General features: G+C 49.6%; 1 protein-coding gene across 1 annotated transcript; it reads right to left on the reverse strand.

The window, feature by feature from the left end:
- Positions 1–269: 269 nt before the first annotated feature.
- Positions 270–84,814, reverse strand: MYO15B (myosin XVB). Its single transcript, XM_050920582.1, has 65 exons — positions 84,794–84,814; positions 84,651–84,712; positions 83,269–83,332; positions 81,634–81,743; positions 79,729–79,803; positions 76,182–76,278; positions 74,571–74,674; positions 72,857–72,920; positions 70,427–70,540; positions 60,021–60,182; positions 59,548–59,661; positions 58,159–58,217; positions 57,936–58,059; positions 56,263–56,358; positions 55,537–55,665; positions 54,591–54,716; positions 54,220–54,297; positions 53,353–53,501; positions 53,018–53,063; positions 52,388–52,512; positions 51,349–51,466; positions 50,594–50,769; positions 49,195–49,288; positions 46,194–46,271; positions 41,962–42,019; positions 40,058–40,188; positions 39,274–39,369; positions 36,285–36,520; positions 36,020–36,198; positions 35,145–35,217; positions 33,652–33,849; positions 33,093–33,190; positions 32,798–32,895; positions 32,471–32,558; positions 29,611–29,709; positions 28,930–29,024; positions 27,709–27,945; positions 26,573–26,669; positions 26,060–26,167; positions 25,121–25,310; positions 24,909–24,999; positions 24,076–24,295; positions 21,641–21,759; positions 20,752–20,811; positions 19,560–19,635; positions 18,491–18,609; positions 17,732–17,850; positions 17,005–17,146; positions 16,762–16,873; positions 16,028–16,188; positions 15,398–15,510; positions 15,206–15,269; positions 14,879–14,951; positions 14,450–14,526; positions 13,985–14,061; positions 10,840–10,970; positions 10,104–10,198; positions 9,793–9,870; positions 8,161–8,257; positions 7,260–7,408; positions 6,102–6,223; positions 4,663–4,796; positions 4,035–4,168; positions 3,504–3,644; positions 270–1,819 (listed from the first exon to the last, which is right to left on the reverse strand). Exons 1-65 carry the CDS (start codon positions 84,812–84,814, stop codon positions 1,760–1,762), a joined length of 7,230 nt encoding a protein of 2,409 aa, XP_050776539.1. The 3' UTR covers positions 270–1,759.
- Between the last annotated feature and the right edge of the window lie 32,160 nt (positions 84,815–116,974).

Below are 116,974 nucleotides of genomic sequence, written 5' to 3' on the forward strand. Positions count from 1 at the left end.
TGCCTCCTGCCTGTGTGTGTGTGTTTTGGGGTGGGAGGTAGAGAATATACAGGCAACAGGTCTAAAGCAGTGGGGGCCATTTCAAAGGTGAAGGTTGAATTGCCCTGAGGATGGTTTTGTTTCTGCTAATGGTTAATGCTATACTTTATACTGTGCTGTATTTAATAGTTAACGTTGTACTTTGCTTAGGGAGAGGACCAGCCAACAGAACTCCTGGCTTCTAGTGCCAGCGAATCAGGAAGCCATTTAAGCGCTCTGACAAAGCGGACAACCCTCTTAGCACGTGGGCTGCTGGGGACTGAATGTGCACTTTGACACTGCACTATAGCACTCTCCAGCTGAGGCTCCCTTTCTTCCTTCCCCCCTGCAAGAGGTTGTCATGCCCCTGGAAAAGTCAGCCATGGGGCAGCTGGAGCATGGGCTGCTAGAGTGCAAGATTCATTCATGGTTCAAACTGAGAGACAGTAGCAGCAAGGAAGACCTTTTTGTCTCCGTGCCCCTGTAGTCGTTGGCGTTAGTTACAATATGGACACTTGGCTACCAGGAACTGCTGCCTTTGCCAACTCACATCACATTATCCCCAGTGAATTCCTAGTGGGTGGCCAATGTTCATGCACTGAGCATCAAGGCTGGCTTTCAACAGCTGGTCCAAGGGGCCATGTTCATTCCCAACCTGCTCATGCTTTTCAAATGCCCCCAAAAGTGCCCCTGAGCCCCCCACTGACAGAACAGCCTCTTTGCCTAGTGCACATGGAAGCCAACAGTTTTATTTTCATAGCTCCAAAAATTGCAAGGAACCAAGACTTTAATAATTTATTGGTTATTAAATATTTCATTGATTTTTTTTCCCCACAGAAGCACAAACACCTCTCCCCCAGCTGGAGATGGATAGTAATAAAATAAAGTAAGGATTTATTTTTACATTCTGATTTTCCCCCCCTCTGTTGAGGAGGGCAATTTGTATCTTAGTTCGCTGGGCAATCAGACATTTAAATATACAGCTGTACAGTCAGACTGAGTTCTTCAGCTTAGAAAGAAAAAGAAACATACTGGCCATCTGCATAGTGTAAGAAATCGAGTAGCCGTCAACAGTCTTACCATTGCAGCTCAGTGTCTGCCTTGACACACGTCATAACTGCATATTGACACTCACTGACCAGCTCTGTGATAATGTCAAAGAGTTGCCACAAAGAGGCCGCTCTCAGGAATTTAATGCCAGTAGATGGAGTTGTCAGAGATTTCGCATCACCAAGAAAAAGATACAAGTACCAGACACCCCTGCTGCTGCCATGTGTGAGTTTGTTGTTAGTGCAAAAAAGGACTGCAGTGCTGTACCTTGAAGTCCCCGGTCTGCTCCTCCTCACTTGCTTGTAGCAGCTTGTGAAAGACCAGGGCCTTGTTCCATTGCCGGCTCTGCTCTGGCTGCGGAGACCACACAACTCCAAAGGACTCTGAATGGGAGTGACGTGCGAACCAAGCCTGGGGTGGGAGGGGATGAGGAGTAGCACTACGGCGGAGGTCCAGGTTCTGGCACGTGGTGGTGTAGAAGTAAGGTGACCGAACAGCTTGGACGACAGGCTGGCAAGGGAGTGGCAGCCTGGGAAAGCAGGAGAAGGGAGTGTGCTGCTAGAACAAGGCGGCTGGAGAGCAGGATGGTGAATGGGACTAGCCCTGCCACAGGCCAGTGTGAGGAGTGCTTGATCAGCTGTCCAAGCTGAGGACAGCCCTGTTCTGCTTCGCCATTTTCCAGCTTAGCTCTCTAGGGCTGAGACTCCCTTTCCTCCATGATGACTGTGATTGTGTGGTACAGTTCCTTGGCCTGTAATGATTACAACCCAGTAGAAGTAATTCCCTGACCACCGCAGCCCCTCCCCTTCCTCACCTCTCCTTTGCACTAAGAGAGGCTACATCCAGCCACCTGCCTCTGCTAAACCAGCAGGGCTGGGCTTAAACCCCAGGCCTTCTCTTGGCAAAGCAGCTGCTGCTTTTTTTTTTTTTTTTTTTTTTTTTTTAAGGTGGAACCATTTTAACCTTTTCCAGGGGCCCCCTGCAATGCCACTTCCCTTGGGTAAGATCATATTGCTACCTGTGCTTTTTCTTTTAAAGATCTTGCCCAATACTGCACAACCAGCATGTAACCCAGGTGCCAAGGGAAAGGCTTAAACCCTGGTTGCTGGCTATAAATCTTAGGGGATTTGTTTATTCCACTATAACTGGGGGGAGGGCGGGAATGACTGTTCTGTGCTGCTGCAAGAAGAGGAGCATTCACCGACTCCCTACAAGGCTGGGAGCTGAATGTGGGGTCATAATTCTAGCCTTCCAAAGTGAAACTTCAGGCTTGTCTGGGGGGAGCCGAGTAGCTGGGGCACTCAGCAACCCTGCACTATCCCCCCATGTGGATACACGTCAGTGTGCTGAGTTAAAGCACACAAAGGTGCTCAGGCTATGGAGTGGAAGTATCCACACACAGACGGTTCATGCCCTCACTCTGCACTGAGGCGACGTCTGTGCTGGTGCTGTAGGGGGTAAGTGCCAGGTCAGGCAGACAAACCCTCGCTAGCTGGTTTGGTGCTAAAACTAGAAGGGTAGCTGCAGTGACTCCACAGGCCAGCTGCCCAGAGTTCATTCCTGCCTGAAACTGTAGAGATGTACTCAGGGCGGTTAGCTGCTGGCACTGCCTCAGCTACATGTCTGTCTGTAGCACACTAGTGTGAGAGCGGCTCTGGCATAGGCATCCCTACCATCCCCGTGTAGACGAGCCCATCAAGGTTTGGCAGCCCCAGAGCCTACTGCTGGTATTATACCCCCTGCACTAAACCAACTTCTCCTTTTTATCCTAATACAATTTATTAAGCAGAGAGCCAGCTTCAGGCCTGAGCCTGTTCCTTACACAAGGAAAAGCCATCACTAATTTCAAGGCAGTTTTCCTGCTCAAGGCTTTAGCACCTGCCACTTCCTCCCCCAACTAGGGCCCAGTGTCTCACGCTGCACCTACTGCAGGAGCCTGAATGCTGGTCCTGCCCAGCAAAAATCCTGCGAGCTCTCCTATCAAATGTGAGAGCGATGCAGCCGCAGCAGGTAGTGCTAGGGAAGGTGCTGCTGTGTTCTGGGAACCTCGGAGGATCACAACCAGCGTACAGGATGAGGAAAGATTTTTCATCTTTAAATGAAACAGGCAAGTTTGGATGGGACATGACCCATAATGGGCTGTGGAGTGGCTCTAGCCTGCCATCCTCTACCACACAGGGATGCCTAGTTGAGTACAGTTCCCAGCACAATACCCACAATGCTGTTTGGCTGAAGAGGGAGCAGTGGATGCTGGGAACTGTAGTTCAGAGCCCCTATCGCTGAGCTAGGGGAAGGCTCTAGAGCTGTCAGCCTCAGTTGGACAAAGTGTGGGCACCAGTTGGCTGGAGAAACCAACTGAGACAGGATTAAATATCGTCCCAATAACTACATTCATTACATGGCCAGTAGCAGGCAGTGCTCAGGGCTCTCTTTACCTGGTGCAGTTCAAACCACATGGTCTGAGGATTGTCCACAGAGCCATAGTTCACTTCCAGACCCGGCACCCCAGAGTCGTCCAAAGGCCGCAAGGTTCGCATCCTCTGCACCTCCTTCAGCGGGATGCGGCAGCAGAGCTCCTGTGCCCAGAGAGAGAAACTGCTATCAGAGGGGCTGCTCCAGTGCAGGACACGAGGACTCAGGAGCCAAGTTCCCTCAGCACCCCACCTCTAGTGCAGGCTTTCACCACAATCATGTAAATACAGAATGTTAAGAAAGAAGAGCTCAGCCTTCGAGCCTCTTCTAAGCCAGTGCAGGGCTATAGGACACGTCATGGAAAAAACACCGAGCCAGAGTCCTGGGTGGGTTCTGGGGCCAGCTTACCTCCACGCTCGCTCTGTACGGGGAGGCAGGGAGTGGACAAAGTCCACAGCCGTGGACTCTGACTTATGCGAGAAAGTTCGTACAAAGCCAGTGCACGAGTGGGCCAAGGTAGTGAGATACTGATCCCGGCGCTCTAGGCAGCATACCTGGGACCTACTGGCCACAATGACGATCTGGTCCCTATTCACTCCAAGGACGCAGGGTAGAGGAATCCTGGGCTCGCTGCACCGTTCCACGGGGTACGCGTTGTAGCCGAAGAGGGGCAGCTGGATCACATGCTCTGCGGGAAGGGAGACTGTACTAATGCCTATATCCAAAATCTGCAGAACACTACATGAGACAGCGCTAAACGCTGCACCCACCCAAGCGCTTGTTTGCAAATCAAGCAGTGATAATGGCAACTCCCTGTCCCCTCACTGCAGCCACACGCTGGCTTTATTCATGCTCTGTCCTTTCAAGAACAGGGAATACACACAGAACCAGAACCCCATGAAAAGCTCTTAAGGGTTTTGCATGGGCCCTGGCAGGCCTCCAAGGAGCACCAAGGCCACAGGTGGGGACCCTCTATGCCAAATGCCCTAGCCCCAGGGTGAGCTCAGGTTCCCTGGTCCTGGGCTTGTCAAGGCTTTAAGGATCATTGCCAACTTTGCAAATAGCACCTGGTGGCAAACACAAAGCCAGCGCAAAAGTGGCATCCACTGAGCCCAGGCATCGAGCAGTGCTAGGGGCTCTTCCCTTTCCTCTCCCAGGGGCCCCTGTCCACAGTTGCCTCACCTACAAACTGGATTTTTGCCTCCTGCTGTCCGAGTGGCTTCATGGTTTCCATCAGCCAGTTGACTTGGCTTTGGAGAGCCTGTGGGTTGATGAGCTGGAGCACAGGCATTGGGGCATAGTCCATCAACTCCTGACTAACCAGACAAGCAGAGAACATAAGGACATGCCTGCACGAACAGTTACTGCATGGCAAGCTGAGGGGGCCGAGCACTAGGGAACAGGGAGTGTGCATCAGCAGGCTCCACATATGCCATTAGTGCGCGGCTGGCTGCAGTGCTGTACAGTTGCTCTCCGGTGTGCTGGGCGGTAAGTGTTCACTTGGACATGCCTTAACTCACTTCCATGCGGGGTTAGTAGAGAAGAAGCACCCAGGACTAGTTGAAGGCATCAAGAGGACATGAGAGCAGTTTCTAGGGGCAGGGATGGGGTAGGTGAACTAAGTTATGCTTGAGTTAGACACAGATGAAACAACGGGGACATCCAACTTCAGCAGGAAAGAAACATACACACCAGTGAAGGGCAAGCCGATGCCCCGTGAAATAATTTACTTCCCAAAGACAACTAGTACTATTTGAATGAAGGTTGCAGCATTGCAATAGAACTATATGGTGTTTTATAGCTAGCCAGTGGGGGCTCTGAGGCCACCTGCCCCCTAAACCCCAATAGCACTTTACACCTCACCCCCCTCCTGGCTTACTGGAGGGCCTTTACGGCTTCCCCCTCAAGCAGACATTCCAGACCACCTAGTACCCCAGAGCCAGGATGGTTCATCTCCACCAGCGCTGGCTCATGGGAATTTCAAAGATGCTTCCACCTCTGCCAACACCACTCCATTCTACACAGGGTCCAAGGACACTGTAAGGGAGCCTGTAAATGAAGCTCACAGCTGGTAGAGGGAATCTTTGTCTCTGTGCCCTTTGTCCCCTGCAGCCTCCTTTAGGCAACCTTCATCCATATTTATTAGATGCCTAAATATGGTGCCTAATGTTAGTGAAAATTTCGCCCTAATGAGAGAGAACAAGGGAACATTCAATAAAATTGAAAGGCAACGAGTTTAAACCAGATCAGAGGAAACCCGTCGTACTCAAGTCATTGTAACCTTGCAGGACTTTCTGCCACAAAGTACCAGTGATAAGAGCTTAGTAGAATTTTTTTTTTTAAAGATGTTACGTGGCTATTAGTGAGACTATTCACAGGTCGGTTAAGAGTGTAAGAGGGATGTAAACCCTCATGCTTCCAAGCGTGAGCCAGCCACCAAGTGCCTGGGGTCAGGAAGGAACTTCCCATACAGCCAGGTTATTCCATAATTATTCACTGCAGGGTTTCTTGCATCTTGCTTTGAAGCATCAAGACAGGACTCTGGACTACCTAAGAACACTGCTTGGGTCCCGGCTGGCCACCCCTGGGTTCCTCTGGAAACCCCACAGAGACAGACTTACTTGGATGGTGGGGAGCCCAGTCCTCTGGCCCAGTGTTGGAAAAGGGCCATGGTGCCCACCTGCTTCTCCAGTTCACTGTTGTAGTTCAGCAAGAGCTTCCCTTTCAGGTAATCCTGCTGCACCTGAGAGCAACCACAGCACAGGGGAAGCTTGCCAGCTGCTAAGAACTGGCCTGGATGGCCTCCCACGGCACAGGCCTGGAATCTGCACTGCAGGGAGTTCCACTGAGAGAGCACTAGAGCAGATGCCTAGCTCCCAGCCCCATTCTGGCAGATGCAAATAGCCACAGACAGCAGGAACCCAATACAAAGAGCTCTGCTTATCCTCAGAGCCCAGCTCTAACTGGATGCCAAGCCACAAGCTCCAGCCTGGGCCCAGGACAGCAGAGTGAGGGCCCCTCTTGGTGACTCAGCCAAAAGGCACCAGCAGCTCACTAGAGGGGTGTGTTCTGGGGACCATACAGACCCCATGATCGACCTTTGGGCTCCCTGTCATTCACACCTAGCTACCTCCACTGCACCCTTTAGCCTCTTCTTTGCACACTGCTTCATAGACCCCATGGCGCTGCACGTGAGCCACTCAAATGGGACGGGGATCTCTGGCACAGCTTTCTCCAAGCAGGGGAAGTGAAGGAGGAGGAAGCAGGAGGTGTCTGCTCACTGATACCTAGACACTGGATTTAGCCAATACAGCTGCAAACGGCATCCTGACAGCCTGTAAAGGTGGCTGCCCCACGCACAGGGCTGGGGTGAGTACTGGGCTCTTCCCCAGGGGGAGATGTGAGAGAGGGGACAGGCACCAAGGAGGATCAGACAGTGATGGGAGCATTAAGAATAGTAGCAGCCACACAAACTGAAACAAAAACCAACCTAGATCTCATGCTTCAGTCCAGAAGCTGGCTGCCTCCCCCACTGCTTTGCTGCCTGGGAGGACACGGGGGCTGCCATCTTTGGATCAAGCATTAGCTATTGGCCACTCCTGGAAATGGGATACTGGGCTGCATGGATGGTACCTGTGTGAGACCCTCGGGGGAGTTTGCAGCATGGGGTTTGCTCTTTGGAGAAGCCCCTTAGCTGAATGCACAGTGCCCCTGGACTCTGCTCCGTGGCTGGTGGGCCGCAGGGGGCTCGTGTGGATGGTCCTGACTCCGGAAGTTACCTGGCTGTAGTGAACGCTGATATAAATCTCGTTCTCGAAGTGCAGGGGTGTCTTCCAGGAGAGCCGGCGTAAATCCAGGATCACAGAGCTGTCCTCCAGCAGGTAGTCATGGATGTATTCGTACTGGCGCACCGGCCTCACCACCTTCCCTGTACATGAACAGTCCTGTCACCACCTCAGAGCAACTCCAGGAGAGCAAGTGACCCCAGCCACCTGCTCTTCCCACCAGGGGGCCTCTTCACCCCCACACAGACCCCCCAGCATCAAACAGCACTAGCCACCAGTCATTCAAGGGGAGGACCAGCTTTAGGAGCAAGCAACACAGACTGCTGGACAAGAGTCCCCCAGCCCTTGGGGGTAGGTGTCATAAACCAGGGAACCCCAAGCAGGAAGGCGCCATCAGTTAAGGGAACTTCCCCAGCTCTCCTGGGGGAAGGGAAGCAGCAGCCATGATGCTGGAGACAGTGCATTTAGAAAGCGGCCACTTGCAGCAAACGCTAACAGGTGCAACCTCGTGTGCAGCAGCATCACAACAGGTTCCAACACCAGCACGTGGGGAGGAGGAGCGGACGGGCCAGGCACAGGTCCAGCCCTGTGTTATCTGAAGCTCAGAGACTGCTCCCTGCTAGCAGCCCTGGGGGAAGCACCCACAAAGGGAAGGGGGAAGAGGCCAGGCCATGCCCCCTCCTCACAATGCACCTCAGAGCTGCCTCTAGGGCGGGCTGGCCTGGCTCACTCTGCCCTACCCCAGCTGATTTCAGCAACCTGCAGGTCTGGAGCCCTGTGGGAGGGAGAGAGGTCAGAGAGGTTCCCAGCTGAGCCCAAGCCCCACATCAGGTAACTCTGCAGGAATCTGACTCTACCCCAGGGATCTGACTCTAAACACTGTCCCTTTACTTGCCGTCGTTCTTGCTGGCGAAGAGAGCGAACTCCTGGATCTCCTCCTGCTCGTTGATCCCCATCTGCTCACAGATCTCCTGCACCACTTCCGCAGCCACCTGCAGCCAGGGAGGGAGATGGGCGGTTTTTACCCTTGGGACCAGGCAAACACCCCTTCCAAACGGCGAGCAGATGCTGCTGGCCTCACTTCCTGCTACAGGGCGGGCATGACAGGGAGTGGAGAGCAACAGAGCAGAACCCAAAGACAGGGTCTGGGCACAGACATGACAGCCAGCCTCTGGGGCTGGTGGTTTCTCTATCCCTACCCCAAAGGGGCAGCAGCTGGGAACGTTTGCTTGTTCAGTGAATCAACCCTTGAAAAGCCCTGGCACTGATTCACAGGGGATGATTCCGATTCAATTCCACTGCGCCCAGAAAGCTCAAAGCACCTTTGCCCTGGGCAGGGCTCTGGGAGCAGCCAGGTAACTTACAAGCCAAACCCAGCCGAATGAGGATGGGGTTCCCCTGTCCCCGCAGTTCTGGAGGGGAAGGTAATGACAGTTCTCTGCTAACAAGCCACTGTGCAGACACATGGCTGAGGGGCCTCCCCGCAGAGGTCCCAAGACCTGTCCAGCACTCCCGGCACGAGACGGCTGCAGGGCCCCAAGGGGGCCGCCCAGCACTCCCGGCACGAGACAGCCGCAGGGCCCCAAGGGGGCCATCCAGCACTCCCGGCATGAGACGGCCGCAGGGCCCCAAGGGGGCCGCCCAGCACTCCCGGCACGAGACAGCCGCAGGGCCCCAAGGGGGCCGCCCAGCACTCCCGGCACGAGACGGCTGCAGGGCCCCAAGGGGGCCGCCCAGCACTCCCGGCATGAGACGGCCGCAGGGCCCCAAGGGGGCCGTCCAGCACTCCCGGCATGAGACGGCCGCAGGGCCCCAAGGGGGCCGTCCAGCACTCCCGGCATGAGACGGCCGCAGGGCCCCAAGGGGCCGCCCAGCACTCCCGGCATGGGGTGAACACAGGGCCCCAAGGGGGCCGCCCAGCACTCCTGGCTGCCCAGCACTCCCAGCACAGGGGCGGGGGGGGGGGGCCGCAAGGCCACCCAGCACTCCCAGCACGAGGGGGCGCAGGGCCGCCCAGCACTCCCGGCATGGGGGGACTTAGGGCCACCCAGCACTCCCGGCACAGGGGGGACGCAGGGCCCCAAGGGGGCCGCCCAGCACTCCTGGCCACCCAGCACTCCCAGCACGGGGGACGCAGGGCCCTGGGGGTGCTCCTGGCATGGGGGGATGCAGGGCCCCGGGGGGGCTCCTGGCATGGGGGGATGCAGGGCCCCGGGGGCCCTCCGGGCATGGGGGGGCGCAGGACCCCGGGGCTGCTCCTGGCATGGGGGGGCACAGGACCCCGGGGGCGCTCCTAGCATGGGGCAGACACTTGTGAGTTGTGCTGGTGCTGTCATGTCTCAGGAGGGAGCCAGTGCCAGACGACACAGCGAGGAGCCAACCAAGTCCCAGGGCTGGAATCATCTCCTGGCTCAGCTCTCCCCGGGAGCACTAGGCGGGGCTCACTCACGTGGCTGTGTAACGCTGCCCATCTCCCCAGTGCCCTAGAGCCTGGACCAAACGGGGGTGCCAGGGGCAGGGAACTCACAGTGAATGTCTTGATTTTGGTGGTGTATTCCAGGGCCCCGGGCAGGACGATCACCATCCGGCGGGAGCCACGCCCCTTCTGCCCAGGGAAAGCACAGGGTCAGCTAGAAAGGTGGCAGTAAACCTGTACAACCCCCCACAGTGCCCACTCCGCCCTGCGCTGCACCATCTCCACCCCAAACACTCACCTCCCACACCCAGCACCCTCCACTCATGTCCCATGGCACCCAACCCCCCTCCACAGCTCCCTCCTCCCCATGCCACCCCCACCCTGCGTGCCCCAGACACCCCGCTCCTCCCCCTGCCAGGTACCAGGAGTGCTTCCATCTCCACGCGGAAGGGCAGGTGCCGGCGGCCGCCGTACATGATCATCTTCCGCAGGTTGCCATAGCAGGTCCTGGCTAGATCTGTGGGAAAGGGAGAGACGATACAAGCCGAGGAAGAGGAAGGGCTGAGCAGCTAATCCCCCTGAGCCGGGTCAGTCCCCAGGCACCAGACCCAGATCAAGGCCTCTGCTCTAGTGAAAGAGACACCCAAGCCCTTCCCAACAGAAATCCAGCCAGGGCAGCGCAGGCCTCTCTGCGACCTGCTGGGATTGGCAGGGGACAATTGGGGCACAGGAGGTTGCAGGGTAGGGAGGGGAGGACCAGCTGCCTCCTCTATTCCTTGTATTCTTATGAAACTGTCACCCCAAGCTCCTCAGATCCCTCCACCCAGCGGGCTGATGGCTCAAGTGACAGAGCAGCCTGACCGGCCCTCAGATCTAACCAGATCACAGGCCACACTGACTTCAAAGGGAACTGGATTGGGCCCCTGGCAATGAGTGATCTGTCCAGACCCACCCATCCAGGCAGAGCCCCCAGCAGCCGCCTGCTTTGTGCTAAGGGATACTTTTCAAACACTGCCCTCCAGTAACCCACGTGCTCCATCAACTCCCCAGCGCTTCCAGGACAGCTGCTTTCTTGGGGAGAGGGAGGTCTAACCAGATCACCCCACCCACCCCACCCACCACTGGTGCAAAGAGCAGGAGCTGGGAAGCAGCCGGTACCTTGGTGGGTGCTGGCTGGATCGGTGCTGGCTTGCTGCAGGAATTTGGTGGCGTATGGCATCAAGGTGTTGGAGGGAAGGAAGAAGCCAGTGAGCAGGCTCAGGAGCCGCCAGCCATGGATACAGCTTTCCCTGCAGGGCACAGAGAAACAGAGGACACTGGATCGCCAGGTACGGTAGTGAGGGAGGATGGGGGAGAAACTCTTACATGGGGGGGAAGGGACACCCTCGGGTGGAGGAGGGGGTTGAAAAGAACTAAAACCAACATCACCAATTCACAATTTTATCATGATTCCTGTAATATTTGGGTGTTTTCTTAAAGCTCCAGCTCCTGGAGCCATGAGATCCAGGGAGGAGCTCATCTTTCATTTACAATACAATGACATGTCTAGCCCATCTGGCTGCAGAGAGAAAGCTTCAAAACTGACCCATAAAGGCTCCAGCACTGGGAGGCTGATAGAGGGAACCCACCAGGGATTATTCTTTACAATCTCACGAGTTTTAAGTGAATCTCGGGATTTGGCAGGAGATGGGGGGGGTAAGGGGAAAGAAAGAGAGAGAGAGAGAAAATGGTGTGTCCTTCAGGAAGGGGCTTCAGTTGAAAACTGCTCCACTGCTCAGATAGCACAGGGATGTCTAACAACATGGATGCCTGGCTGAAGAAAGAGGAGGGGAAGGGATTGATGGAGGGAGAGAAAACCCACAGTGAAAACAAAACCCTTCACTACACACACAGTTCTCCCCCCAGGGACAGAGAGCAAACCACCTGGGATGGAGGTCAGTCACATGGCTTAACACGTGGCTGGACCCCAGTGCTGAGGAAGGTACAAGAACCCGAACAGAACAGAAAACAGTAAGCATGAGACTGTTTTCTCGATGATTTCAGCCAGAAAAAGGAAACTCAGCAGCTGCCAGGTGAACTGGATCCATGTCAGGGACCTGCACCACAGTCACACCAGGGCCCCGCTCAGGCATCAGCACCGTGTTGTGCTGGGCGCTGTACCTGCACACACAGACCTTGTCTACACACACGTCGTACTACTTCAGGGATACCAGTGGAGTTATACTGGTACAGCCACCCTAGAGTGAATGCAGTTATAGCGGTGTAAAGGAGGAGACGTGACCCCCTTCCTGATCAGGAATAGGCTGATGTGGTCTAACCCCCTTTATACCTGCATCTGCAGTAGGACTTGTACCCGTATAACTATTTCAGTAGAAATTCTCCCCACACCTGGCAGTTTTCCCAGTACAAAGCCTGCATTGACAAAACCTTGGAACCAAGAGACAGGCTCTGCCCCAGGGAGCTCCCAGTGCTGGCGATTGACCTACCACCCAGCGCTGCAGGAGGACAGGGATGGCTGGGGGCAGTGAAAGCTGCAATTCACCTCGATCAGCGGTCTCTGGAGGAGAGCCAAATGTGTCTATCCCCAGGAAGGGCAGAGGTAAGGCACAAGAACGCGCACCAATAACTGGAACCGCTGCAGCAGCCACAGGAATGCAAGGGCATCTCAGAGCCATCAGCAGCTTATCAGGGAGCTCAATAAAGAGGCAATTGGGACTCATCAAATCACCAGGGCAAATTGTCTGTCAGTGCAAATACACGTCAGCAGCTGAGACAGACAAGAGTGTTGTTCCATGAGTGACTAACCCCAACCCATAGTTACTGTTTAACTTCTTCAGAGTCATAGCCATGATGGGCAGATGGGGTGCACACGCAGGGAGCTGGGCATGCTTATGGACATCCACAAGGTGCCCTGATAAACTGCACGGCCTATGGTAATGCACATGCCAGGCAATTACTGCTCTGTAGCGGGGCCCAACAAGTTTACACCAGGGTAACTTCATGGACTGCAGGGGATTTACTCCTGGTTTACACCAGCATAAGAGAGGAGAATCTCAGGTCCTATGTTCCTGCATTGCACTCACTGATGAAATAGTTGAAAAGTGACTCTCTGCCCCTGCTCCTTAATCAACATTAAGGTGACTGGGCAACAAAATGGCAGATGATATTCAGTGTTGATAAATGCAGAGTTATGCACATTGGAAAGCATAATCCCAACTAGATGGGGTCTAAATTAGCTGTTACCACTCAAGAAAGATCTTGGAGTCATTGTGGATAGTTCTCTGAAAACATCCATTCAATGTGCAGTGGCAGGCCAAAAAGCAAACAGAATGTTGGGAATGATTAAGAAAGGGATAAATAATAGGCTGAAAATATAATGCCTCTCTATAAATCCATGGTAAGCCCACATCTGGAATACTGCGCGCAGATGTGGTCACCCCATCGCAAAAAAAGATATATTGGAATTGGAAAAGGTTCAGAAAAGGCAACAAAAATGACTAGGGGGTAAGGAATAGCTTCCATATAAGGAGAGATTAATAAGACTGGGGCTTTTCAGCTTGGAAAAGAGACAACTAAGGAGGGATATGATAGAGGTCTATAAAATCATGATAGGTGTAGAGAAAGTAAATAAGGAAGTGTTACTGTATTTACTCCTCACAACACAATAACTAGGGGTCACCAAACAGAATTAATAAGCAGTGGGTTTAAAACAAACAAAAGGAAGTATTCACACAGTGCACAGTTAACCTGTGGAACTCCTTGCCAGTGGATGCTGAGAAGGCCAAGACTATAACAGGGTTCAAAAAAGAACTAGATAAGTTAATGGAGGATAAGTCCATCAATGGCTATTAGCAAGGATAGGCAGGGATGCAAAACCATGCTCTGAAGTGTTCCTAGCCTCTGTTTGCCAGAAGTTGAGAATGAGCAACAGGGGATGGATCACTTGATGTTTACCTATTTGGTTCATTCCCTCTGAAGCACCTGCCACTGGCCACTCTCGGTAGACAGGATATGGGGCTAGATAGATGGACCATTGGTCTGACCCAGTATGGCCATTCTTATGTTCTTAACATTCCCCCCATCTCTCTCTCTCTCTCACACACACACACACACCCCTACCTCGTGCCAGTGTGGGTTTCCCCACCCTCACTCTTTATGGCCGCAAGGCTGGCTCTCCCCTTGCATCACAACCATGCAGCCAGGAGGTTGCCCTCCCTGTGTTCTCCCAGTCCCTCCCTTCAGCCAGGTAGCCCCCTCTGGGCACACACCCATCTCTTGCCATGGACAAGCCCTCGGTACTCACAGCTTGGGATTCTGCGTGATCTGCTTGATGACCTGGCAGTAAACCTCATCGCGCAGGTTCTCCTTCTCCTTGCAGAGCTGCACATGGGAGACCAGCATCAGAGGGGCCAGACCTCTGAGCCAGCCCCTGTGACATCTCCCAAGCACACACAAGGGACCCTCAGGGCCTCACCAAAATCCACCCGGGGGTTCCCATTCACTGGTCTCTGAGCCTTCCTGGGACTGGCAGCCATCTGGCCCAGCAGGAAATGGACTGTTCCATCATCATCTTTATGGAGAGATGCCCAAGGAGGTGAAATCTTGGGTTCTCCGTCTCACCAACCCCGATTCAGGTTCCACCTCTCCCTCTAAGGAGGCCAGTTCCCAGATCTCTGCCCACACACACTCCTGTTTCCTGGAGAGCCCAGCTCCTGGCTTCACATTCTCTTCAGCACCCCAGCATGTTACCATCAGGAGGACCACAAACCTGAAGAATCTCATAGATGTAATCGATCTCAGCCTGGTTCTTGAGGGTGGGCTGGTCTCCCATGAACCTCATCAAAGCTGCAAGGCAGGAGCCAGCATTAGACTGGGACTGGATGGGTGGAAGGTGGGGTTGATGAAGCCCTGGTGTGTGGTTCCTGGTGTGGTCCAGGGGGGAGGGATGTGGATCTGGACGCTAGAACACAATCTCGTCTCCAGCATAAGCACACGGAGCACCAGACAGATGTGTTTTACAGAGCACATGGTTGTTAGAGGTGGAAGTGCCCTAGGGCCTCTGCTGTCCCTTCCCACCAGGTTATTCTTCCATCCTCTGAGCAACAGGCATCTTCGCGTGGCCACTGGGACTGTCTAAATCAGCCCCTCTCCAGGCTCTCGCAGCCCCACCCCTCTATGCCCCAGGGCAGTGACTTACTCATGAAGCTCTTCCTAGCCAGCTCATTCATCTCACTGTCCGAGTACTGAAGCAGGGACTCCTGGATTGGGACCTGCAGAGCCAGAGCACTGAGGTGAGTGGGACCAGCGCGGGGGAGACGCTGGCCTTGCTGGGAAGTGCAGGCACCACAGGAAATCCCAGCATGGTCGATGCATCCTGCAGGCCCAGGGGCTCCAGCCCGCAACTCCAAACCACCCACCCCCCAAATGAACGCACCGCCCCGTCTGGGGCAGGGGGAGGGGGCCGTGGGCTGAAGTCCCAGCTGCAGACTCACACCTCCTTCCTCCCACCCCCAAAGAAACCCACCTTGGTGTGCTCGACCAAGGCAGCTGGGCTCCTCCTCTCCGCGCTCATCCCCTTCCATCCCAGCCTAGAGAGAGGGGACATTTGTTTGGCACAAGAGATGCCCACAGCTCACTCTGCGCAGGCAGGGGCTGCCTGCATGTGTACACACACACACATACACACACACGGGCAGAAGGGGCCCGGGCTACTCACGTGGACTGTGCCTCCCGGAAGTGTGCCATGGCAAACTCCACCATGGTGTAGTGGTGGGCGTCTGAGGAGAAGGCAGAGCTGGTGATTTCCGATGCCAGGCTGGGAACAGAGCTCTGAGGGGACAGATGCCGGACCCGCCCCCAATGTTAGCTCAGGAAGGGCCTCTCCACCACCAGTCTCATGCTTGAGGCTCACCTGGCTCTCCTCTGCAGAACCCTCTCCCTTCCCCAGGTGGGGCTTCCCCTCTCCCCTCATGGGATCTAGCTAAGGTACTCATCTATTCTCCTCACAGCCTTTAATCCATTATCCTCAACATCCTTGTGAGGCAGGATAGTGCTGTTACCCCCATGATTCAGAGAGCAACCTGAGGCACAGGGAGACTAAGTAATTCAACCAAGGTCACACAGGCAATCTGTGGCAGAGTAGGGAACTGAAGTGAGCCAACTCCTAGGCTGGTGCCCTAACCACTAGACGATCCTTCCTCTCACCTGTGCATCCCTACTTCCATCTGGGTGTCAGTCACTGGCAGGACCCTTCCCCCAGATTCTTCCCTCCGCCTTTCTGGATACCTTCCTTTGATAGCCACTCCAGAGCCCAGCCATGTCTCCCCCACCCCACCGGAGGCCTCACCTCCCTGCTAACACTCGTCTCCAGGTGGTCTCTTTTCAGGCTCTTCTGGAGCCTCTCCTGTCTGTTCATGTGGGTGCTGAAGTAATCGGGGGCTGCCGCCAGCTGCACCATGCTGGAGGGGAAGAGGCCGGAGCGGCCGCCAATGGAGCCGAACTGCCAGCCTGCCAGAGATGGGTGAAGAGAGGGACAGGTTGCTAACAAGGAACATCAGGCAAAGAGCAAGGAGGGGTTGTGCTTCTGGCAAGGACCTCTGAGGGCTTTCCAGGTGGCAGAGAGCCTCAGGGCCCCCCCAGAGTAATCTCCGCCACGCGCATGGGGAACCAGGCACAGAGCAGGGATTTGCTGGGCGGGAGGGCACAGAGGGGAGCTCTCCTCCCCTGCTCTAAGTCCTAGACTGCTCTCCTCATGCTGTGCCAGGACGGTGCATGCCCCCACCCACTTAGCTCCCTCCAGATGGTGGCAGATGATGCTGGGAAGGGCACTAGAGGATCTCCCTGACACCCCGTTGGCTGGGGCTGGGAGGAGGACGTGGGGGTCTGCTGGCTCTGATGTTAGGCAGGGGCAGTCCCAGTGCCTGGGTTACAGCCTCCTCTTGCCTGGGTCTGTTTCCCGGCAACGCCATGTTGCATAGCAGAACACCCCCTGCATGGGATCCAGGTCTGGGACGGTGGGTCCCTGGGCACTGCCATTGCGGGTTGATTCCCACCCTGCCCAGCTCAGATCCATGCTCTCACCTGGCTCCAGCCCCTGCATGGGCAGTAACTGGATTAGGTCGCCCTTTTTGAAGCTCAAAAGGCTCTTGTCATCTGTGACGTAGCTGCGCAGAGCAATGACGTAGTTGGAGTCCTGTGGGGGAAGCGAACAGTGAGGGGGCTGCTGCCTGTGTCTCTGGTTCCTGTGACTGACGGGTCCTCATACGGCACATTGCCCTGCCAGGCCCACCCACGCTCACCGCTGCGTCTCAGCCACTCCCTTACCTGCTTCAGCTCCCAGAGGAAAAGCTCCACCATGGCCTTGACCTGCCGAGCCTTTGCCGAGTGCAGGATCAGCTGCTCGTTCTTCAGGGAGAACTCCAGGCTGCTGCTGCCCTTCAGCTCCACCGACAGCATGTCTGCAAAACTGAAAAGGGCCGAACACGCTCCAGCCACCAGCACCGGGGTGGGGGGCCAGGGACGCCCCCAACACTCGTATCACCGGGGCAACCAACAACAGGAAGGGTTGTTCAGTGTTTCACTAGCAGCACAATCCCTTGTGCAACTGCCCCCGGGAGAACAGGCCTGGCAATGGCATTCTCACCTTGCAAACGAAACACAAGGTGAGGGGGTGGGGTGGAGGGGACGGGCTGAAAGGAAACTAAACAGCCTTAAAAACTTGATGAGACCAGCCCAGAAAAAATACCCTAGAAGGGCTGAGCGACACTCTCCAAATGGCAGTGCATAGGCGGGGAAGCTGTCACCCCCTTCTGAACAGAGACCCTCCTTTGGCATCATCCGTCTGTCTCCAGCTCAAGGGGCAGAGCTCCACACGCCAACACAGCAAAGCATGTTCTGCACGTCACCATCGCAACATGGCGTAGCCAGAACTGCCTGACAGCCCAACAATGAGGCAACAGACCTGCCCTCCTGCCCTTCAAGAACCACCCCCTGCAAATTCAAGGCCTGCAGCTGGCTCCCCTCGAACCCACCTCTGGGCCCAGCCCCTCACCTGTAGCTGCAAAGGATTTTCAGGTATTCAGGGCTGAAGCTGGCTGCTTTTGCCATCTTCAGCAGCCGGATTCCCCGGTGAGAAACCCCAAGGAGCTGGACGTCGCTTCCTCTTTCCCCCTGAAAGAAAAATCCTCCCACAGGTGGGTCCTGATCACGGGCCCCTGGCAGAGAATTTAGCATGGGCCCTGCCTGAAAGGATACACCTGGGGAGACCTTTTCTGCCATATGTGAAGATGACAAGGTGCTGCCAGCCCCTGAATGCAGCACTCTGGTGATATTTCTACACCAGTCTGACAATCAACGGGCACAGAAGATAGGCAGAGACTGAGAGATAGGAGTCAGTGAGAGCTAAATAGGCCAAGGGACAGATGGGGGAATGCTGGGGAAACTGACTTGTAGGCAAGGAGAGCATGGTGGGGAGATAAGAGAATCAGAGGGGGGTGGACAGATAGACAAGGAGAAGAGACAGGAGAGGGAAAGCAAGACACAGACGAGGGCGCGCGGATAGGGAGAGCATACGACAGATGGATGGGAAGGGATGCAAAATGGGCCAGAGCTGCAGAATCTGGGTTTTTAATACCCCACGGTGTAGAGTGTTTGGAAATGAGGGTTATATACAGGAAAGGGCCAGGGGCACATGTTAAGCTGGGCCTGTGTTTGAAGTTTGATTCCCCCACTATCCCTAAGCTTGGGGGGGGGGGGAGTGGAGGGGGCGGAATGCTGATCTGGGGTTTGGAGAAGAGAGACACAGACTTACCTTAACCGGGAAGAGTCGGGAGAAATAGTTCGCCCAGTTATCCCGAGCAGCCACCACAATCCTCTTCTTTATCCCGTCCTCTAGAATGGAGGTGGCATCTGTGCCGACCTGGAACTCTGCTGCCAGGAACAGAAAGCAGGAGCTCCGTCACTGAAGGTAGGAATGGCCCAGCCTCTCTGCTAGGAGTTCACATACTGATTGTGCTCAGGTAGTGAGGGGCCCCTACTAACACCTTCCAACTTGGAGGCCTTCAGAAATTGGGTTCCAGAGGTGAATTTTGCGGCTGGAGCCCATCTCTACCCAAAAGCCACCACAATGGGACCACCTGGCCCCTGTCTCTCCAGTCAGCCCTATTCCCAGCCACGGTGGGAGGGGCTGGCCCTGAATATCAGGACACCCTTGTCTGGGCCAGTGGAGCTTGGCCTTCCCCACAGTAAGAACTTCTCCTGCCTCTTCCCTGCACAGCTAACTTCCTGCTGGAGCCTCTTGCTGACCAAGGAAGCCCCTGTGTCTGAACATGCCCTCTTCAAAGTAATATCCAGCCCATACGGCATGTCATTGCAGCCCCCTTCCCACCAGCACAATCCCCAAAGCCAAGCCGCCCCTGCTGACTTGGCAGGCACTGGGACAAGGACACTCCAGTGTGGTTCAGCACAGACCCATGTGACTCGTCCTCTCAAAGCCCACTCCATCCAACAAAACTCCCATTGAGGCAATGAGGTTAGTGGATGCAGCCTGGGGCCAGGAGGCAGGAGCGGCAAACTTCTAATCAGTCTCTGCCTCCAACTCATGATGCAGCCTAGAGCAACTCTATGTCACTGCTCCGTGCCTCAGTTTACCCCATCTATACAATGGGACTAAAACATCTCTGGGTCACAGAGCCACCAAGAGGATTAGTTAATTTTCCCATGGTGCTTTGCAGATACAAATGCTGCAGGCCTAATGCCAGTACAACTCCTGTTCCCTGCAGCATCACCCACACCAGGTTCTGCCATGTAACCCGCTCATTGACAGCTTCTGCTAGGAGTTCTGCATCCCCTCCACGGGGAAGAACCAAGCCACTGGTTACCCAATAAGTCTTTCATCTTGCGCCTCTCCTCCTTGGAGATCCGGACGCAGGACTCTGAGTAAGTGTCTTGCATGATCTGCAAAGGAACAAAGCAGATGGGATTCCATTGGCGATGCCTCTGTAATAACCTTAGTCCCAGATTTGGACCTTAGCGTCCAAAATATGGGGGTTAGCATGAAAACCTCCAAGCTTAGTTACCAGCTTGGACCTGGTACCTGCTGCCACCACCCAAAAAATTAGAGTGTTTTGGGGCACTCTGGTCCCTCTGAAAAACCTTCCCTGGGGACCCCAAGACCCAAATCCCTTGAGTCTCACAACAAAGGGAAATAATCCTTTTTCCCTTCCCCCCTCCAGGTGCTCCTGGAGAGATACACAGACACCAGCTCTGTGAATCCAAACAGAGTGAATCTCCCTCTCTGTTCCCAATCCTGGAAACAAAAAGTACTTTCCTATTCCCCCAGAGGGAATGCAAAATCAGGCTAGCCACTTCAACACACACAGATCTCCCCTGATTTCTTCCTCCCACCAATTCCCTGGTGAGTACAGACTCAATTTCCCTGCAGTAAAGAAAAACTCCAACAGGTCTTAAAAGAAAGCTTTATATAAAAAAAGAAAGAAAAAATACAAATAGTCTCTCTGTATTAAGATGACACAATACAGGGCAATTTCTTAAAAGAATATTGAATAAACAGCCTTATTCAAAAAGAATACAAATCAAAGCACTCCAGCACTTATTTTCATGCAAATACCAAAGAAAAGAAAACCATAGAACTTACTATCTGATCTCTTTGTCCTTACACTTAGAAACAGAAGACTAGAAAGTAGAGCTACTTCTCCAAAGCTCAGAGAAGGCAGGCAGCCAGAAAACAAAGACAAAGACACTCAGACACTCAATTCCCTCCACCCAAAGTTGAAAAAATCCGGTTTCCTGATTGGTCCTCTGGTCAGGTGCTTCAGGTGAAAGAGACATTAACCCTTAGCTATCTGTTTATGACAGCCTCCAAACACATCAGCCCAGTGGAGTCTCTGAATCTGCATGTCAACTAGAGACACAGGGAGGAGAGAGCAGGTACATGGCTTGGACAGATACAGGGGAGGGACTAACGTCATTAATGATGAAGATAAGGAGGCAGCATGTTGGAGAGATTAGTGAACAGAGAGGATGGAATGGGACATACACACACATACTTACCTGCTCACACAGCAGGTTCAAGCAATACGGGTGACTAAAGGTTTCTTTGGGGTAAAACACCTGCAGCCAACACAATGAAAACATTGCCAATGTTAGACTTGTAACAACAGGTTCTCCCGTGGGAACTGTTTTGTGATCCAGCTGTCCTATCACTGGAGACAAAGACAGCAGTGCTGGGGGAAGAGAGCTAGAGGAGAAAAGAGTCATCACCAAAGCAGTGGAGCAATGGGAGAAGCCTGGCCGTGTCAGCGTGTGCTCAGATGCCAAATATGCTCGTGATAATTAAGGAAATCAGAGGGCTCCAGAGGATCAGCCAATCCACGTGGGCTCTCCTAGGTACTATGTTGGCTAGGGCTGGGAGGAGGCAGTAGCTGTCTGTCGTTTCCAACACTGACCTGGGACTGTCCCAATGCCCTGCCTGCAGCTCTGCAAGAGCCCTCTCCCTCCTCTGGTAGGGGTCTATTTCCCAAAGACACTGTGTTACAAAGTGGAACACCCCCTATGTGGCAGGTGGGATGGCCGGGATCCAAGAAGAAAGAGGCAGCTTACAGAAATAGGTGGCTTATATGGGCTTTTCCTCCATCACTCACACTTTACAAAGGTGGGCAACCACACATGGGGAAACTGAGGCATAGAAAGTGGCAGTGATTTTCCCAGGGACACACAGCAAGCTGGGAACAAGGGATCTGGGTCCTGACTCCCAGTTCACTGCCTTCCCTACTCACTGGGTCATGCTGGGCAGCTGGTTTTGTACTGTCTCCAGCACAGATGAGGCACAAGGCAAAGCAAGGTTTCCCTATGGCTGCAGATTGTGGGGGGTAACTATACCCCTCCCTTCCACAGCTGGCACACATCCTTGCAGTGGGAACCCCCAGGCGACAGACCATACCTCTTTGCGGAGGAAGATTTTCCAGGGTGTGGAGGCGTATGAGAAGCTGACGCTGGCAGTGAGCTTGTAGAGCTGTGTCTTGATGCTGGCATCTTCTTCTGCCATTGTCCAAGCAGAGCCTGGATGGGAGGAAAGGACAGTCAGGGGAGCTCTGGGCCACCATGGGAATGCAGTGCCCCCAACCAAAGCCTCGCCAGGACAGGAAGGCAGTGCTGTATCATCTCAAAGGGCTACAGTTTCAGAAATCAGTGACCAGCCTGTGCTCACTAAAGACGTGACCACACGCATTAAATGGATAATGGCATGACTTATCAGGCATGCCTGGCAATGTTTATACACGGTATTACATATGCAAAGTCCATTCCAGAGGGAGAAATGAGGAACTTGAGAGTTCCAGATGGAACAGCTGCCCTCTTATGCTTACACATTGGAATATGGCCTCATTTTATGCCATTATAAAATGATTGTTTGTCAAATGATCTAATAGAAACTCTTATGCAATCTTACAAACAGTGAGTTACCAGTATGCCATGTAAGGTCTTCACACTTGGCTTGATTTTTAATTCTCCAGGAGATTGACTAAACAATCTAGGTTTGAAGACAATCAGCTGGGCAGTTTTAAAGTTATGCATGTTTATATCTAAATGGTCTCAACTTTGACACCTCAAGTCTGGAGACGGCCCGCAGACTAAAGATATTCCAAGATTAAGACTCTCATTATATTCATTTAGGGATTTTCATATTGCTTGGTTTACCTGGACATTCCTGCATTTTTAGAATGGGTGGGAGAGCCAGGAGAGGCAGTATTCTACAATAGAGCAATTTCTGCCCCATGATAATTGCCAAGCAAGAAGATAGGCCTGGTCCACACTACAGCATTAAATCGATTTAAACAGTGTTAAATTGATTTAACCCTGTAACCGTCCACACTACAAGGCACTTTAAATCGATTTTAAGGGCTCTTAAAATCGATTTCTGTACTCCTCCCCAACGAGAGGAGTAACCCTAAAATCGATATTACTATATCGATTTAGGGTTAGTGTGGACGGAAATCGAAGTTATTGGTCTCATTCTTTTACTGAGCTACCCAGAGTGCACCGCTCCGGAAATCGATGGTAGCCTAGGACCATGGACGCACACCAACGAATTAATGTGCCCTAGTGTGGACGCATAAAATCGATTTTATAAAACCAGTTTTATAAAACCGGTTTTAATAATTTCGATTTTATGCTGTAGTGTAGACGTGGCCATACTTGTGGAGGGTGCAATACAAGTGGAGCGTTTATTTGCAGTAACAATAGTGCTTTGCACATCATTAGCACTCTTCTCCCTTGAGGCCAGCAAAGCACTTGATGAATATTTATCAATGAATGGCTCCCGCTGTAATCCAAGGCAAAACTCCCATAGAATTTAATGGGCACATCCCAACTCCTCTGCAAAGTAAGGATCGGCTCCATTTTGTAGATGGACAGAGACTCCACACAGCAAGCAAGACTGTGTCTACACTATGGGGACTGTAATAGCATAGCTAGGGCACTATGGCCCCGTAGCACAGATGGAGCCTGAAGCGATGGAAGGGGTTTTTCCCACCTCCCCAGGCAACTGCAGCTAGGTTGATGGAAACATTCTTCCATTTAGCTGTGTCTACACCAGGGGTTCAGTCGACATGGCTGCAGTGCTCAGCAGTGTGGATTTTTCACACCCCTGAACACTGTAGCTATGTCGACCTCAGTTTTAAGTGCAGCCCAGGCCTAAATGGCAGAGCCAGGAATAGAGCCCAGATCCGTCTCTGAGGCCCATGCTCTAACCACTCAACAATGCTGCCTCTCAGACACATCAGTCGGTTTCTCCGAATGCTTTGGGGTGGGCTGTGATGCAGAAGGAGCCCAGCCCCTTGGGAGGGCTTTGAAAGGCAGGATCTGTGTACTTCACATTCCTCACCATTCCAAAGTCCGTCACCACTTTAATTGCACCTTTGATAACGAGTTTCATACTGAAACTTGGCTGGACTTTGGCAGAGCTTCAGCCCAAAGGTCCTTGGCTTTTCTTAGTTGCAGTTTTAATATCCGCCCAGCTCCTCTGACGTTTCTACCGATTGCATTCCATTGCACTGCCAAGCCAATTTACTGCTGGCCAAGGTGGCTCAGTCCATGACACCAGATGGTGAGGCCCTCCTTTCACCCGCAGCAGCAGCGTGAAATTCCCTGACGCCGCACAACTGGGATGCCTCAGCCAGAGTCGAAGGGCCAGCTCTGCAGGATGGAGGCTGTTTCAGGTCCCATGGCCTGTTCAGTCCTGGGTCTGTCGGCTGACAGCAGGACACCAATTAGCACATGTGGCCACGTGCCTGCTGGGAACTGGTCTAAGACCCACCAAACTCATTCCGCACACACTGCTGAAGGGGAAGGGTGTGGAATGGAAGGGCCCCCGCTCACCTTTCAGCTCAGATTGCTGCGTGGCTTGGTCAGCAGGCGGAAGGGGTGGGGGTAGGAATGGGGGAGGTGGAGGGATGAGGGAAGCAATGGGAGAGGTCGGCCGCTGACCAAAGAGGTGCATGAGAGGCTGCTGCTTTTCCCTGATGGATATGGCGGTCTGGCCCTTCTTGGTAGGTGGAGGGGGCGGAGCCCCTCTGGGGCTCTTGTTCAGCGAGGAGGGCTGGTAGCAGAGGGAGAAAGCATTTTAGATATAGTCACACTCTGTCTCCAGGGGTTCAGGGGTAGGATACTTTCTGAAAGCAGCTGCAGGGGCAGCTTCCCGGGCCCTGGGGCAGGAACCACTTGGGCAACAATATGGAGCCCCATAAACTGGCAGACAGGTTACACACAGACAGGCATTAATTAAAGTCAAACATGTGTAGGCCACTGCTCAGCGGTGTAGCCACCCACAGCAGAGTGGATAAGAGACCTCACCTTGCCAGGATCCCCAGGGCCAAGCCAGTGCCGGGCGGGCAACTCTCCCAGGTTGATCTGTCCCTAGGTCAGCCCTGAACACATACTGATATAAAACATGAAGTCATGATGCCAGAGTCTTCCCAGCCAAGGATCACCAAGGGCTTTATTAATGAGCATTAGGACCCATAACCCATACTACCAAGTGAGTGGTATAGCTAAAGAGGTTGGGTGACACAACCAGCCAGTGGCAGAGTCAGGAGTGGGACCCAGGAGTCCTGGATCCCAGTCCCCTGCTCTAACCACTAGATGGTAGATCAGAAGATGTTGAAGCTGAACAGGACGTGTGCTGGTTCAGGGTTGGCAGGGGAAGTGCTCACCGATTTGGGGGGCTGAGGGCTCGCCATCCCCAGCTTGGCCAGAGCTTCGTTCTTGGGGTCGCTCTTCTTCAGGAAGGACTTGGACGGCCTCCTGGAGGGCAAGAGGAAACAGACCTGCCCAGTTTACACACAGAGCAGCATGGCACCAATGCAATCACACAGAGAGCATGGGACATGATTCCTCCCCTTCCCCGCCTGCCCCACCCCCTCACCTGACGGGCACGATGGGCTGTGGCTCTGGGGCTGGCCGGCTCTGGTACATCTTAATGATGTTGCGGATCTCCCGGCTGGGCTCTCTCTTTGGCGCCAGGTCTGCAGCCACCACAGGGCGTGGCTCCTTCTTTGCTTTATTCTCTTGCACTTTCTGCTTTGGCATGGGAGGTGGCGAGGGGGGTGCTGGGGCTGCAGGGCAGGAGGGCATTTACCAATGGAGCCAGTGAGCAGCACAAGAGAAACCCCCTCTCCGCACTGAAAGCTGCCTCCTATTCCCCTCAGGGGCTTCGTGGCCCTGGGGGCTCCATCACTCTTTCCCAGCTACCCCTGTTCCCCAAAGCCCATGGTCTTGTCCTCCCTAATCTGCTGCTTTGGTCCAGGCCTGGACTGCAAGAGGCTGAACAGGGCGGTCACAGAACCAACCAATGCTCATGCAACCCTGCACGACTGTGCAGGAGATCAAGGCTAGGTTCACAGCTGCTCAAAGCCGGAGTGGGGCAGGAAGGGAGGGGCATCTGTGTGTTGCACAGTGGCCTCCGGAGGAGCTCTGACGAGGTTCCCCATTCAGGTCTCCCAGATCAGAAGGATGGCTGCCCACATCTTGCCTTGTCACCAGCAGGTGCAGGAGGCCCCAGCGGCAGTGGGACCAGCATGGGGGGAGAGCAGGATTTCTGGCATCTGCACCCTGCGCAGTCGGGAGGGGTGGGACCACTAGCACACAGTTCCAGGGGCCTCACTGCTGCTCCATGGGCTGCAAGGAGGAGTCGCGTGGGGCTTAGGGGAGAGCTTGGGCAAGAGACAGTAGGATCCTCACACTCTGTTGAGAGTCCAAGGGAGCAGGATCCTGCACAGGTGCTCAGCCTCCTTAGGATCTGGCCCTGCATTGGGAGAGCTCTCCACCTGCCAGCGTCTCACACTCTCCTCAGCACACACCTCACCTGTCTCTGGTTCTGGGCTGGACCTCTCTTCCTCCTGCTGTGGATTTCTTTGAGGGGTCCAGCTCTTGGAAGGGGGCCTGACTTTCTTCAATTGGATTTTTTGCTGTCCTGAAAGGAGAGGAGGTCTGGGGGTGAGCACAGAGCAGGTAAGGTCTTTCTGGGCCTGGTGGTGCCAGGCCATATGCTTGCTACCCTGCTGCTGGAGCAGGCAAAGTTCTGTTTTAAAGCATCACTTGCTCTGCGTGGAGGTCACACACACTCTCAAACCCAACAGGAGACCCCAGGAAACCTGTGAGCCTCCCGCTCCGAACCAGAACCCGGCCCATCATGGGCCAGGCTTAGCCCCACTCACAGAGGGCTCAGCATGAGTTCTGCACGTACAGCTCCCGTTCTGGGCTTCACACACAGGGCTGCACCGAGAGCTGCCTCAGGAACAGGCTGGCTCATGGCTGCTAGAGCTAGGGAAGGCTGGGTCCCGTTTGGGGTGAGATTCATGGCCAGGCAGCAGCTCACCCATTTTCTGGAAGTACTCTCGCTTCTGCTGGAAGGTGTCTTGAAAGACTGAGTCCTCATCGCTGTCTGTCAGCTGTTCTTCCGGGTAGTCATGGATCTACAACATCCACCCCACAGAACAAGCCCAGTTAGGACTGTTGATGGACACACAAAAAGAATGGGGCATTTACCCCTGTCCTGACTGACCACATAATCCCCTTAGTGCCTCCCTCTCTCTCTTACACACACAGATCGGGCCCAGCGGTGCAGTTCAGACTCTGATCCGGATCCAGAACTTCCCCCAACTCCGGGAGCGTTCGGATTGATCCAGGTTTGGGACCCTTTTCGAAGTGTGTGTGTGTGTCAAGTGTGCGGCCAGCGCTATATGAAATAGACAATAATTCCTGCTGAGCTGCACTGAGCCCTCCCCTCACACACACCCCTAGGGAGACCCAGCCCCCCCCACACCCCCAAGGAACCCTAACCTGAGCCCAGAACCAAGGATGGCAGCAGGAAGCAGAGCGAAGCCCCTGTCCCTACCCCCAAGGTAACTGCAGGACAACGCAAGGGATTCAGGCCTGGTCTACACATAAAACATAGGTAACCCAGCTACTTCACTCAGAGGTTTGAAAATTCTCCCCCCCCCCCACCCCCGCCGAGCGCTGAAGGTAGGAGACACAGCTGGGTGGGCAGAAGAATGCTGCTGTCAGTGTAGCTACCGTCAGCTGGGGAAGTTGTGTTACTACAGCGATGGAAACCCCCCGTCTGTCAGCGTAGGCTGCGTCTCTACTACAGCGTTATGCCAGCATGGCAATGGCACCATGGCTGTGCCAGTGTAGTCCCCGTGGCACAGACATGGCCTGAGTGTTGAGACTTTTGACATTAATGTCAGTGAAACTGCACTGTCTGCATGGACCTCAAGGCCAGATGGGGATAAACCGGCAAACCCTGCAGTTTCATTGACGTCAGTGGCTAATCCCACCCCCCAGCATTTGGCCCTGCATCTTTAATCCACTGTGAGTGAAGTTTGACAGGACTCAGCATGGTAGCTGTATACAACTCTCTACCACCCCCTCCACCTCCGCTAGGCTGCGGGAGGAACAGAGGCACTGTCACATGGAAACCCAGTTCACTGCTCGAGACAGCCTGGCTGGTACCGGTTCTGCTGCATCAGCCGGGGGCTCCAGTGTCTTAGCTGCTGGTGCAGCATTCTTGCTGTTATTGGTTCTCTTTGGTTTAGGAGCTGGAGCTGGGGCCGGAGCTGGAGCCGGAGCTGGAGCTGGGGCTGGGGCTGGTTGTGGAGTTAAGGCTCGTCTTGGCCTTGAGGGCTCAGGAGACCTCTGTCGCTGCTGCTGCTGGGAAATTGTCATGGCCTGAAGGGTCATCTGCTGAGCCTGGAAGAAGAAATCCAAGTCTCCATGACCTCTGCATACCCACAGACCGGAGACGGCACAAACCCTCCCCATTCTTCCCCGAGGAGGCACAGAATCACTCATCTCCTGAACAGGCCCATTGATGTAACTTTTTGGGGCTCCCCAGTGTTATGGGCTAAGGCAGGTCCATAGATTCATAGATTCTAGAACTGGAAGGGACCTCGAGAGGTCATCGAGTCCAGTCCTCTGCCCTCATGGCAGGACCAAATACTGTCTAGACCATCCCTGATAGACATTTATCTAACCTACTCTTAAATATCTCCAGAGATGGAGATTCCACAACCTCCCTAGGCAATCTATTCCAGTGTTTAACCACCCTGACAGTTAGGAACTTTTTCCTAATGTCCAACCTAAACCTCCCTTGCAGACCCACCATGGCCCGAGCAGGCATGTTCAAAGAACTCTGGATCCCCACCACACCATCCATGTAAAGCTCTTGGTGATGAGGTTTTTCTATCAGAGAGGGTTAACATACTGTCAGGTGCTAGGCTATCGAGTTAATACACATGGGACCAGACAGAAAGAGATGCTTCAGGATTTGTATCCCCAGTGACTCCCCAGTTGGCTGCTTTGGGCTTTTGATCTAGTGCTTAGAGTTGGGGATTCCTGTGGTCTATTCACAGCTCTGCCACTCACCCACAGCGTGGCCGTGGGCAAGTCACTTAGCCGCTGTGTGCCTCGGTTTCCCCTTCTGCACAATGAATATAATAAAGGTTCCTCACTTCACAGACTTAAGTGACCAAATCCTTACACACATGCACACACACACACACACACACCAGTTAATACCCTCAGAGGCACATGGCAGAGAAATGCAGCATGTCAGGGCCAAGCTAGACTGGGTGCAGTGGGGAAGGGATTGGAGCTCAGCCCTCTCAGTGCATTCACTCTAGTGCATTCTCTTGTCAGAGAGATGTGCCCCCTCCCACATTCCCCTCCACTCACCATGAGCAGGGCCTGCTGGTTGATAAAGGCTTGCTGTTGTGCTGCAAGCTGATTGGGATCCACGGCTGGGACCATTGGCTGGGGCGCAACCATAGCTGAGAGAGAGAGATGACACGATAAAGAATCACGGGGCAAATGCAGCTGCCCTCCTGGTGGGGCAGGCGAGCGCCCACGAGGGTCCCCTGCACATCAGGCTGGGGACACAGAAGTGCCCGGGGTGCAAGCGGTGAGTCTAACGCAGGGGCAAATGGAAATCAGAGCCTGAGCACGAGGTGCACATGGCAGAACCGAGCCCACCCCAGGAGGCTACCTCTTAGCTTTCCGACCTCCAAACAAACAAGAGATTGTCCTGGGCCAGTCCAGGTTGGGTGACTATACTCTGCCTCCTGCCCTAAGCCCCTCCTGCACTTTCAGTTGGATACGACACACATTTTCCATTTCCTGCTCTAAACTATCGTGTGTGGCTGTAGGGCTGCTGAACAGCCATGCTCCAACACAAGGGTGGCTGCTGCAACTCCTGTACAGGTCATTTGTAAAGTGCAACATAAAATCAGAGAGTTCAAAGGGACTGCAAGGATGAAAGACCCTGTGTAAATGTACTCACTCAACACCCGCCCACCTCCTCATTCCAAAAACTGTACCACTCCTGTTATTTACTGGGCCATTTTTGCATTTTGTTACCTGGCATGGGTGCTGGCATCATTGGCATGGGTGCTGGCATCATTCCACCCATCATTGGCATGGGTTGGTAAGCTGGTACTTGCATCATTCCAGGGTAGCCTAGGTGGAAAGATGCCACAAGGGCTACCGTCACAGTCAGTGACTCCCAAGTAGGAAAGCGCTTCCTGCCCCAGGCAGCGCCCCATGCAGACCTGCTACCATTGGCACTGCCAATGTGTACGGAGGATGGTGACATGCAATGGGGCTTCTCATCACTCCCAGCAGGCTACACAGCAACAACCCAGGCAGGAGCAAACTGTCAGGAGAACTGGCCAAGCAGGAGGGGACACCTGGCAGATTAACACACACTAACCCCACTCAACAGCACGCTCTGGACACTGCCCCCCACCTAGCCTCACTCTGCACCCCTCGTCCCAGCCCAACCAGGAAGCTATTGATCCCAGGAATCCAGGTCTGCAGGATTTGTATTTACAAGGGAGAATGTCTCCAGCTGATGGGCAAAGCTCTCTGGACCTGCCACATCCAGCGCATTGATAGGCCTCCACCCCGCAACGTGGCTGGACAGGCAAACAGACCACGGCAGACACAGAACAGAGTGTCAGCATGGGATGCTGGGAAAAAATGTCTTCTCTCTCCTGGAATAAGCCCCTGCTGCGCACCAGGCTATGAAATAGGAAGGGTGCTGTGCATAAAGCTGGTAACCCTTGTGGCATCCAGGCCATGATCACTGCTAGCAGAGAACAGGAGGGTTTCACACCCTCCCACAGAGCCACAGAACAGTACAGACCTGCCCCACGGTCCCATTCCAACCCATTTAAAAACACCACAAGAGAGCCCACGTGCCTCGCTGATTTGTTAACTAGCCATGTCTGGCAATTGGCCACGCCACCGTGATTTGTAATAGCCACAAATGCGTCCCATGGCCATGCCACAAAGATCTGCAATAGCCAATGATTCCCCATCACACCTGTCTCACAGACTTGCAATAATCATTAAGCTGCCCATAGGTCTGCTTCCCATGTGTTGCAACAGCCACAGGTATTCCCACGGCACCAATTGGCCATGCCCCACAGAGATATAACCTGAACTCCAAGCTAACAGGCACAGAAACAGAAACAGAGAGAGAGAGAGAGAGAGAAACACTCCAACGCAAGAATGAGAACCTGAATATGGTTCAGACTTACTAACCCTCTGAATAGCTCGGGATGATGGGGAGGGCTGGGAGGAAGCAATAAAAGAGATTAAAATCCTCAACTCAGAGACAGCCAACATTGTGGAGCCTGTTGGGTCTGTTTAGTGCTGTGGGAAGGGCTAAGGTGGACCCGAGATACCACTGATGTGCTCATGGGGTGGGGAAGGGACAAGCCATCTCCAGGTTCAACACGGAGAAAGGTGTCAGACTCTTGGCAGGAGGAGACATTGAGCGCAGCAACTCAGTGGTGCTGTTGGTGGAAGGCCCCGGGCCAATCTGACTTTGGGAGAGGAGCACGGTGGCACTGTCTACGCAGCAGAGGGTAGGTATAAAGGGTAGATATAAATGGTCAGTTTTCAGAATGGAGAGAGGTAAATAGTGGTGTCCCCAAGGGGTCTGTACTGGGACCAGTCCTATTCAACATATTCATAAATGATATGGAAAAGGGGATAAACAGTGAGGTGACAAAATTTGCAGATGATACAAAATTACTAAAGATAGTTAAGTCCCAGGCAGATGGTGAAGAGCTACAAAAGGATCTCTCAAAACTGGGTGACTGGGTAACAAAATGGCAAATGAAATTTAATGTTGACAAATACAAAGTAACGCACATTGGAAAGCATAATCCCAACTATACATATCAAATGATGGGGTCTAAATTAGCTTTTACCACTCAAGAAAGATCTTGGAGTCATTGCACATAGTTATCTGAAAACACCCATTCAAAGTGCAGCGGCAGTCAAAAAAGCAAACAGAAGGCTGGGAATAATTAAGAAAGGAATAGATAATAGGACAGAAAATATCATTTTGCCTCTATATAAATCCATGATAAGCCCACATCTTGAATACTGCGCGCAGATGTGGTCGCCCCATCTCAAAAAAGATATTGGAATTGGAAAAGGTTCAGAAAAGGGTAACAAAAATTATTAGGGGTGTGGAACAGCTTAGTAAAACTGGGACTTTTCAACTTGGAAGAGATGGCTACGGGGAGATATGACTGAGGTCTATAAAATCATGATGGTACAAAGAAAGTAGATAAGGAAGCATTGTTTATTACTTCTCATAACACAAGAACTAGAGGTCACCAAATGAAATTAATAGGCAGCAAGTTTAAAACAAATAAAAGGAAGTATTTCTTCACACAATGCACAGTCAACCTGTGGAACTCCTTGCCAGAGGATGTTGTGAAGGCCAAGACCATAACAGGGTTCAAAAAAGAACTAGATAAATTCATGGCGGATAGGTCCATCAATGGTTATTAGCCAGGATGGGCAGGGATAGTGTTCCTAACCTCTGTTTGCCAGAAGCTGGGAATGGCAACGGGATGGATCACTTGACAATTACTTGTTCTATTCATTCCCTCTGAAGCACCTGGCATTGGCCACTGTCGGACGACGGACTACTGGCCTAGATGGACCATTGGTCTGATCCAGTAGGGCCATTCTTATGTTCAGTAGCCACCAGGGCTACTCCCCAGAGCGTTACAGCCACCTGAGGCATGCGCTGACCCACTCCAGAACACACTGCGAATCAGTCGAGCACATGGCCTCACCGCATCCTAGAGATAAGCTAGCCCACACTAGCTCACACACCTCTATGGCCCAGCAGCAGTCCCTGCCACAGCCTCTCCACGTGCTGACCCAGGAAGCTCACCCTTCCCCTACTGACCTGCAGAAGGAAAGGCTCCTTGCTGGGTGGGTCCAATTTTTCCACCTCCTTTCATGCGTCCAGCCAGGCTCCTGCCATTCTCCATATCCTACAGAGAGAGGGCCCAGCATTACACGGCTCACCAGGACAGGGGTTGGGGCAGATTGACAGACAGCGTGTGCAGCAGGACAGACAGCCACACACAGGCATGCTGGGATCACATCTCCCCATCCCACAGAGCTGAACTTCAGGGAAGGAACATACAGACTGACACAGGCAGAAGGAGGAAGAGAGGAAAGGAAAGGCAGTTGTAGGCAGACAGAGGGGAGGAAGCAACGTGAGACTTACTGGCACTCTGGACCCTTGATGGAGCACTGGGTCGAAGAGGTCATCCACATAGTGCTCTAGGCCTTTGGGGGTCCTCGGGACGCCTTGGACTCCCATCCCTGGGAGCAAACAAGGGTCCAGTCACCAGTTAGGTGTGGAATAGCCCCTCCCTCCCTTCCCCAGTCTTGTTACACTGAGTATGAGCCCTCCCCCATCCCCTGCCTCCCTGAATGCCACTGACTTCGGCCACCCGGGCACTGGGGTCTACTCTGTCTGACTCCTCGAGCGCCTGCCTTGCTCCTGGGGAGGAGCTCACCTGAGTAGGTGCTCTCAGCGTCCAAGGATGGCGGCAGAAAGGGAGGAGGGAGAGATGGAGCCTGAATGCCTGGTGCAGGAGGGATGTCCCAGTCCATCCTGTCGGAGTGAAAGTCAGAGAATTGAGAAAAGCACCAAGTGCTGGGAGCATAGGCGCTGATCTCCACCCACCGGCAGCCAAGCTTCCCCCCCACCCCCAAGCTCACCTCTGACTCCTCCCCTGAGCACGCTACATCCCCACTTCTCCTCCCAGGCTTGCCACCACAAAACAGCTGTTTTGCGGCATAACCAGCTGTGAGAGGGAGCAGTGAGGAGTGGGAATGCAGCACATTCAGGGGAGGAGGCAGGGCCTGGGTGGGGATTTGGGGAACGGATCCAATAGGGGCAGGAAGGGGGCAGGGCTGGGGAGGAGACTTTGGGGAAGGGGTTGGGATGGGGCGGGGCAGGGGTAGGGGTGCAGTCAGGGCAGGGGGACACCAGCACCCACTGGCACCAGGAGAAGTTGGTGCCTATGGCTGGGAGTGGGGATGTATGCTTGGGAAGTGGCAAGTGGCACTCACATGTCCAGAGAGGCGCTCCGGGACGGGCTCCCTTCCCACTCGGGTGTGATGGGATAGTCAGCCGAGGACAGGGAAGGGTGGCCAGTCTCCTCCATTTCTCCAATGAGATCCAGCATGAAGTCACAGCCGGGCAGGTCCTGCCACACCTCACCTGTGAGCATGGAGACGGACCACCCTCGAGGCTCCTTATCCAAACCCCTGAGAACGGGAGAGAGGGAGAGAATGCCAGAGTCAATGCAGAGGAACACCAGGGCCATGGGGAAGGGAACGAGGGAGGGAGACGTGGCGAGAAGAAGAAAGAGTTCAATTTCCTTCCCCTCGTGCCATTTTTTCTAGTCCAGGATGGTTATTCCTCCCCTCAGCAGACTCCACACAGTCCCCAGCTAACTCTAACCCTCCACCAGCATATATGGATCTCACAGCCTCTCATAGCCCCCTGTGAGGGACAGATCACCACCCCTGTTGTTCAGAGGGGGAGAGTGAGACACAGAGTGATTAAGTGAAGTGCCCAAGATCAGACAGAGAATCTGGCAGAGCCAGGGACTGTACCCAGATCTGCTGATTCCCATGCCCGAAGGCCAACTGTTCTCTCCCTGGGATCAATGGTCCTCCCTCTCTTCCTGCACTCTGAGCTAGGACCAACACCGGGAGACACACAGCTCCTCCTGACTTGAGAGCACTTCACTGGGTTCTGTCAGACAGGGTTTCACCAGCCCCATCTTGCTGGCCTGCCCAAAGGCAATATGGCCTAGTGAACAGAACACAGGACTGGGACTCAGGAGACCTGGCTTTTATTCCAGGGTTTTCCAGTGGCTGCTGGTTGACCTCAGGTAAGTCATTTCCCAGCCCTGTGCCTCAGTTTCCCCATCTTTAAAATGTGGGCAATGATACTGACCTCCTTTGTAAAGTGCTTTGAGATCTATGGATGAAAAGTGCTATAAGAGATCTATGAATCATTATTATCCTCACCACCACCACCCTTTCCAGGTTCATCATCTGCACGCACACACACCCCACACACAGCAGGCTGCATCTGCACATCAGTGTCAAAAAGGAATGCAGAAGAGAAAGTCATAGGAGGGTCCATGCCATATCCTTTCAATCTCTTCCCTTCCATCCAATCCCAACCACTTCCCAAAGTACTAAACCATTCGGAGTTAGAACTGTTGAGTCCAGAGAGGCTCAGGGGCCAACCAGCAAGGGCCTGGGGTCAGGAAGAATCGTTCCCTTGTACTCTATAATTGTCCAGTATGGGGTTTCTTTCAACTTCTGAAGCAGCTGGTGCTGGCCACATTCAGAAGCGCGATCTTGGGTTAAATAGGCCAGTCTGGCAATTCTTATGTTATTGGAGGTATAAACAGTGCAATCCCATGCACAGGTACTGGAGAGTGGTGGGAAATGCAGCTATTCCAGGGATGAATGCATTACTCCTGGCCTGCAGCCCTGTCCAATGTGAACCCAAAGAACAATGGCACTCCCCCCTTGGACTGTACCTTGAACTCAGGATCCAGCCTGCGTACTGTTCCCCTGTTGTCCAGGACTCTACTTCAGCAGAGAATGTTTCCTCTAGCCCAGGAAAGAGAGAGTCAGCACAGAGCCTTCCACAAAACTAAAAACGGCACAAGATGGCAGCATGCGGAGAGCCCTGTTGGAGGATCTCACACACGGGCTGCTAAGGAGACTCAGAGGGGCCGAGAGCAGGTTGAACGCTCTCCCTGGGGGCCCTCTCTGAACTAGCACACGGGGCCTCCGTAATTATTGTGTGCTTGCCAATGCCAGGGCATTCTGGAGCCCAGAATAAGCTCTAATCGGTAGCCAGGTGCCTGTAGTCACTCGCTGCAGAAGCCCAACTTGTGTCACCTGAGGCCTGGTTTGCAGAGGTGCCGAGCACACACTGTATTACAAAGAAAGTACATTGGAATGGAAATGTTTTGGGGGAGGGAAAAAAGCCAGGGGTGGAGGTTCAGCTAATCAGCGAGCAGCAGGGAAAGTGACTCATGCTGGGGGACACAAAGCAATGGGGAGCAGGTGAAGAGGCAGATTTTGTTCTAGCTGGAGCAGGAGCAGCGAGTGATGTCTGCAGCCAGGGCACCAATCCCTAGATGGGCCCAACTCAAAAGAACTGAAACTTTGGATCAGGCTGTAGATGAGCATCCAGCCTCTGTCTCTACAACAGGCAAGACCCTGAATCTCTGACTTTGGGAGGGGCTGGGCACCGGGTTGAAATCCTCAAGCTCAGGCCAGCAAGTGGCACAGGTCTTGTGCCTACTTCCAGCCACGGGAAGGATTTTCTGAGCCCCCTTTCTAATTCCTGCGTCAGCAGAGGCCTTGTAGGGGTTCAAAGTTGGGGAGGGCAGGAGCTAGTTACCATTATAGGTGAAAACGTCCAGCACCATCTTCCCTCTCCTCTGGTTAGCGGTCCACTCCAACAGAGTGGGAGGATGGGCACGGGAGACCTCGGGGTCCGTGTCTGTCTGCTGCATTGCCGTGAGGATCTTGCGCTGGCAAACAGCATTGTAGCCTTCCAGCCCGTGGTCTGACACGAACCTGCAAACCAGGCAGCTGCCTTTAATACATGCTGCTTCTCTCTGGAAACAGCAATAGAAAAGGAGCCATCTCTCCCCCTTCCTTACTTCAGCAAGGGTTTCTCCAGTGCTGGCGAAGGGGTAAATGCACTCAGGAGGGCAGCCATCAGAGCATAGCCTCGCTGGCTCTGCTCTGTGTCTGGGTTCTTCCACACCTGGCTGACCACCTGACTCAGAATCTCGTTGCGCAGGGCCGGGTTGCCCAGCCCTCGGCTGGCGATGTAGTTACCCAGGAGCACTTCCTGCCAGCTCTGGAGGTTCCTGTCCCCGACGAACCGCAGGATCTAAAAGAAGCCCAGTGGAAAAACAGCAAGGGGCTGAAACCGAAACATTCCGACCAAGCTCCAATTGCAGGTACCTCACATTTCTGGAGACATCTGAACTAGGAGCATCAATTGGCCCCAGGAGCCCTCTACAAAATTCAGATCCGAATTGGGGTTCAGATTTCAGGCACCCCCAAGGTTTAGGAGAATTTGGGAGGCAGCATGTCCTGGGGCTAGGGCATCAGACTGGGAGCAAGCGACTCCTAAGCTATATTCCTGACTCTGCCATTGACCTGCTGTGTGGTCTTGGGGCAGTCACCTTCCCTCTCTGGGCCACAGTTCACCTGTCTGTACAGTGAAGGAAATGATGCTCACCCAGTCTTTGTGAAGAGCTCTGAGATCTATATACTGTACTAAAAAGGCAAGTGTAATGGAGTTATTAGTAAAAACTCCATAGTCAAGGCAGGGCTGATTATTGCACTTAAAGCAGACCTTGACTTCTGGTTTGTATGAAAAACACTGCATCTATTTCCCAAAACTATAGCACTTCCTCTTTGACTACGGAATGAAGATTCTGAGAATTCACAAGTATATCTATGAATAAGTTTAGGAATTACAATTATTCTAAAATAAGCCCTTTAAAAATTTGTAGCACACAGACAGACTCTTTGGTCTCCAAAGGTAACAGAAGAGACTCTTCAAACTTCCTATATAGTTAAAACTCACTGAAATCTTGTACACAGGCAACATTTTTTAAAGGGTTACAGTATTTATCCTTTTCCTCATTATTTCCACTCTCCTGGAAGTTTGAAGAGTCTGTGCTGATCTATTAGTGAGATCTTTGGAGACAATAGGAAGTTCTGATTTAGGGTGCTAAATTTCTTAATTAATTTTTAATGTAACTGAATTCCTAAAGTCATCAACAGATTTGCGTGTCAATTCTGAGAACACCCATACTATACTGAAAGAGTAAGTGCTGTAATTTTGGAGAAGATACACTGTATTTTTCACACATAGCAAAGAGGCTGAATCCCTTCTTTAAGTAAAAATCTCTGCTCCACGTCCACACAGGAAAACAGACAATTCCCTCCCAGAGACAGTAGAACATGGGTAAAGTCACAGCTCTGGACTGTATGACTGAGTTAAAATATATAGACTCAATCACAGAATAAACCACTTAGAAGGGAAGCCACAAATGCTGCAAAATGCAACATAATGGAAAGGAACAGCAGCCACGCTCAAAGTCTCATTAAATTTTGAGCCATCCAGGTGTACACATGTCTACACTGAGAGTCACTGCACGACTGTATTGCTGTAACTCCGACCTCCCTCACTCCACCCCTTCCCTGTGGTTTGTCATTCTCACATGTTCGATCAGATCTATACAATTAGCCCCATAACACACTTTTGGATGTAAGCATTAGTAGAGACATTTACCTTCAGAACAGCCCTCCTACCCCATCCTCTCAGGACACTAGCCTTTAAAAAGATCAGGTGATCCTGGCCGCTTTTCCTAACTATTTTGAGGGCCCTTTCAAACCTCCCCACCCTGACTGACTATGCTTCCCATGGTTGGCTTTGAAAAACCACTAGTGTTTTATTTAACCAGAGTAAACATAACAAGCCTCACAATAGTGCTCAGTAACCCTTCTACTTCCCACAGCTAATCTTACCAGAGCCTTCCCTTCCTGATCACAGCCCAGCTTCCCAACCCCCGCTGTGATCCTGCCCCCTTTCTCCTCTTGGGCCAGCCACGAACCTTCAAATCTCTCATCTGGGGGAGCTTCCATTCGGGAATCCAAATCTCTGTGACTCTGTGCCCCCAGTAGCACATGTGCTTTTGATCTCCATCCAACATGTCCCAACAATTTCACTTTACTCTTACCCTATAACAACCTCTCATGTCATACAATTTATAGTTAACATAGTCGCTTCTCTGTCCCCACAGGGTGTTGCCCCTAATTACTTCCCCCCATCCCCATTCACATACAAAACTCTCACCCAACCCAGGCTAGCTGGCCCAGCTGGGGTTGTAGGCTAAAGTGCTTTCACTCAAGCTGGTAACCCACCCCCTTTGCTGTGTGGATGCAGGCTAAACCACTAGAGTGTTGATAGCCCTGCACTGCCTTTCCACAGTTCCCCCCCATGCGCCCAGAAGGACAGACAAGTTCTCCCACCATTCACTGGGAAAGAACAAAAGAGCGGCTCAGCTTGGTGCAGGGCTAAGAACCATGAGATATGCCCCCAGAAGCCCATGTGATGTACAGGGGTGACACAGCACCAGTGAGAACACAGTATCTCATGTGCGGCTTTGCAGCACAGCTGCTCCTACCCGGGTGCTCATCGCCAGCATTAACGCTGCAGTGAGGACATATCATCAGCCAATTTACTTCCCCAGAAAAGCTCAGTTCAAATCCCACCCTCCCTCCTGTCTTCCAGCTTGTTTGAATGAGGCTTAGGGAGCTCAGGGGACCTGCCCATGGGCAGACAGTGAGCGACTTGCTGCATATAAATCCAGGGTCCTCCTGGCTGTCAGTTCTTTTGCTGTCACCTCTAGACCGCATGACTTTCCTTCTGGGGGTACCACTGCGCTTGGGGTCCTGTGAACCCCAGCAAAGCCCCTTCGCTTCGGGAGACAGAAAGCTTCTAGAGGAGCAGAGTGCCTGCATAATGTGCCTTCATATTTCACTAATGCCCCACTACAAAAGCCAGTGGGGTTGCTTTGGGATTGTCCAATATTGTAGGCTAGCTGCACCCCTGCTCCCTGCACTCACCAGTTTGTTGATCTCCAGAGCACTCTGCGTGTCCTTGCCCTCCAGGCGGGTTAAGGGCTGCTGCAGGGGCTGTCCAAGGGCAGGGAAGTTGGGCTCCTAGGAGGTGAAAAAGGATGGAGTTCATGGCTGGCATTGCCAATGGCTGGGGCGTGCCCCCCTGCTACAAGCCCTAGGAGAGAGCCGGAGTCCACGGCAGGACTATGCATTCTCCCAGCTGTGCCAGGCAAACAAGGGCAAAGAGCGGGCTGAGGAATCAGATGACTTGTCACGAGGCTCAGTTCTTTATCAGACTCCTAGGCAGAGTCCCTAGTGACAACCCAGTGCCATAGACACAGCCCACGAGGACACAAAGCACAGACAATGTACGCAGCCCCTGTGGGGGTGTCTGCAGCCCCCGACATTCAGGCATGTACCGAAACAGAGAGTTGAGGAGGTTACGGAGCCCAGGAAAGCATCCTAACAGAGACAGTATGGGCAGGGACGCCAGAACAATGTGTATAGCCGGGCTGCTGATAGTCATTGAACCAAACTGTAAACCCTGAATATAATGGAAAGCATTTCGAGTCGGGGGGGTGCGGCAGTTCCAGCACCTATGATTATGCGAGAGAGTGGAGGAGAGGCAGAACGCTGTGAAATCTGGGGCAGACTGGCAGAGGCAGGGAGAGGAGGAGACAACACTGATGCGGGGGTGGGGGTAGGGAAGTAACAAGCAGGGAGGAGGCAGGAGAAGGAGCAGGAGAGAGTGGAAGGGTCCCTGTGGCTTCTGGTATCAGCAGCATCCTACCTGGAAGTGAGACCTCATGAAGACGGAGAAGGGAGAGTCATTGATGTTGGGTGGGAGGGAGAGGTAACACTTGGCCTTGACCTCCGGAGGTGAAACCTCCATGATCTGATTGGCCTGGGCATGGTGCTGACCTGTAAGAGAGAGAGAAAATGGACACTCAATCTCAGGCTCATCTAGACACGGTGCCACACACCCAATTACCAACACACCCTGCCCACCAGAGACACTTGCACCATCACCCAAGGCAACTGCACCAACACCCCTCCCTGAGACACCAGACACCCACATCACCCATCTTCACCATCACTCTCGCCCACCAGACACCCTGCACCATCCCCACCTGAGACACCCATGCCATCTGCCCATCCCCAGACTTCTGCCCACACACAGCTGAGCTGCTTCTCTGTTCACCCTCACGCTGCCTTTTCTCCAGCTGGGGTTGGAGCGACAGAACAGGCCTCCTCAAAGAATGGACTCTTTTAGAAAGAGGGAATTAGCAGAGGAGAGAGGGGTCATGAAAACAACATATCCAAGATTAACTCAGTGAGGGGCGTGGACCAAACCTCTGACGCCCGCAGCGCTGAAGCAGCCCATAGGGAACGCCCCAGGCCACGGCTCTGAAAGGGTTTCCATTTTTTTACAGGTGTATAAATAATGCAGCACTGCAGAGACTCTGCTGGCAGTGTCCCAGTCGATAAATAAACCAGAGGTCACCGTGAGTGAGGCAGAAGATAAGGGATTTATCGGGGCGATAGGACAACAGATGCCTCCCTGGCTGCAGAGACTTCCCCAAGCAATATGGCTTCTGCACGCCTTCTCCAGCAATGCTACTTTCCTTCCCTCCCACCTCCTCTCCCTTCGCTTTCCAAGCCAGTGCCTCCCCCACTGCCACCTCCTCTGGTTAAACCCTATTCATGCTCCAGGGGAAGCAAAAGGTTTTTCTGTCCCAGGAACACTTGAGATTTCAAAACTTTCTCATTCTGCACAGGGACGAAGTTAAGACCTTTCCAAAGTGTTCATGAATTGGAAACAGAGGTGGGCAGGGAAGGGAAGTGGAGAGAGAGGGAATAGCCCATTGCCTGGTGTTCAGGGCACTCAGCCAGGATAAGGGAAAGCCAGGTTCAACCTCCTGCTCTGAATCAGGCTATTCCTGGGACGTGTCTGTCTGCCCCTCCGCCCTCCACCCCCCCCAGCCCCCGACCAGAGGAAACCTTCCTGACAAAAGCTTTGTTGAAATGGGTACGTTCCTCCCAAAAGGGTTTGGTTTTGATGAATCAGCATTTTCCGATGGAGGGGAAAAGGAATTTTGTCAAAACATTCCCAACCCGCGCAACTCGCCACACATCTCTTTGGCCGCAATACTTCGTCATCTACATCTCCTGGGAGATGCTTCCGTGGGCAAGGTGCATGGGGAACTCAGCGCCATCTGCTCATTGACAGGTGTCTTGCCCTGGTGACTAATTAATTTGTATTATGGCAGCACCTAGGAGGCCCAACTGAAATAGGAGCCCCAATGTGTTAGGTGCTGTACAAAGAGACAGGCCTTGCCCCACAGAGTTCTAATCTAAATATATGAGCCATACAAGGGCAAAGAGGCACAGAGAAGGGAAATGACTTGCCCAAATTCACTTGGCAGGTCAGTGGCGGAGCCGGAGGGATAAAACCCCACATCTCCTGAGCTCCAGTCCAGTGCTGTATCCACCGGACAATGCTGCCTGTCTATCCCTGTATCTTGGAGGAGGCCCTTATACACATCCACCTGGGTTATCATGTTTACATTTCCAACACTAACAGAGCAGATACTATATAGGTGAGAGAGCGTGCCAAACACACACACATGCAAAGCCACGAACGCAAACACCATGAGTTAGAATCAAGAGAGCGGGCTGGAGGGGTTTTCTTACCTTTGGCAGAGTGCAGGAGTGCTGCAAGCTCTGCAGGGATCTCCAGCAGCCCCACATCCTGAGGAGAGAGGGAGCAAAGAGTCAGCAATCGGGGTCACAGTAGCCAAAGAAAAATAAATTCATTTCAGGCAACACACGGGGTCAGACGGGGACAGGTGTTTTTACTCAGCCTTCGGGCTACGCTGCCACTGACATCAACGACAGCGTGGCTGGAGCCAGGACTTGAGCGTTTGAGCCAACCAGAGTAATTGGCGTGTGTGCGTTCTAAAATTTTATAAAACACAAGGAAAAAATAAGAGTTGCAATGAAGAGTGCACTGGAGAAAGGATGGTAAAGTAGGAGAAAAGGCCACTGCTGCTGAAGGTCAAGCACTGTGGGGGGAAAGATACCAAACTTATTGCATTTTGGTTACTTCTCCCAGTTCCAAGAGGTTCCTAGTTTTGTATAGATGAGACCATGGTTCTGGGTTTTTCCCCCACTGCAGCTGCTTTTTCACTATTTTGCAGCATCCAAGAGAGCTACTATACAAATAAAAAGAAAAGTGGCCATGAAGTTAATGGAGTTAATCTGGATTTATGAGATTGTAACCTGGCCCCTAGGGTCTTTTCTCTACTTCTCTGCACCTCGCATTGATGTGTACACCTATGCAAAGTGGACACACCTTGCTACCATTTCAGAATGACACCACTTTGCACAGGTGTCATCGGGTATGTCTACACTGCCATTAGAGGTGTGAGTGCAGTATGTGTAAACATAACCGAGCTAAGTTTGATCCAGCTAGCTCATGTAATGTAACACATGCAGTGAAACTGCAACAGCCTGCCCAGGATCCTGGGTACGTACTCCAGAGGCCAGCCCATGCTGCTGCGGCTTCACTGCAATTATTATTCAAGTTAGCTAGATCAAAACTAGTCTGATTATGTCTACACGGGCTGCAGCCACACCTCTGACTCAAGTGTAGACAGACCAATGACGGTATATGGTGCAAAGCAAAGGAGAATTAGGCCCCAGGGTCCTTGCCCTGAATTTCTTATGCTTATTGGGCCTGATTCTGTCTCCTCCAGTTGAGTAGTACCTTGCTAGGTCAGAAATCCCATTTATTTCAATAGGCTCGTCACTTGAGTCCAAGCCCATCTGACCCACAACATCCCCACTGCTGTTTTCAGCATGCTAACTCGAGCAGAACTAGCGTGAGTCTGTCCACCTGGACTGGGAAGCACGCTCCCAGCTGCGGAGTAGACATACCCGAGTAAAGCACACAGAATTTGGGCCTTTTGTTTTAGCTCTGTATGATTAAGCCACTCAGTAACTGATCATTTTGACATCTCTTTCCTTTCTGTCATGACATTTCTCTGGGCAGCTATTAACAAAGACAACTTCCCATATTTTAACCAGTCTAGTTTGGCCAATCGGTAAAACATCTGATTTCAAGATTACCCTTGGTAAAGACACTGGAGCATCCAGGAAGCAGATAGTAGCATTTCCAGACTTGGATCCATGTTTTAGAACCCATGGTTATCTAAGGAGTGCTACTCAGGCATGCCCAACTGTGGGCGGCAAAATCCTCAAATACAGACAATTTGCATGGTTTCAGGTTTCATTGCAAACTCAGGCCTGGTTTACATATAGTTTTTGAATGTGTAAATTACTTTAGTTGGCAGCAGGGAGGACGGGGAGGAATTAACTGAAATAGCTGTACATGTACAACCCAAGATATGGATGCAGTTATACGGATATTCTTTATTCCCCTTTCCATAAGGGAAATAGCTATAGCAGTCTCAGGCACCTTTATTCCAGCAGAACTGCTTTATACCACTTCAACAAGACAGGGAAAGTGGTACAACTTTCTAGTGCGGACAAGGCCTCCATAGATGTATCGTATGCTTCACTGCCATGCCATCCACAACCCGAGACAACATGACCTCCGTTTCAAGCCAACCTGGGCTGAAGCACATTGATCTCAAAAACCAAGCGTAACTCTAGGCTTCCTGTGAGTCTGTACCACCTTAAACCCAAAAGGAAATCAAGAGAGTGGGTAGCCGTATGAAATGAAACCGAAGGCGGTATTTGCATAAAGTGAATGCACCATACTGTCCAGAGTCCTCAGTCTTAACACAACAAAGCAAGTCCCAGGCTGGGGCCAAGCCTTGAAGAGGGGGATTGGCCTTTGCTTGTTTTGCAGCAGCACCAGTTGGGCTTCATGCCGCAGACAGAACAGGGGGCGGAGCATCCCCCGGGAGTTGCTGAGCACGCACAACTCTCTCTGATTCAGTAGCAGTTGAGAGGTCCTGCCTGCAGGGCCGTCCTTAGGCATATGCAGCATATGTGGCTGTGTAGGGCACCCAAAAATTTGGCGCACCCCTGTGTCTTAGTGTCCACCCTCCCACCTCTTCCTATCCCTATTCTGACCCTTCCCGCAGGCTCCACCACAGCTGGTGAGTCTTCCTCCGGAGGGGATCTAGTACTTAAAAGTGAAAAAGCCTCCAGCCTGCCAGCCCTATTAGCAGAACACTGGAACTGTTAAAGAGCCCTTCAAGTGGTAATGAAGCCTTTTAACAGGCATTTGCCACCCCCCAGGTATATACTGTCAGTTTCTGAATTTACTGACAAAAACAGTTGTGCATCACTGTAATATTTACTCAGAACATGTTAGTCTACAGGACCTTGGTTTAAAATGCGCTTTAAAAATATGTCATTAGTGTGTTGCTGAAGATTATAAAAATCACATCTCTAAAAAAATCCTTGCATAGATTTTTAGATGCACAATCTGAGTATTCATCTTTAGCCTTAAATGCTTGGCTCTTCAGACGTATTTTTTTTTAATAAATCCTTCAAAAGACCACCCTTATCTAAAATACACATGCAAGCCCGGGCTGCCATCGGGCACAGGGGTACCAGTTTAATAATACTGCATAGGGCCCCATAAATCCTAAGGATGGTCCTGCCTGCTGCAAACGTGGATGATTCAAGGACAGAAAAGCAGGCCAAACTTGTCCCAAAAAATTGTCCAGAGAGAATCATTTGCCCAGTTGCATACTTGGCCCCTCTTCACTGCCGTTGTGCAGGTGACAGGCTGACATTTCTGCTCAATCCTGCATAATTAGGGTGACCAGATGTCCTGATTTTATAGGGACAGTCTTGATATTCAAGACTTTTTCTTATGTAGGCACCTATTAGCCCCCACCTTCTGTCCAGATTTATCACACTTTCTATCTGGCCAGCCTATGCATAATCCATCACAGAACTGATAGAAACCACTAAGATTTATTGGGACATATCCCAGTATCATGCGAACACAGCACTAGCCAAGGTATTAACCCCTTCATGGCAACAGGATGTTGCACCCTCATTTCTGAAGTGCAGGAGCACGGCTGGAATTTTGGCACTGCAGAGGGAGACACCTGGAGGCTGGTCCTGAAAGGGGAGCTGCCTCACAAAGGATTTGCTAAATTACATATCAGTCCATATCAGGGATCAGGCCTGATAACCAGACAACAGACTATACCCACCTTACAGATATTATTGCTGCTAATCTCTTATGATTATAAAATGTATTTTACCCCAAAGACCTTCATCCGCACTGCCTCTCTCACATCTACAGACAGACCCCCCTCCCCAGCACACACAGGAACGGTTCAGGAACAATCACTCCAATGTAGCCACCCTAGAGGTGGCAAAGAGGCAAACAGCAACAAAAGCAACATCATGCTTCAGTTCAAGAGAAGATGATGATACTATATCCCCTCGAAAACTGCAGGTGGAATTACCCAAGGTGGGCTTTGGCCCCTGGCTTGGGGCTGACATCCCTAACTCCAAGGAAAAATCCCATAGAATCTATAATAAAGACAAGTGGTTGAGATTGAGGGCCCTGATTTTGCAGGTCACCCAGAAACAACAGTGGAGAAAAGGGCATTAAGGCAAGATTTTCAGTCCCTTAGAGCATTTGATCACCAAATTCCATTAATTTCTAATTTCCCAAGGTCAGCCCCAGGCATTTGGATGCCTACACTGCTCCTCATCAATGCACATTATCCCAGGGAATTGCAGCACTTCGGCTCCCTTGGATGGATGGAAAGGGCTCCTCTGCCAGCTGACTCAGTTATACACTCCCCGGCAGGGACAGACCTGCCAGATCATATCCATGAAGTTGGAACCAACTCCCTTATCTCTGTCACACTGGTGGAAACCCCAGCAGGCCCTCCTAGCTGATACATCAGAGATTATCGACCTACCATTCCTGGGGAGCTACCACTCTCCTCGCCACCTTTGGCCAGCAACTCCTCTCTCTGCCTGCTGTCCTCACGCCTCTGCTGTCAGAAGGAAAAGAAATGGCATGTGAGGGCATTTCCTGGGGTGTGCCAGGCATCTCAGAAGGGCAAATGCTCTGCACTACCAGGTACTTCTAGCTACAGTTCCCGGGGATGTGCAGTAGCTGGCCTGCCATGTCAGCCGCTGGCGTGTTAAAAAGAGACGGTGAACAGTAACACAGCATCTTCTTAGGATCTAACTACAATAGGAGGCTAAGGTTTGGCCGCTGCCCTTAGCACCCACTAGGGGTCTAAGACCCACATTCCCAGGCTGGCCGCAATCAGAAAGGAGCTTCACCCACACAGCCCGCTTTCCAGATAGCCTGGCATTCACTGTCTCACGGAACACCGGTGACAGTGCCCCACTAAGCATTCCATGACCGGAAACATGGTTCATTGCCCTCTCTCGGCAGCTGGAAAACCTGAATCCAGCCTGGAGAGGTACCCAGAGGGCCGCCCCCAGCCCCCGAGGGTTGGACAAGGAGTCAGGGGAAGCCAGGCTCCCATTCAGCTCTGCCCTTTCCCAATCGGCAGGCAGGGATATTCCACCACATCCCACCCAATGCTACTCACCTGCCTCCTGCTTGGAGGCTGTCTCGCTCCCTCTCTCTCCTGCTTGTCTGCCCAGGACGTGTGTGGCTAGATGGGAAGGGACCAGGGCTGGGCCAGCCTGGGCTGAGAAAAGGGCAGGCGTACTAAAGTCCTCCCAGGGCAGCGCTGCAGGGGAAGGAGGCGGGGAAACTCCGGTTCCAGCAGGTGAACTTTGAGACCTTTTATTGTCGTCACTCCGGGAGGGACCAGAGCCTTAGAAAGCAAACATGGAGGGGAGGGTATGGGAGGCTTTGCTGTGGTTACGCTGGAGAGGGATTGGAGCAGAGCCGAGAACACAGGTCCTGCTCTGGGAGCACAGCACGGCCACCCATGCCTGGCCATGCCTTACACTGCAGGGATTTTCAGTGCGTGTCCTGCAACCATCCTTCTGGCCAAGGGAGCAGCTAGATGAGTCTCTCCTGTGGCTCCTTGTGAGCCCTTGCACCCGAGGAGTATGTGTTAGGAAGCTCCTCTGCCTCCAGTAGGAAGCTGAAGTTCCACCTTCTGCAGAAGAAAACAGAGCAGCAGTGGCTACTATCTCACGGCTCTTCGGCAGCCTTCATGAAACGAGTTTGACGATCTCATGTCTCATCTCAGTGGATACATGTCCACAGCACAAATCCACGGTCACTGTAGCTGGCACTAAGGAGCCCGGCTGTTGGCAGAGAGGCCCAGGATTTAAATGGCTCCTGGAGTAGCTCTCAGGGTCAGGACAGGAACACGCTGGAAGGGGCAGTGGGTGGGAAGCTTGTGTGATGGCTGCCATTTTGGCTGTCACCGGGGATTGATTTGTCAACCTCCAAGCTAAAAAAAGGCATGAGTCACTACAGCTTGAGCTCAAGGCTTTGTAGCTGAGAGCTCTCATAACCTCTCACGCCTGCGGCTCAGGCACAGCAGGGGATACCACACACCAGAGACCAGGGGGTTACATGTGTGCTGTCTCTGCCGATGCTTAACCCAGTCCATGGAGAGAGAACTTCAGTCTCTGTGAATCTCTCCATCGTTTGGAGCCTTCCTCTCAAGATTGGGTGTTTTTCTAAAAGAAATGTTCCAGCTCCATCATCAGAGACGGGCTGGATACAAGAATTCCTAGCTGGAACCCTACAGCTTGGGTTATGCAGCGGTCAGACCAGACTATCATAATAGTCCCTTCTGACTTTTAAACCTATAAATCAATCCCTCTCCTGAGAGTACGTGACCATCCCTGGACTGGATTCAAGGAACAAGACGGGGAGAATGACTCAGCCCATCTCCTAACTCTGCAAACACTTCCTCAGCTGAGATTTCCTTCTTGTATGTGGTGGTGAGACCTGGCACCAGCACGTCTCCTTCGCCCCCCAGCACTGGGCGACCCTGAGAACTGGCTTAAAACCACCCTTGTTTAAAGCCACACTACTGTTTACAAACTCCAGCTAAAAGCAACCAGATGTCAGGTTTATTTTTGGTTTAAATTAAGCTGAGGTGACCAGTGGCACCCCAGAGCCACACTTCAACGCAGCTGTTTGCTGTGTCAGCGATTTTGATCAGGCAATCTCAGTCCACGCTGAGCATGTGGCAGGCAGGGCAGCTCCACGCACTGACACCAACAGGCTTCTGCCTAAGCAGGTCTTGATCAGAAAAAAATGCTAGCAATCGCCTCCTATTTTGGCCTGTATCACTAGACACTCCCTTGCGGTGGAATGAGGATCTCTTGTTATTAAACACTTAGGAGCCTTAATGGCACTTGCTTTGATCTCAGTTGAGGGGCAACCTCTCAAGCCCCTGTGGGACACAACCCTGCTCAAGTCACATCTCCCACCTTGCCCGAGAGTGGGGGGCCCCCAGCCTGGGTTCAGGCTCCTCTCCACCCTGATGACTGTATTCTAGTGATGTGAGGCTGCCACTCAGCTCTTCCCGTGCCTGCATCTGCTGCGGGTTAGGCTTGTTCTGCCTGGCACCCTGCATACTGAGTCCAAAGGATGTTTTAAAGCTTCTTTATATTCCCACAGGGCCTCGTTCATAGCCCCTGCCCTTGGTCGCAGAAGGGGTTTAAGGGCACTCTCCTGTAAAGCCTCAAATTGTCCACGGGGCTCCCTGTGCAGCAAGACAAAGATCAACCCATGTCCCCCACCCCTGCTTGCTCCCAGTCCCAGACCCTTCATCTGCTCTGAGAGCCGAAGGCAGGATTAACAGGCTGGGAAAATGCCACTGTCTAAATTCCAGAAACGATCTAAAGAGATCACCCTGTCCCTACCCTAAGCACACCTCCACAAGCTGTGTCTGTATATCCCGGAGCGAGAATGGTCCCTGCAGCGCTGCCGTGTGCACTATCTGCTCCTATGCATGGTATTATTACCTGGCAGCTCTTCCGTGTCTGCACCAAGGGCCTGGAGATTAAAACTACTGTCCCAAGCTGCACCAGCATCATCTTCAACCTCCTGTAGCGCTTCCTGAGAGCAGAGGAGGGGCAGGAGGGGAAGGGAAATTCAGCAAAGCAGGCCAGCCTGTGGACTAAGCCCACGGGCACAGGCCCAATGCAGCTCTGGTGTAAGAAAGGCACAAGCTCAGCAACACCAGAAAAGAGCAGGCTGCATTTGATTTGGCCTTCCTGGTTAGCCAGGCCTCCCCTAAACAGCTACAGCTATGTCTGTTGGGGGGGGAGGGCAGGGTGTGGGGGTTTTTTGGTGTTTTTTTTAAACCAATATACAGGCATAAGCCCTAGCATGGATGCAGTTATACCAGAATAACTGCTTATACCTGCATAGTTTATGCCAGTTTCCCAACCTATATCAACAGAGGCACTTTTGTATCAGTATCACTGCACGCATGGCAGGTGGGTTTTGCCAGCTTAGCTATATTCATATGACGATCAGCAAAACATTTCGAGCATGGACAAAGCTTGAGTTTGCCATCTGTATTCATCAGGGTTGGAATTCCCAAGGGAGTTAGGCACCAAACTCCCAATGTAATTCAATGAGATTTAGGCGCCTATTTCCCCGGGGCATCTTTGCAAATCCCAGCCATTGCTCTTATCCATCCCCTGAAAGGCCACTACAGCACACAGGGGGATTAATAATCAGTCACGATAAAGTGTCTGTCTTAGGTTCCTATGCATTAGGAAGGACAAATACAGGGCACGTAAGGCCCTGTGTACCATAGGACTTAGTGTCATATTTGAAATAATTTTCCAAGCACATTGATGGGAAACATGGTGAGAGTCCCCACACTGCTGGCTTGTGTGAGGGTCGCCCTCATGGCCAGTACACTGGGGATTGAACCAGGGACCACTACAAGCTAAAAGGATAAGCTGCTACAGCTTGACCTAAAGCTCCATAGCTGTGACACTATCAGCCCATATCTTCTATAGATTGACAGAGGGGGACCTGTAACACACACACACCTGTGTGTTACACTTGCTTAAGAAACTCTGCTTCCAACTATCAAGAGGGTTAGCTTGCAACATGAGAACCGCTGTCAGGGTTGTCTCGATAATTGCACTCTGAATCTATGTTAGACCCCGGTGAGCTACATCCACATCGGCAAATGTTTGTCAAGCAGGGCCCCGCTCCTAGCATGGACAAGCACATCAGCTGGGCAATCAAGACGGGCAGTGCCCATTCTGTCCCTGCATCCCATTGCAGATGGGGACACAGGACTGGACTCCGATTACTGAATCTGCACACGGCCCCCAGCAGGTGCTTATGCTTACAACTGGCTACAGAATATGAGCATTGGTGTGGCCTTTGATCTCTGACCTTGCCTGGTGCCCCCGGAAATGAGCCTGGATGACCATGACCTTCTGCCGGAAGACCTGGAATTGCCTGCGGCACATGAGGCCTCGGAGGTTCCGCTGGAGGGTGACAACGGCCCAGCTCTGCTTCTGGTTCCATCTTCTCTCTAGCAGCTGATTGGCCTTCTCCTTCAAGAAGACCTAGGCAGAGGAAACAGCTGCTGACCCCCAAGGAGAGGCAGAGTCTATAATAGACACTGGTGTTTACAACCCCTTAATGTCACCCTAAACCCTCATCATAACGCAGGTTACCCACTGACATGAATCCATTGTTCTCAGATAAGGTACCCTGGGATGCTATTCCAGGCCCTCTCTCTATCTAGGGAGGGCTGAAATGGGGGGGCTCTGGCTCAGGATTGAGGTACCTCAGGAGTGCCAAGTGCGGGGGCCCCAGCAGTGGAACACTAGGGCGTGCTGCAGGTTAGCACAGTGGTGCACACAGAAAGTAGGTGGAGGCACAGGTCAAGACTGAGATGCATTGGCTGCCCAAGAGAATCAGTGTCTGCACTACGGCTGCCTACGGCCAGTGTTGTCTTTCCCTTTCACAGGCACTAACAATCTCCAGCTAAAAGCGATAAAATAGAGGTCAAACAATAGAGACAGCCCAGACAGGAGATCACATCCATTCATGTGCAGAAGCTGAGCACCCTACTTAACATCAGCACCAAGGGGGTGGACAGACAGGGCTCTGGGATCAAGACAGGAATCCTTAGACACCACCTTTGTTACTCCAATCTGATAGAGGTCCGAGGGATCCCCCACCACATGCGAGAGCACCGCGGCGCATCCATCCCTCTCCTGCGAATAGCTCTGCCCCTGGCCAGTCAGAGCCCCATACCTGAAAGACAAGGAGGAAGCCCAGCATGCCCTGGATGACACCAGGAGGGTCAGGTAAGAGAACGAAGCCTGGCACTCTGGCAGCTATGGAAAATCAGGCACAAATGATCTCCCTGAGGCCTGTTGGGTCCCACTGGCAGCACATGTCATGAGGATATTTCATTAGAAACTGAACTGAGAACATTTCACAAAGGCCACCATAAAGCCATCCCATGGAAGTGGCTTTCAGCTGCTACAAGTATGGACCCAGTCCTGCCAGTACTCACACATATGAACAACTCCACACACTGTGTGCCATGGGATTCCCCATGCGCAGAAAGTTACTTGCGTCTGTGTGCGCGTGCACTTGCAGGTTCTGGGGCCAGGACTGGATTTGAACTCATGGCCTACTGGTGAGGGCATCCGTTCTCCTATCATCAAATCATTGTGACACTTCCCTTTATTGGCTTCTGATGTTTACCTTCCCAAACCTAGACACTTTAGAGAGACATTTGAGGAGAACACATTTTGGTTTGAATTATTCACCAACATCTCTTTCTTTTACTTTTCTTACAAGGAAAGACATTAGCACTTCCCTACCTCACAAAGATGTTGTGAGGATAAATACGTTAAAGATTGTTAGGGACTCTGATATAGGGCTGCCAATTCTGGTTGGACATATTCCTGGAGTTTTCATCACAATATAATCTTTAATTAAAAATTAACCTTTAATTCCTGGAGACTCCAGGGCAATCCTGGAGGATAGGCAACCCTACTCTCATACCATAGTAATAGGAGCCAGGTAAGTATCTAAGACAGACAGATCCAAACAAGCCTGAAGGAGGTAGGCCCAAGACAAATAGCCACACCCCATTGCTTGCGTCATTCCCCTTGAGCGGCCTAGATATCCCAGCCAAAAGGAGGAGAAGACAAACCAAAGTACCTGACTAAGAAGTGCTGGAATGGAATGCGGATGGGGTATCCCTCCTTCCTGATGTGGATGGCCTCCAGTACCCCGGAATGCCTCAGCTGACAAGTGATATATTCCACATCAAAGACGTCGGACAGCTGTGATGTGACGCCATGGGGAGAGGAAAGCCAGGGTGGATGGGGAAGAGGAAATGGACAGATAGAGAGGTGGACCAATAAGAACAGCCACTCCTTGTTGGTTTATCCCCCCAAGCTTCCATGAATCCCATACAGCAACTTTGCCATTCTCGAGGGCGGGTGGTATGCTCTCCACATCCTGCCCCTCAGGTTTCTGGAGGCACTGATGCAATTTCCCAACAGGTGTGAAGGAGGGACCATGTGGGCAGAGGTTGTGAGAGACAGAGCATAGCTTGTAGCTGGGACCACAGAGTAGTCATCACTGAAATCCTGTTCCAGAGAGGGTCTGGGCAGGCAGGAGAGAGGAGACACCTCGCAATGCCATTCCCCACTAATGGGAGTGAAGACCAGATGGCAGCAGGCCAAACAGGGAAGACTGGAGAGCAAGGGAGTGAACTCCTCTGTCTGAAGGGGTCCCCCAAAACCTGTGGCTGCTTCCACCACCTAAAGCAGGTGGTTTTCTTACCTTTTTCAGATTGGGCGTGATGCAGTAAATGAAGAAAGTATGGCTCCTGCAGGGCAAAGGAACGGGAGAACACATTAACCTCCCTGTGCCAGAGCATCCTGACTTAACCCCAGTCCATTCCCAGGGCCAAGGGGAGCTCCCAAATCCCCACAGGGCTCAGTCAGTCTCTGCCACACAAAGCCAATCCTCCTTTTCTGGTTCTGTAGTCCATTCCTGGATCCCCCCCAAGCTTCTTATCTCCCCTCAAACCAAGCCCTTATAGATTCTAGCCAGGGGTGACTCTGAGTAGGGCAGCCAGCTTGCAATGGGGACAGTGCCATCATGGTGTCGCCCACCTCCTCAGCTTGGCTGTGAGATCCTGCAGGGATTGCTGGAATCGGGACACCAGAGTAGAGGCGTGATGCTTAAGCCCTTTGCCTCCCATGGCCAACTCCCCCTGCAATCTGTGATGTCCCTTGGCCCGCTGGAAAAGGTGGGACACCAGCTGGAAAGGAGACGGAAAAGGGAGATCAGTGAGTAACGCTCCTCTTTGTGCTATGAAATACGAGTTTCTGAAATTATTATGGTCAAAGAATGAGAACCTGGTCCCATCATCCTCCTATCCACAAGAGCAGGGCTGGGACTGTTCGCGACCAGAGTATGTTCCCACTTCACCCATTTGCCCATGGACTTGGCAAGGTGCATAATTTGTCTCCAATGCATTTAAAGAAGGGACTGTGTTTTCCCCAAGCTCAACGGAGCTCCTTATTGCTAGAAGCATCAGAAACAGCACTAAGGCCCAACCCTGAGTGCGTGTAGCAACTCCTCCAAAGCTGGCACCATGCCACCAGGGTGAGCAGAGTCAGGTGTTTGTCTCTGGGGGGGAAAGGGGTGGGGGGAGAAATATTGGAAAGGGAAGGAAAGGAGAGACCAAAAAAATAGGGATTTAAGAGTCTGGAAGAGGTAATGGATAGAATGGGTTAATTCGCTGCCAGCATCCACCCTGGGCACTGGGACTGATCTCCCTGGGGGGCTCAGAGGGTAAGTCAGCAATGAGTTTAATGGGTCTATATCCATAGCTCAGTCCAGGTTTCCCAAACGGCAGCGTCAAGTTTCTTACTGTTTCCCAAACTACCCCCCATCACCTGGGTCTTTGGGCTTCCCTGAAGAAAGCCATAAAGGATCCTGCATCAGAGCAGCATAACCCTGAATGAATACTGTACCTTGAAGTGACTCCGGGAGAAAATCTCAAGGACCTCTGGGTGCAGCTGGTCGTGGTTTTTATTCAGAAACTTGTGAACCTGTGAAGCCAAACTCTGACTGATCAGAGTACAGATCGTCACAGCCAGACACAAAAACCCCATCATTGACAGGTGCAGCCCAGCATGCTGCTAAAGTTCCCTTCAACGAACCTTCTGACATGTCCTATAATGACTCAATTAGCCCAGTGTAACTTGAGACCAGTCCAGCGCTTTCCCTAAGAAGCACCCCCAAGTTCCCAACATACTGCTGCCTTATCGCCTCCGTCCCTAGCACACAGTGCTCTCTGCTCCAGCTGCTCAGAGACTGCTCCAGCCTGGTCCCAGGAGCTTACCTGGTAGGTGACAGGACCTGCATAGTGCTGCACGGTGAAGACTGGTGAAGGCAGTTTGGGCTTGCCATACCAAGGATTGTTTCCATGATGGTAATGGCACTTCTGGAGGAAAGTGTGGTCAGTGGCCTGTGCAGGAAATAGACACATGCCTCACAGTGTTTTAGCCTATTCTCAGATTGTAGAGCCATTGTCAAACTGGGATTAAGGTTGTAAATACATATTAGTTCCTAAAAGGGAACCAGAAACATCTTACACTGTATGTGTTATCCACTGTTCAGATGTGTTATACTCTCTACCTCCTCCCCAACTGCTAGTGGATGGTTCACATAAGGGGGTAAGAGTCTACTACAGCTACCAGCTATTAGGGTCACTCTTTTAGTTTAAGAGGTAGAAGCTCTGTGTTTTAGTGCTAGGGTCTGGTGTTCAAACCCCACTGACAACCCATGATGGATGGGGAAAGAGGATTATCATATAAACTCTTCAAGGACAAAACAACAGTAATGTCCACCTTTGACCATGCCATGAAATTTTAAGTCTTCAAAATAACCCTAAAAAAATAACCACCCCACCAGTCTTCATGGAGGTCTACTAAATAAAACATATTTGGAATATTTGCACCAAATGCTTTTGAGATAGGATTTTAAAAAACATAGTACGCCAGTTTCCTAGCAGTGAAATAACTCAGCTTTTTCAGACTGTCTTATCTCACAAATGTCTTCACTACTACTGTACCCTCCCCCACGCGCACACACACAAAAGGTAAACACAATCCCATTTAGCAGAACAGCAGCCCTGAAATACTTCAGAAAAACTGGAGATGAATGAAGAGTGGGCATCAAAATCAGAATTCACTAGTCCTGAGTGACGTTTCTCCAAAACCCTCTGACCTACTCCCCACTTCATTTGCTGTACCAAGCATGGTTGAAAGCCATGATGCGTTCTTAACCTGAGCCAATGACGTCTGGTCATCCAGGATGCGTAAAATGCCATGGGGCTTTGCAGCAATCAGATCCAGGCATGACTCGTGCATCTTGGAAATGGGAATCCAGACTAGCTCCTCTTGGGTGTATTCCTCCTATGGATCAGAGGTAATTCAGCCAGCCCCGCCCACAAGCCATGAAAACGAGATGAAATCATGGAGTGAGCAGAGAGATCCAATTGTTAATCAGCACTGTTAGAAACTTGCATGGCATCTCCCCCATTTTAGCCCATTGGACCTTCTTGCTAATGTTCTTTCTAATCTGTGAGGAGAGAGCTATACTAGAGCAAGAAAAGGGGGAGTGTAAGAGATACTGAGTCTGGAAATTACACTGATTTCCTGCATGGAGGCAAAGCAAAGTGAAACTCCTAAGCTTCCAGAACAAGTCACAGGTGTGATCAGGGTCTCAGATCTCGACTAAGCTGCTTATAAACCCTGTAAAACAGACAAGTGCTCTAGCAGTCACTCTCTCTCTCTCTCTCTCATGAACTTACTCCAGAATTAGCACAAGGTTATGAACAACGTACATAACCTCAGAGACATGCTCTGTGGTGGGAGCACATTGGTATTGGATGAGAGCACCAGATCCAGTCAACCCCCTCCTTTCCTGCAAGGGAGCACCAGCCAGCTGAGACTGACTCGACTAGCTGCATGTGTGCCATTCCCCACCTAATGGGGAAGGTTCTATTTTACCTCTTCCTGGGCAACGACTGTCTGGCTGAAGAAATGTTGGAGACGCTCGTTTGCAAAGTTGATGCACAGTTGCTCCAAGCTGTTCACTCCCAGATCCTGCGGACGTGCGGGAAGACACATGCCTCACTCTTTTCTGTTGTTATTAATCATTATAGTTATTACAATAATGCTGAAGGATCAACCCCAAGAAGGGTGCCCCATTGTGTGAGGCACTGACCAAAGAGTAGGAGGCAGTCCCTGAGCCAAAGAGCTGAGCTTCTCATAGATAAGACAGACACAGGGCGAGGGAAGGGATGAACAATGGGATGGCAGCAAACAGCATGTTAGTTCCATGATTTTGGGGGAAGGGGCACAGCAATTATTCAGAAAGGGATCAGCTAAATGGCAAGAAAGGGGAAGGGAGAGGGGACCCTGTAGGGATTAGGGGGACAGGGCAGGGCAGAAGAGGGTCAGAGGGGCAGGTGTGGAGTAAAGTCAACATGAAGAGGTTGTGCTGCAGTCCCTCCTGGAGGGTGTGCAGAGCTGTACAGAACATGCAGCATCAGCCTCTGCTGACTTCAGCTCATAGTCCTGCCAGCCTGTTCTTGGCAAACCCTGGTACTGCAATACATTAATAGTGTCACAAGGCTTCCATTATAGGTCCTGCTTCCAGGATCTGATCCGAAGCCCTGTGAATCAATGGGAGTCTTTTCATTGACTTCAGTGGTTGTTGGGCCCTTACTCAGGTCGGGAATGGCATGAGAGCAGGAAACAGGGGTACGTGGAAAACAACAACAACTTAAAAAAAATATATATATATAAAAAGTGTTAACCCAACAGAGTTTCAACTTCATCAGAGTGCCCAGGGATGAACGGGCACAATCAGGTTAAAAATCATGTTCAGCAAGAAACAAGTTTCTTACTTATGTTACTGGGAACACCCAAGATGATTAAAACTCAATTTTATTCTATTCTATTTTTAAATCAAGTGCATTTGTCATCATTTGTGCTGCTTGTTTACTTTTGGTGTTTCTCTGGACTTGGACAATGAAAGTGATCTGGCAAGTTTCATTCTCCAGCTCCCTTGTACTAGCATAACATGGCAGGATTGGGGCTGCTAGGGAAGAGTTAAATCCAAACTATTTTCATAGGAATTTATTTCTATTGCTTCTAGGTTCTGTAAGACCTTCTTTAACCAGAACCTAAACACAGGGTTTAAATTAGCATCCCGCTAACAGCCACACACAACTTTCTTTGTCTTTCAACTACAACACTCTCTTCGGGGCCAGGCTTTTGATCTATATTTAATACAGTTTATGTGTTGTTAAAGTGTCAGGTACTGTGATGACTTGGTAGAAACCGGAACAGAGGTGTAGTCTGGATTCAGTTCAAGTTTTAGATAGAGACCTGGGTTTGTTCTGGTTTAATCCCAAGTCGCTTCGCCATCTGCACGCACGCACGCACGCACACACACACACACTCTGCCAAGCTAGCCCTATTATTCTTTTTATATCACTGAAAGTACACACGGTGCTTTATAGACATTTCAAATACACAGGACCCCACGTTTTAGGGGACACTGTCTTCTCCCCCAGCCAACACATATGACCTCCCCCTTCTATATTAATAAATGAACCAGAAGCCCAAGCAGCCCTTTCAATAGCTCCAAGACCATACAATGTAACCAGAGTCACCTCAAAGCCATATATGTCTACAATGCCCACAGTGCTGTTCATTTCCCAGGGGGCTAGCCACTCATTGATCTTCACCAGAAGCCACTCAAAGAGCAGGGAATACAGAGCCTTGGCAATGGCATCCCTTAGTGAGAGAGAAGAGCAAAACAAGTTACCATAAAGACAACACACTGGGGTTTATCTCACCAAACTAAGACAAAGAGACAAAAGCCTTGGAAGTTACCTGGCATCAATGGCGCTTTCAACAGACAAAGGGGTGAATATACGATCATAAGACGTCACCTGGAGAGAAAGAGGTACTATTTGTTATAAAAGACTGATGGGAAATGTTTTTATCCGGAAACCCGTAAGTAATTGATTCAACCTAACAAAGCTCTTTGCCTGGGAAATCCCTTGGATAAAGCAAGGTGAAAGTTAGAACAGAACTTTATTAATAGGTCCCTTTGTGGTCCGGGAGTCAGCTGTCAGAGATCTCAAATCAGGCCAGAATCACATGTGCACTATGGCACACTTACGCATGTCTAGCAATACAAAGGGGTCTTACTGCAGGTGTAGATGTAATTTATGCCCATTTCAATGTCTCTTTACACTGCCAGAGTGACGGAAAGGGGTCTTAGTGTAAATAAGAATGAAACCCATCAAATCTCCCTCTATGACCCACTGCAGGAGTCACTTTCCATTGCTCTTGCTGTCAACTCCCAGAGTTTAAGCCCTCCAGGACTAGTGCCAGGTAGGGAGACCAGATTGCCTAATTTTATAGGGACAGTCCTGATATTTGGACCTTTTCCTATTATCCTATTTTCCTATTCCCCACTCCCCACATCCTATTCCTATTACCACCCTCACACACCCCTGCTGCCCTGATTTTTCATATTTGCTATCTGGTTACTCTAGTGCCAGGACATTCTCATCGGAGGACCCATCCCTTCAGGAGCCTTCTCCCTCCAGCATACTGCCAGACCCTAAGTTTGATGCACTTCAGAGCCCCTGTAAGAGTTACCTCCTTGGTCAGGCTCTTGACTCAGTATATGGTGTAACTTAACTGTAGGGGATGGGGAGTGCAGGAATTTGTTGGTAAATCTCTTAAATTGGAAGGTTTGGATGTTGATGATAATTAGCAATTGGTTTATAGATGCCAGCTCCCCAGAGATTTTAACTATAGGCACAGATATGAACTCCTTAATAAACAGGGCCTTCTTGCAGGATAATTTAGCCTGGCCAGGGGTGGAATCTGTTGCCACATGAGCATGTCCCACTGTATCTCAATCCATGGCCATTAGGATTGCATGCAGTGGGAACACGTGAGCCACTCACATCTGCACTAGCGCAGGAGGAAGAAAGTGCACCCTTGCACAGTCTGCTCTTGGGAATGAAGAGCAGCAGCATTTTGGTTCTCACCTGGATAGGAGGCCTGGCTCTTCAGCTGCGACCTTCCTTGCATCAGTCAGTAGAAGGTAACAGTAAAGCAGCTGCCAGCAGACACGCTGCTCAGATCCCTCTGCAGAAAGAGCACTGGGCTGGGGCACAAGCACTCTTTCTACACAATGCAACCTCAACACTGAAGTCCCTCAGGATGGCGGGGAGCGGGCTGAAGGGGCCATGCGGTACTCACTGTGACTCGGTGAGTGATGGCGCTTTGGAGGAGATCTGCTGAGACATGCAGCAAACTGGCCACCATCTGGATTTCCGTGTCGCTGGGGATGGCTGCAAGGCCAAAGGATTCCTTCTAAATCATGGGGGAGAAGAATGCGTCTTAGCTTGTACTAGATACTGAGTCCCACACTTACCCAGAACACTTCTGAAGAGAATTGAACTCATCCCACTGCATAGGGGTGGGTCACACTGTAGTGGGCAAAATCTTTCCTTTGGCTTGTAGATCAGCTCTTCAGGCTTTAATTATCCCTTGGCAGCCCAGGCATCTGGGTTCTGCTCTCCATTTCCCTGGGTATTTGCTGCAGTCTTGAAGGAGGGGGATGGGCTCTAGATGACCATGTGCACCTGAGACTACACTCCCAAGCCCCATCACACGAGGCTGCTGATCTGTTCAGTATTAGTCAGGGCCAAACTGGGGAGGTGTTAACATACCTCACAGGAGGTAAAACAGATGTTCCCCAGCTGCAGAATGGCAGCCAGCACTGCCCAGATGGAGGTCAGCTGATCATCTGAGAGGCCAATCACCTGCAGAGCTTGCACCAAGACCACAAAGTCCCAATCGTCTTGCTTCCCCGAGAGGTCGCATGCTCTGCCCTGAGAGAACCAACAAAAGCTTGAGAACCACATGGCTCTTTCACACCATCCTCTCGCTCCAATGTCACTTCCCTGCACTAGAGAGGGGCCCAAATAGTAAAGCTCAGATCTGGGTTTCAGAGCTCACGGGGTTAGGTTGGGCCCATCAGAAAGAGAGAGCCCATTTCAGAAACATGCCTACCCAAACTTTTGAACCCCCACAGGCCTCAGGCAGGGGTGCCAGAATAGGGCTGCCAGAGGGCCATGGCCCTCATACTGTTTACCAGCCATAAGGGTCAGGGCCGCTCAGAGGATTCAGAAGGCCTGAGGCAAAGTGGGGAAGCTGTGGTGCTTGTACTCACCTGGCAGCAGTCCGGGTCTTTGGCAGCAGGGGGGCCCTTCAGTCGCTTCACATTTTCTGCAGCACTGAAGGGTCCCCCGCTGCTGAAATACCACCTTAGACCTGGACCGCCGCTGGGCCAGGGCTCGTGGGGCCCCTGTGGGGCCCAGAGGAGTGAGCAGGGAATGGGGTCTTGGGGAGAAGGGGAAGAGTGAGGGCAGGGTCTCAGTGGCAGCACAGGGGAGACAATGCCACAGTTTGGCACCACTGCCCCCCCCCACACTTTTAGGGCACTTCCACTACTCCTAGCCTTGGGGTATTCAGATCTGGCATATTAGACTGAGCCTCTCTCCAGCAAGGAGCGCTCTCCCTCTCCTGACACAGCGTATTCCACACCAGGGCAAACATGACATGAGGAAACGTTGCTGCTGACAGGAATTTACCCTGTCAATTTCCACCCCCATAAGCTACTGCTATGGCAGACATTCCCTTCAGCCCAAATCCTTCTCCCACTGGAACCTGCCCTGCAGTCATGGTGACCTGCAATCTACCGCCACTAGAGGGAGCTCATAATTTGAATAAAGGCAGGAAGGTGTGAGGGAGAAGAGGGAACCCAATTGACTACACTTGGCTCCAGTTTGCATTGGGTTGGGTTGAGACCATCAGAAGGAGATCTCTTGTATTTGCCCAGTGCGTCCAGTCACTTCTCCCTCAGCTTTTAAGCTCTTTGGGGCAGGTTCTCTCTTTATCTGTGTGCATTAGCTATGCGGGGTCATACGCCGGCACCCGTCGCCCTATTATCTGAATGGCAGTATGCACATTGCAGGTGTTTCAAAACAAATTAATAAATCCCATGGAAATCAGGCTAATGCCACAAATTCAGCATAGGACATGCCAGCAGACTGAGCCAGAGCAGAAGGACCGGCTGAGCTCCCAAAGGGGACATCTCCAATGGCCCTGACTAGTCATAAATATAGCAAGGGAAACTTTAAATAAAACCCATAAAAGGCCAGGTAATTGAGTGGTAAATAAGAGATGTACTGAGTTTCTCCAATGAGAAAGCTTCTCTCCCCCTGCAGAGGGTCTGAAGATGAATCATTTTTTAATTGCACCAGTCTGGCAGCAACTTGAGGCTTCTCCAGATAAGAGGGGGTTAACTCACAGGTGATAGAATTGTTGGGTCTAAACTTTTGGTGAACTTTGGGGAGCCAAAACACACCCAGACTGACTGTCTCTGCATAATCCTTCCTGAACCCTTTTGAACAAAGCACTGACCTGCAAACTACTCATGACACCCCCTTTCCCTAGTAGCCATTAGCCTTTATCTCTATGCATTTACTTGTTAACTTGCTTTTCCTGTAAAATCTTGATTAATTATGCATGACCATTATCTTTTGTTAATCACTTTGTTTACTTCTGTGTATAAATATTGATGCTCACCCCTAATAAAGGGGCCACACTTAATCTAAAGCTTTTTAGAGCTAAGGATAGTGTGAGCCCGTTGATCAACGCATTGGTGTCTGGTCTCTGACAGAATTGTGTGCCCCATACCAACTCCGCACGAACTCGGGTGCTGGAGAGGTGAGTGAGGACTTGCTTTATTACCTAACAATTTGGGGGCTCGTCCGGGATTCCTTCTGGTGCGGTACCTCTGTCCAGTGGTCAGACCACTCATATATGAATTGGCAAGGCGCCACAGGAGATTTCTCCCAGCCAATTCAATATTGAGGGGTCGTGTATTGGACAGCAGGGTAAACGCCAGTTGGAGGGCTCCTGTCAGACACCATGGGTCAAGGGACTAGCGTGCCTCTTGAGAGTCCGTTGGGGATTGTAAATAAGTTATGGAACGAAGGGAAACTCCCAGTACAGACAGGAATGTCTAGGAAGAAGTTGTACACACTATGTGTAAGGAATTGGACTGGGTATACCGCGGTATTGGCCGACCCGGAGATGAGGTGGCCTTTGTATGGCTCTTTCGAACAGGCTGCCTTAAGAGGAGTAAAGAGCCAGATCGAAAAAGACCATCCGGGACAGTTATGTTACTGGCTTTGTTGGAACACAGCAGCAGAGCTGTGGAAATCTTTAAAAATTATGGCAGTCAGGTACTCTCCCGAGAGTGAACCCCCTCCAGGTTATTTCGATGAAGGGTGTAGACCACGGCGTGTTTTGACTCGTCAGCTGGTCCCCTCTGCACTTGCCCCTATTCCTCCGCAGGGGGACTCTCTCCATGTAGCAGAGGGGAATCTGCAGAATCCCAAATTGGAATTTCTGCAGAAGGATGAGGAGGAAATGGAGGGGCAAACCTCGGGAGGAGTAGTTACTAGGCTAATGTCCAAACAGATACAGCAGGGTGCATGCCCCCCCCTGAGGATAGCCCAGAGGATGTCCCCGTCAAATCTCTTGCGAGTAATAAAAGTATAGTTAGAGAGATGCCTTTACAGGTGCACCACCAGCTCAGCCCATTCCCCAGGCCTGGATCAACTACGGGAAACAGCAGCAGCCGCAGCAAACTCAGCCTCCTCAATGACGGTACCCCGGGGGCGAAGACAAACAATGTGATGGTCTTATTTCCTTAATGTCTTTAGCCGGCTCCTTTCTCACTTTCTCCCCTCCCAGCAAAGAGCCTCGTTTAACCCTTTCAGTCCAGGGACTGCCTGTCTCTTTCCTCATTGATACTGGGGCTACTTTCTCTCTTTTAAATCATGCCCCCTCTCCCTGGCTATCCTCTGAGGTTAAAACTGCGACTGGGGTGGAGGGCAACCCACAGTCTCTGGGACTCACTTTGCCTTTGAATGTTATTTATGCTGATAAATGTTTTCCTCACCGTTTTCTTTTTTCCCCAGCTTGTCCGATCCCTTTGATGGGCCGGGATTTACTCTGTAAGCTTGAGGCTACTTTAACCTGCACTCCTGAAGGGGTAGGATTATTGATGACAGTGTTAGGAGATTCGGCCCCTACTCAGGGTAATTGGGAAACACCCCCCTCTCTCTCCCCTGACCTCACTGACTTGCCTTCAACCCTCTGGGGAATTTCTGGCACTGATGTTGGCCTGCTCCTTTCGGCAGAGCCCGTAAGGATTCAGGTGAAGCCTTCCTTAACCCCCCCGTCAGTCCCTCAATACCCCCTGTCGCTGGAAGCCCGGGAGGGCATCCGCCCCATTATCGAGGGATTCATTGCACAAAAGCTAGTCCGCCCTCAGCGCACTCCCTGTAACACCCCTATACTGCCTGTCAAAAAGCCTCCTAAAAAGGACGGAGACCCTGTTCGTTGGCGCTTTGTACAGGATCTACAAGTTGTTAATCAGTATGTGGTCCCTCTTCATGCAGTAGTTCCTGACCCAGCTACTATCATCAGCCAAATCCCCTGGGATGCTGAGTGGTTCACTGTTATTGACTTAAAATCAGCTTTTTTCATCATTCCTGTGCACCCAGACTCTCAGTATCTCTTTGGTTTCACCTGGGAGGGACAAAGTTACGTCTGGCAACGACTTCCTCAAGGCTACAGAGACAGCCCCACGATTTTCAGCCAGTGCCTCCGCCACGACTTGGAAGGTTTCACCAGTCCGCAGGGATCCACATTGGTCCTATACGTAGATGACATCCTATTAGGTAATCGCGAAGAAGCTGCCCTCCGCATCGATGGTAAGGCACTTTTATTATACCTACACACCAGAGGCCACAAGGTAGACCCTAAAAAGATTCAGTGGGTCTCACAAAAGGTCCGATATCTGGGCTTCCTGTTAACCCCAGAGGGAAGACAGATGAACCCAGCCCGCATAAAGACTATTCAAAACTGCCCTCTACCGAACACCAAGAAACAACTTCGAGGTTTCTTAAAATTAATTGGCTTCTGTCGCCCCTGGTTGCCGTCCTGCGGGGAGTTAAGCAAACCGCTCCACCGACTCACTGCTAACCTTGCTCCTGACTCTTTGCAGTGGTCCCCGGACACTATTCAAGCCTTTCAGTTACTCAAGGACAGTGTGGCCTCCTCCATGTCTCTCCGCCCCCCCCATTACAGCAAACCTTTTCACCTTTTTGTCCACAAGAGGGGCGGAATTGCTAGTGGTGTCCTTACCCAGCTGAGCGGGCCCCACCATTTCCCGCTTGCTTTTTACTCTCAGCAAATCGACCCTGTCGTTCAGGGAACCCCATCCTGCACCCGGACTCTGGCAGCAGCTGCCCTGCTGATCACAAAGGCAAAGAGCCTAACCCTGGGTCATTTTACCACGGTTTGGACCTCTCATGCCTTGTCAGCCCTTCTGCGTAGGGGCACAACCCAAGTCTTTTCGGCCCATCGTCAGCAACAGCTAGAGGCCGAACTCTTAGAAGACACTAACCTAATTTTTGAAAGGTGTGGACCCCTTAATCCAGCTACCTTGCTTCCTGACCTGCCAGTCCTCCAGGATCAGCACGACTGTGTGGAAGTAGTTTACAGCATCTTACAGATAAGAGACAACCTGTTTGACGTGCCACTGGACAACCCCGATTGCATCCTCTTCTCGGACGGAAGCTCCTTCTATGTTGATGGCAAGCGTTTCACTGGTTATGCTGTCACCTCTGAATGGGACATTCAAGAGGCCGCCTCACTGCCAGGCAACTGGGGAGCCCAAGCCGCTGAACTCTATGCCCTGGCCCGAGCTTGCCAGTTGGCCGCTGGTAAGACCGTTACCATTTTTACTGATAGCAAATATGCTTTTGGAGTTGTGCATTGTCATATCCACCTCTGGAAGTTTCGAGGTTTCCAGACAGCTGCCGGTAAACCCATTCAGCACCTCCCCCTCATCCACAAGCTTTTGGACGCCCTCCAAAAACCCTCTGTCCTGGCTGTAGTTCACTGCCGGGCCCATACTAAAGATAGTAGCCCCGTTACCCGTGGGAATGCCCTGGCTGACGCCTCCGCTAAGAAGGCTGCCACCTTACCTTTAGCCATGCCCACATTGGCTATTGCAGCCTCCTCCTTTACTCCACCGCACCCCGTACCAGTACCCGCTGCTGAACTACAATCGTGGGAGAGCCTCGGGGCCACTCTGGTCAAAGGGACCTGGCTTATGCCAGATGGCCGAGCCTGCCTCCCTCGCTCCACATACCCCGTGGCAGTTCGCTGGCACCATGATAAAGGGGGTCACTACGGCACGCACGCCCTCGTGAACACCATCGCTCGCTTTTGGTATGCTCCAGGCATTCAACCCTATTGCCTATCAATAGTGAAAGCATGCAGCACATGTCAGCGTAATGGACCTGCTCCACCTCTTAACAAAATTAAGGGTGGAAAACCTCCGCCTGCTGCTCCATTTCAACATCTTCAAATTGACTTTGCAGATATGCCAAAGGCTTTTGAAAAAAAAAACACCTCCTTGTTTTGGTTTGCCCTCTGACTTCCTGGGTCGAAGCTTTTCCTACTGCTAATTGTACTGCTGCCACAGTGGCGAAGATTCTCCTTAGAAACATTGTACCCCGTTTTGGCATCCCTCTTGTGCTCGACTCAGATCGCGGACCTCACTTTACTGGTCATGTCCTTGGCCGTTTAAAACAAGGACTGGGCATTTCACACTCCTTTCATACACCCTACCACCCCCAGTCTAGCGGGAAAGTTAAGCGTATAAATAGGGAACTTAAGTTTACATTGGCTAAATACTGTCAGGAAACAGGATTAAAGTGGCCTCAGGTACTTCCCTTGGTCCTGTTTCACCTTCGTACTCGCCCAACCCGCGCATTGGGATTATCCCCCTTTGAACTGCTCTATGAACACCCCCCCTTTCAAAGGCGGGGCGCTACCACGTGCTGATGTTTCACTATTGGGAGGGGATCATTTAACCGCGTGTCAGTTTCTCTCCCTGCAGGCTCGCCTCCGTACCCTTTGGAAAGCCTCGCAGTTTTCCCAGACCGTGCCGCTGGAGGAACAGATCCACCCGTTCCAACCAGGGGACTTCGTCTGGGCCAAAAAGTTCGTTCGTGACGACACCCTCCAGCCAAGGTTTACTGGACCCCACCAGGTTCTTTTGACAACCCAGACTGCAGTGTTCCTGGAAGGACGCAAATCTTGGATCCACCACTCCCACGTCAAGCCAGCCGTAGTGGACCACAGTGACGGACCAGCAGCTCTTGTCACCACTGAGGACACTGCCTTCGACCAGTGGACCAGCTTACCTCTCTCAGACATTAGACTTAAATTGACTCGAAAAAATGAGAGGACCCTTTATTCTGACAACTGTATGTTTTTTTTTATGCTTTTTTAGTTTATTTTCTGCTTATGAAGAATGCTGTGTTTTTGTAAATGACACCTACTCTAACACTTTTCAACGTACCAAACACCTAAGGGAAATGGCTAAAAACTACTCCTCTGGCCAGCCACCTTATGATTGGTGGGGAGCCTTATGAAATTGGCTGCCCGGATTTGGGTGGGTTAAAAAAAAAAAAAAAACTCTTGGTGGGTGTTGTTGGGGCCATAGTAGTCCTTATAATACTGTGTTGCTGTATTCAGTGTGTCCCCTCCCTCATAAACTCATGTAAGTCAGTTTATTCTTTTCCCACTTCAGCTAAAAGCCTTACTCTCTTCAAATTGGCCCAGGCTAAAATTGCCAAGCGGCCCTTGAGATCTTAAAATAGGGTGTAGCTTTTTGATTAATAGTTATCTCAAAGCTACAAATGGAGGAATGTTGGGTCTAAACTTTTGGTGAACTTTGGGGAGCCAAAACACACCCAGACTGACTGTCTCTGCATAATCCTTCCTGAACCCTTTTGAACAAAGCACTGACCTGCAAACTACTCATGACACCCCCTTTCCCTAGTAGCCATTAGCCTTTATCTCTATGCATTTACTTGTTAACTTGCTTTTCCTGTAAAATCTTGATTAATTATGCATGACCATTATCTTTTGTTAATCACTTTGTTTACTTCTGTGTATAAATATTGATGCTCACCCCTAATAAAGGGGCCACACTTAATCTAAAGCTTTTTAGAGCTAAGGATAGTGTGAGCCCGTTGATCAACGCATTGGTGTCTGGTCTCTGACAGAATTGTGTGCCCCATACCAACTCCGCACGAACTCGGGTGCTGGAGAGGTGAGTGAGGACTTGCTTTATTACCTAACAGAATCATAAAACTGTAGGACTGGAAGGGACGTGAAGAAGTCAAGTCCAGCACCCTGCGCAGAGGCAGGACTAAGTAAGCCTAGACCATCCCTGACAGGTGTTTGTCCAGCCTGTTCTTAAAAACCTCCAGCGGTGGGGATGACAAAGGCAGGATGGAACTGGAGCGGGAGTTCAGCAGCCCCATATCAGCTGGGGTCACAGCAAAGAGAAGGAGCCTCAGTACAAAGGGGAGAATCGTCCCTTCCCTCAAACTCTAAGGCTCTGTCTACACATAAAATGCTGCGGCTGCACCGCTACAGCACTGTTGTGTAGACATTGTAGTGACTTCACCTCTCTCAGAAACAGTAGCTAGCTGGACAGAAGAATTTTTCCATTGACCTAGCAGTATCTACGCTGGGGCTTAGATTGACTTAACTATGTCATACACGGTGCGAACACTTTCACAGCCCTAAGCAGTGTAGTTAGGTCAATCTAACTTTGTAGGGTAGACCTGGCCTTAGGCACATAGGTTTGTCCTGTCCAATCAGACCCCCGGTCTGGCACCCTGCAACACCCAACACGTGATACCTCAGAGCAAGGCAAAACGATATGTATGTCCCTTGTGAGAGGCAACAGTCTCATAATGAGAGAGCTGATCACGGTTCTATTCCTGCTTCCTTCACCAAACCTTACCATGACTTTGGGCAAGTCCCTTCCCTGCTCTGTGGCTTAGTTTTCCCCTCTGCAAAAATGGTTCCAATAATACCTGCCCACCTTCACACAATGCTTTGAGCCCCTGAGATGAGAGGTGCCATAGAAGTGCTAAGCAAACATGCCCAGCAATCATTCAGTGATGCAAGGAGGGCGGGGGGAAGCTCCCAACTGACCCCCAACTCTGAACTTTGGTGGATCAGATAAAGAGAGAGAGAGACCAAGATCCAAACTACTCCTGCTTTTGCAAACCCAAAGCTGGACTGGTGAAGTTTTGCCCTTCTCCCCTAATCTCTTCCCACACTTCTCAACAGGCCTTGCCATGTCAATTCTCACTGGGACTTTTCAGGGACATCATTATCTCTAACTCAGGGCTTCTCAAACTTCATGGCACCATGACCCTCTTCTGAGAACAAAGTTACTACTTGACTCCGGGATGGGGGCGGAGACCGAGCCCTGCTGCCTCGGTGGGAGGAGAGGGGGCCGCAGCCGCAGCCTGCCACCTCGAGTGGGGTGGAGTTCAGGCTTCAGCCCTGGGCACCAGCAAGTCTAATGCTGACCCTGGCGACCCCATTAAAATGGAGTCGTGACCCACTTTGGGGTCCCGACACACAGTCTGAGAATTGCTGCTAGATAACTAAAATGTAGCAACATGCCGCTTGGTCCTCCCTTCCCGGGTTGCTAGGGAAAGGTCTAATAATGTCCAGTTCAGGGAGAGATCTTTTAACATGCTATAACTGTCTGATGTGAAGCTGTTGAGCCATTAACTGCCCTAGTCTCCTAGGAACAATCAAGTCATTAAGGGTACTTGTCCCATCCTTGCTAGGTGGAAAGCTGATACTAATCTAATTATGGGTGAGGCTAGGATTGAGTCCTCAAAAGGCAGAGCTATGTAAGGGCTGGTCTACAGGGAAATTGACCGGCATAGCTATAGCAGAATAATTACTCCACTTCAGCTGTGCCAGTCTAACTCCTCTGTGTGGATGTTCTGTTTATTCCAGAATAAAAGTGATTCTTTCAGAATAATTATTTTTCTATAGCTAAGCTGGTCAATTTCCCCCACGTAGACAAAGTCATAGAATCACAGACTTTAAGGTCAGAAGGGACCATTATGATCTTCTAGTCTGACCTCCTGCACAACGGAGGCCACAGAATCTCACCCACCCACTCCTGTATCAAACCCCAGCCTAACCTATGTCTGAGCTATTGAAGTCCTCAAATCATGGTTTAAAGACTTCAAAGAGCAGAGAATCCTCCAGCAAGTGACTCGTGTCTTAATTAAGTCCTTAATCATCACTGCCTTTTATTGCTTCTAAATGTACTGCCATTCAGTTTCTTCAGGCGCTTTGTTTTATTCCGCGAAGGGTAAAGAGAGGCTCCCTTGATCCAGCCCACATCTCTCCAATCCTTTTTAGCCCACAGAAGAATATAGGCCCAGGCAAAAGCAAATTAACCCCATTGTAGAAAGATGTTTTCCAGTGTTGTCAACTCTTATGATTTTGTTATGAGTCTCATGATTATTACTGTTTTCCTTAAAGCCCCAGCTCTTGGAGTAAAGTGGAGATGTGATGATTCCAGCCTTCATTCTTTAAGAAAAAGTAAGTTTCTAGCCCTTGTAGCTGTGCAGAAAACTTCAAAATGTGACCCCAGTGCACCCTGACGGCTCAAAAAGCAGAAGGCGAATAAAAAGAGCACCAAAAATCTATTATTTTTACATAGTTTCATGGTTTTTGTTGAGCCCGACTCATGATTTTTTAACATTTAGGGGTTGGAAATACTGGGCCTCGGTGTTTAGATGACCCATATAAAAACAAGAGTCCCAATAACACAGCTTTTTCCAAGAGGCAATGGAACCTGAATGATGGGAGAGGGAGAAGTGACAGGGACCAACCCTCTCCAAACAGAAAGACACGTTCCTTGGGTCAAGAGCGAGAGGAGCCCAGACAGTGCAGAGGGCAGCCAAGATCCAAACTGTAACCCTGTGCCACCTCCAGGAGGGATAATTCAGGAGGGAAGCACAAAGCTCATCATCTTACCTGTTTCCTGCTGGGTCCCCAGCACCAGGCTGATCAGAGACAAAAGTGCTGGTTCAACCATGTCTCTCCCTCGCCTGGCTGGAGTAACTTACTCCACCCCCCCACTTACCTGATTCAGGTAAAAGTAAGTCTCTGCCTCATGCAGGAAAAGCTTCTCTTTCTGCTCCACAGGCAGCCCCGCCAGCAGCTCATAAAACACATGGTAGCTCCTCTCGCCACAGGCCTGAAAGGAGATCGCTCACACTGTGGGCCAAACGTCTCGCTACACCACCCCATTGCATCAGAGCTAAGGGAAGTCAAAATTTCATCAGACAAATCCCCCAAAGCACGGAACCCATGCGAACCTCTGGGCTTTGCAAAGCCAGGCTGCAGACTGCAAAAGAACTGGCACTCTTTGAAGTTTCCATCCAGTGCTTCCTATCACCAGGATAGAAACAAACACTCCCTTTCACAGGGCTCCCACTGCTGGTCCTTGCACACCCGAGCAGAGCAGGGGGAGAGAAAAATTAATGGAACTTCTAATAAACTTTAAGAAGTGTAGTTCAAGTTGCTGGGGCTAGAGGGAGCTCTTATTTATCCATACTGGGTTCTCCTATCCCTACTGCAAATCTGAGCCAAATAATTCCTGTTAACTTCAGTAGGCTAGATTTTCAGCTGGTATGAATAAATGTGGTTTCATGGACATCAGCGGAGCTACCCTGTCATACACTAGCTGTATAGGGTTGCCAACCCTCCAGGATTGGCCTGGAGTCTCCAGGAATTAAGAGATTAAGAGATTAATCAATGTGATATATGCCATCATGTGCCGGCAATGCCCCTCTGCCATGTACATTGGCCACACTGGACAGTCTCTACGCAAAAGAATAAACGGACACAAATCAGACATCAGAAATCATAACATTCCAAAACCAGTGGGAGAACACTTCATCCTCTCTAACAACTCAGTGACAGACCTGAAGGTGGCAATTTGCAACAAAAAAACTTCAAAAACAGACTCCAAAGAGAGACTGCTGAACTCGAATTAATATGCAAATTAGATACAATTAACTTAAGTGTAAACAGAGACTGGGAATGGTTGGGTCATTACACTAATTTAATCTATTTCTCTATGTTAAGTTCTCCTCACACCTTCTATGGGTCATCTCAATTATCACTTCAAAAGTTTTTTTTCTCCTGCTGATGATAGCTCATCTCAATCGATTAGACTCTTCCTGTTGGTATGCATACTTCCATCTTTTCATATTCTCTGTACCTATAAATATCTCCTGTCTATGTGTTCCATTCTATGCATCCGAAGAAGTGAGCTGTAGTGCATGAAAGCTTATGCTGAAATAAATTTGTTAGTCTCTAAGGTGCCACAAGTACTCCTGTTCCTTTTGCGGATACAGACTAACATGGCTGCTACTCTGAAACCAGGTATTTGCATGGCACTTTTGTAGCCAGTATTGCAAGGTATTTACATGCCAGATATGCTAAACATTCATATGTTCCTTCATGCTTCGGCCACCATTCCAGAGGACATGCTTCCATCCTGATGATGCTCATTAAAAAAAAATGCATTAATTAAATTTGTGACTGAACTCCTTGAGGAGAACTGTATGTCTCCTGCTCTGTGTTTTACCCACATTCTGCCATATATTTCATGTTATAGCAGTCTCAGATGATGACCCAGCACATGTTGTTCATTTTAAGAACACTTTCACTGCAGATTTGACAAAACGCAAAGAAGGTACCAATATGAGATTTCTAAAGATAGCTACAGCACTCGACCCAAGGTTTAAGAATCTGAAGTGCCTTCCAAAATCTGAGAGGGATGAGGTGTGCAGCATGCTTTCAGAAGTCTTAAAAGAGACTAACATGGCTACCACGCTTAAAAGAGCAACACTCTGATGTGGAAACTACAGAACCTGAACCATGAGAATGCCTGTCCTAGCTTTCAGGTGAATTGTAAACAAGAAATGGGTAGCATTATCTCCTGCAAATGTAAACACATTTGTTTGTCTGAGTGATTGGCTGAACAAGAAGTAGGAGTGAGTGGACTTCCAGGCTCTAAAATTTTACATTGTTTTATTTTTTAATGCAGTTTTTTTTTTACATATTTTTACATTTGTAAATTCATCTTTCATGATAAAGAGATTGCATTACAGTACTTGTATTAGGTGAATTGAAAAATACTATTTATTTTGTTTTTTTTACAGTGCAAATACTTGTAATCAAAAATAAAGTGAGCACTGTACACTTTGTATTCTGTGTTGTAATTGAAATCAATATATTTGAAAATGTATAAAACATAGACTATTAAGGTTGGAAGGGACCTCAGGAGGTCATCTAGTCCAACCTGCTGCTCAAAGCAGGACCAATCCCCAGATTTTTACCCCAGTTCCTCCAAATGGCCCCCTCAAGGACTGAACTCACAACTCTGAGTTTAGCAGGCCAATGCTCAAACCACTGAGCTATCCCTCCCCCATAACACACAAACACAGCCTAGACATGCAGAGATTCTGACCTGTTTGAGGATGTGGGGGTGATTGGTTCTTACCTGAAACACAATGCGGGACTTTTCCAGAAGGTACTGGGAGATTGACGTACCCACCACGACCCCACTGTGTGTGCGAGAAAGAGGAAGAGAGGGCTTCTGTGAGAGAGGACTGAGGGCTTGCTGGAGACCCAGCTATACTCTGTACAGGGGGCCAGGCAGAGGGAGTCCTTACCTAGAGATACAAATCCAAGATGCAAAATTTGGATCTGAATTTCAAAGCCCATCGACACCAAAGTTTAGGTCTTCAGAGCTGGGATCTTGGAGCGGCTCCATTATAGAGAAAGGAGCCAGCTCTAGAATATGCATCTGGATCCAGGTTTAGACTGTGAACAACCTCCCCAAATTCAGGGGCACTTGGATCTTCCTTCTCTACACACAGCAAACCACAAAGATCCCCCTGAGTAATCCCCAAAATGGTCCCAGGCGTAACCTGTGCATGTTCCCTAACCATTCTCCACACATCTGTGCTCGTTGTTTCTTTGTGCTCCCTTGTCTGTCTACATCCACCCATCATCTCTTGTCTTTTACTTAAATTTTAAGCTCTTTGGGGCAGAGACCAGCTTTTTGTCCTGTGTTTGTACAGCACCCAGCACAGTGGGGTCCTGATCCATGACTGACTCCTCTGTGCTATTGCAATAATAACAATGTGCTGTGGGGGCTAGAGTTTGGGAGAGACCTAAACATTACGTGGGAGTTATGCTGTAGGGATGGTTTTATTATAGACCTTTACTTAGTAAAATATTTGCCATTTCAAAGTAATAGCTTCTAAGTTGACTTCTTCCCAGTTCTCACCACATGTACCCCAGGGCCCTCCCCAAGGAGGAGGTTTTGCAGCAGCTACCCAGCTGGCAATGCAATGGTGGAGCTTTTCTTGGAATGCAGCGACACAAATATGGTTGAGCAGCATAGGTGCTGGTAGGTGTGGATAGATCAGGCATTCTCACACTTCATTGCACTGCGGCCCCCTTCTGACAACAAAAATTACTTCACGATCCCAGGAGGGGGAACCAAAGCCTGAGCCTGCCCGAGCCCCACTGTGTTCTCACTGGTTCAAACCCACGATACAGCTCCAGTTAACATTGTTCAGTCCTCTCTGCACTGCAAGACTGAGCCAAGTTAGAACCTCACCAGCTTCTACTGTGTTGTAACTGGTCTCAAACACGGTAACTTGCCACTCTGAAGCAGAGGTCCAGCAGATAGGGCCCACTGGACTGGGAGTCAGGAGACCTGGGTTCTTTCTCTGCAACTGACCTGCAGTGTGACCCTAGGCAAGTCTGTTAATCTCTGTATGCTTCTGTTTTCCTTCCCCCTCCTTTTGTGTGTCTCATCTATTTGGACTGTAAGCTCTTTGGGACAGGGACTCTCCTTCCCTGGGTGTATGTAGAGCACCTAGCACAATGGAGCCCTGATCTCAGTGTTATTGTAATAAGGAGAGTACAGTAGATGGGGGCTTGGTGGTTTCAATCAGAGAAATCTTGCAGGTTTCATGTGTTCTTTCATAGACAAAACTCAAAAGCAAATCCAGGGGTGCAAATTGACCCCCCCCCATAGAAAGTGGGGGGAGAAGGAGGGCTGTTGTTGCATAACCCCCCTGTACAACTCGCTTCCCAGCAGATTAGCACTGGATCTGTTCCTGTGCATGCCTGACTCATTCTCCTCCCGCTCCAGCATGCATCACTGCACAGCTGGCTAATGGCAGCGCCCTTTGACTCACTGTCTCAGGTGGACACGCAGAAATTTCCCAAAGCGGCTCGAGTTGTCGTTGAGGATGGTTTTAGCATTCCCAAAGCTCTCCAGGATGGGCTGTATGTCACAGGGCTGGAGAGGGCGGAGGATACAAGACCTTATGTTAAACAAACCAGATAACACTGTGGCATTGCCCAGAGATCAGGGCCCCATACATAAAACAAAGGGATGATCCTTGTCCCAAAGGGCATTGGACTGAAAGACATGACCAGAGACACAAGGTGAATCCAACAGCCGGCCAGAGGATACAGCTCAAAGGAGCAGTAACACGATACAGAGCCGCTAGCACTAGGTCGCTAGCTGAACCCAAACCTAGGCTGGGTGACTGATAGCTGTTCCCACCTCACTGCTGCCCAGTGACCTAAGTTGCTTTTCAGTTGCTAAGTTCCTAACAGGTTAGGTGTCCGCTTCACAAAAACTGTCTCTGCCATAACCGGGCCCTTTCCTGGTGATCTTGGTAGAGAGACGGTTCAGAAGGCTGAATGGGCCTTACAGATGGGCCTTCCAAGCCAGAGGGGAGGTGCAGCCTGGGGAAGCTTGTGCCACTTCTACCCCTGCCTGTTCTGTGAACAATCGGCGCAGGGTTCTAAAGCTGTGCACCAAGCACCCAAGAGCAGTGAATTCACTCAGAGCCCTTATACATTCAAGGAGGTTTTCAAAGATGCCTAAGCGCCACTGACATCACTGGGATTCTGGCTTCTTTCAAATGAGATTCCTGTGGGCCTGCACTCACATGACCTGAATTCCAAACTGCTCATCCATGGGGAAAGTGAAGCTAGAAAATGTTCTCACTGGTTCAAGCCGGCCTTAGACGCCAGTGCCTGGTGCCCCAGATCTTAGCAGGCTGGTGTCTGGGCCTTGGACAGCTAGATCAGCTACCTTTGAAAAGACATGGACTGAAACATGCAGCCACTGGTGCCCCACTTCATGGGAAACATGGCCAGCCACACTCTGATGCCAGACACTCGCCCCTCTGTCTCCACCTCCAGCTTAAGAACAGACATGAACGGTGTGAGCCCCTGCTTTGCTTTTGTCTTTCAGTCCTGGTCAGCTTGACATTAGCCAGTCCATGCTGACCCATTCTATCCCATGCTCTACTATTCAGTTTCTTATATTGTGCTCATCACCATAGTATCTGAGCCCCTTCCTGTAGTGACTGACACAACATGACTATAAGCACACATCACGGTACATAGGCACCGACTCCATGGGTGCTCCAGGGCTGGAGCACCCACGGGTGCTTAGCACCCACCAGCAGCCGGTTCCTCCCACCTAGCACCTCCCACCCGCTGGCATCCCTGTCGATCAACTCCTCCCTCTCTCTCCCAGCGCCTCCAACCTGCCTCGATCAGCTGTTCTGGGGCATGCAGGAGGAGCTGCATGGAGGGGGAGCAGCTGGGATGAAGCAAGCATGGGGGAGAGGGCAGGACTGGGCAAGGCAGGGGTGGGAAGAGGAGGGGCAGGGCAGGAAGAGGTGAAAGGGGTGGAGCCTGGGGCTGAGTGGGGCTTGAATACCCCCTGGGAAAGGAAGAAGCCAGCGCCTGTGTCGCAGTACATAGAAACATTAGCCACCCCTTACCTGCCTGATCCCAGGGCTGTCTTGTCTCTGGTACAAGGTGCTCAGGTACTGCATGATTGCTTTGGCAGCTTCTGTTTTACCTGATCCACTGTGCCCACTGGGGGAGAAAGGGCTAAGGATCAGAGATGGCTGTAAGGATCGGACTAGCTGTGCCTAGAGTAATTAGGCAAGATTGTCAACTAGTGTGAGTCAGCATAGCTCTGCCTAAGACAATGATTTACAGCAACTCAGGATCTGGCCCATATTGTTTAAAAGTCTGGCGGCAAGTTAGAAAAATGGGCCCAAGCAAAAAAACCCAGATCCAGAGCCAACCCACTTCCCTTTCCACCTCAGACTGTGGGGAAATCAGCTCAGGCCTATGAGGAGCAGCTAAGTTCAAGCTACACAAGCAGGTTGTGAAAGGAGAGGCCTAGCTTTTCCCAGCTCTCCATTCACACAGCTTCCCTGCACCAGACAGAGTGACACCACACACGACCAGAGAAACACAAGAGAAATGCCTGACATCATAAAAACAAAACTGTCATTGGCTGATGGTCTGACCATACTCTGAGGGCAAGGCATTGTAATCAAGCAACTTTTAAAGGCTGCCGGCTTTACGTATTAACCTTTCCATGGATGTCGTACACACCACAAAGCCAGTCAGCACAACTGTATGTCATCCTGTTTCATCTGCCCAGACAGGACTAACCCCTTCTCTGTGGTGGCTGAGCCATGTTGTGTGAAATATTACAAACAGCATTTCTTCCAGCAGCAATGTATTTGCAATGGCAACCAATCAGCACAATCAGCATGGCAACATCACTTACATGAGGGGTGGAAGTGCCCTAGAAGTTGGTGAGTCACAGGAGTCCAAACCATGGCCCTGACTCCTCCGTGCCATGCCACATCCCCAAGGCGATGCCCCCACACCACCCCTCCCGCTTCTTTCCCCTCATCACTTGCCCTTACAGTCAGTTAAAAGTGGGAGGCCATGGCCCCCTGGCCCTCCTGTTCTGGCTGCCCTGCCAGGAAGTGCTGTGTGCCAGTATGATTGTTTCAAAAGTGACACTGACAGATGTCATCATGAATAGCCAATTGTGAGTGGGCAGGTCTCTCACATGCTCAGAGGCAGCTGGAGATGCCCCAAGAGGGCAAGACTGTTAGGAACATAGGAAATGACAGACTAGATCAGATTCAAAGTCCATCTGTCCAACAGTGACCAGCACCAGATTCTTCAGAGGAAAGTGTGAGAACCCACAGTGGGCAGATGTGGGATAATCTACTTCCCAAAGTAGGTCTCACCCTGGTCTCCCGGTTAGAGATTGGCTTAACCCCTGAAGTATGAGGTTTAACATCCTTTCCAGCATTATCGTTAGTTATAACCACCCTGGATATTCTCAGTATCCATATGAGTGTCCAACCCCTTCTAACTCTTGCTAAATTCTTAGCCTCAATTACTTCCTGAGGCAATAAATTCCATAGTTTAATCTACACATGGCGTGAAAATATTTCATTTTACCAGTTTTGAACTTTCCGCCATTTCATGTCTTTCAAATTCTCTGTTCTTGTGCTGTGCAGCATAGAGAACACAAGCTTCCGATCTACCTTCTCCAGATCATTCATTATCTCATAGACTTATGCCCCCTCTTATTCATCTCCTTTCTAAGGTAACCATCCCAATCTTTACCGTCTCTCATCACGAGAGTGTTTCCAGGCCACTGATTGTTCTTCTCACCTTTCTCTGAACCCTCCCCCACATTGCTCCAAGTTTCTGTAATGCACTTTCTAAGATGGAGTGAGCAGTACTGTGCAGAGTATCCAAATAATACATTGCAAAGATTTCTTGGTCTATAAAAATGGAAGAGGGGGAGCTGAACCTCAACTGACAAGCAATTGAACCAAGTGATTGTGTACAGTATTACTGTATTATAAAAGTGTATAGTGAGGTCTCTTCTGAAAGCTAATGGCACATTCGTGACTAATAATCATTCTGAGATGTATGTATTTTTATGAGGAAATATGGATATTTAATGATATTAGGCTTTAAATTCTGTGACCAAACAGGGAGAAACAGGATTTGCTCCCAGGCAGGAGGGAAGGCAGCTCTCTACCTGTCTCCAATGAAATATAAGACAGATAAGACCAAAAACAGTAGAAGCCACATTTACACAGAAGTCAGCTAGGGGATGGGAAGTCCACGGGGAGAGAAGAACAGCATGAGGCCATCTTGCTTCTTGAAACAAGGTCATTGAACTTTGGAATATATAAGCAAGGACAGAAGACATCTTTGGCATCCATCACTAGACAGGCACAAGGGGACAGAGTTCTTGCAAACTGGGAAAGATGGGTCCTTCAACCAAGTTGAGGTTGAAGTGTCTGGGAACTGAATATAGGTGAGAAAAAACATCTTGAATAAAGCCAATCCCTTCCTAGATTAAGTTTGACACTTCTAGAAGCATGTCTTCACTTTTATTTGCTTGTAACTCTGTCTAACTTTATTTCTTGTACTTGGCATCACTTAACCTATGTGCTGTTGTTAATACATTTGTTTTATTTTTACTATAAATAACTCAGTACTGTATTTGCAGGGAAAGGTGAATAAGCTGTGATGTGCTTTTGTCTCTTTAAAGGAGCAATGAACCTTATTATTTCTCTGAAATGTCCTGGAGAGGGCCGGGCATTGCAGAGCAAATGGTTTTGGGGAAATCTGGGACGGGGTCTGTGGTGGGGTTACCTTTCAGGTTGTAACAAAGCCTGGTGGAAGCCAGGATGTGGGGGCTGTAAACAGGCTGCTGGGGCCAGAGCTGCTAAACTAGGGCTGTCTAGCGCGCGTGCGCACACACACACACACACACACACACTCAGGGTGTGACCTGCATGCTTGTGGGCTGGCTGAGAATGTCCCAGGCTGGGAGCTATAGCAGTAAAGCATTGTAAGGCACCCCGGGTTGCAGGGCAAATGCTGACACAACCCCTTGCTGGTCTGGATTGCATCCCCCCAAGGTATGACAGTGACAGCTGCAGATTTTGCTATGTCCCTGCTCAACCCCCTTTCCAGATCATTAATAAATACATTAAAGAACACAGGACCTACTTTAGAACCTTGAGGTCCCCACTGTTAACTTGCTGCTGTGATGAAAATTCATCATTTAAACTTACTCTCTGCTGTCTGTATCCTAGCCAGTTTTTGATCCAAGACAATACTTTGCCTTAGAACATAATTTCTTAGCTTCTTTAGTAGCCTCTTGTATGGAACCTTGTACAAGGCCTTGTAGAATTCTAAAAGATCAGTGAGGCATGATTTTCCTTTGCAAAATCTGGCTAGTTAAACCTTATTATATCACGATCTTCCACGTTTTGCTCTTCTGTTTTTATAGATTCAGTCATTTTGCCAGGCACAGATCTAAGACTTACTGGTCTACAACTCCCTGGATCACCCAGAGAGTCTTGTTAAAATATGTATACCACATGTGCTACTTTTCAATCCTCTGGAACAGTTGTTCAAATAGGGTAGAAACTTGAAGAGAGAGGAGGAATCTCAGCCCCATACAATGTCCTCATTTCCTACCTGATGACGATGCACTGCTCTTGCTCTGAAGTCTGGGACAGAGTGTAGGCCATTTCTGCAATGGCAAAGATGTGTCTAGATGAACAGAAAAAAAAAATTCAATTTGTTACTTTGGTCCTGATTTCCAACCTGCACAAACACAGCACCATGGGTTAGTTAGCAGATATCTGCACTGGAGGCGAGCCTGTAACAGAATCCCAGATCCGAGAGTCATGGCCAGAGCCAGTGTTAGCCCACTGGGGGCCCCAAACAGGAATATTTTTGTCCCCTCCTCTTCCCCACAATACTGAAACAGGCAAGCTCTTATAATAAAAAGGGAATAGGGGGCCCTATTGAGCTGCTTGGGGCCCTAAGCAATTGCTTAGTCTGCTTATGCCTCTGGCCATGGCAGCATATGAACAGCTGGACATGGGAGGGCAAATCTCTCACTGCTGCAGCTCCGCTAGTAATAGCCACCTTGGGAGCCCTAGTGTGACTAAGGCTCCTGTAGCCAACAGCTTTTTAAATGTCGTGTGTCATTTAGACTCGATCTGAGCAAGTTGAACAAACCAGTGGCCACAGGAGCCTCATCCAGACTACGGCTCCCAATGTTGCTAGCTCCAGCAGAGCTACACTGGTGTTAGCAATGGTGGGATGCTACTTCCAAAATCCCTAGGGATGGCCACAGTCTCTGTGGTCATCAGCAGGGATTGAACCTGGGACCTTCAGCTAAAGCTGAAGGAAACTTGAGCTGAAGGAAAAACTAGAAGAGGGAAGCTGTTACAGTAGTTGCTGAATCCAGCAACTAGACAAAAGCATCTGCACAAAAGGCCTGATTCAAAACCTACTAAAATCAAGGGGAGCCTTTCCAATTTACTGCAACGGCTTTTGGACCAGGTCGTAAGCCAGCGTTTTACCTGAGGATCCATGAACTTTGGTGGTTCGGAGCTGGATGCAGAACCAAACATCACAGCTGGATCTTATCACTAGCATGGGCTAAACACCCTCCAGCCTGGTTGGAAGTGAAGATGTTCTCAAAATTGTGGCTCAGCTGGGCCAGGCAGTGCTTGGATATGTAAGTGCTGAGTATCATTATAGCGCTACACAGGGAGGGGCATTTGTCAGGCTAGGGGAGATTTCAATAAACTTCTCTTGTTTCAGTCTCTGGCATCTTAATCCCTCAGAATAGTGGTTGCCAACGCGGTGCCCGCGATGCCCCCATGTTCTGGACCCCGGGAGAGCACCTGCCGAAATGCTGCCGAATTTCAGCGGCATTTCGGCGGGGACGCCTCTTGATGATGCCGCTTGCCATCAACAAATGACATCATTGAGAGGTGTCACTCCCGAATTTCGGTGGGGAAGCCTCTCGATGATGTCGCTTGTTGACGGCAAGTGGCATCATTGATAGGCGTCGCCGCCGAAATGCCGCAGAAATTCAGCGGCATTTCAGCGGATGCTCCACCGCGGCAGTGGTCCTTCGTCTGGCACCCGCCAGACGAAAAGTTTGGGGACCACTGCCTCAGAGTGTTACTGCAAGGGGAAGAGGGAGGTTTGATTAGGGTTACAGACTCTGAAGTGAGGTCCTTTTCAGTCTCTCTCTCATTAGAAGAGTTGAGCCCAATGGCACAGCTCAGGTCTCAGCCCAAGCTTTTCCTACATTCAGTGGTGTTTGCATCAGGCCCACTTTTTCTCCTCAGGTAGAAATCGTTAGCAAATAAAACATGGCATATGGCACCTACAGCAACAATATCAGAGTGCCATACAAGTACCCCTGTGCTGGATGTATCATACACTTCACCCTGCACCAGTCCTACTCCAGAGATGACCTTTGGCCAAGTGAAATGGTCCTGGGAGCCCAGGGGCAACACAGGATTCTGCAGGTTAAGAATAATGAACAGAACAATGTGAAGAAACAAGCATACATACGGGGCATTTTTGGAGAGTGTCCCCTGCTGGTACTGGGTCACCACCTCTTCCAAGCAGAGATGGAGGGGCTTGAAAGGATTCACAGAGACCAAGATTTGCCCAATGTAGGTCTAGGAGGGAGGAAATAAAGTTTGGTTTTATTATATCCACTGGATGATTAGAGATTTCTGGATGGGATCTGGAATTTACTGGGAAGGCCTCGAGTATATATTGCATAACCAAAACAAAAATGAAATCAGATTTATAGCAACATTAAAGAATCTGATTTAAACTTCTGGAAGCCAAAATCATTCTGGGCAGAGCTGAGCTTGACTGTTTTGATTCGCAAAGTGGCTTAGTTAATTTGGGAGGCATGTTCTTCATATCCACACACTTCCTCCAAGCTCCATTTCAGAACCAAAGTGAAACTTGGCCAAAGCCAACATGTTCTGCATAGTTTGAGGCCAAAACCATAAACCCTATTTGGCATTCTACGGATGAGAAGGATGGGTGTTCCCTCCTAACTTAGCCAAGCCTGACACTGGAGCCAGGTGTTCAAAGAACACTCAAAATCAAGGGAAACTGAAGGCTTTCCAGGCTGCATCACAAACATTTCACACTGCCCCAGTTCTGGGTTCAAAGCAATGATCATCCTCTCTCACCCCATTATGCCTGGCCATTCAAAGGGTCTTAGAGCAGTGGGTAAATGCCTGTGCCAAATAGGTTACAATACCAAAGCACAGCGGGGTGAGATTCCAGAGTTAAGGAGTGACCATTCTGCAAATATTCTTGGGTTCCACACTTCTCTGTCCACTTATTGGCTTCATTTACCACTGAGATGGTTTCTCTGGCTTCAACCTTCCAGACTCCTCACTGGGGGACCAGCAAACCCAGATAGCTTCTGCCTCAGCAGCAGCTATAAAGATTCTGCCATCAGAGCCCTCAGTTGTGCTGCTGATGGCAAAGCAGAGCAGATTCCAGGTCACTTTCCTTCCTGTAGCTGCACTGGCTGTGCTAGGCTAACAAGAGTAAGGTCTTATCTTTGCCAGAAAAGCGAACTGATATGTCTTGTGTGAAAGACATACAAGGAGCAGATCTGTTGTGCTAGTTTTACCTAGTCACTTATTTAACCACAACCACATTCGCTCTACACTCCCCTGTCTGGATTGCATACAGCAGAAACACATACACACACACACACACCCTCTGGTTTTCTATTGGGTGTGCATAGAGTGATGGCAATTAGTACAGGGGTTAACAACGACCATGCAACTATGTGGGAGCTGCTGTGATAGGATCCATTACCTGAGGTGCACTTGGTGCCTCAGTGGTATCCTGCACTGGCTGTGGGGAGAGGGACAGTCTAGTGCTGACTTTGAGACTGGCACTGGCCATGCTGACCATAGTGGGAGCAGGTAACAACTGTTTTGTGAGGTTTGGGAGGGGGATCTGGGGCTACACGAGGAACGAGAGAGAGGTCCCATGCTGGACAGATACAGCAGGTGAAACCGCGGTGACGCCAACATCTCATCATTACTGGGAAACGTTGGGACCCTGGGGACTGTACTCTGCTAGGGCTGGATGGGGCAAGAGAAATCCCACCCTCAGATTCCTTGTCCCACATGAATAAGAATTGAAAAAACCTAGCAGCCATACGTAAATGAAATTGCGATGGAATCTCTTCTTCAGACACAGAAGGACTGAGCTCTCACAGACCTCCCTAGAAACACAAGATGCGAGCCGTCAGCCAACTTCATCCAAGGACCTCACTCATGTATTACAGTCTGTTGGTCATCTGAGGGATGCTGCAAGATGGGGAACAGATGCAGCATCCATTGACTTTATATAGTAGGCCCAGAATATGGCAGGAACAAGCAGGGCCAGCCCAAGCTGTTATGTTACCCACAATGGAAAATGTTTTCAGCAACCCTGAACAGACGAGCAAACAAAACAACCCACCCCTATTTGGTGCCCCCAGAAGTTGGCTCCCAAGGTGACTGCCCTCATCGCCCGCCTCTGCACTCAGGATTGCATGTGGGCGTGTGTATAAGAGAGAGAGGGGGAGAGGGAGAGAACACTGCCTGGATGGACTGTGACCCATCCATGTCTGTGCGACTGGGCTAGCCCCTACTGTCTGCAACCTAGAGTATATCAGCCTTAATTCTGCTACACAACCATGTGGATTTCATCAGTTTCTACTGGTTTTAGCAGTGCTAAAGCTTGCCAGGGCCTGTGTGGGGAACTCCCATGGGCGTTCCTGTGTCAGCTACGGTAACAATCCCAGTGATACAAGACATGTTAGAGAGCCTGAGCCTGCTGCAGCTGGTCAGTGGGAGGTTTGCCACTGATTTCAGTGTGAGTAGGATCAGGCCATTAGATAGATGCTCTGCGTCTCGTCCCACAGATTCTCCTTTTCCACCACATACATCACACAAGAACAGTGTGCTCTTTGTTACCGGCTATTTTACCAGACAGTGGCCTAGTAGTTAGAACAAGAACTCAATTCCATCTCTACCATTTCTCTCAGCCTGGTATTAGGAAAGTCACGTCAGCTCCCTGGGCCTCAGTTTCCCAATCTGTAAAATGCACTGATCCTTGAAAACCCATTTCAGGACAGGATGCTTCTAATAGTGTAGATGGGGTTCCCTGTCTGCGCCTCCAAGGAGGTCAGATAGCCATTACGAACCTCTCTTTTTCTGATGTTCCTCCCTGGAGATACAGTGAGCAAAGTGTACTCTGCCTATGCACAGAGGAGTTTGGGAAGGGACTGCACAATACTGCCATGATTCCCCTTACACCAGCGCAATTCCCCACCCACTCCAGTGCAGGCCTGGGCCTAAATAGGACAATTCAGCCCTTCCTCTGGTTTAAAGGGTCATCAGTCCCTCATGGTCATGAGCATCTAAGCCACTCAATTTTTTAGAGTTATAGCTCATGTTCTACTATTTGCCTTCTGCTGAGCCAACAGTGTCTTTGATGGGTAATAAATAAGCCCCAGCCACTTCCTGATATCCACAGAACATCACTGACATACTTACTCCAGTCTGGACAGATCTTCAACCTCCTCAAGCTTCACGGAGTGGTTTTCATCCAGGTACTCCTGAAATGTATGGGAGAAATGGCTATGAATTGCTTGCAGGTTGACAGCACCCTAAAGCTTACGTGCCTATTGAGAATATACCTGTTTCCATGTCATGTCCATATCAAGGATATCCTCAGTGACATCTTCTGTCTCCCACCTTTCTCTAAATGTCTTTGGCTTGTAGGTTTTGACCAGATCCTGGTCCTTATACATGGCCCATTTGCTGAGGTTCTCAATGGTGAGTCACGGGAGCAGCAATTCAGAGTTCAGCCATGCCATAGGATCACACCCTAGAGTTCGCCGCTGAGTCCAGTGCACGTGGGCTGGGCCTCAGACCCAGCATGTTGGATGAGATTTGCAGCCTCTTTGTTAACGTCTCCCTCAAAGTAAGAAGCCATCAGATCCTCTGAGCCCTCTCCTTCCTCCTTTGGAAGGAAGTCCTGCCCATACTGATAGTTTCCAGCTGCCTCTGGGAAGAGGAGGGGTTTAGTGGCCTGGTATGGTGACTGCCCTCTTTGCCCCTTTACGAGGAACTGAGATTTGGATATATCTTTCCCCTCGGATGTCTTTATCCCTTGGGATGAGGAGCTCAAAAGCCTAGTCACTCTGTACTGAGTTGCAAGGCATTTTGTTTGACTCAGATCACCTGGCATTAAATGATCAATTTCATCATTGTGGGGAAGCCCTTGACTGGTCCTCTGACAGGTTTGCTCCTTCGAGAGGTCATGTTTGAACTTGCAGCCAGGCTGCACAGACATCACTGCTTTCCTGCTACATACATCTATTGACTGTGGCTGTGATTCACTATTCCCGGAAGAAACATCTCTTGTCTTCACCATGGGATGGACCCTGGGGAACACAATGGCGAATTTGGCATCAGTGACACTGTTCTTCTCCTTAGCAGGTCCATCCAGATTTAGCAATTGCAGAGAGGAGCTAGCTTCATTAAGGGGAGAATCACATGAAGCCAACTGGGCTTCTTCCAGCTCCTCTGCCATCTCAGTACGAGGATGATCCCATTCCAGCAATGGCTGAGAAGAGTTTTTGCTACTCAACTCCCTCTTGCTCTGTTCTCTCGCTGGGCCAGAGGAGGCTCTGACCTGTCTATTGATTAGTTCAGTAGTGCTAACAATCCTGATTGCCATTCTTCTTCTGAATCCAAATGGCTTGCTGCTCCTCTTCCCAAACTTCTTCAGAAGCCAGCCTGAGATACCAACTGCACGTATCACGCTCAAAAAATGATCTTTCAGGCTTGCTTTCATGGGAGGCTTTCGGCTGAGCCAGCTAGTTACTTTTCTAAATGCCGAAAGGGTGAAGCCCTTTTGCTTCAGCACTCGCTCTTTTTCAGCAGGTGCCTCTTCAACCACTTTCTCCTCCGCTATCTCTTCTCTTACTGCTAGAGTCTGACACGAAGCGTGTTTGACGTTCCCAATTACTTTCCCAATCTTCTCTCTCTTGTCAAGATGCTGCTTATCAATAGATAGGTTTTTAGTGCTAGAGGAGGAGCTTGAAACACTGGAGAGACTTAATCTTGGCTCTCCAAGATCCTTAGCTATATTGGACTCCTTAAGTGCCTTATAGGTTTTTGTGGCACTCTTTTTAGAAGGGACCTTTTGAAACTTCTCCAGGTCAAAGCCAGTTTCTGCTGCCTTCTGGAGAGGACTCTGTTTACTTCTTGCCAACAGTTTGGCCTGGGCAACTTTATGATTGTTTTTCAGATTCAGGAGAATCTGGGATTGCATAATGAGAGGACCACACTTCTTTGCAAGTACAACCACTGAATCCACCCTCCTGTTGCTGTCTGAGGAAGAACTATCCTGATGTACGAGTTCTAACTCTTCACCTTGCTTTATTGTCTCAGGCTTCTGGGATTTCTTTTTTGGCATTTGCTGTATGGGCCACGCAGGGCCATCTTTCGCCATCCTGCCGTTGTTATTCATATTCCCTTCCCAGCTGTCTCCTGGAAGGCCTTTGCTCAAACCCATGTTAAGGAGCTTTGCTTTGACAGTGCAAGGCAGTGGTTTACTTCTTGGTCTCTCTCGCTTGTTGTCATTGATTCCTTCAACACCATCCTCCTGGCTTTCAGATTTAGCTTGCTCATCTTCAGACATTTCTTCACTGTTGTCTTTTTCCAACAGATTTTCCTGTTCTTCTTCATCACTCTCATTTTCTCCCTTCACTGAGCTTTTGACTTCATCCTCTGAAGCCCCTGCACTATAATCTTCCTCGGTGCTATCACTTAGAGTAGATTTTCTTTGCTTGGAGACTTTATTCTGCTCCTTCATTTTTCCATCTGCCTCAGACTCTGAGACAGTTTCTTCATCTTCAGATTCTTGCCTGTTGTCCATCATCTCCTGTTCTCTTTCACTTTCCCTGGTTGCTTTGTTACTTCCATCATGACACTCTTGGCAGCCTTTTCCTTTGGACAGAAGCCAATTTTCCTGTGTAGTTTTTTCCTCAATAGAGAGTTCTTCTTCCAAAGAGCTTCTCTTGTCTTTGCTGATTTGGGTGTTGTCATCATCAGTCTCACTCTTTCTTCTTGCTTGGCTACGACTGGCTTCATCTCTAGAGCCAAAACAAGATCCATCGTCTGAGCTTTCCAGGCTCTTTCCTTCCTCACTTGCATTGGAAATAGTCCTGGCTGATTTTCTAACTTGTTTCTTCTTCTGCCCATCATCATCACCCCCACCCTTCACTGCCTTAGATCTGTGCTCCAGACTGCCCTGGAGCTGGGAACCTGACCTTCTGATGGTGGTTGCTTTGGAGACATGCTTCTTATTGTATTTTTTCCCAGCACTGACACGACTAGCAGACTGAGGCAACTCGTGTTTTTCAGAGGAGCCCTCAGTACTTCCTACTGTGAAGGACTTTACGGACTCAGTCTCAATGGCCATTTCACTCACACCCAGGTGCTTTCTGCATTTCCTTTTAGCCTTGCAGCCTTCAATGGCCTTTACCTCATTGCAAACACTGGCCTTGCTTCCTTGGCCTAATCTCAGATCCTGTTGTTTGGAGCCTCTTACTTTTTTCTTCTCCTTGGACATTAATTGTTCTCCATCTTTTCCACCAGAACCGATTTCTCTTTTGTCCTTGCTCTTGGAGATTCTCTCCCCTTTGGCTTCCTTTTTGTGACCATACTCTTTGCCTCCCTTAATCCTTGCCTCCCTCTGACTCTTTGATGTGCTCTGTACAGATGTGACTAAAGGAACTGTCTCTTTTTTAGAAGAGGGTTCTTCAGATGTAGCTTGGACATTGCTCTTTTCTTTCCTCAGTCTCCCACCTTGGACCATGGAATCCTCAGGAGGGCTCTTTTTCTCACAGCCAGCAGCTCTCTCCTTACCAGCTTTCTTTGCCCCGGCAGCTTTGTCCTGAGTCTTAGCTCTGGCGGGTGCCATCACACCAGTATTCAGAAGTGCATCATCATTTATTGAAATTCACCTACAAAAAGAAACACACGCTGTTTCTACTGTACAACTTTGCAACTGCTGCTGATGCAAATAGACAAGTGAAGAGGCTGGATCTTGCATAACCATAATCATGTGACTTCTACAGGATTTACTCACACATCTACTAGAGTGAAGAACCAGACCCATAATGCTGAGGGGCCTGAGCTGTCACTGTTTAAATCACTCAGCGTATCTTCTATTTGGTTTTCTCATTAATCCTCCTCAGATCTGGGACATAGACTCCTTTTCCTGAACCCCACAACTTACAAACAACTACAACAATTTTCAGCTTCAAGATCTAGTATGCCTAATCCACATCTAGGCCTGATCATTGTGCATGGTTAATAAAGCTTAGAGGTAGCATCGTGTTAGGGCTAAAGCAAGAAGGGCCATTTTATTTTTATTTTTCCTTCTCCATTAACCCTCTCTGTGCAGAATACATCGTATTAACTACATCAGAGGAATGAAAGGTGAATGGAGAACTCACCTTCCTGGGGGACCATGTACCAGAATGAGCCATACTTTGGTTTTTGGGCTGAAAATATAGGATCCACTTGGTCCTACTGTGGAGAACTACAAGGATTGAAACTGAAGCACTTGCAAAACTGAGATAAAATGTATCTGATCCAACCTCTGTAAACCAAGTTGATATGAAGTGCCAGATTATCTGCCCAAAATATAGGTACAGTTTTTATGTTTTATAATTTGCTATTATTCTTTCCCCTTTTGTTCCAACATTTCTTTGTTAATGGGTAACAGCAGCTGGGTAAATAATAGCTAAGGGTAACTAATGGCTTGGGTAAATAGTAGTAATTAATGCAGCAATTTTCAGTTTTATTTTCTGCAGTGGAACAGAGACACAATATCTGGTGGATCAGGCTCAAGATTTGACTTACCCCAGAACCAGAGATTAGCCTGAGCTGCTACAGTTTGGATCCAGAACCAAACGTTCACAGCCATGATTAAGTCTGTCCTGGCTGGCTCAGATGGAGTCTTATTAGAGAGAAGATTTAAAAGGGAAATAGATAGAAAACATCAGGTAGGGGAGGAAACTGACACACTAACAAGCGGGGAGCAGGAGAATAGCGGATTGCTCAGATCACAGCCATGGAAGAGCTGATGCCGCCTGGTTCCCTCTCATTGTCTGGCCTGGTCAGAACATCTTTCAGGAGTAGAAGAAATAAGTCCCCATGGTTGCAATATAAATTCAGAAGTCCCAACATACAGCAGTGAGGTCCAGGGTGCCCCTTGCCACACTTGATCAAGTTGCTAAGTACTCCCCAGGAAAGCCATATCCAAAAGTGGGGGCAGCCTAGCCCCATCAGAAGTGATAAATTAAAACAAGTTTCCAATGGCCTATATGCCCAGTTCCTTTCATCGAGTACATTCAGGTTTGTTGCTGTGACAAATTCCATAACCTCTCCTGTAGTCTTGAAAGCCCCTGCTCCATAGTTATTTGCATTCTGACTCACTTGTCCACAAACAAGAGTTTTACCGCTTTCACTATATCTGAATAGTTAAAGTGACACAAACCCTCCTCCTCACCCATGCTGATGCAGTTATACTAATACAGCTATTTTTGTGTGGGGAGGGGACTAAAGCCGTGTCTTCACTAGAAAAGATTTGGCAGTATAACTGTGGGTAACCGGTATAGCTATACCAGTAAGCCCCTCTAGTGTAGACACATCTTATACTAGTTCCTTGAGCAAAATTAAGGCTATGTCTACACTAGAAGCAGCTTTCTGGTACAGGAATACCAATTTATTTGCCAGCAAAACACTCCTGGTGTGGATGCAGCTATACCAGTAAAGCTGTGCTTTGCATCAGTATTGTAAAGCTGCCCCCACGAGCAAAACAATCTATAGCGGTAAAAGTGCAGCTTTGCTGGTGTAGCTACATCTACACTAGGGCTTTCACTGGCATAGAAATCGTACAAAAAACAACCTCAACACACCTCTCCCCACTCCCCAATGACACTTCTATACCAGCAAGAATTTCTAGTTTAGACCTGAACCAAGTTATACTGATATGAGGCAACATTATGTCTGCACTAGTGGTTGTACCATTATAATTATATTGGTGCAGGAGAATCAGTCCCCTAACCGACACCTATGTCACTGCATAGGCCAAGCCCAAGTTTGCATCATTCCTCTATCTCTGTTCTGTGCTCTTCTTCAAAAACCACTTTTGTATAACACATAATAAGACCTTCCTCTCACTCTCAGCCCACTTGGGACAATGTAAGACTTCAATCCAGGGCAGGCTTTCAACACTCACTCCTTAACCTAACACAGCTGAACTATATTTCCTAGGGCTTCATCCACACTAGGGAGATTCTACCGGCAAACCCTCCTAGTGTGGACACAGTTATGTTAGCATATATTGTGTTTTTGCCAGTAGCGCTCAGGTTTGGTGAGCAAAATAAGCTCTCCTGGCATAATCACTTTTATGCCAGTATAACTATGTCTAAACTAGGGCTTCTGCCAGCATAGTTGTGTTGCAAAAACCAACCCCCAGCCTCAAAATCACAACCCTGATCGACATAGCTTTACCGGTAAAAGTTTTAAGCATAGACCTGGCCTGAGTCAGCAGAGCTTTCACTCTCCATATTTGCTTTAATGACATTTGGTCTGATCCTGAATGGTGCATTAAGTGCTCAGCACCTCTCAGGATCAGGTGGCCCACATTTCACCATGAAACCAGAAGAAAACATCATCTCTTTAGAGACCAGAAGCATCTATCCACAATTTCACCTAAGTACTTATTTCAGAGTAGCAGCGTGTTAGTCTGTATCCAGAAAAAGAACAGGAGTACTTGTGGCACCTTAGAGACTAACAAATTTATTTGAGCTTGAGCTTTCGTGGGCTACAGTCCACTTCATCAGATGTATAGAATGGAACAGCCCACGAAAGCTTATGCTCAAATAAATTTGTTAGTCTCTAAGGTACCACAAGTACTCCTGTTCTTTTTGCTAAGTACTTATTTAGCTGATAATCTGGGGAAAGGCCAGCACCCTCAAGGATAAGGTTAGCTCTTTATTTTTCCCCAATCCTGAACCTTAAATAAAGAATGTAAACTAATATGTGGATTTGCCCAGACTCCACTGTCTGTTGAAGAATCTCATCTCTCCCCTTTTCAGTTATGAAGACCCTTTACTCTCCAATTCAATCTGCTGTTGCCAAACAGAGAGAAATACCACCTGGGCTCCAGACTCCAGCTCTATTAATTTCCTCCTGCCCATTTGTCTTAAGGAGGCGTTAATGGCCAAGTCTGGTTTTAATACTCCACAAGCTAAACACTCCAAGGCAGCCAGATAAGACCAAAAACTGATCAGCAAACTAAGGACATAACTAGAAAGAACTTGGTAGAAGGAAGGAAAGGAAAATTGAGGGTGAATATCAGAGAATATGTCTAGCAGTGAGTTCTACCAGGCTGTGGCATTGTCTCCAAAGAACCCCATTGCTTGGGACATTTAAAACTAGTTTACATAAAGCTGTAGGACATGATGTGTGCAGAACAATCCAGCAATCAGTGGATGGAGACGATCACATGCATTTTTCTCTCTCTGTAATTAACTTCTCTTCTCTGCCCTGGCCTCCACCAGTAAGTCTCCTCCTTCTTTGTTCTCAGAGACAGTCTTTAATGGCTCAGTGATTTGTGCAGGGGGAAGGGAAACTTCTGTTGATAAGTTTCCTGCAAACTTTTAGACAACAAAGGCCTATGAGTCAGGAGTCCGGAGTTAACCCCCAGCTTCACTCAAGCTCCCCAGAGCTGTTTGCTAAGAGCTTATATGGATTGTCCGGGGAGCCTCTACATCAGTGGTTCTCAACCTATTAACCATTGTGGACCACATTTGCAGCTCTCTGTGTGTTGTGTGGGCTGCATCCACACAATGTCACATGGGCCGCAGCTGCATGCTGATTGGGCCCCAGGTTGAGAACCACTGCTCTACATTAAGTGCATTGCTGGGAAATCAATAACATGAACAGTCAGTTGTCTCACTTGTCCTTAGGTCCCACATACCAGCACTTGTTTTTGGTATTTCCACACACAAATGCACCTGACAGCCATGGCTGTACCATTGCATTCTGAGACTGTGAAGCACTTGTCCCATAATAGCCAATATTCTTGCAGGACACGGGGGCTTTGGGGTGATTCCCAAGGTTTCTATACCTGGGCGTATGTTGGCTTAACTGCGTCTCTCATGGGATGTGAATTTTTCACACCCTTGATTGACATAGCCAGATCGAGCTAAGTTTTAGGTGTAGACCGGGCCTGAAATTTGTCTGAGGGTCCTCAGAGGTATTTAAAAATACAGTCCACAATACATTCCAACCCTTTGGAGAATCTAGCCTGGGTAACTAAGGCCTGGTCTATACTAGGAAATTAGGTCAGTATAACTATGTTGGCTCAGGGGTGTGAAAAATCCACTCCCTTGAGTGATGCAGTTAAAGTGACCTAACCCACGATGTAGACTGTGCTAGGTCGATGGGAGAATTCTAGCTACCGCCTCTCAGGGAGATGAATTACCTGCGCTGACAGGAGAATCCCTTCTGTTGGAGTAAGTAGCATCTTAAACCAAATTGAAGGCTCCAAGCTGGAACGTAGGATCTACAGTCTTTTTGTGGCCCAAGTCCTAGGCTTTGTGTTCTGAAGTGAAGAAATACTGCAGCACCGTGAGGCTGAACATCTAACACTAGCTGTCTTCTGCTAGCTCTCCTTGCTGAATCAGTGTGTAATTATAAATACATGTATTGATACGTGTATATGGATATATTTTTATTTGCTTGCTTTAGAGGAGAAAAAAAATACAACTTTGAATCACCAAAAAAAAAAAAAAAAAAAAAAGCACTACGCAGTTGTTGCATCACTGCAGCGTTGTAAGTGTAGACAAACCCAAAGCATAGATTGCTGCACAGATTTAAAGGACCTCACACTAAAGAACAGCTGATCAAAGTCTGCCCCTAGGCCTTGTTAAGGACAAGAGGGCTGCAAAATTGCACTTGAGAATTATCTGCTTCAGAAATGCTCATGGAAGCTAGAGTACATGGTTTGATTGTATGTGCTTTTTGCACTCCACTACTCAGCTCTCTCCTTCACCGCAAAACAAATCCCCACATCTGGGGAAGTGATTTCCCACTAGGTTCCAACTCTGACCTTGTGCAAACTGTTGCCCAGCAGAAGGCATCATTTTTAAATAGAGGGAAAGTGGGTTATACAGACAACAGTGCATGTCCTGAGCGGTAGAAACAATCAACCAGTGCCTTTAATATCTCCTGTAAACCTGATTTTTCAGGTAGTCTATGGATGCCCTTACACTTAGCACATATGTACCACAGTACAGATTCAATGTCCTGTCACTAAACCAACTTATCATACCCCTCTTTTTAACATTCACCTTTTCATTGCCTAGGCTCAGTTAGGGCTCTTTTCATTCTCCCCTCCTTTTAACACTCACATCCCCTCTACCCCCCTTCCATTTGTCTCGTTTTTCAGGTTCTGATGTTTATGGCCTAATTCAAATCTTCAACCTGCAAGTGAACAGGAGTTTTGACTACTGCTCTTAGTGGCAAGAGGACTGGGTTCTAAATCCAGAGACGGGGATAGATGTTAGTATTCTGGTCTGAGTGCTTATTGTAAAGAGTCTATCACATCTACGCAAACAGTAAATCATTTCTGTGCAATAGAGATAATTGGGTTTGTGCATTATTGCTAAGTTGGATAGTGTTTGGAAGGCAAATAAAATCCAACACGTACTACAGATGCCCCAATGCTATGACACTTGGATCTAGATGGAGATTAAGAACATCTCGAAGTTCAGGGGCACTTGGACCTAGGATTTCAGTTTGGCTCATTATAAAGACAGGGATTGTTTCCAGAATTTGGATTCCAGTTCTGAGTTTGAACAATCCCATAGTTCAAGACTATTCAGACGCAGGGTTTCAATTCAGGCGCAACTCTAACACATAACTAAGAGAAACAAACACATCATTGGCTATATCAAGCTACTCCCTAAGAATCTGAGTTGCTTTCATTAGCCACCTGGACCATCCACTTGACTGTGATATACTTGTGCAATAACCTGCCCATCAGTTGCTCACTTCATCTAACTACACAAACGTGCTCTAATCAATTACAGGACTACAAAACAGTTCCAATTTTCCCATCTGCACTGGAAGAAAGAGGAAATGCCCATCTCATCTGAGAAGGAAGAACCCAGATGTTATTACGAAATATGGCAGTAACTCAAACACAGAGAGAAGAGCAGACACATCACATTCTTACAATATTTCTGAGACAGGCAAAGTGTTACAGATAAGTCTAATTTTTCGTCCACATGCCACTTTGGACCTGTTTCACCCTAACCAGCCCCTAGCATCCCATAGGAGACACCGTGCAGCCATTCATCTTAAATTGAAACACTTGAAAATTATACATTAGTAGTTTATGTTTTCATCTACCCGGAAGAGTTGAGCAAGGTTCTTGTTTATCACTATCGATACAGTCAATTTCCCAGCTCACTCATCTTGTTCTTCCTGATCCCAGTTAAGAGCTCAGCAGCTGACAAGCCACATTCAAACAGATGATAAGGCTTTAAGCCCCTTACTTCTTGCCTGAACCCCACCGTAGTCCTTGCAAGCCTGCCCAGCTGTGAATTCTAATACAGAGCCTGGCTGAGCTATGCCTGGGCAATGAGCGATTGCGGGCGTATGGAAGGAAGCTGGCATCAATAATTCAAGCTTCCTCATGGCACCCTTGAACTTTTCAACCAACAGTGGCACCAGCTGGTTACCAGGGGCTTGGGAAAGAGGAGATGAGGGACTTCACTTGAGTCAGAGCCAGCATCAGACCCAGTGCAGCAGGTACAGCTCCAGAGTCTGAAAGAGCAGGTCATCTCAGAGTCACAGCTGCTACAAGCTCAGAGGCTACCAGGCTGAGCAAGGCTGATGCCATCCCATGCATTGCTCTAGCTAGTGAAGGGGATAGAGTGCCCTGGTCTCTGACTTCTGTGCCATTAGAATTCAGTTCCAGCTCAGGACGCAGGTGGACATGGAGTTAGGTGGCCTCTGCCCCATTCTCTTTCCCCACAGCCTGCTGAGGCTTGGCTGCACTTCCTGCTGAGGAGGAGGACAGCAGTGCAGTCAGGTTTCTGACCAGGACAGGAGTGAGATACAGCAGCAGTGATGTACCAGAGAGGCTTGCACCACACCACACATACTTGCCACACATACAGAAGCACCAAATCCTCCCCCAGATGCTTTTCAATTAAGCCTCATCTCACTTTCCTTAAATACAGATCTCCCAAGAGGAGAATTTCACTGCTGATCAAGGATCCCTCCCAGTAGAGGGAGCCTTCCAGTGAGTAAATCCCCTTTCCATTCCCAAACACTCAGTGTAATGTAATGAGCTTTACCTTCCCAGATTTCCAAGGGGTGATTTTTTTTTTTGCATTGGCATGGTGCGGCCTAGACACATGCCACATGCCATTCCTCTCTGTACACCAAGTACCAGTCAGATTGCAAACTAGCAGCTGTGCTCTTTCTGGTTAGCATGGTCAGAGTACAGAACTTTTCTAAGGACAACACTGGCCTAGCCCTTTAAGGCGAAGGCCCAGGCCCCCAGCCCTGTCCAGGAGCCTCCCTCCTGATTAGACAAGATAGCTTAGGTGGGGCCGACAGGCAAGGGAATAAGTGGCTTTAACCCCAAACGTGATTAGTACTGTTAAGATAAGATGTTGGATGCTTAACCACAGCTATTTGTGTTTTGGGTGGGGCCTGTTTTCCTATCTCCTGCCAAGAGAAGCCCCTTGCTTGCTGCCATACACTGTGGTCTCTGCTGTGTATGAGAAAAAACTGGATGGGGGGCTGGACAGCTTAAAAAACGTACTTTTCCTAACTCCTTCTGCCACTGGATGTTACTCTCCTCATCCGCTCACAAAGAAAGGGGCTGTAGAACAACAGGTTAGTTAACTATTTCATGATCTTGTTTAATTCATTTGTTATTTATGACTAATTTCATCCTCCTCCCCACCCTGGCCATGTATTGTGTTTTAAAAGTACAGGATGATCAGAGTCATCTGGAGCATGGATCCTTCATTAGCACTGTAAAACAGCCTAGGCTGCTTCTCTAAGGTTTAAAATCCTGATATGGAATAACAGCTTCCTTTGGAAATCCAGCTGTTTAGGCTTTTTCTAACAATGGAAGCAGCTTCCATATGCCCTTTGTCAGTAACAGCTGGAGCCTAATGCCTTCCTTTGAAACCTTCCATGGCAGTCAGACTATGTGATTAGTTTTTGCATGAGGAACTGGGCTGTGAATGGGCTTGCTTAGAAAGTTATTCTCTTATCAAAGGCTTTGCTGTGTCCTGAGCAATTTAAATTTAGTCAGTGGATTTGTTGCTCAAGTTTAACTCTTACACGGTGTCCCCCCACCCCCCATGTTCCTGACACTGTAGTGTTGTCTGTTCAGAAATAAAAAGGGGGTGTGTGCATGTCTGACCAACAGCCCCATGAGTGCTGAAGGAGGGCCTACCCAAACCAAGCAAAACCACCCCCCTGAGCAGCTAGATAGGCACCAGATCACTGAGACAGAAGTTCAGGTCCTAGCTCTACCACTGATTTACTGTGTGTTCTTGGGCAAGTCATTTCACCTTGCTAAGCCTCTGTTTCCTGACTTCTTCAGTGAGGATGAGCACACCAGCCATCTCTGTCAAGCACTAAGTAAGGTTATTAGCCAGGAACCTAGTCAAATGGCCCCACTTAGATTAGAACTTCACCGAGGGCTCTGTAACTCACCTTAGCTGCTCAGGGACTCATTCATAAAGCATTTTAACAGTGCTGCTCAGAGCCTTGGCCAGCTGCTTGATCAGCTTTGGAGCCTGCTACTGGGATCTACACTCCTCAGCACCGCCGTCCCCACACAGAACCTTCGGCTCCCAGAGCTGTGAATGACACACAGCTGTCAAGTGCAGGCAGTTCTTAAAACATTTTACCCTGGTCTTACTCTCTGTTTTTGTTTTTTCCCCTGGACTGGCAGAAGTGCCACCAAACCCAGCTAGTGGGTTGTAAGTGTGAAGAAAAAGGAGAAAAAACAGGGAGCTTGGTTCTGGTGTATAGCCAGCTGTGCTCAGTGCAGGCCCTGCTGGGGAAGGGCAGAGAGAGCTTCCTGCCGCTTTTAGAAGCTCCTCAATTTTGGGACCAGTTTGGCCTCTGTGTATGATAGAGCAGCCTCAGGGCTATTCTGATTTAGGGCCAGCAGCCTATGGCCCCAAGGGGACATTCCAGCAGCCTGGAATGGCCAAAGCATAGAGATACTCCAACCACAGCCAGACCTTTCCCACCCAATGCCTGTATGGGCTGTGTATATGGGAGATGGGGAGTAGATTCCCTTTGCCAGCTGTACATCACCCAGGGATTCCTAAACCAAGGAAGTCAGATCTGGCTTTACAGACCCTTTGCACTGGGGGGATGGCAGGAAGAGCCATATTAGAATGGAGACTGTGGCTCCGTACAGCCTAGGGAGCAGTGGGAGACACCTGCAGCAGGTAGAAGGCAGGGAGGAAATATTTTAAAAGGAAGCCACATTCTGCAGGAAAATTCCAGTTTCCCTACTTTCATTAGCACATGGCCTTCCAGCCCATTGGACACTCTGTACTCCAAGCTGATAAGGCCTCTCTCTCTTTCCCCTCCTCACTGCCTTTTTAAGGTATCTAAGCTCCTCATCCCCAGAGGAAACCTGAGGAGGTCAGATAAAGTATTCATGACTGCAAGAGGAAACCAAAACAATTAAGCAACACACCTTTGAAAACAGACCCCCTTTAATATTTCAGGAGCGCTTTGTTACCTAATTGTCTGTAGCTCAATGGGGCTGGGGTGATTCTGTTGCTGTGGAACTTTGGAAGCTCATTGCTCCTGCCCAGAGGTTGACCAGAGGGGCGGGCGGCTGGCCTGAACGTTGCATGGAGTTTTTGGAGGAAGATTGTATTACACTGAACTGCAGGGCTGTGCTTTGCTTTCTTAGGGTCTTAGCTGAAAGACTCTCAAGCTCCCTGTGGACTACACTAGGGCCCAGCTCAAACTCTCCCCAGAGTTCCCTGTCTGATCCTGGAAAGGGAGCACTTTCTGTTCCCCTTTGATCATAAAAGCTCACATTTGGAGAGTTCTCTCCATAATTGGGAACAATGAACTATGGGAGGATCTAAATCTTGTTAGTCAATAGAAATATTCCCATCAACTTTATGATCAGCCTGTGCATGCAAGAGGCAGTTAGGTCTGTATCCCAGGACGTTAAATATGTGCCTGTACACCCAGCCTGTTCTCCCATGAGTAGTAGCTCCTCTAATCCATAGGGAGGCAGCAAAGTCCTCTATGAATAAGAGAATCAAAATGTTCAGTTAAATTCCATAAAATAAGATGAGCAGGGCACCAGAAAATTCCCAGGGGAGGTTAATGAGCTTGAGGACATAAGGAACTGAAGACCTTCTTGTCTAATTTTTCAGTTAAATGAAGAATACGTCATAAGACCCATTTTATCAAGAAATTGCTGTCTATCCACAGCATGCCCAGGTAGGATAATACTCGACATTTAGTATATTGCAGACTTTTCCCCAAGGCCCATAGTGTGCTGTGCTAATGCTAATTGCTCCCACACTACTGCGAGCAAGGTAGTGTCCACATTTTCCAGAAGGAGAAATTGAGACACAGAGTATGACTGACTCAGTGGTAGAGCTGAGAACAGAATGCAGCAGCCCCTGCTCCGAGCACGAGATCATGCTGCTTCCCTTGGAGCCTCTGTATCTGCACATTTGAGGTGCATGGCTGTGAGAGACCTTCTCACTGCAGTGATACAGGCTGGGAGTTTAATTGTTCAGTTCCCATTGAAATTAAAAGGGAATTGGGTCTCCAAACTTCTCATGGCTCCTTTGAAAGCCAGTTTTATCCTCCAATGAAGAGAGCCATCAATAACTGGTAGAAGTTGCCTCTTCATATATAGTGCAGCTAGCTTAGAGAGCTTATGGTTGGAGAATTCACAGCTGTGGCATTGGCTAGTGACTATTTCTATGTAAATAGCAGCCTGTGCTATTCAGTCAGGCAGAATTACTCTAGCAGGGCACATGAAGCAGCTATTGGAGGTAGCAATGACATCACAGTGCTTATGACATTGGAGAGGCCAGCACCTCTGCTTGATCCAGCTACAGATGCCAGGGCCTGGGCCAAGAGCTGCCTACTGAAGCATTTGTTCTAGAACCTGCAGTCTCCTGGCAACAGCCCAGCTATTCCTGGGTAGCGATCAGAGAGCAGGGGGAGGAGGTTCCAAAGGGATTGCCCAAAACTCACACCCCTCCTTCTCAGAGTGACTAATGCTCTTTTCTCACCCTTTACCTCTCAGAGACCTCACTGCCCCGGGCACAACCACCATGCAGGTTGAGAAAGTTGGGTGCTGGAAGAGTGGGCTAGACGGGCCCAGGTCCTGCAGGGAGAAGTTCCTACAAGCTTGGAATGAAAAGCTGAAACTCCAGTCTTGCCCCATCTCCCCACAAGTGCCAGACTGCCCATCCCCCGTCAGCATTCCGACCCAGGGGCAGTGGCCTGGGGCTGAGCCTGTACCTTTCTCTCTCAGGGGGGCTCTGCTGCATCCCAGCTGCCACCCTGGTGACAATGCCATTTACTTCCTGGCAGTGGTGACTGCACTGGACCACTCAGGCTCCACCCCTGTGTCTTTTGTGGCACCTGGGGGCTGCTCCGGGCACACACCCCGAACTCCAGCTGGAATACGACCCTGTGACAAAGATCCAGGTCCTTTCTACAAGGAGTTGGCAAGACTCCCCTTGGCCTGGGAAGGGGACTCTGAGGTGGAACTCCTCCAGATCTGTGCTTCAGACTTGCTGCTGGGCTCCTCTCTGAGGAAGAGGCCGCGGCTGTTACCCCCCAACAGGAAGATGCATGTAGAGGTATGGAAAAGAAAACCAGCATCTCATCCTCTGGAGGAGGGTGCAAGAAGCCCGGTCCCTCTGGAGTACAGTCACCTGGTAGATGCCATGGCAATGACGGAGCCCGCCGATATTTCTGAGGTGGAATCTTTCTACCGGCAATTCACCCCTTGGCCAAGGAGACGAGGCTCTTGCAGGAGCACAAAGGCTCTTCACGCTCAGACAGAGAGTGCGTCACCTGTCAGGGAAGCAGATGAGGCTGCCCACCAGCAGCATAGCCTCTGGGGATCAGCAGGCAGTGGCTTTGAGCAGCACCCGAAGAGCAATTGCAAGAGGGCCATGGCCTCCATTTCCACCCTCATCCTGGCTGCCAAGCGGCCCAGAGACACTGCTTGGAATGAGCACCTCCCACTCAAGAAACGGTACATCCAGTACTGACTCCAGCCGACAAACGGGGCTCTTGTTCACTAGGACAGGCTGGCGTGCTCCTATGACTGCAGTGTAATGAGGAGTTCTCTCCCAGCCAGAGCCAAGTGCCCCTTAGAGCAGCATTCCCTGCAGCAGCACCCAACTTAGGGACTCCTGCTAAGCTGCGGTTTACCTCCATTTTAAATAGACAATTGTGTTTTTAAAATAAATCCCTTTTTTAGATGTCACCTGGTGTTTGTTCACTGCAGATCGTGGGTTGAGGAAGAGGTGCTTGGGAGCTTCTTCAAGGGAAGGTTGTGTCATTTACTATGTTTGCACACTGCCTAGCCTCTAGGTGCTATTCGATTATTGATGTTAATTAATTGGGCACCCCCTGGCTACTTCTCAAAGAGGGGATGCTTCGAGCAGGAGAGAGGTGAAGCCTTTCAGGAGTGTTGTCACCTTACTGAAAGGCTGCAAACCAATTAATGCTTTGTATGCTAAGGGCATGCACAGAGACTATTCCTGGAGCCCCTGTGACCTTGTGTTCTGCTAAGGTCAAAGATCCTAGGCAATTTAAAAGTTGCTAATAACTCCTGCTGCTCCAAGTAAATAGTACTTGAGGGCTCTTAAAGAAGGGGACTACCTCTCCTGAACTGCTTTGATCTCTCAGTTCTTGCAATCTCACATTTAATAAAAAGTGAAGGATTTTGATAAGTCCTTCAGTGTCTCCTGCTTCAATATTCAAGTTAAACATGCATAGTAGCATAAACTAACTCCCCTAATACTCAATGGGCAGATTCTTATTTGCTTTATTAACAGACTAATCTATTCTCTCCCTATGCACCGGAGATGCCCTGACATGGGATGACTACCTCCACCTAACCCTTTTTTTTTAAAGGGACTAGTTCACAAAGTTGGGTGCCTCTGCTTAAACAGCCTATCTACTAATGGAAAAAGGCCTTTTCTGTGACCAGCTGGCCAGAGACTAGTGCACCAGCAAGTGAGCTAACCAAGGGCTCTTAGCTATAGGGATGATATTTTATTAGCAAGTGAGCCTTCAGGAACAAGAAGGAGCTGTGGTTGCATCTGCCCACAACCAGATGTGACCGCATCACCAGCACAGCTACCAACATGAATAGGAGCTCACAGCATGGGCGGTTGGTGGAGTGATTTAAGAATCCCCAAATAATGTGACCTTGGTATTAGCTCAGCCATGTCACTGACCCCTCAGAGGCCAGATGTTGAGTATGCTGGCTCATAGGCCAGATCAGAGCTATTGGAAAAAGCAGGCACTGCTCTTGTCCATTAATAATTGTTTTCTATGAAAGAGATATCTTAATTCCAGCGGGGTTTAACAAAACTATACAAACAGCTGCCTGAACAAGACCCAAGAAACTAAAGGGGTGGCACAGAAGTGGAACCATATCATTAAACACAGTGTTCAGATGAACTAGGACTGAGGGGTTCAAACCAACCCAAGCTGTGACTCTCTGGGAGCATGAAGCACTTTAGGAAGAGGACTGTATTATTTTCCTTTGAACATTGTATTCCACCAATCTCACCCCAGTCTAGCAAGCTTTCTGGGGTGAATGAGGGTTTGGGGAGTTAGTTCCCCCATTCTCGCCCCTCTTCTCAGTATAGCCACCCCACAAGCATTAAAAAAATTAAATGTATGAATCAGCCCCTCCCCCCAAAAAAAATATAAAAGATTTTAAATAGTAAGTTACGGGTTTCTCTTTGCCTTCTGATTGCTGAGCCATTAGGGCACACTTCATGTTTTCACAAGCATGAAGGCAAGAAACTGGCTGTATTTATTTTTAAAGTGAAAACTGATGCTCTCACCTAATCACAGGCCTCGAGGAACAAAGATTTTAAGAAGGAACTTCCCCAAAAAAACCACCACCCAAAAAAAGTAAAATCACAAGTCACAATAAGAGTCGACAATACTGCTGTTGCTCAAACTTGTGAGCAGCTTAGACAGAGGGAAGATGTGTGAGTTCGTGGAAGAATCCTAATCAGTCTGCTTGGAAGGCACTTCTTCTCCTGCACAAAAGTGTAGTATCTAGAGACAGAGGCAAGGTACCCCATGCTCAAGGAGGGGAAGGAAGGTGATCAGATGAGGATACCCCTCATCTGCAGGTCTAGAGGAAAGTTTTATTCCACATCCCTTGGGTGACAAAGAAGAGTACAGAGCTTTCATTGGCACAGACAGGTTGTTTGGCCATTTTAGGCAGATTAACTTTGAAGTTAAGAGGAAAGGAAAATAGCTTCTGGTCACATCTGCACTAGGAGCTATGCTATACCACCAGACACCACTTGCACCGACAAACTAGAGTGACAAAAGCATAGCTTTATCTAAACCCCCACCCCACCGAAATCTATACCAGCAAATGTACAGTTGTTCGTATATCTACATTTGCACAATCAGGGAATCACAGCTCTGCCAGCAAGTCTGTTGTACGGATAGGGCCTCTACTATTCCTGCCACTACACACTCCCTTCTTAAAGGGGAAGAGGTAGCTCCTGCAATGAGCTTTACTCTTTTGTGGGAAACAGGGAGGAGGACTTGACATAGATGCTCCCTGCTCTACATATGTTTTAGCCTTAAAGTAACCCTTAGTGCTGGTGAAAGATGGAAAAACCAATACATGATCCACTGGTTTGAAGTATTTAAATACCTTCTCAGCAGCTCTGCTTTTGAGTACAGCCCCTCTGACTGCAGGAGATTCCTCAGCTGTTTTGAGCAAGGAGTTTCTCAGCTAGTTGCTTCTTTATAAAGGCCTCCCTTCACCGATGTACCTTGTGCCCCCAACAACACTTGGTGTGTGTTACCTTCACCTAGCAGGCTCTCTGGCTTCCAGGGTCCTGGATAAGGACTGGTGAGATGCAACATCAGTTACTGCATAAGCACCCTGCCTTGTCACTCCCAAATGAACTGCAGTTAATAATAATCTAGCTAGGCAGAACCAAGCAAGGCTGTTTGCTTCACACCCACCCAAATTAAAGCAGTAGCTTCCGGAACCCCAGTTGATACCCTCTGCATTGCCTTCAGGTACTACAGAGCTGGAAGAAGAGTCTCAGGCTTGACTCCTTGCTAGCAATTGGCACTTCTTGAGGGCATATGATAAGCACCTCCACTTGCTTAACTCCTACTGAAGTTGATGGGGAGTTCTGCACACAGGGCCGGTGCAACCATTTAGGCGACCTAGGCGGTCGTCTAGGGCACTAGGATTTGGGGGGCACCATTTTCTTCGGCAGTGACTGCGGTGGACAGATCTTCAGCCACCCTGGTCACCGCCGGCATTTAGGTGGAAGGAGCTGGGGCAGGGGAGTGCGGGGAGGGCTGCCTGCAGCAAGTAAGTGGGGGGGGGTGGCACGCAGGGGAAATCCCCTCCCCAGCTCACCCCTGCCCTGCCACCTCCCCAAGCACGCCATGGCTGCTTCACTTCTGCTGCCTCCCAGGCTTGCGGAGCCAATCAGCTTAGGCGCTGCAAGCCTGGGAGACGGGAGAAGTGAAGCAGCCACGGCTTGCTCAGGGTGGAGGCGGAGCAGGGGTGAGCTGGGGCGGGGGGGGGCGCCTCAGGGCAGAGAGGGGGAGCTGCCGCAGGGGGGGCGCCTCAGGGCAGAGGGGGGAGAGCTGCCACAAGGGGGGGGGCGCATCAGAGCAGGGGCGTGGTGGGGGGGTGCAAGGTGGAAGTTTCGCCTAGGGCACGAAACATCCTTGCACCAGCCTTGTCTGCATATAGAAGACCTTCAGCCCCAAGCTGGCATACAAGTTCAAAGTTAATTGCACAAGGTGCTGGTTTCCAGGGTCACATGCAGGTTTTTTTTCCAGTATAATCTTCCAGTAGTTTGGAGAACTCCAGGTTATGGATGTTTGTTAAAGCTAGTCAGAAAGTGATAAGGTTTTCCCCTAGGAAACATTATGCCCCCCCCCCCCCCTCCTCAAATTGCTTTTCCAACAAAAAACAACATCTGAGAAAGTGACAATTTACATGAGTTTCCATGGTCAGAAATCCTATTGTCAGTTAGTAGAAGTGGATGGAATGTTTCCAGCCAGCTGGAGTTTTGATACTCTGATGTAGTCCTTCCCTCTCATGTACTATAGCCATGCTTAAACATAACTTAGAAGATTTTCAGGTCTCCCCTCTCAGTACCTGAATCTATCCACACCAGTGCTTTACGCTTCAGCTATACTGACAGGTGACATCTGCCCCAAGTGTGGAGCTCGTGTTTCAACAGCCACTTTACAGGGGGAGTCTTCCAATTCTGGAAAAACAGAGAGAAAAGCATTGAGCTACCACCACCTTCAGTGGAGTGACCAACAAGCAGGACAGAGGTAGTATGGCAAGGGCTATGCTCCACGGACCTGTACCCAGTTCTCAGCTTGTGAGCCCACCACCTGGCTCCTGAACTGGTTAATTTTGTTTCCAAATGCACTGCCCAGCCCAGAGGCTGACAGAACCCAACAACAGAGAAATGGTTCAGGGGTTGCACAGATCCACATTTCCTCAACAGCTTAAAATTCCTTTCAACATACTCACTTCTACCCTTGGGAAACAAGTAAACAAAGCTTGCCCTGCAACACGGGAGAGACACCCCTAGCAACGAGTGGACTCTAGGGATGAGCAGGAGGAGAGCTGCCCTATTACAGTGTTAGAGGCTTCCAGCTCTTCCATGCAATTCTAGACTACAGGGCCACCAAGTTGGGCAATTTGCCCCAGACCCCTGCGGGGCCTCCATGAGAGTTTTTCGGGGCCCCTGGAGCAGAGTCTTTCACTCGTTCTGGGGGCCCCAGAAAACACTCGCGGGGCCCGGGCCCCCGGAGCTTCTTCCACTCCAGGTCTTCGGTGGCAATTTGGTGGCAGGGGGTCCTTCCCAGACCCCCGGCCCCCTGAATCCTCTGGGTGGCCCTGCTGGACTACCAACTGTAGGCCACCTTTGCAGCATGGAGAGCGGTCTCCCCACTCTCCTTCCCCTACAAAGAGACCTGTGTTATCGGAAGGTTTACGTTGACTTGTGCATCTGCCTCCTCACCTCATCCCTCTTGGGGAGCAGTTTGATAATTACAGGAGGTGACCAGTAGTGACCAGAGCCAAGTATGCTACAAGCAGAAGCTGGCCAAGCTTCCCATTACAGCAGGTCGCTTAGTTACTCCAGAGCCAGGTCTGTAGCACCCCCAGCAGAGGAAGTGGTAACACTATTTTCAGCTGTGAAACATGCCATCTCAGCCAAGCCCACAGAACAGGATTATCCCCACTGCTTCAGTAAGCTCCCTCTGGACACAAGCTTGTGTAAATTTAGAGGGGAAGATGCCAAGGCAGAGCCTATTGCACGTTTCATTGTGCTCAGCCCTTTGTACCAACAGAAGAATCAGCCAGGAGGCCATTTTGTGGGCAGCAGAACAGGAAAACCTACAGCTGCTATTTTTCCAGGGCACATGTGGAGAAGATTAGTCCTTTGCAGACTGAAAGACTGGCTTCTAAACCAGCATAGACTTTCTAATCTAGTTGCTTCTTGTGATTTAGAAGGCCACAGAAAGGGCTCATCCCATGCTCTGGGTACCTTAAATAACCTTGTTACAAAGCATCATCCACCTTGATCTAGTTGACTGCTAGAAGCGTCCTAGAGGATTTGCTACTCCAGCTGTGTAGCCTAGGCCACTTCTCTATACCTTGCAGGAGTCTGATTGGTCTTATGTACCCCAAGTTTCACCTCACTTAACTACTTGCTTACAAAAATCAGACATAAAAACATAAAAGTGTCACCACATTATTACTGAAAAATTGCTTGCATTCTCATTGCTACCATATAACTATAAAATAAATACATTGGAATATAAATATTGTGCTTACATTTCAGTGTATAGAGAAGTATAAACCAGTCATTGTTTGTATGAAATTTTAGTTTTCACTCATTTAACATGTGAGCTTTACATAGCCTGTTGTAAAACTAGGCCAATAATATCTAGAGGAGTTGATGTACCCCCTGGAAGACCCCTGCGCTGAAAATCGCTGGCTTAGGTAAAACATCACCTCCCCCAGCAGCTCAGGTCAGTAATGCTGCCTGCTTTAAGGAGGCTCAACATCAGTAGGACTTGGAAAGCACTTAGTCTAGCTCTTCCTCTCCTGCTCCCAGTCTTGCCCCTAGAGAGCAGATCCAGGAAAACACAACTTGGACCCCTCCTCTCCCCCCCCACCCCCCAAGATAACACTGTAAAACACTCACTACTGCTAGGGAGCTTGTAATCAAAAACCAGAAGAGACCCTTCAAGCAGCACAGGACAGCCATCCCCACTCAGGCAATGCCTTTTAGACAGCTAAAGTTAAGAGTTAAAATTGCTTCCTAGCAGAGCCAGACTTGCTCTCCTGCACCCTAACAGCTCAGCCTGGGAAGTGACAATTTATACCCAACCAGCTGCCAGACGGGAGGAGAGGTTAGTTAATCAGAGGTAGAGTGACCAGACGTCCTGATTTTATAGGGATAGTCCTGATATTTGAGGCTGTTTTTTTATATGGAGGTCCTATTACCTCCCCCTCCGCCCATCCTGATTTTTCACACTTGCTATCTGGTCACCCTAATCAGAGGTGGTTGAAGGGGTGAAAACAATGGTCACCTGGTTTTACTAATGCAATATTCCAGTGGTTCTCAAACTTTTGTATTTGTGACTCCTTTCACACACCAAGCCTCTGAGTGTGACCGCCTTTCTAAATTAAAAACACATTTTTTATATTTAAACCTATTATAAATGCTGGAGGTGAACAGGGGTTTTGGGGTGGGAGCTGACAGCTCATGACCTGCCATGTAATAACCTTGCAACCCCCTGAGGAGTCATGATGCCCAGTTTGAGAACCCCTGCAGTATCCTTTTCATACAGAGCTAGCTGGGCACTGCAGGCTCCTTTTCTGAAGGGGAGGTGGGCTGGGGATGTCCCATTTCTTTTACGCCCACTGTCTGCACCCTAGTCTCTCTTAACCCCAGCATCCTCAGCGGGAAGGGGCTGTCCCTGCCTCATTACTCCCTTTATCAATAGGATTGTAGGACCACCCGTGCTAGAGGCCTTGCCCCATTTAGATGTGTTTAATATAGTGCTGGTGTAAGTGGCCACATTAACGGTGCTGGAAGATAGCACCCTCTGGTTATTTATACAGGGAACAGGTCTAGTGCAGGCAATGGCAATGTGCTCCAAGCGAGGCCTGAAGGCATCACCTTGGCTCTGTTTCCTTATCCTTGCCCTCTCCACTGAATGGACCACAAATATGTTTGTACAGTACCTAGCGCAGTGAGGTCCTAGTCCATGGCAACAGTGCTGAGTCTATTTCTTCTTCCTTCTTTGCTCTGCCTGTTATTTTGGGCTTTGTCTTTTTTTTTTAAACAAGTCATTTTAGGTGCCACTCACAACACTGCTTCCCTGGGACTACTGTAAAGACAGAGGTCAGAGTGCCCAGGAGCAAGAGGGAGGGGGAAACCAGGGGAAAGTTTCATGGGGCTGGTCTACCTGGGTGACGGCTGGTCTACACTGGGAACTTACATCACCATGGCCACATCTCAGGGGTGCGGATTTTTCACACCCGTGAGAGAAGTAGCTATGTCAACCTAACCCCCAGTGTAGACAATGCTAGGTCAACAGAAGAGAGTTTATGACAGTACTACTGTCTAGTAGGAGCCTATCTGTTAGAATCATCCAGTCCCTTGTGTCTTCGTTTTGCAATGCTCAATAACACCTTAGTGCTTATTGCAACCAAAGTGGCAAGTTCCCCTCCATTTACAGGGCACATGCCAGGTGGGTTGATTGAACTATTCGTGTTCTGGACCATGAAGTCTCCTAGCTGCACATACCTGGCTAATTCCTACTCAGAGCTCAGTAAAGCTACAGACTGAAAAGCCCCTTTGGATTATCTAGTCCACCTGCTGGCCTGTGAAGGACTGGCCCTGTTGTACATTTATTAATGCAGTAGAACCTGAGATACGAACTGACCAGTCAGCCGCATTGGAGCCAGAAGTACACAGTCAGGCAGCAGCAGAGACCAAAACAAAAACAAGGCAAATACGGTAGAGTCTTGTGTTCAGTGTAAGCTACTAAAAAAAAATAAAGGGAAAGCAGTATTTTTCTTTTTCATAGTAAAGTTTTAAAGCTGTATTAAGTCAATGTTCAGTTGTAAGCCTTAACATTTTGCTCAGTTACGAACATTTCAGAGTTACGAACAACCTCCATTCCTGAGGTGCTCATAACTCTGAGGTTCTACTGTACCTTGTGCAGTCTTGTTTCAAAGAGCTCACCGCGAGGACCGTTCCTGACAGAGTAGTGAAGGAAACAATATCATCACCCGTCTGCCATGTAGAGGTAGATTTCTGGGGGTTGCAGGTCAGATTCCTGTTGGAGGAGAACTCAGTGATGTGGAGTCTGGGTATATTTCAGTGCAACTTGTTTTATTTACACTGTACTTACCAGCCCTTGAACAGAGGCGATCACAAATGGCATTGTCTGAAATCTCAGCCTGGGCACCAGTGGCCAGTGTCCAGAACGGAACTTCGCCCCTCAAATACATTCTAGTTAAAGAGATGAAGGCAGAGAGCGAACTCTTCTGCTGCCTGCAATAACTCCCCACCCACCACAGAAATTACATGGCAGAACTACTACAGCGTTTGTACAGCCACCCTGCACAGCTCCCAAGTGAGGAAAATAACTCGTCAATCCATGTGCAACAGTACCACCTACTGGCTCCTACTACCACCATGTCCCTTACCGTGGGAAAAGATCGTCCCTCCTTTGCTCCTCGTGGAGGGAGGCAGCCTGCAGGGGCTGCCCAGCCTTTCAAGCCAGCGCAGTGGTGTGGGCAGGAAGAGGGCCAAGTGCTGCAGGGAGCCAAGAAGAGCTCATCTGCTGACGTTTCCCTCCTTCAGTGCCTCTACCTCTTGTGTGGCCAGACGCAGCTAGGCCAAGGGGAAGATGGGCAGTGGGGCTGCATTGTGGGAGGACAGCACCCCCCGCCCCCCATGCCAGGAGCCTGGTGCTGATTGCAGGCAGCAGCAGTGGGAAGCATAAGAAACAGGTGGACAGGTATGGAATACCAAGCCAGCCGGGGAAAATTCTTTCTAACCAGTATTGTTTGTCTGAGCGTAGCCCCTGGGCTCCTCAGTGCCAGGTGGTGTCCAAACACAGAGCAACAGGACGCATGCGCCCTGCCCTGGAGAGCTGACACTCTGAGTATAGGAGACGACACGTGGGTACGGCTTGTCCCACCAAGGAGCTGGTCCAGTCAAAGGTCTGACCTCACCCACCTCGTCTCCAATGGATGGGTACAGCCCACCCAGGGAGCAGGAGGAAGCCTGGTCTGCCTAGCCCAGACAGACACAGGACGTTGGTGTCGGGATATTTTTTCCTTTTGGGGCGGGTTTATATAGGAGGGGGATCGGTTACACAGGGAACGGGGAGGGGAGGTGTGGAGTGAAGCTGAGGTGAAGCGACTGTGGGAAATTGAGGGGAAGAGTTGGAGCAAACAGCCCCTCAGCACAGGTCCCAGAACATCCTGCAGGTCTGGCTGGTACCTCCCAGGTCTGGCTTTGGCAGCTCCTGGCCTACCAGCTGGAAGCAGTGGCTGGCTCATCTCTACAGTTTTTCCCCCAGGCCACCTGGTGAGGGAAGGGAAGGGAAGGCGCCAGCGGAGTCTTCATACTCCCAGGGTTGGGGGCGTCTCCCCTGCACAGTTCTGGCTCCAGAGGGGTGCTGAGGGTAAGGGGGTCTATTGAAACATACCAGTCACCTGTACTGACTGACACAGTCACTCCGCATGTCATTTTGGAGGATGGGGGAGACACAAAGCAGCTTCCACTGAACCACAGAACCCATGGCGCTGACAGTTAACATGCCGGATGCACTGAGCTGGCAAGCTCTGAAGAGGAGCTCTGACATTCTGCTCCTCCTGTGCGCCTGCCGAACCACCAGCACCTGACTCTTCACTGCAGAGGAGACCAAGCTTACTACCTCCTGGGAGCAGAGATGCATGCAGGAAAACAATGGCCCAGCTGCCATGTAAGCAAGCTGAGTCCTATCCAATGACAGGTAGATACCAAGTCATAATAGAATGCTTCAATTTTTGAAAGGTGAAAGGGTTTAAAAAAAAAAAAACAACCTTAAAATTCAGTCCCTGGCACAGGCTAGAACCAGCCTAGTGTATTTGGTAATACTGAAGCGTTACACAATGAGATTCTGGGGGTAAAGAGAGGATTGTGCAGCAAAAATTTTTTTTTTAAGTCTACATGATATGTTTGGGGCCCATGTCTGTGGCAATAACCACACCTAGAGAACAGACGAGAAGGCTAGAGAATATGCTATTGGCCACTGCAATATTTCCCACCAAAGATGCTCTCTGCCTTAGTATCATTAATCTCCTGAGAGTTGATCAGTGCATGATTAGAACCTCCCCCCACTCCAGACCCTATCGATAAGAGATCCCTGCTTAGTGGAAGGAAATAGTTTCACTCTCCAAGCTTCATCTGCCTTTTAATCATAAAAGCACTTCATATGTTCCTCATGAGGATGCTATGAACTCCTAAAAGTCCAGCCACTAAAACGCTTATTTTCCTCAATATATAGCACAACTCTGAATTTATTGGCAGTTTAATTTTGTCCAGGGAGGAAGCAGAGGTTCACCTTCCATTTTATAGAAAGAGTCTTGCCCACCCTGTAACGCAGGAAGAAAAGCATTAGTAAGAGATGCACGCATAGATGAGAATGCAGGTTTTACACCAGGTAGGGTAGATGTAGTATGGAACTGGCTATTCTCTGGCTTTCCATTACCTGGTTCTCTGCTTCTGAATGCACTGAGGAAATCAGGAGTCATGGTTTGCAGGATTTACTGGTCTGGTATTCAGAAACACTGCCCTGCCCAGGTGCTAACAGAACCTGATTGGAAGGGAGGAATTGATTTAAGCCAGCACTGCAGTGCTAGAAAACATACCTCAGAGCACCCAAGTTTATTTTGCCTGTCTCAGCAATGGAGAAGCTGAAGTTATAACTAGGTCATTTCTTTGCATAGAGAATGGACAAGAAGAACTAGGATCACAGTTTGCTTAGGAACCTTTCAGCTGCTCTCATGTACTATGGGCACATCAGAGTATCTGCCCAGCCCTCCTCAGGAGGTGGAATGGGAAGGTATGAACAGGACAGCAGACTAATTAAGGGCAGACATATCAGAACTCCCAGAAACCCGAGCCAAGTACCTACTGCCCAGTTTTTCTGTCTCTTTACAGAGGAACTCACTCCTTTTCATATTTGGCATTAATATGTACCAAACTAAGGGCTTGTCATGTGGGGACACTCTGGAAAGTTTAAATGAATTAACTACAGGGGTTAAGTTAATGCACCTAACCCTCTGTGTGGACACTGTCACTTAGAATGAGAGTGGCTATCGTTCATTGTAGCTAATTCGGAGGCTCAACGTTTAGTTAATTCATTTTCTTCTGAGTGCCCCTGTGTGAACAGGCCCCAAGGCAGGTTTTTACACTACATAAGTCTAGGAGTGCTAGCTGAACCTAAAGCCAAGAGTTTTCCAGTCCACTGCTGTCCTCTGTTTCCTGAAGCCCCCCTCAGCACTTGGCCCTCATACCAAGCTATGGAGAAGTCACTGAAGGAGAGCAAGCCGAGATTAAAAGCTTTATAGCATTCAGGGGGATGAGCAAACCCAACTCATTTGCTACAATATTTCCGTGAAGAGATTAATCCCTGCAAGACTGGAGTAAGGAAAGGAAGGAGTTCTATTCTCCCCCCTTCTCAACACCTCCTGCCAGACTTAAGCACCAGCTAGAATGCTGCAGCCAGCACCTGCCCTCCCAAGGGCCATGTCTTCTCAGATCTCTTACTTGACATAGAAAAAGCTGATTAGTAATTAGGCAGCTGCACCACCTCCCCAACCCCAGGCTCTAGCTCCTAAGAGTCACATTAAAGATTAGATTAGACAGAAGTGATATTTCCGGATGAGCATTCAGATGTTCTGCACACAGGACAGATTTCTAAACCTAGCACCCTTGAGATGTTTGGACTTTGCTGGTTCCTCTGTTTCTCCTCTAAGGACTGTTTTCTTAGATTGGAAGTTCCTCGGGGCAAAATCTGTCTTTCCCCATGTTTGTACAGCACCTAGCACAACAGGTGCTCTAATCCTAGTCAGGAAACCTTGGAATAGCCCTGTTATGCCCAAAGCACCACTTTCTCAGTACATCTAAGTCAGATATTTGGGGCTAAATTACTGTTTGTTTTTTTTTGTTGAGGGGGGAAGGGGAGAAGGGGAAATAGACACACCACTATCACAAAAGATTCTGGCACATCAGAACTCCAATGTCTGCTAGAACATATTTATACACACACAGAGCAAAGGTTTCAGAGGGGTAGCTGTGTTAGTCTGTATCAGTATAAACCACGAGGAGTCCTTGTGGCACCTTAGAGACTAACAAATTTATTTGGGCATAAGCTTTCCTGGGCTAGAACCCACTTCATCAGATGAATGAAGTGAAAAATACAGGAGCAGGTATAAATACGCAGGGATGCTTTACAATACAAAGGATGGGGGTTGCTTTACCAAGTGTGAGGTCAGTCTACGGAGATAAATCAATTAACAGCAGGATACCAAGGGAGGAAAAATAACTTTTGAAGTGCTAAGAGAGTGGCCCATTAAAGATGGTTGACAAGAAAGTGTGAGTAGAGCGATTCCACACCCCTCTTGGAAAGGAGGAATCTTTGAGGAGCAGCTAGTTTAGTTCTAGATTCCTTGGTTTTGCTTCTGCAGCCCAGTTCTTCCCCACATCACCCCTACAGATTAATTTAATGGTGGAGAGGAGGAAGATAAAACTTCTGACCACTTATACCAGCCCATAAACACCAGACCATGTCATAAACCACTTATGGCTGCTGGTGAATTTATAATCAAAATCAGAGGAAAAACTGAAAACAGCAGGAGACTGACATTTGTATTCAGCCAATACCTGCCCAAGGCAAGGACACACACACACACACACACAAAATCATTTCCCTTTAAACCCAGAGAGCTCTACTCATACACTCCTGAGCCTTAAAAGGCTCAACTTGTGAACTGAGAGTTTATAACTACACTGCTTCAGTTAATCAAGGGTGGATGATAGTCACATAGTTTCATTAACACAACAATCTTTTCTTAAAGGGATAGCTCAGCATTCTAAGATCCTCTTTTAAAGAAGAGATGTAAACCATCTGGGGGTACAGGCCCCTCCCCAATCACCATAGTATCTGAAGAGGGTGCTGATGTTCTGAGTAGAAAGAACCCAGACACCAAGGGCTTGTGACGCCCTGTGGATTAAAACACCAAGTTTTCTCCTCCCAACCATCAGTGTGGGCTGTAGCCCACTCCACTCTGGACACATCACTGAACTAACACCCAATATGACACAGCATCAGCTGGCGCTTGAGAGAGACCCAGGGATGGAATAACAAGGAACTGATGCAGCTCAGGACTGGGGTGCACATCCAAAATTGGGAGGGGTCAGTAACAGAGTAGAAGAGCCAGAGCAGAACCAAGGTACATGAGCAGAGTGGTGTGGTTATCGCAGGGGTGGGACAAGTCAGGACTGAAGTTGCATTGGCAGACTAGTGTAGGGATCCTGCACTGGAGTGGTAGAGCGTGCAGGTCAGCACAGGAGTGAACTCCTTAGGGAGAGATGTAGGGGGGCCTAGGAGTGAGATAATAGGGAGTGAGGCTGGTCAGGAGTGAGGTGGGTTGGCAGAGCCATGTAGGAGAGGTGTTCACTGACTGCCTATTTTTCAAGTGATGAGCTCCAGCCAGGGAGGTTTGCAGGAGACCTGGCAAATTTCGTTCTAACAGCATTGACAAAATTAACCATCTGAGTGGTCCTTTTCAGTTCAGGACAATGGCACTGTAATGGTGCAGGCATTTGGAGCTCACCTGCCAGGTGCAGGCTGCAGAGTGCCACCAGTGTCTGTCTGCCTCCATGGCTCAGTATAAACTTCCCTCCTACCAAGAAGGTACATGGAAGCTGAGATGTATTAGAACAGAAACACCTGTATTCATATTAAACACAAGGCTAATCACATATGGACATTCCTTCTTTATAGTCCTTTTCTGCCACTGACTTGTTGTGCATCCTTAATGCAGGTCCATTCATTTCTCTGTGCTGCAGCTACCCAACCTGTAACAAGGAAAGAATAATTCTGTCATACCTCTGTATGGTCTATAAGGTTTATCAAACAAAAGCGATTGGTCTTTATGCAACCTGCAAAGTGATTGGTCTTTGCATGCAAGAAGCAGAGATGTTAGTAGCTAGGAAAGATGTATATCAACTGTGTGGTTTCAGAGTAGCAGCCGTGTTAGTCTGTATCCGCAAAAAGAACAGGAGTACTTGTAGCACCAAAGCCCTCGTCCAGACTAACCCGCGGCATCGGCGGGTTAAAATCGATTGCTCAGGGATCGATATATCGCGTCTAGTCTGGACGCGGTGTATCGATCCCCGAGCGCGCTTACATCGATTCCGGAACTCCATCAATCCGAACGGAGTTCCGGAATCGACACGGAGAGCCGCGGACATCGATGCAGCGCCGTCCAGACTGGTGAGTACCTCGATTTTAGAAATTCGACTTCAGCTACGTTATTCACGTAGCTGAAGTTGCGTATCTAAAATCGATTTTAATTCCTAGTCTGGACGTGGCCTCTAATTTATTTCAGCATAAGCTTTTGTGGGCTACAGCTCACTTCTTCGGATGCATAGAATGGAACACACAGACAGGAGATATTTATACATACAAAGAACATGAAAAGGTGGAAATATGCATACCAACAGGAAGAGTCTAATCAATTGAGATGAGCTAACTGTGTGGTGTGTCACATGAATTGGAATTGTGGTATCACCCTGTACCTCAAACCCCTGTGTCTGTGCCTAGCCAGAGCAGACAAAGAGCTGTTACATGCCTAATAAAGTAACCTGGGTGACCAGCTGGAATCAAATTGAGTTTTTTTGGATCCCAGAGAACTGGATGAGGTGTTCTGAATAAGCCGAGTGGAAAGGTCTCAGAGAGAATCCCAAGAAAAGTGCTTGGGGATCCTTGGGTGAAAAACGCCATCAAAGGACAAATAATGTTACAGAATGGCTTGTGAGATGGCAAAAGCTTCCTACCAATACCCACCAGCTCTGGTATGGTAACCTTGGCCTAACCTGTTAGCCATTCTGATACTTCTCATTACCCAGGGCTTAATCCTGCTCTCATTAAAGCCAATGGGAACCCCCACCTGGCTCCACCAGGTCCCGGCTCAGGCCCTGTGGGAGATGACATGCTCTGCAAGGCTGAATTTAGGAGTGTGACCCAGTCACACAGCAGTTTTCTAGCCCCAATGGATAGAAGCCAGTTATTCTGAAAACCAGACCAATTAGTCTGTGACGTAAAGCCAGCTCCAACAGGGCCAGTCTAGCCCAGCAGCAGGTGATGGATCCATGTGGACTTTGCAACCAGGCAGATGTCAAGAAAGCAATTTTTTGGATTAACTGTAATAAAGAGAAAATGGCAAGTGCCAGACTCCCATAAATCCCATTCTTCTCACACACGCCAAACAGGCCTCGGGCTTATGGCTAAGATGGATACAAGCATCTTCCTATTGCTCCTAATACCATGCTGTTCTGTCTCTAATAGAATTATTAGAGTAAAACTCAGCACAGCTGCATTCCCTGACTCAACTGCTGAATGGCTGAAGAAAGCTTAAGAAAGAAAGAAAAGTATCGTGAGATAAAATTTTCCAAGAGACAAAGGACTTTGGCTGCCCAACTTGAGACATGTTGAAGGGATCCACCGAGCATCTGCTCTCTGAATCTCAGCTCCTTAAACAGGGTACCTCAAGTTGGGTACCAAAAAATCTTTATTCATTCTTGGAAAACCTTGTTCATAATTCTTCAATTGAGGGCCAAGACTTTTCCACTGGCCACTACTACAATACACAAACAGTCCTTTGCTACTTCCCCTCCTCCACCATCCCACAGTGCAGCAGGATTTATGAGGGGTATGACACATCCTTAAAGAATGTCTAGCAACTTGGAATTTTATCCAGAAGTTAGCAACCGTTGCTAATAGAAGATCAGTTCTTGCCAGGGTGATGTTCTACCGTCAAATGGCCACTAGTATTTTAGGTATTGCACCAGTTAGATCTGCTCAGAGTGTGATTAGATGACATGGTGCTAGACTCCAGCAGCTGTCCAGAGTTGAGCACTGACACCAGCACTAGCACTGGACCAGTGGTAACCATGGCAATCCATTTATGAAGAATTTCCTTAGTGCAACGGAGTGTCCGAACACTTGGAAAGCATTCGAATTTTGGAGAGCGAGTACACTGCAAATAAAGATCCAGCTTGTGATTGGAAAGATTAGTATCTGAAGAAACCTATGACTCTGGGAAAGCGTCTGGATTTAAAATGAATTACGCAAATCTGAAATGCTTGCTATAAATTTGCCAGACTCTGGGAAGT

The sequence above is a fragment of the Gopherus flavomarginatus genome, chromosome 12 (assembly GCF_025201925.1).
Source record: "Gopherus flavomarginatus isolate rGopFla2 chromosome 12, rGopFla2.mat.asm, whole genome shotgun sequence".
Classification (NCBI taxonomy): Eukaryota; Metazoa; Chordata; order Testudines; family Testudinidae; genus Gopherus; species Gopherus flavomarginatus.

Excerpts from the sequence above, each read along its gene's own strand:
- MYO15B (XM_050920582.1), bottom strand. The coding sequence starts at position 84,814 with ATGGACATGACATGGAAACAG. Across the intron at positions 46,272-49,194 it reads AGACACGGAAGAGCTGCCAG|CAGAGGCGTGAGGACAGCAG; the intron begins GTAATAATACCA and ends TCCTTCTGACAG. Across the intron at positions 6,224-7,259 it reads TCAGCGTTCACTACAGCCAG|GTGCAGCAGGATTACCTGAA; the intron begins GTAACTTCCGGA and ends GGTTGCTCTCAG.